This window comes from Haemaphysalis longicornis, unplaced genomic scaffold, assembly GCF_048455015.1.
Source record: "Haemaphysalis longicornis isolate Haplotype H1 unplaced genomic scaffold, Haemaphysalis longicornis Haplotype H1 scaffold_1, whole genome shotgun sequence".
NCBI lineage: Eukaryota > Metazoa > Arthropoda > Arachnida > Ixodida > Ixodidae > Haemaphysalis > Haemaphysalis longicornis.
Window position 1 is genome coordinate 96349575 of NW_027526203.1, and position 121896 is coordinate 96471470.

Below are 121896 nucleotides of genomic sequence, written 5' to 3' on the forward strand. Positions count from 1 at the left end.
CTTGTCTTGTTAAGGGACATAACCCAGCATTATCGCCTTCTAAAACAGACCCTACCTACGCGTTACTCTGACCTTTCAATAGAACAACAAACTACGCTACGGCTCATACAATACTTCCCACACCCGACGCGTCTTCACCTAATGCACCCGAATCGCTACAACACTGAATGTACATTTTGCTCATAAGTAGGAACACTCTACCAAATAATCGGGGTGTGCGACTTTAGCCCTGAGCACCCTCCTCTCTTTCTATCAACTACCGAACAAGAGCAATGGGAGATGCTGCGGTCCAGCCCCTCTCTGCCTACCCAGCTTCAGCTGGTGGACAGAGCACAGGCGGCGCGGACTGCATGTGGGCTCCAGTGAAAAAGGAACCACTCCCCGGGCCGGACTCTGGGCCGTTCAGAAATCTGAATAGAAGTATTTCCTCCTCCTCCCAGTACTCCTCCTCATCCTCCTGCTCTTCCACCGTCTCTGCCGCCGATCTCCTCCCTCCGTCCGCGACTGCAGTGACGGAGAACTGAGATCGTGCAACACCGGGTTTGAGCTTAAATTCTATAAAAAAAGAGTTTCCACTCATGCGCTACAACAATACAACTCAACCAACCACCGTTCATGCATCATGAATTAATTTAACCTTACCAAGAATATCTCTTTGGAGTATTAGAGGGTGTGGTTAAGTGCATTTCACTTCAATCTGGTTTCACTATTTCTAGAGAGAAGTGAGTGAATTTAAGGGACGTCGCATGGGTAATCGTTGTGGGTGCCGTTTACAGCTTTGCTTTCCAACCACATTCACACGGTGGATTGGCGCTAATTTTGTTTGTGTCTGTTGCCTTTGTTAATCATGCTGTCTGCTGCCCTACATCATGAATGACGGGGCGGCCGCAGATGCAGCGGCGACAAGCGCATAACCTAGAACGCCAGTTCCGGGCGACGGGAAATCTTTCTTGGTCGTTTTCAGCGAGCAGTGGTGGTTTGCTAGCCGTTCAGGCCGCGATTATTCCATGCTTATGGGCAACAAAATTTTAGTTTGGAGTCCTCCTGTGCCGTATTTTTCTTGTGTTGCGTGCTTCAGCGCCTGAACTCATCGCCGTGAAACACAGCTGGTTTTTAAATACGGAAACGCTTTTGCTCTTTATCTTTTTGTTACTCCCTGACCAAGTAGCAGGGAAGCTGTCAGCGCGAAGATATAGTTCAGAACATTGGGGGCAAATAATAATTAAATATCGGGGAATATTGCGTACGACCACAATATCGTCGGACGAAATTTATCTTGTTAGATGGAACTGATTCAGTATTCGCAGGAGCAGGGTGACTATTAAGGACGCGTTTTGGTAATGAATAATAGAGAGAGAGAGAAACAACTTTTATTGAGCCCATTTCAGGTGACGCCCACAGGCGTCAGACGGGGTAGAACCCTATTCACGGGTCCCATACGAGTGCAATAGCTCCTGGCCCCTGAAAGCAAGCTCTTGGGGCGTCGAGAGTTCGGGGCTGGACATCAGGATCTCCCATCTCTCGGGTAGGGGGGAAGGCGGAGAGGTAGGGAAGGTAGGGGATTCTTGAGCTGAGTGCACTCCGCCAGCATGGGCGGCAGAGTGCCTTCAGTCTTTTTGCAGAACGGGCAGATGCGGTCGTGTTCTGCCGGGAACATCCAGTGCAATAAAGCTGGGTGCGCCAGTGACCCCGCTTGTGCGCAGCGCACGATCGTCTGCTGTTTGCGGTTGAGTTGCCGGTGCGGCCCGGGAAGCCTGCACCTGGCACTCCTGTACAGCCGGGTGATCTCCCGGTAGCTCATAATTGGGTGCGGGAGCTCCGACTCGTCCTCGGCCCGGTCTGCTAGTTCGCGGGCGTAGTAGACGGCGAGGGCGTTGCCTTCCAGTGTCGAGTGTGCCGGCACCCACACAAGCCCTACGCCTCGTTCCGGTGGGCTGCGCTTTTCGAGAATTGCTAGGGCAGCGTGGGAGACGATCCCCTTGCGGTTGTTGCCGTAAGCCGTCTTGGAGCCCGTGACGATCGTCTGCACATCCCCGTGCGTGAGGGCGAGAGCGATGGCCACCTCTTCTGCTTGGCTGGGGTCCGTCGTCCGTACCGACGCGCTGGTCACCAGCTTGTCGATGGTTGTGACGGCGGCCACTGCCTTGCTGCTGTGCTTGGGAAGTGAGGCGTCCGCGTAGAGGACGAGGGAGCTGCTTTCGGCTGCCGGGCGAGTACCTGTGCCCGCGCGGCGCGCCTCTCGTCGTCGTTCCTGACAGCCTGCATATTGCGCGGCAGGGGCTTGGTCTTGATTGCTTCCCTTCACGGAGGAGGTATAGGTTACTTGGGTGTCTTTGGTTCGATGGGCCAGAAGATATTTTGCTCCGTCTGGCTCAGACGCACTCTCTGGTTAGACCGATGAGCCTCTATGAGCTCGTCGACCACCATGTCCAGCAGCTTCTGCGTAGACGAGTACGGGAGCACGCCCATAGCCGTCTTGGTGGCTTTCCTTACGATCGTGTCTAGCGTGTTCCTGTTCGCCTCCGTTAGCTGGAGATACGGGGCCGAGTAGGTGATGCGACACGCGATGAACGCCCTGACCAGACGGAAGGCGTCGTCTTCTTTAAATCCTCTGTTTTGATTCGCAACTCGTCGGATCATTTATATTCTCCAAGTATCGTGCAACTGACTCTCCTACCCTCTTGTTGAAGAAAAATGGAATTCCCACGCTCCAAACTCGAAGAAAAATGTTACGACTAAAATTCATGTTTCTACTAAGAAACAACAAATTATCCATGCAACCTGACTCAAGCCATCAAGCCATCCACAGCCCGGTTGTCAAGAAATAGGCACCTCCAATCACTTACCCCTTACTACGCCAGAACTAACATCTTCAAATACTCGTTTTCCCCTCGAACCATAACAGAGTGGAACCAGCTTTCACCCTCAAACGTTGAAAACCTTGATGCCATCCAACAAACTGTTTGCTGATATGTGTTTTCATGTACACCTTGATGTTATGCCCCTCCTGCTTGGGCCCTTCAATAGGCCTGCAGTATGTAATAAATCAATAAATAAATAAATAAACAAATAAATGACCTGTTCCGAGGCCGTCCTGATCTTAGCGATGGCTGCTGCCGCCTTGACGTCTCTTTGTAGCAACAGACAGAGGATGCGCAGCTGCTGCGTGGGCTTGATGTCTACTCCGAAGAATAAAAGGAGGCTTCAGGAAACCTGTAGGGCCATTTTTACTTCCGTCATTATGCTTTGGCTTAAATAAGCATTTCCAATCCCCAGTTTTCCGAAGGAGGCGAGCTACGGAAAGGCCTGTGTGTTATAAATCATTACGCACGCCAGAGGAAATCCAAGTGGCGTTAATTAATGCGTAGCTATACTCGACAGCGTTCTGCATAGCCAAGCTCTAGCTTCTATGCGTAGCCCCGTTCCCCCTCTCTTCAATTACTAATCGGTGCTGTTAAGCTAAGACGTGCCTAGGCTACCATGAAAAGCGTCAGTGTTGCTTGCGATAAGGATGATGTTGAAAATCTAAATCACATACATGTAGTGTTCGTTTATCATACTGTGTGACCGCATTTGCCACTGCAAATTTCGACTAAGCTAAAAACCACATTTGTTGAAAGAACCCGTTTCGGAAAACGCACTCTAAACCCCTTATTTTGGAAAGACGACAAGACATTTCTTTGCTGTTTCTTGGCGTCCACATCCGAATATACACTGGTTCGTTGATGCTCTGGAGAATAATTGCCCTCTTAAGCTAATGAAGTTAAAATTCCAACTTAGTACATCTAGGCAATTTAGAACTGCAATATTTATTTGTCGAGGACTTATTGTACCTTCTAAAAACGTTTTCACCTACCATGTTTTAGACATACAATACACTCCGCAACTAAGTACTTTCAGATTTTCTCGAGCTAGTTTATGCCGTAGGTAGGAATCCCAACTAGGGGATATTTGGAATACAAAACTTCTACACTCCACACACTAACCCTTGATCTTTTGTTTTCGCCGCATCGCCAGCATAGAAATACTTGACCATAAGCCTGAAGCAAGCGCCCTTATGTGCTTCGCGTCCTACTGACACACGGAAATTAATGTTTTATTGTAATGCGACGTCCATCCCGTGTTATGCATCACATATCTAGAACATGGCTATAAATTTTCGCGTCATAAGTTTTCTTTGATTACGGGACGAAACTTTGCCATCGACCACGTCTCCCACAAGCCTTATCTCCAATTCTAAACGAAGCCTTCTTAGGAACGAACTGTTCTATGCTTGCCGATCAAAACTGATGGCCCAGTAGTCGATATTGCCGCGAAAGTATGTTTATGTTTTGTTTCGTGTCCTCGACCGGCGGAGCGGCGTTATCACTTGTGGGCAGCTAGCAAAAAGGCTTCTTATCGTCGCCGCCGATTGCATGGAGGTTACTCAAATGACCGCGCTTTAGCTTTCCGTAACCGACAAGTCACGGCTGTTCTAAAAACCACCGTTTTCGTGCTTGAGAGGCCCGAAAGCAGCGTGGAAAGGAAATTACAGGCAGAATTAACCTCCGATTTTCTTAAGATGAGGCTTTGAAAAAATACTTGCAGAATTCCTTTTATTATGTTCAAATTACTTTTACTCACTTGGAATTACGTGGAACTACTTGGAATTTATTCGGATATAATTTGGATTGGTTGAAATTATTTGGAATTACCTGATATTGCTTGGAATTGCTTTACATTACTTGAAATTACTCACAATTTAATTGTCCTTTTTGGAATTGCGTGGAGGAGGAGTAAACGTTTGTTATATGGCAAATTTGGAGAATGAAATTAATTACTGCAAATTGGCTTGGATTCTTTGAAATTACCCGAAATTACTCGCTTGGAGCGTCCCCCTCTGCTCTCCCATTTGGATCCTCCACTGCGCCGTCTGCATTATGTTAGATGTCTTTCCTGAATTTTTTCAGCGCGTGCTAGTGGACGTAGCCCTCCCGGCTTAAGCCGATTGGCCTTGATCTGGTGTAGTGACCGCCAAGCTGAATACTTCAATCAACGATGAAAAAAGCGCGCGCGTACGTCTGTACACATTGCGCACAGCTCTTATTATTTTTACACCGTGTATTTTGAGGCTGCTGTAGTCATTTTGTAATCATGTAATCATTTTGTGGGAAACATTTTCCCCCTGCGATATTACATTCGCCATTGAAACCCGATTATGATAAAAATTCGGCCGCATTCGCAATTATGATGCAAAGACTGAAGAAACAGCAGACCTGGTGGTCTACACTAGCTTAAACTTGGCTTTTCTAAGGTCTGCCCATTCACTTCAACTCAGCCAAAGTCCAAAGCCAACGGCCACTCTACAAACCCGAAGGAAGTGCTGAGCGCCAAGAAGGCGATGGTAGCGTAATCGGATAGACGCCGGTTTCACGACGCCAGGGACCCAGGTTTGATTCCGACCACGGTTTTTTCCTTGAGGCGCGCAGTCCCCACACCTGCTCCTCGCCATTTTCCTTGACACTTATTGGCCTAGCATTTTCCTTCTCTCCACTTTGCTGCACCGAGTTTTTGAGCGACGCCAGACACGGATGGAACTCATTGCAAGCTTCTAAACAGCTCGGCTGTTTAAAACGTGAGGGCGATGTTAGATCGCCCGCAGCTGCTCTTGCTTCAGCTTCTGGTTATCGTACACGCGCTAAATGCGGAGTGCGTGCCTCGACACGTTCCGAACCAATATATCGGGGGAAGTACTGTCCATTATTAGCGTTAGTCATTATTGCATTGTTGTATTCACTGCTCACGCCAGCAAGCTGATTGGTTCCCGCCACAGCTTTCCGAGAATCAGGGTTCTGTGGGGCTGGTGTGCACCTGTTCTGCTCACGTGCCATCACGTTCAGGTGTCACGCGGCACACACTATGTTACAACTTTTGCGGTTCAATTCACATTTTAGAGGGCAGCTCTCATGCGTCCGCTCCAGGGGTTTGGCAGCGTAGGCGTCGGCATTGGCGTCTGTGTAACCGAGAGAACGAACAGGACACCGAAGATAAACTGGTGGCGCGAGCCGCCGCGTGCCGAGAGAACGAAGAGGACACCGAAGCGAGGCAAGCGGCATCGCGAGCCACCGTGTGTCGAGAGAAGAGGACGCCGCTGATAGGAAAGCTGTAGCGCGTGCCGTTGTGTGTTCGCCGCGAGCCGCCGTGTGTCAAAGAAGAGAACACCGGAGAGAGGAAAGCTGTAGCGCATGCCGTTGTGTGTTCGCCGATGACGCGATCACTAATGCGTAGCAACTCTACCGATACCAAATGTGGGAACAAAGCGCTGCATAACAGGAGGTGTCTAAGGCGCGGCTGTGGACCGCACCAACTCGCTGCCACCCGCGATGTCCGGATTAGCGTGGCAGTCGCACCGCGAAGAGGGAGTAATATGTGAATAAAAGTGGTCTGTAACCATACATATACGTCTGCCCGAAATTATTTGCCTCAACATATTTTAGATAGTCGAACTAGCTAAACATCTGCGCTCACATTTCGCATAGGGAGTATCGTAATCGTCAGCCAATTTCTTGTAAATTTTGTGAAGTGGGCACATAAGCCCCTTAAAGCTCTCGATTCCTGGCCAATGCCCCAAGTGAGTATGTGCCACGAAGAAAGGATTAACAAGTTTTGTTCCACCGCTGGCAAGCTGCGGAGATGGTGTGGTTGGTAACGCGCTTTTCTACGGCGCTAGAAGCCCGGGTTGAAATCCCATCGGAAGACAAGTGTTTTTTTATTTATTTTCTTTTTACAGCGGCAGCCCTTTTCTGTACCGAACAACTACAACGGCACTTTTTCGCAGAATTGGGTTAAAGCTTTCGCCTTCGTAGGCGTTGAGAAGGATGGGCCTGCGCCGGAGTGGAATGATAAATGATTCCGGCCCAGGTTGAAAATGATAAGGGCCGAACCCTTTCGCGAGCGACGCTGCTTGACGATGGCGTTTTAAATGCAGAGCATTTCTTAGCCTCGCCTCTTCCTGCGTCGGACGGCGTCCACAGCTCCGCGCCCGCAGCAGGTGCGCCTCTCCTCCTTCCCTCCTCTCTCTCAACAGCAGCTGGCGCGCGCATGCGTCGTAGTCAGCCCGTTCACTCCGTCGCGGTCTCGGCGTAACAGGTGCGTGATAGGAGCGCGGTGGGGCGTGGAAGGGCGCGCGCTGCTTGTGCATGCGCGCTCTCCCCCCCCCCCCCCCCCCCTCCGTACTGCTCTCCCTCTACTGCGCGCGCTGCAAATATAAAGCGGCTAGCGGTCGCTCGTGCTTCAGTCACTGCGTTGCTCCTTCCTTCCTTGGTTGACGCTCGCTCAACCCTAACGCGACTTTACTCTCCTCTCTCTACCCCAAACCAACTCCAACGCAACTACGACCCAACTACCCACCCTAACGCGACTTTACGCGGCGTTAACGACCCCCAATGCTCTGCATTTACTCGTGTTCCCCTCGCGGGAAGGCGCGGGAATTTTTTGGGGGGGTAGGGGGGCTGGGAGCGGTTTCAAAAACTGATTCCCCCTGACTGTGAGGTGTGAGGGCTGTGCCACGTGGTTGTTTGCCACTTGCCCGTTCAGCGAAATTTAATGAAAACCCCCTCGGACTGCGGCACGTTAGCTTTACTATCGACACGGGAACATAACATTCAGAATAAACAAAAAACTGCGATTGAAACGAATGACAGCAGCGTTGAAGTTAACAAAGGCTTGTCTGGAATTCAAATTTAGCGTGCGTTGTATCCTTGGATGAATGACAAGTAGGAACAGTGGGGCCGACAAATAACACGCATATCGCCTTTAGTTCGAAGGCGATACCACGTACCACGTAAATATTGTCACCTGCCTGCCACTTTTTTCAGTGTGTGCGAAACTCTGTGCACGTACGGGAGCACTGCTTCGCTTTTCCTTTCGGTTTGTCATGAATTTTTCTGAGGCACTTTTAGCCGCGGAAACCACCGCCTGCTTCGTGTATCCGCTGGACCTCAGGCGCTCAGCTTGAAAGCTCGAACTTCACGAAAAATGCCCCAGAAAAATTCATGACCAAAACAAAAAGCGAAACTAGATAATAAAATTCCTCGTAGTGCTCTCGTACGTGCAAAGAGTTTCGTACACACTGAAAAAAGTGGCAGGCAGGCCCAATCTTCACGTGGTATGTTCTCCGCATTCAAAACTAAAGACGATGTTCAAAAAAGTAAATTCGCTGAAGGAAACCACGCAAAACGTGCTATGGTCTCGCGGCGTAAAACACGTCAGCGAATTTGTCGAATGTGCAGTTCGCGTTGTTTATAAAATTCCGTTTTCCTGTGGCGCATCTCACATCGGCCAAATTGGCCGGTGTTTGAATGATAGACTTCGAGCGCAACAACGCTTGCAAACAACTACAATCGCCGGTCCGTATAGCTGCCCACTGTGCTAGGTGTGGATGCGCGGCTGGCCATGCAACTGAGCTGTCATGCTCTCGGGACCAGAGAGCGAGGGAGGTGGTAGAGGCTGTTAATATGTTCTCGGAGGGACATGGCGAATGTGTTAAGCGTGCCGACAATAGCGCGCACTGAGAAGGAGATCGCAATGCCAAAAAAAAAAAAAAAAAACCCGATGTCTCGTGAGCACACGTGAGCAGTTTCACCACTATTGCACCCCCACCACTACCTCGCCTGCATACATGTAACGATCAACACTTTGATTAAACCAGTTGCAAATTTCCGCACTAACATAAGCGTTGTCTGTTGCACTCTCCCGTCCAAGGATGCAGCGCATGCTAAATTTCAATCCAATACCGGCGTCGACCTTCAATTAAAGCTGTTTTTGCGTTTGTTTGACCGGCTTCTGAAATATAGTAACTTTATTAGGTTGGAAGGAGACGTCTATTGAGTTTATAAACCTAGCCTTACACATTATATCTCAAATGGTGAACCAATGCACTCGCTGTTCTAACATTCCCGACCTCATTCTGACGACCACCCCTGAAACAGTTGGTACCGTGCTACACATAGATTTTGCGATCATTACCTTCATCAAGTAACCCTTAACATTCGGCTTGCGTTCACTGGCACTGAAACGAAAAAAAATCGCGGTTACAGTAAAGGTGACTACAGCAAAATTAACGCCGAACTCGAGACCTTCTATACTTCGAGACCATCTTTCTACAGTCGTAACATCAGTGATAACTGGGTGCTCTACAGAGACAAATTATTTTCCCTAGCCGACCGGTACATTGCCTTATTGCAGTAAAAAAGGATAAATATAACCCATAGCTTAGAAACAAAAGAAGCGTTCATATCGCACAGACCACTTGAAGGAGTAGTGACACCAAATTTTTACGTCATGTTTTATTGCTTAGATCGATGCCTACAGGGATAACTATCATGAAACATTAGTTCAAATACATCATCGGACGATAAATGAGGGACTGTAACGCAGCGAAAACCGCTGTCAATGGCTGCCGTTTCAAATTTCCGCTGAACCGAGCCGGCGCTATCACGCGGGTATGCGAAAACCTGTGACGCTCTATCCACGCGCCAGACGGTTGCGCCTTGTCATTAGCCGGGTGCCGGCTGGACGTCACGGAGTAGGGGATCACGCGGCTACGTCACCTCGTTTGCTCTACCACACCCTGATGTCACGCGATGTCGATTTCGGTGGAAGGCTCCAGCAGAGCAGTCTCGTCGGCGCTACATTTGCATTCAATTTAGGATATGTTCCACGCGACGCACGCAGGGTACTCTGGTGGGTAAAGGAAACGAACTGTACAATAATATCAGCCCCGAAAATTGGTGTCAGTACCCCTTTAACACCGTTGGGTGGGCAGTTCAGCGCGCGTGAAATCCGCTCCCGGAAACCGCTGGCGACCTCAGCGTTCTGCCCAGGCACACTGGCGTCTGCGCTCCGCTGGCCGAAAATCCGCTCAGCTAAAACTCTCTAGTTTTGCACTTTCTTAAAAGCGGCATTATCCTTTTTTATTTTTCCCAGCACATGGAAAGGTTCATGCCCTACTGGAAATCCTGACGGCATTGCACATCTTTAAAATTTCAGCTTTTCCTTCTATGCATAATGCATTGCAAATCAATGTGATTCTCATAGCAAGCGGAAAATGGAACCAGTTTGTAAGAATGAAATATCAAGCCATGTCATAATAACAGGGTTTACAAACTGCTATTTTCCCTTCTTTAATGTATATATTATTCGACCAGGAGCATAGCCTGAGGGGGAACTTTCAGAGACTGGAAAAATAAAAGAAAAATGATTTTGATAATTTATAAAACCAAATGAAAGAAAAACGGAAATAGCATGTAAATGACACGTGCTTACAGGGTTTTGTTTATAGTCACTGGGAACTTCCACGCTCAAGACTGTAACAGGGCTGGACGAAGCTACTCGGGTGCCCATTCATTGAGCTTACTTGAAACACACAAAAAAAAATAGATTTTTTCTGCATCCTGTCTGCACTACGCTGTTACTAAACATGTGAATAATTGTCATGGCTGAGATCAAACTTGGGGGGGGGGGGTGGATCATGTAACAGTCCGGCCCTTTCTGTCTTTGCATTGGGCGTTTGCTTCTGGAAATGATCAATTATACATTGTCACTAAAGTATGTTTGGACAAGATGGTCATGGTTCATGCAGAGCTATAATGGCTCTTCGTTAAAAAGCCAGCGCCTGCTTTTCAATTCTCGCGCGCTAGCAGAAAGCATGCCGATAGCGTTTAGGATGGCGGTATTTCCGTCTACAGACGATAAATTGAGTAGCTTCAGTTCGCACGCAAAGTAGACGAAAGCACCTGGAAGCTCAGCAATAAAAGACGAAATGTTGTAGGTATATTTACAAAGGCAAATAACAGTGACTCGAAGCGACACCGTCGCGTTCCTTGTTGTCGTTTCCTCCTCGTCAAAATGGCTGTCTGTTTTTCTTTTCTTTTTTTTTTTTGCGCCCAGTGTCGCGTCGCTTCGGGCTGTCGTTTTGCTTCTCGTCAAGCGCAGCGCTATTTTAAATGCAGAGCATTTCAGTAACTCACGATGTCACCCGCGTTGGCGTCCGTAGTCCGCGTCCGCATCGCTCCCCCCACACTATATAAAAAATAATACTTGCCGGCGCCAGGTTTCGATCCTACGACTCTGCGGGCGGAACGCAAGGTGTACGGTACTCTACCAACTGAGCCACAAAGCCGACACAGAACAGAAGGTTACGAACGTGCCTTATATCCTTGACTCATTCAACCGTCGGCCAGAGGTGCGCCCTCTCCCCCGCGTCCTCCTCGGCTTCTCTCCGCTCGCAACGCCCTCTCTCGCCGCGTTCGGTTCGGGCGCACAACAGGTGGGGACGTGCGCAACACCCTCTCTCGCCGCGTTAGGTTCGCGCGCAAGAACAGGTGGGGCGCTCGCATCGCGCTCTCTCGCCGCGGTCGGTTCGCGCTTAAACAACATCGCGCGCGCTGCGGTCGCTAACATCTGTGGCGTGATCGTGACGTCAGCATCACGCGTTCGCGTGGTGGCGATTTCGGCGCTATAACACTCTCTCGCGAGGGGCATTGGATTGGATTCGATTGGGTTGGCTTGGATTGGCTTGGATTTGGATTGGATTAAAGTGGATTGTGTTGGATTGTGTTGCGTCATAGCCGCGCCACGTTGCGTCATAGCCGCGGCAGGGGGTTCACGGCACGTTTCACCATCGACTTCATCGACAATGTCTACGCTGGAAGACAACAATTACAACAACAACAACCAATACGTAATCCATACGACTTGCAGGCGCCCCCCCCCCCCCCCGCAGAAATGCTCTGCATTTGATCGTGCCCCTCGCGAGGGGGATGTTTTTTCGGCTGTCTATGATCAGGACTCCCGAACCAAGGAAAACACGCATTTCTAACGCCAAAACCCCGTCATTCCCAAAGACGGCCGCCAGTTTACAGAATCCGGCCCCTTGTATGACTAGAACTTGAGTACGGCAGCGGCTTGATAACTGCTGATTCGATTACGTCTGGTGTGCGTGGACGCAACACTTGACACGGGGGAACCAGGACGATCCGCAGACAACGATACGTCGCACGCTGTTGAACAAGCTTTCACGCACGTATCTAAAAAAAGGAAAAGCGGGTGAAAGAGCACTGCACGAAACGCGAAGTTACCGTAACCGCTACATAAATATCAGTCAGAGCAGGCAATACTAGCTACACGGCATCCGTAATTGGAAATAAATGTAATTCAAACGAAAGGCTCACCTCCAACAAGCTCCCACGGCAAGTCTGGTCCTTCCTCGACGAACCTTCGGTTTTTTTTACAACGAAGCTGTATACTTCTCGTTGGTGGGAAAATGTCGTGGCGTAAACGCAAAGCGCACTGCAGGAAAGCCAACTTTCACTGGCAATAGTGATGATAGTGGATAAATTGAAAAGAAAAAAAACGGTTCCCATGTTCGGATTTGAACGTGGGTCCTTCGCGATATGTAGCCGATGTCAAAGCGATTGTGCCATTCCGACGCTTTTTTTTATTAATGCCATTCCGACGCGGTCGAAGCAGTTCGGAATTGGAGAGGGGTACATGGATGTACCAAGTTATTAAACACAAATATGCACCCCTCAATCCAACGGCGACGATGGTTTAAAATTCGTTTCCATAAGCATCAAACCGCATATGATGGGGGTTAAGGTCCTGTGAACAATGGGAACACCCTCGCACGCGTTCCCGGGAAAGGTTAGGTTGCAGCTGCTTTCGAAAGGGCCGTTTGATCTCATTCGAAACTCTCGTGTGAAGTGCAAACCGCACAATGGTCTATAACCACGCCTGCCACAATGGAAGCACGTTCCTTCACCCAGCGTGTGTTTCCCGGTTTCATAAGAATGTAGCGAAAATGGTCGCGGAACCAATCACGGTCTACCACAGCGACCACAAAGCGATTATCACTACCATTACTCTGAAGTAATAATAAGAGATACCCCCCATCAGCATGTGCGGTGTTTGGCACAGCTCCGCTGGACATTCGCGTTCGCAGGGCAGATGGCGGCCAATTCTTTCTAACCTTTAGCGGAGGTGGTTAGTATATTTAGCCATGACTTCCCTCTAATATTGTCACCTGTCACGATTGTTTACTGCTCTAAAAGAAAATCGCGACCACAGCACCAAGATGTAAAACATGCGCGCCTTCGCTGCATGTGGGACATGAAACAACAGGCGTCAGGGAATAGTTTTCCGTCTGTATGGTCAAAGCTAAAGGCCAAAATGCAAACAACGTAGAGATATCGTCCCTCTCGCATGTACCCCCATAATACGAGTTGTTGTTTAGCGCCGCCCTTGTAACTTTCCTCAACTGTGACATTTTTAGTTCACGTGAACTGCGTAGATGGCGCTACTTAGCACATTTATCGCAGGGACCTATGTCACTTCTAATATTTTTTTGCAATTTCTGAACTTTTTCGTTGATAACTGCTCTATGTTGAATAAATGAATCAGAGCCAGCTACCTTAACATTACATACACACAAAGAAAACATAGAAACTGTGGTAAACATATCGCGACGAACTTATACCCCTCATAAGCAGAGAAAATAAGCATTAAAAGGATATCTGTACAAAATTTATACAGCAAACGAGCGAGGTACAGTAGATGTACGAACATTTGTCACCAAAAATGTCGTCCTTCCACCAACAAAGTTAAATCGAAAAAAAAAAAAAACAGCTGCGAGGTCCGGAATTGACATCCCTTCCCGGCAAAGTGAAACCAACGCAAAGTGCCTGAGGCAAAACCGCTCGGCCATCGGCACACAGAAGCGCTGACTGAAGAGTGCGTTTATGTAGCTGCTAGGCGATAACAGTGACTGTGTTTCGGAAATTGTCAATTTGGAACGCTTTATCGTCCGCGTGATGACTTGTCGTTTGCACGCAAGGCAAGCCAAGTCCCTGCTCTAGCTATATCAGTTAACACAACTTGCACTTCAGCCACTGTGTTGTCACTAGGCGCGTTTTTGTGGCTGAAAGGTGGCTGAAAGTGACCCCAATTTTAGCTGCTTCCTTCCACAGGCTCCCATTGTTTAACCTTCATTCGCTGTGGGAACAACTAATGTTGCGTGCACAAACGTGCAGTGATTACTGGAAGCGTTCCCCGTCCTCACAAATTCAATTTAGGCCCTGTATTTTTATTTAAATTCAAAAAACAGCCTCTTCCCATTGAAAACACGCGTGCTTCGCGTCGTGGCCACCAGGGGCGTCGTTGCTTCGTGTCCCATAAGGTCCCTGAAAGAACTAAGGTAGCGCCAACTGCTCCCTCCTTCTCCGCTGCCCTCCTCTTTTTTCTCTCCCCTCACCCGCGGCGCCGCCGTCCCTTTAACTCCGCGGCGGGGCCGCCATATTTGTTGGCCACTTGAGAGCAGACGCCCTCGCTACGCTTCAGGGCGCTCGCTGCAGTTTGCTCTTGTTTTCGCGCCGAAATCGCTCTTTGGTAGCATTTATAGGATTTCTATAGCCCCGTTTTACCAACAGGCACTGAGTGATAGTGTTTTGTTTTATATATTTGTCTACAAAGGGATATTTGCGGGGCGGATGGCGCTGGCGCATACGCACAGCGCGGTTTTTGTTTACGTGTGCGGCATTCTGTAACACCTCAGGATAGCTCGTGAATGCGAAAGGATCGAGCGTGGACATTTCAAACTGCTGTTACGGTAGTTCCGTTCTTGCATTCGCGTGACTGTGGTCGTGCAATCACTGCACAGAGGTCTTGCGCACGGTTCGCGGCAGTATACAGTGCGCTTCATTCGCAAATGCCGTAGTTCGAGCGCTGCGCTGGCGTCCTTGCACTCGCCTTTCTTGCGATAATTGTGTATCCTCAGCGGCGTTCACTCTGCACCCGCTTTTACTAACGACCTACAGCCTACCTTAATTAAGCGCAGTTTAGAGTGCTTTGCCGTTTTTGTAGAAATGTTTCCTTCACCTTCATGTCGTTATAGGCTGCTGTGAGTAGACTAAAAACATACACATGCTGTTGTGCGTGTGTGCACGTACAGCGACGTGAAAAGCCCCTGCTTCCCCGACTTCGCAGCCGGATACACCAAACTACACTCGACCTACCCATGGCAGCCGGCGACAATGGGGGCCAGTGTGCCAAAAAAATTGCTCGGTAGGAACTGCACGCTCCGTCAGGAGGGGCTAAATAATCTCCAACCTCAGCAGCTTCGGTTTTCTCACAGTGTGACTGCTGGCCCAAGATGTAGTGGCTGTAACAATCAGTACCGTAATGCTACCACTGGAGCAAGTCAGCCAGCGTCCGCTACGGCCGCTGCTCCGGGTAAACTCGTGGAAAGATGCGCGTGCGGTCGCAAGCGAAGCAGCCTCCCCAAAGCAGCCCCCACCGCCTCTGTCCGTCCCCGAAGGCCAGGAGAAAAGGAAAGCCTACCCGACGCCATGTAAAAAGCCGCTGGCAAGGTGTACAAAAGTGTTGCGACTCGCCGGTGGCGGCGCCACGAGAAGGGAACACCGTCCCGACGGGGTCTATCGGCGCGCCATCATTACAACACCGTTGAATATTTTTGAGGAAGAGGCAAATACACCAACCGAGGACGTTTATCGAAAATAAACGCCGTTGGTTGATGTTTAACCGAATCGGTTTAACCCAACCAGACAGAGTTCTGTCGAAGATGTTCACATTAAATATTTTTGTGTTCTTTTTTTATTTTGTCTGCATGGTGCCTTCACTCGTTTGACCCACACACATAGCGGTGGTGATATACCCGCGGAAAATTCGAAAAGTACTTTAGAAACTAGTGTAATGGAGCGCTATATACTGGGTGTATCATTTCTTCATTTTACTTCGTTTCGGCTAATAATCTAGACCTTCCTTCGATTTTGAGACATTGGCGATAATCCTCGGCCCACTGCTGTCGTTATGTCACACAATATTGATGTCGGCATCAGTTACGATGGGAGAGTCACTTTGGTGTGATGGCCAGGGCTAGGGTTGCCACCTGCCCGGTTTTGGACCGGCCCGACCGGTTTTTTAAACAGCAGGCCGGTTGCCGGTCCATACTTAAAACCGGCCGTCAGTGGCCGGTTTTTTGGCCCTCGTGCCGTGATTATGTCCTTTTTGGCGTTTTATAAGCGTCAATTCAACAACTAAGACAATAAATATGTGTCGAAAAGCTGCGCAAAGACGCGCGAGCAGAGAAAATACGCGGGCAGAGCGCGCTGCCTGAGATGAAGGGGGACCTACGATTGGAACAAAACAACGAAATGCTGCCGCCGCGGTCATAAATTGAGGTTACTTTTCAGTAAAACACATACCGAGCAATAACCAAGCTCTCAATCACTTTCAGTACAAATGCTATGTTGATATGTTGATTTCCCTCGAAGAAAACGCTACAATAAATGGCGCCGCATGTCAAAAACGTGGCGTCTTTTTTAAACACAAATTAAATATTCCATATACCACGCCCCTCCCCCCCCCTTCCCCCTTTCCCCCGAAGGGCCGGTTTTTTTCTCGGGGAAAGGTGGCAACCCTAGCCAGGGCAGGCGAAGATCTTCCGCCGGGCACGGAACGGACGTCCCTGCGCAGGTGCGGCGCCTGCTTAATTCGCGCATCTTTTCGTTCCTATTCGCCGTCCTCTTTTCCACATTTCAGTTGGTCCGCGTAATGCAGATTCAGGCGAGCCTTTGCATCCGCCTGCCTCAGTCGTAGCTTCCGGTTGGCAGCGCCGATGACGTACTTCACCGGACGCTTGGTGAGCACGGCTTATAGCGGACGGCCAGCAGCAACGCGGGGAAATTGAAAAATGAGCCTAACGACGCTATCACGTTAAACATTTTCCCCAAAAGCACTCGGCCTGGGCAGCAAGAAAAGGACGGAACGTTTAATCGGCCATCCCGCAACTGAATAATGTCCTTGGCTGTAGAAGCACTGTCGATGTGTCTTATAGTCGTAGTTGTCGACACGGATGGCACCAAAATGGTCGCCACGGACGAGAAAATAAACTGGGTTTTTGAGTGCATGATTCCAACCCGGGTCGACAGAGCAGCTGCAGCCAGGTGCGCTAACCCCGACGCCAAGCGACAACCCGCCACAATGGAACAGCAGTCAGCCTGGCCTGATGCATACGCCGTGACAAGTGGGAGTGCGAGCTCCGACTGCGGCCTGCCCGAGTAATTCCCGTCAAATAACGAAGAAACGAAAGCGGACAAAGAGGCTAAAGCACGGTGCAGCAGTGAACAAATCTTTGATAATCGACAGGCTTTCCCCTTCGAATCACGTAAGCGTGCATGTTTCTGGGGAATTTTCACATTAGCGAGTTTTAACTGACCGTTTTTGCACGGTCCCCTCCGCTCTGGTAGCAAGCGGGAGCGCCATTGCGCATGCGTGGCCCGCTTGGCCTGGCCTGGCGCGGGGGGGCGGCGCAGGTCGTGGAAAACGGTCAGCTTAAACTCGCTTCTCAGTTCCTCAGTTCTCAGTTTTCAGTTCCTCAGTTCCCGCGAAACCAGAAATTACACTGTCGTTTTAAAGGACGACACGGCCTTCGCAGCTTTGTTCCGTGGCTTCTTTGGGACCAAGGGTTTATGCAGAATTTCGATTTGGGGGGGGGGGTCGGTGGGATGTTTGGGGGGGTGTTGTATAAATCCCTAGGCCGGGTGCTTGTGGTTGTGGAATCTTTTTTGGGGGGGGGGGGTCGAAGTCCTTCTGGGGGAGTGTTAGGGGGGGGGGTGTATAAATCCCTGAGCTGAACCAAGCACAGTGCGGGCAGTACCACCAGCAGAACGCATCAGTACTTCTATGTTTACTGTGCTTTATTAAGTTCCACTGTTTGTACCACCATTCTCATTGATTTGAAAAGAATGTGCCCTAAATTTAAGCACAAATAACTCGTTCTGCAAGCTTATAAGCTCAGCCTAATTTGCGTTTGCTTTTGCCGGCCTCCACCAACCGCAGAGCAGGCTGGTATGACATCATAGGTTCCGTTGCGGGAAATGAGCGAGTGAGTCACATGGCCATTTCCTTTTTTCCTAATTATATGGCTTATTTGAGTGAACCATGTGTTTTGTCTTCGTGGCTCCTTTAAGCACTACGCGCTGATTCAAGCATGTGACAAGGTGAAAGCTTCGACGCGCATCACTCGCGGGACCCTACTGAAATGAAATGGGCGCAGCTGATTCACTACTGATTAGCCACATCATCGATAAGCTCTTCACGAATTCGTCGAATGAAGCCCGGCCGTCTTCAAGCACTGCTCTAGCATTCGCTTCGAAGCAGCAAAAAAAAAAAAAAAAAGAAACGCGGCGAGCTTGCTTTCGTCGTGCAGCCTGCTTCGGGTCTCCGGTTGTAGAAGGCGTGAACAGCGCATTCCGGAATTACGAAGCGAAAACAATGCTGGCTACTCCTTACAACAAGGCATTCGCAAACCAACGAATCACGCAGAAAAAACACCCTCCACAGGAAAGTTGTTGCCAACACCACGCCGCAAACCACGTTTCGCGTCGGGAAACGCGCTGCCCGCGCGGCAGTCCAACCGCACATATGGCGTCGGCTCCGCGCGGTCGAAAGCCCAGTGAATACACCCTATACTTGCATGTCTACTCGGCTGTGCGTAGGCTGCCTCGATTAAAAAGCCGATGAAGGGAGCGCATCGAGGCACCGTAGAAGTGTGTATCGTCGCGCACTACGCCGGCGAGGGCGAGCAACCATGCATCGGACGTCACCGCGGCCTAGGCCTAACGCCACTGGACCCGCTTCAACCGACGCTGTCTTTCACCATTTCTTACCATTCAGTTACACCCGAAGAAAGTACTCTATAAGCAAAACTTCTCTTTTTCACTTTGCAAACAATTTCCGTGTAAATAAGTTGTGCTTTTCCTCGTACCGGCTTGCTGGCCACCGGGATGGAACTGGTTTTTTTAAAGCAAAAGCTTAGTGGGACTGATAGCGTCCGATAAAAAAGAACTCGCTAATGCACTTGCCCATTGAGGCCGTACCTGAAACTGAAGAAAGCAGAGAAAGAGAAAATAGACCGAATTATTCGCAAGGCGGCTGTAGGTATTCCAATAGCTGCCTCCAGAGAAAAATTACTGGAGATGGGCATTCATAACACGTTGGATGAACTTAAAGAAGCGCAAATTAAAGGCCCAATACAAGCTGGCTGGGACCCCAACTGGGCACGCAGGCTATTACCATCATCTTGAACGCAACTATGCGCGCTGAAGGAGTCGCTGCACATACCTTACGCGCACCGCGCAGAATGAAACCAAAGACGCCATTGAAGGGGACCTACGAGACAAAATAAGTGTGGTTCCGCTGCCTAGAAACATGCATCCGGAGTACTGGCTTGCCCGTGCGAAGTACAGCTCGAACCCGGCGGTATACGGTACGTCGTCACGGCGGACTACCCTGGCCAACGTGTGGTAGAGGGCGTGGTGGTAGATCAGCGGGCAAATGCAACCTCATCTTGCTCGATCCCTACGACCAACCCAGAAACGGGGGAAGAGGTGGCCATATAGTTCTTTCAAGTACGGGCACGCAGGCTACTACCATCGTCTCGAATTCTAAGGCCTTACTATATGCGCGCTGTGGGAGGCTGGGACGCCAGAGAGACAGCCGGCCCGAGCGCGCGTATCTGTTGTGCAAAGCCCAGGAAACGACGACCGTGCTGCTCTTTCGCCACTGCGCCTGTTTTACCACCGAGATGCGTCAGCGTGCAGCTCTCGCAAGCCGTGCTTGCGAGAGCTCCCCATTACTAACTTCCCCGCTTCCAAGCGTTGCGCTGCACACTTTGTGTGCAAGCGAATGTTCACATTTTCCCATGATTTTGGTGGGCCCTACATTGATTTTGTTTTTATTGGGGCTGGGCGTCTGTTACAATTTTTAACCAAAATATTCGACAGCTTTAATCGGATAATTTATCGATTAATCAGTGCGTAGGTTTATGGAGAAAAAAGCTAAGCAGGAGGAATGAACTTTACTTGCACCAAAAATTAGTAAAGAAATAATATTTCATGTTTAGCAGGTATTTTTACTGTCATGTGGCCGACACGGTCAAGTACTGCAGGCATTCATAGCGAGTTCGCGGTGCTCCGCTGGCAAACCAGTGAACATTTGCAAATGTTTGCTGGCATTTGCTGGCAAACCAAAACCATTTGCTGGCAAACATTTGCTGGCAAACCAGCAAACAAATAACGTGCAGTATTTTGCTTTTATGTTTGGCAATAAAATAAAAATTATTTGTTTGGCGTAACCTCAACGTAAGAGGGCAGTACAAGCCTCTCCATGACAAAGAGAACCCAATGCATGGCATTTGTCTATACTCGTCCTAGTAAGCTGTTGGGTCACATGATCGAACTCAAGAGAAAAATAACAAAGAAAAGTGACTATTTGGTTCATTACAGCGCTGATTGCAGTCGAGCTTGACGAATGAGTGAATCGGCGACATCGGTGCGCTCCGCGGTTATCAGGCGTAGCGCTTCGCTGCTCTTTTGTGTCATAAAAGCGATGGTCGCGGCCGTCTTTTTCTGTGATCACGCCATAAACTGTAACATAGCAGCAGACGATGCCGTGGCGGCGGTGGCGGCAGGGCAGGTGATAACGCAACAAAGCTTGCATTGAAGCAGAGAGCCCAGCTACGGTGAAAATAGATACGGTAAAAAAATTGTGAGATGTTCTTTAGCTCGACATCCGCCTTTCGCTCGCTTTTGGATCAACGTTACTCGATCGCCTTGTGGTGTTGACGTCAAATTTGACCTCCAGAAATATGTTTTTCTTGTCAGTCTCAGCTACCGTCTTAATTTTTATAGTACATGCCAAGTGTTTTTATATGTTTCTTGCACAATATTTGATACCTTGGTAGCGATCTTTATGAGTGACTCGTCAAATGACACTGCATGTCGTCATAGCTATAGGTGCAGCACGTCACTGATTGCTTACGTCGTGCTTACGCAAAAGAACATGGGCGAAATGCCGGCAATTTGTGCAGTCGAGAATAGGGCCCAGGGCCCCATATCAATTATCGCACTGCATTTTTTTTCATTGTTACGTACCCTCTTATCGAGACACGCCGACTCCCTTAGCGTGTCGGAAACTTAAGGATGTCGTTATCTCGTGAATTTACTTATCGGGGCGTGTAGTGCAGTCGTGGAGGGGCAGCCATCTATCTGCAGACGCCGATAACGTTGTTCGACTTGAGGGCAGATGCTTGCGCAGTCTTGATCCTGATGTACGCCTATAATGGCACTCTTCATCACGAACAGACGTACTGGGGGTATCTGATGTGTAGGCCGTAAAAAAACCATAGGCTGCTAGTAAAGGCTGGCAGTATTTTGCACCCCCCCCCCCCCTTCCCTGCGTACCTCGAGTTGCAAGCACACTCCTTTGCTTTTTTTTTCCCCTTTATCGCCAGTCTTTGATAAATAACCACACATGGTACAGACAAAAAAAAAAGGTACCACTGTTACAAAGCCTGGTAGGCTGGAACAACGCATAAAATACACAATCCCCTCTCGCGCAAAATTTCTGCGTATGCCCCCTCTGCAAAGTAATGAATAAGCCAGTTAGAAGGAGGTGTGGTATGTAGCTGTCGCCACGTCTGCGGGCTCTTGCCACATCCTGGGCCCTACGTAAGGTTTGTACGACTTCGCAATTCTCTTGGCGCCGTTACACTTATGGTTTACATTAATAAGCATCTGCCAGTTTCTGTTTATCAATCATCAGGGCAACTCGACATATCTCTGCTGAGCACGAGGTCGCGGGTTCGATTCCCGGCCGCGGCGGCCACTTTTCTGATGGAGGCGAAAAGCAAAAACGCCCGTGTGCACGAGATTTCGACGCACGTTAAAGATCCCCAGGTGGTCAAAATTAATCCGGAGCCCTCCACTACGGCGCGCCTCATCGCCTGCGTTGCGTCGGCGCGTTAAACCCTACAATCAATCAACTCGACATATCTGTTGAGTGAATTAAATATAAAGACACAAATAATGTGAAAACTGCGTTCATAGATCGTATCTCTTCACAAATTTACATCGAAGCTTTGGGGTGCGACTTTGGGAGCAGCACGTGGTTACCTATCCGACTTATGCTTGTTACGGAAGTAGATGCGTGTCAGTGGGGAAGTAATGCTAACAAAAGAATTTAGCTAAATCACTTCTAGTTGTAACTTGGAAGGATTCCCAAGTAGCTAAAGCGGAGTAACGAGCACAGCAATACGGCCACGTTGCCCTTTCGCGTTGATCGATTTTTTTTTTTTTCACATAACCATACTGTGGGAGCATCTCAACAACACCATATTCCTCATTTGAGGCAAGGAACGCATCCTACACGATCCCTTTTCGCCTTCAGGTAGAAAGGCTTCGCCTTCGAAGAACGAGGGCCGGTGCATAATTAAGTGGAGCTAAAACAAACCCGGGAAAATCGCCGGAACCCCTTTCTTTCCTATACCGCCCTCGACATGTCTTCCCGATTCGCCGAATACAACCGGCCCGACCGCCCAATACAATATTACGCGTTCACGACGACAAAACGTCCACGTGGCGTGGCCTGCCGCAACGCGTGGGACCTTGCAGTCTCCGCGAGTGAATGAGGGACAATATCATGGTCTTGAGCGCTAGTACCAGCTGCGGAGCCAGGAGCGGTCCAAAGGTTTGACTGACATCGATCTGCAGACGGAAACGGAGCGAGGGCGCGCAGCAAATGAAAAATGACGTGTGTGGTGCGAGACATCGATAAGTTGAGCGGGCCAACAGCTTTTCAGCGAGGTTCTGTCCCTTGAATCAACTTAGCGCGACTCTCAGTGAGCCTGCCGTACTACCCGAAGGCACGCCGCCGTTCAAGGCGCGCACCTCCATTCCATCAGCTGGGTGGCGCGCGATAACGCCCCGGGAACCGGCTGCAGCGCGCGCTGCCAGGGCCCTTCGCCACTACCTTCGCCGAGGCAGCCGAGGCTCGCCAAGCAGCCGCACACACCCCCGGAGCGCGAGTAACACGCCCTCCGACACGCCACCGCCACGTGCACAGCGCATGGGCGACGCGCCGCCAGTCGGTCTTCGTCACGGCCCCCTCTCGCCAGCGCGCTATGAAAAAGAAAAAAAAAAAGTAGAAAAAACAGAAAAAAGCAAAAGCGACGAGAGAAAGGAGCCAGAAAATGGGCTCAGCAGCGCCGTGGCGGTGCTGAGCCCATTTTCTAGCTACCCCCCCCCACCAACAAAGCGGTTTCAGCTGGATCCAGCCGCCGCCGGGAGAGCGCCCAACTAACGAACGAACTCGTTCGCGCCACTGCACGTTGCAATGTAGGAACGGGCGTGTTTGAAAAAGGAAATCGACCTCGAGAGCACGCTTCCTTCTGTTCGGTTTCATTTCCGCTATTCAGCCTACGACCATTCCGTGGCGCACTACGTCCGCAGCCCTGGCCACAACGGCCCCAGCAGGGGCCGCATCGGCATTTGCGCCTCCCGGTGGATCACGCAGAGTATCCCTGGAAAACCGAACGCCTTGACGCGACATCTGCGCCCATCTCCCCGAGCCCTCTCCGCCCGATAGCGGACGACGTCACGTCGTGACAGCGACACGATTGGCTCGTCTGACAGGCGGCTGCCGGGCGCGACCAATGGCTTCGCTGGCGCAAAAAGGCAGGGGGCCATTATAAGCGCACAGTGCGGCTTGGCGCCTTGAGCTCGGGGCCGCGGTCGTTCAAGCTGTTGTTGCCAGTTGTAGCGTCGCTGTGCGGTCTTCCCTTGCGTACGCAGCACACTAGTCATCCCGTGGCACGCATCGGCTGCTGTTACTGCCCAGCCGCAATGGAGTCCTGCGCACCGTCCTCACTCGAGAAAATTTGCAAAGATGAAACTATGCGCCTTCGCGACATCTACATCGGGTAAGTCTGAATGCAGGGAATGCGATTCGCGTTTCATTCATGATTTCGGCCTGCCGTTCATATCGCCAAGTGCATTCGGCATCTGTGCCGAGCTTGCAGCAGCGATCGCTCTGATGCGGTTACGGGCTTGATCATTCATTGACCCCGCGGAACCGGGAAAAAGAAAAGACGTCCTTGACTCTGTTTCCATTGGGCGCCGTTAGTGTCGTGTAAATTCCCAGTTAATCTTTCCTTCCGGCCGCCAAATGAAGGATTTGCTGGTGTCCCAAAACCACTGTGTCCCTTTTGACTTCTGCGGTAGGGGCGTCACCACTAGCATTTTCCGACGCTCGGATCGTGTTATTTTCGGAAACTCTTTGCTCAATGCCGCAGTGGCGTGCAGCCAGTCTGAGCGCGAGAACAATTCGACACCGTCAGCGCCTTCCGTGCGACGCGCCAGCAGCAGACAGCGGGCGAGGAAATGCTCACGATTCTCGTACGATGTCAGCTGTTCGCGTATCTGTCATGCAAGCAAGCCTACCGTCAGGCTAGCTCGTTTATCGGTGCTGCTCGATCGGAGCTCGCGGTTGTGCTACGAAAAGTGGGTGCTCCGTACTTTCCGAGTCCGATAAAATTGTGAAATTTGTCAGGTTATATGGCCTTACAGAGGGTCTCACGGTAACGGTTGATTTAAAAGTGTGGTTGTCAACGTTGTCCCCCAGAGAAACGGGGTGACAAAACATGAATGCAAAAGACATTTGGCCGCCAACTCTGCGTAGTTTTCATGAGGGCTGCGATTAGCATTTTTGTTCGTGTTCGGCAAGCTTTGACTTCGCCCTGAGTGTTTTACGAAGTAAGAAATTCTTTTTAGCGCTTCTTCCGGCCTGGATGGCGGCCTTCCTGCATCCGTGCGGTCGCTGCTGCAAGCAGCGTTGTTTTATATAGCGGCATTCGCAAGAACAGGTCTTCACAAACCTTGCTCAATGCTTGCTTTTGTCGATGCACAGCGCGGTTATTGGCGTTTTCTGTCGTCCTGTTCCGACCAGTTTTGTGGCCCAAATAAAGCATTTCAAGGCTTGTGAAGTATGTTTCTTTGATTGTGCAAGTGTGCCCGAGGTCGTGGTGTACCTTGTCCCAACTCTGATGTCATGTACCAGGACGCTGCGCATTAGCTTGGGTACACGCTGTAAAATTCACCATCCTGGTCGGATGTTGGGGGGGCTTTTTCCATGCACTTAGGGGTGCTCTGCATTGGCTCAAAACTCTATAAACCTGACGTAAACAACGTTGTTTACATTTTCTTGTTATGGATTTTTTTTCTGTCCTGCACTTGCACCACGTCTACTTTGGTGCAGACGTCAAAATCACTGGCCATGGTCGAGCAAGCTACTTCCCAGTTTCCAGCACACTTACAGGAAGAGTTGCTAGAAGTAGTTTAGTGATAAAGGTCATTGTGTGTGCACAATCTGTTAATTTTAATACCCGCTGTTTGGTCGGACTTTTATTAACTACTCCATCGTCCTAGCCTTGCTAAACGTTTTGAATTCGGGGAGGAGGAGGGTAAAAGTGCCGACCTGTAGTTCAAGGCGAAAAGGGTGGCGGTATCGTGTAGGATGCGTTCCTTGCCTCAAATGCATCCGCAAAGAAGCCAAAAAAAATAGTTGGAGGTCTTTTATATCATCTATTAATTCTTACACTCACACAGCCAAGGTATGGAATTGAATAAGGAAACTCCAGGGACACAAGACAAACAATTTACCCCTTGTCAGCACCACAGGCAACGCGACACAGCTGCTAAAGGCATGTTGCCTTGCAGTGCTTTCAAAATTGCTCCAAAGGTTCGCCGTCTTGGCAACATGTCTAGTGCATTCCCAACCAATGCCACCAGTCAGCGGGCTGATTAAAGCCAGCCAATTTATCGGGCTAAAATTTTGAATCTACACCCAGCCCTAAGATAAATATATATATATATATATATATATGAGGTTTTTCTTTTTTTTTTTTTTTTTCCTTTCAATTTTCAAAATGAGCCACATCCAGAAACCGAAACTACGTCCGATGAAACTGCCATGACAAGAAAACCTCGGCAGCTTTCCCCTAAAAAAAAAAGTGGCCAGAAAATGGTTGAAGTGACCCCCTGAGAACATGTATGCAAATCGTAGTTCGTATCGAAAATGAGCCACATCCTGCTGTTTCACGGATCAAAATGGGCAAATCCATTTGCCCATTGGGGTTTGCTTTTGGCTTGGCCACTCAGTTTCGTTAGTGTTTTCGGAAGGGTGCTGTTTTTTGCTTTCCGGAGCTGGCCTGTTATGAATTCGGACGGAGAGTGACGAAAGATCTGTCCCCAGATGCCAACGACGAAGTGAACGAAATGAAACTGGGAGATGTCAGACAATGATTTCATTTCGTCTTGCCCGCCCTTACAAAATAACTAAAGTTACATTTATTTTTTTACTCCTAAATTCACCCTTTTAGTGCTTAACTGAATTTTTACTCCTAAATTCACCCTTAGTGCTTAACGCTTCCATGCCCTGGCAGATCCCCCCCCCCCCCCCCCCCCCCCCTCTGAGAGTATGAACCAGTTCATTAAGGTGAAGAAGATATGAGCAGCCTTTCTGTGAAGCGTTTCGGAAATTCGTGGCACAACAATGAAGAGCTCGCTAACTTCCTGACTGCCTTCAGTCGTGTCCAAGAAAACCATCCTGGGGAAGAATTCGAAACAAGCTCCTAATGGTGCCAAGAGGACTCTCCGTGTGTAGTTCTGCTGTTCTTGAAGCCCTTTTGCGTATTTTTGAAGCCAAAACTGAATTTCACCATCCTTGGAAGTGGATGTTTTCATAAGAACGTGGGTGTTTCAATTCAACTTGAGCCCGATCCCTCGATATTGCTCCAACTCCTGGCGTAATGTTTAATTACTTGTGGCCATAAACTTGCCCTGGTGGACACGTAAAATATATGAGCTTTGACGGCGTTGCATTTGGGTCCGGTAACAAACTTATGCTTGTTTCTCAAATTCGGGTTAGGTATATGACTCATTTCGAAAAAAAAAAAAAAAAGCTCCTCATGTGTATATCTATTGTAGTACACACACACACGCACAGATGGTGAATCCTTGTGACAGCAAACTGGATTCGGCGTAAGCGACACTTGGGTAAAAGCGGGTGCGAGGTGGTCGTTCTGCTCTCGAGAGGGATGAGCAAGGCACTCGAATTCCGCGTGCGGTGCTTGGGGCAGGTTAGTGATGCCCATTTGACTGTGCTTTTGATAAAAACTGCCCGATAAGGTTTGAGGATAATGTGCAAACCACACGCTCGATAACTTGCCGAGTGCAGTATTTTCCCAAGTGCATGGCTTGTGCCTCTTCACTTCAAGTGTGGATGGTCATCAGGCGAACTGGGCCTTTGAAGTGGCTTCGATTGCCATTCCCCCGTCGTTCGGCGGCCTCTGCCATGGCTCGGGTGTTTGGGACCAGGGCTGCCCGTCCCCGGCACATGTCTGCGTGTGTGTGCCTGTGCGAGTGCAGAAAAGCAAAAAAAGACAAGCCCCTGGCCGGTGTCTACTGCACATACTAATCCGGCTCGCCTCTTTTAGTTTCCTTTTAGGCGCCCAAGCCCTAACCACCAGCGCAGCTGCTGCCCGCTGCCAGCGGCTCCCAGCACCTGTCCACCAACTGCCCTTCCCGTCGCAGCAGGTGTCTTGCGGGCCGCCGCCCCGCTCGGCTGTTTGCAGTGTCCCGGAGACGGGAATGCGCTCGGGACTCAGTAGCCCTAGCGCGCGGTGGACTTGTCAGTCAGATGAGCGGACAGATTCTCTCGGCTGACGGCCGCCGCACAAAGCGGCCCAGGTGTGACGCCACCCGGCCGCCCGGCTGTTCCTGGTGGCCCGAAGACTGCTGGGAAGCCACCCCCGGCCATGCGTGCCCTGAACTAGCTCTAGTCTCCTCCCCTGCTGGGGGCGGGTGTGCTTAGCGCGTATTGGCTCGGCAGAAAGAGGGGAAGGTAATAATCTCTTTGATCCTACTTCGCTTTGTCGCTGCCCCGCCGGGCGCGTTAGTGGGCTGGACGGGGGCGAAAGAGTGGACGTCCGTGCACTTGTGGCTGCGTGCATTGCTCTCTCGCCCCTGTCCTGCTTCCCCGACTGCCCCCCGGACTCCTCCCTGCTGGGGCAGCCACCTGCCGACGAGGCCTGCGACCAGTTCTCGTTTCTTTTCCTCTCTCCCCCCCCCCCCTGTCATCCGCTCGTGTGTTCTCGTGCTTGTTAAGCATGTGGTGTGAGCCTTTACAGCGGCACTCTCTTGCAGCGAAACTGTGCTCCTGCATTCATTTCAGTTCCAGGCACCACCCTTCCCCTCTGGGGCTGCCGCAGGCAAAAATGATCGAAATGCGCCGGCGTTGTCTCTTGGGCAGCACGACCGACTGCTCGCTAGCTCGTTTGTTATTGTTGGCTGACTTCTAGCCCTTTTGTGGCACGTGCAAAGGAGATTCTATTGGATCCTGTTTGCGTTCATACAAGCACCTCTGTGGCTTGTTCAAAGGAATCAAATCGTCCCGTCAGCCAAGCTGCGGTTGTTAGGGGAATTATTGGAACCACTTTAAGAATTCAGCGACAAGGAGTTGCACGAGCATCGAAGCAATGTGCCCTGAAACAGACTAAGTTTGGAAAGGTAGTTTGTGCTGGGTGCATCGGCGATTGGCACAAGTGGCATCAATCGGAGCAGGGAATCGGTGGCCCCTTCCTTGTTCGGTTAGTGGAATAAAGGGGGGCCTGTGCTGAAGCGTGCACTAGTCTCTGCTCTTGGTCTAGCAGCCCAAGGGAACAAAGTCGGGCAAAAAGCAATGCTGGTCGCACTTTTTTTTTTCCCTCTGTGACGTTGTCCGACGGGTGTCTTTCTGTCTCTGCTGCCCGTGTGTGGTGCAGGAAGTCGTGCACCGTGTTCTTCAAGAGCAATGGGCCCCTGAAGATAGTGCGCGGCCAGGGCCAGTACATGTACGATGAGGCTGGCAACGCGTACCTTGACTGCATCAACAACGTGGCCCACGGTACGGACCCCTTTTATGCCTCGCTCTTGTCTCTTTCGGAGCACTGTTGTTGTCTGCGAAGGCCCCCGTAGCTTTCTTCTGTGCACTTGTTTTTATTGCTACTATTGCTATCACTGCAGTGGAGATAGGGGGTTCGTCGTGCACGCTTTGCTGTTTTCCAGTGGGGTGGAGGTCTCTCGTCAGCCAATAAAGCGCTTTCCAGCTCGCAGCTGTATCGCAGAGCATCTGGCCTGCTGGCTGTAAAGGTGCAGTTTGCTCTCTTTCCTTTTGAGTGGCAGGTGCAACTAAGCGAGGGAGAGCCGTTGCTGGCAGCTTCCTTTGTAGTTTTGTTTTCCTCACAATTTTCGTTGCTCATCCGGGAAGCTGCGTAGGTCTGAAAGGTCAGGATGACGTGGGTGCTTTTTTTGTTGTGCCTGAACAGGACGTGTTCCCACTCGCCAGTCTTCAATCACCCAGAGCGGCCAGGGGAAAGAGAGAGTTTGAGGAGCAAAAGCAGAACATGTACATTCTGTTTGTAGGGCGTAAACTCGGTGCTCTGTACACTACGTGGGCTCTGCCCTACCTGCTGTATCTTAGCGGTTTTAACGCGTCCCCGATTGTAACGCGGAATAGAATTCAACACCCAGAAACCACAAAAACAACTTGGCGCTGATTCTATCGCGCACACAAAATAATTTCGCTAACAAACAGACTCCATATACTTGCACAAATATTTTATTGAACATAAATCCGCACAAGCTGTTGGCAGCTAAAGCCATTCCGTAAGCTTTGCACGCCTTTTATTTATTTAAAAAAAAAAAGGGTTTGCATTAGAATAGTGCAAATGCGGTACTGTATGTGTGTGTTCCAAAGAACTGTGCCTATTAAACGGGACTGGATTAGCAGTACTGATTAATTCGTAGTACCCTCACCTTTTCGGGAGCATCAGTGTATCAAATCGATTGAGCATGACGCACAGTCGTGGCAATAGCACTGGTGACGCAGCAAATCTTGGCACCACTAGGAAGCGCAGCCTCTGCTGCGGGAAACCTGCTGGCGTCTTCTTGCTCTGCAAAAACCAAAATTGTGCCAATCTAACTTTGTTCAGTTTGAAAAAAACTGCTCAGCTCCATTCCAGTCAAGACAGTTGTTTCTTTTAGCTGAAAGAAAATATGCAAGGAATGTTGTACTCTCATATTTTGCACTATAGTATGTGCCTGGATGAACTGTGGGCAGGAGTGACAATATAGATGTGCTCTATGAACACGGGTATCAGTGTGTTCACTGCACGTAGGCACTCAATGTGATTGAATGGAACTATTAGCCCCACTGCAATCGCCTGTTCTCATTTCCTGGCAGTGGCCTAGCATTCTGTGACAGCATAGAGAAATCGCTGGAATAGGGCTGAGAGTTGCCACTGGTTATTTTTTTTTTCTTTAATACTGTGTCGATTGTGTTTTTGTTTGCGATAAAATTGGTCCCATTGTCACTGGGACATGGAGCTCTTTTTGAACAGAACCTGTAGTTTGTCTTCATGGCCTGGCTCTGTTCCTTAGTTCGTCTTGGCTAGTGATTCTTGTTGGAGCGTCCCCAACAAGTACTACTCCAGCAGCTACTGTTCTCATCTCCCAGTATTGCCATTTTATAATAACCAAAATGGAAGTGGAAGTGTTTCAGCTATTGCAAAAAGCAAAGTGGTGTTCGGTGCTCATAACAGTGTGTCCTATTCTGCTGTTCTTCCTCAGCATTGTGTAAAGCCTAGTGTGTTGGTACAGTAAAGGAAAAAAGAAACTGCCATGTGCACGAGGTTTTTCCGCCTGATACCTGAAAGGTTTGAATTTGTAGCCCTCTCCTGTGGTGTGCCTGATCAGAGAAGAAATTTAGTGAGCTTGTGTGTGGCCTCTGCAGTGGGCCACTGCCATCCACACGTGGTCAAGGCTGGCGCGGAGCAGATGGCTCTGCTGAGCACCAACAGTCGCTACCTGCACGACAACCTCGTCCTGTACGCCCAGCGGCTCACAAACTACTTCCCCAACAAGCTGTCCGTCTGCTACTTTGTTAACTCGGGGTGAGTGCGTCCGTAATCTTTCACATCCTTGCCCTGCTGATGCCCGCAGCAACGTTGGCTCAAGCTGTGGCCATCTGTGTTGTTGCATCATTCCCCTATGAAGCGGTTTCCATTTTCACCATGGCGTACAGGAGCACTGGCACAAAATTTTCATTTTGCATGTTTTTTTTTTTTTTTTCCTCGCTGCTGTGGGTACCCACAAGCCCAGTAATCGTAGAATGGCGCCTTAGATGGTCGATCGCAGTGCGAATTATTTGCAGCCTCATTTATTCGTGTTGGTACAATTTGAAAAAACGAACACCAGGGTGGCAGGAGGGCACTCATGACGTCGCCGTTTTCGTTTCACCACGGACGGTCTGGACGCGCACACCGGACAGAGCAAGCGCACGCATCCAGACCAGCTGTGGTCGCATGCACTCGTCAGTGCCAAGGCTAAGGTGAGGCAGAAGGTGGAGCAGAGCACGCCAGTGCCTGGACTACATCACTGGAGCTCTGACACCGGCACTCGAGACGAGGCGCTCAACGCATCATATCCGTTCTGAGCTTTCTTGTGCGTGCAAAGGTTAAAATTTATTTAAATTGTTTTACAGAACGGTCACGGTTGAAGCATCTTGGTGGATACCTCGCATGCGACCGAAGCTTTTCACATAGTTGGGTCCGCATTCCTTTCACTAAGGCCATTTTGCAAGATCCTGGTGGAATCTTGACAGGAGGGGCATGCAACGAACGGAATCTGCCGGTTGTGCATGGCTTGGTGAAGTGACAGTAAATTGCTCCCAACCAGTCGCTGTGTTGGAAAATTGTGCGCACTATGAGCGGGCACATGTGGAACCCCCCTTTTTTTTATATATATATATATTGTGTTGATTTCACGCGTGTGTTGGGTTGTGTCCCTTATTCTGCCGTGTTGCAGGTCGGAGGCCAATGACCTTGCCATGAGGCTGGCCAGGTGTCACACCAAGCACAAGGACATCATTTGCCTTGACAGGTATTCAAATAGTTTCCCATTTTGCTCAGTACAAAGACATAAAGTATTTAGGTGCTTGGATTCTAGTACACTGCCCTGGAAGTGAATGTGCCAACCTGACAGCTGACCTTTATCTATACAGTGCCTACCATGGCCACCTCCAGTCCACCACAGCCATCAGCCCATACAAGTTCAACCACATCATCGGCTGGCAAAAGAAAAAGTCTGTACATGTGGTGAGTTGAAAGGAACACTCGCACTAGTCAGCTACCTGGAAAAAACCTTCGTAAGGAGGGGGTTTGAACCCCCCCCCCCCCCTTTCCTTGGCTGCATCCCTGGCTGGTTGCATCCTCTTACCATAATTAGCCCCCGCACGGGGCACCTTGAGTATTCATGGTGACGGTGAGCAGCGACACCGCGGACCCCAAGCTCCCATGCATAAGCTGTGTCCAGCCGTGGCGAGGTGTTTAAAGGTGAAGGGTAGAAGCCGCAAACGGTGGCCGTCGGAGCCCTGGTCAAGCTCTGGCCGATGGGCCACCAGGCAGGGAGCTCTGGGACCTCATTGACTACCAGGGTAAGGTCAATGAAGAAAGAACCCCCTTCCCCTGCAAAAAGGGCCTGCACCGAAGCAATTTTCAAGCCTATTTCAAAACCGGCTTTTCACCAATCCCGACAACTTTCCACGCTTTCTAATGATGCAGGCAGCTGATGAGGCAACGCCCATTACCAGCAGGTCTGTGTTCTTAGTAGCAAAGTTTATAGAAAGTCTCGTAGGCAAAACCTACCAAGGGAAAAAACTAACCTCTGGAGATCTGCTTATTGAAGTGAACAACAGGGACCAGTCGAACACCCTACTGGAGCAGACGGAGTTAGCCGACTCTGACATCGCTGTAACTCCCCACCGCACCCTCAACAGCTGTCAAGGAGTCATTTCCGAAGCAGAACTGATAAATGAAGCTGACTCGGATGGTTTGCGCGAGCAGGGGGTAACCGCTGTTCGACGCCTCACAATGAGACGTGACGGAAAGGAGGTAAGGACAAAGCACATCAACCTCTGGTCGTTGCACTTTGCCAGAGTCTGTCAACGCTGGCTTTATTCACTGCAAGACCAGAGTGTATATACCCAACCCGTGCCGTTGCTTTAAGTGCCAACGGTATGGGCATGGAACTAGTGGGTGCCGAGGGAAACAAACGTGTGCTAAGTGTGCCGGACACGGCTGTCTGACTGGCGAGTGCAAAGCAATGCAATTCAAGTGCAGCAACTGCGATGGACCCCACGCAGCATATTCTCGCTCTTGCCGGAAATTCAAACAAGACAAAGAGATCGTCAACCTCGGTGACCCAAAATCTGTCATTCCCAGAAGCTCGCAAACGGCATGCACTGCTCCCTTCAGGAGGCTACGCCGACGCGAAGCTGATTTGGTCCCGCCTCCGCCCCCGAGGTGCTGCCTGTGGCAGCCCAAAACACCGTTGCAACTCCTGCGGCGGCTGCAGGTGTTGCACAAGAACAGAGCAACGTTGGAACTGGCGTTTCGGTCGCCACTCCACACACACCTGCCGCCGAAACACCGGTGGATGTGGAAGCGGGAGGCCCCTCTTTCGCAGCCATGTCCAACATATCAAAAAAAGGTGCTGGCAGGATCTGCTGCCATTCCATCAAACATGTTGCGGGGTGGGCGTCGTAAGACCTCCATCTCGTCAGCGCCTCAAAACTCCGATGACAACATGGATATTACGCCACCTCGGCCTCCATCCCAGTTGTCAAAAGAGCATCGCGGCAGTTTTGGCCCCGGGAAAAAGCCCCAGGCATGGGTCCTCATCCAGGCGCAGTGACGTAAGTAGCATCCCCCAGAAGACCCCATACACAGCCCCGTAATCCTCCTAGGTTTTTATAGTAGCCCAAAGTATATTGCAATGGAACTGTAGGGGCCTAACGAAAAACCTCTACGACGTCTATGAAAACCTCCACCAACAGCCGAATATCATGTGCCTACAAGAACCACACCTGAGACCCACACAAACCAACTTCCTCACTCAATACACAGTATTCAGGAAAGACACAGACAGCTGCACTCACTCCTCTGCTGGTGTAGCGATTGTCATGCAAAAATCTGTCGCCTGTCAATTCCTTCAGTTGCTTATTCCTCTCGAAGCACTGGCTGTCCGAGCAATAATTTTTAATAGGCTATTAACAGTCTGCTGCTTGTACAGTGGGGTCCACTGTTAAAGGGAAACGGCGAGCGCGTGGCCACTGCGCTCCACGAACCGCCGGCTCCGAGAAGTGGCGAGAATCGGAGACAGCCGGCACATGCGCACTGACCGCACGAGGCGGCAGAAGCCGCTCTGTCGTCTGCTACGGCGTTCCGCTGCGCCGATCAGCTTGAAACAGCTGAGCGATTTCGTAATCGAAGGATGTCAGCGGCCGGGTGAAGCGCCGTAGCAGACGACACAGCGACTTCTCTCGCCTCGTGCGGTCAGTGCGCATGTGCCGGCTGTCTCCGATTCTCGCCACTTCTCGGCGACGGCGCTTCGCGGAGCGCAGTGGCCAGCCACGCGCTCGCCGTTTCCCTTTAACAGTGGACCCCACTGTACATTCCTCCTGACTGCTACCTATCAAGTTCAGATTTCGAGTCTCTAACACACGAGCTTCCACCACCTTTTTTGGTATTAGGTGATCTAAATGGTCATTGTGAACTCTGGCGGTCTGAACGTACTGATACCAGCGGCCGCTTGCTGGAAAAGTTTTTTATCATCCGGTGCTTGCCTATTCAACAAAAAACAGCCAACATGCTACAGTCAAACACACCACACATATTCGCACATCGATTTGGCTATTGGGTCTTCCATTCTTTCTCCATCTGTTGAATGGGAGGTCGACACTAACCCCTACGGAAGTGACAACTTCCCAGTTACCCTCAGATGTCTAGAAACAGGCCCCTCCAGTTCCATCTCGTGTAACAAGTTCAGAGAATCCGGTGCTGACTGGGCAAATTTTAAGGAAAAATCAAAACTTTCTTACTCAACCATCAGTCACCTGGGTAGTTTTCTTACATGTCATATCCTTGAGTCTGCCCAAAGTGCCATTCCCCAGGCATCTTGTGGTACTTCTAATCTGAGGAGGCCTTGGTGGAATGATGAATGCAGGCTTGCACAACAAACACAAAATAAGGCCTGGGATGTTCTTTGTAGATACCCCACTGCCCAGAAGCCATGGGAAAGCGCATCCGCAAAGAAGCCAAAACCAATAGTTGGAGGTCTTTTATATCATCTATTAACTCTTTTGTTACCACGCCTATTCAAATCGATCACCGGTGATCGATGATTTATATTGCCTATTTTGACATGTTGTAGTCGTTTCTCGTACACCTAATGCGGCCAGTGGTGAGTCTAGGCACTGCCCTTTTAGAATCAGTTTAAATTTTCCCCCTCCGGCGACACTGAGAGTTTTGACGGCGTTTTTTGCGAGCTGAGGTGCGTGTGTTTTTGTGGAAGGGGGCGTGGCTGCTGCACTTGAGAAAAAAGGATGCAGATCGTGGTTAGGCTGCATTACCATAATATTTTTTTTTTTGTCAAAAGGCTCGTGGCAAGTCAAATACCGAATAATGCGCTCAGCTTTGCAATCCGACAGCGTTGAGAGGTGATAATTACTTGAAAATGGCCCCAGCTATTCACTAATGATCTTTGGTTCGGACAAAGGGCAGCTTTATTCTCCCAAAGCTTATTTCTGATGGTCCCCCGCATGTCAAGCAAGTGTGCCTGCCATTTTCAACCAGTTTCCAGCAGTTTCGGTTTCGTTTTTGCATTGCGAAATTCATATTTGGCGCTACTACGCAGTTGCCCAACTACAAGCTCATTTGCCATGGCGCCTCCGTTGCCCGCTACTGCTCCTCAAAACAAGCATGCCGCTCGCGCTTCTACTTTATATACGCCTCGCTTCTGCGATAAGAGCTTCCGCTGAAAGTCAAACGATAACACCAAGTTGTCGGGTATCAGTTCAGACGAGGAGAAAGCTTCCAATTGGCCTTGAACACCGCCAGCTGTTCACCGGCCAGTTTCGGTTTCATACGAGGGTATTTCCGGAGGTCTAGTGTCGCTTCTTAGTAGTACTGTCTATTCTGACAAAGTCTCCAACAGCCTTGTATTTGTTTCTTTTCGAAATGGTTAGGTGGCGCTGCAATGTAGTAGGCTCGTAGTTCTGAACTCGCTTCACAGCCCTACGGCGGCTTGGTGAAAGCTTGCTGGGCATGATTCTAGCACATCATGCCTTATTCCTGCAAGCAGGGCTACCATAGTGAGTCAGAACATGATAATAAACAGCGAATGAAAGTTCTGATTGATAAGTGATCATCAGAACGTCAACAAGCATCCACCAAAGAGTTTGGTTCTCAACTCCAAGCGAATTTTTTCACATCGCTTGCTTGCCTTCAATATTTTGCCGGTCATAATCATTGACAAGGTGTTTTTACATCACGTGGAGGCTAATTTGGTCCTTCAATAATTTCAAACCACCAGATTTCTTCTAGAGAACCATCCAAAATAGCAAAATTTGAAATAGTGGTTGGGCTTCACCACATGGCACGGGCACTACACGGGCTAACATTTTCTTTTATATCTGACAAATTGTACTGCGCAACTCAATTTTTTTTTCTAGGACAAGTTTTTGAAATGTCTACCTACCAAATGTATATTCTAAATTTTTTCTACTACTGGTGGTTTATTATACACAACTTACTTTTTTCTTATTTTCTTCGACGCGTGGACAAAAATTTCGAATTCGATAATTTTTTTCGCAATCATTATTTAGGAAAACATTATTCAAACTGGTGTCGTTGGAAATCGCGTGGAATAATCTGCATTTTATGTCACTGCAATGTGTGTCTAACAAATATGTCTAGCACAAAAAAAATGTTTTGTTAGACCCTTCCAACTTGGTCAATTTCCTGCGGTAACGAAAGAGTTAATTCTTATACTGACACAGCCAAGGTATGGAATTGAATAAGGAAACTCAAAGGACACAAGACAAACAATTTACCCCTTGTCAGCACCACAGGCAACATGCTTGCAAAACGCTTTGAACACGTATCAAGTTCGTCACATTACACGAGCACATTTATACAGTATAAAAGGTCCGCTGAGCACCAACCCATACGGGACAACAAGCCATCGAAGGGCTCTTGCAACTCTCTATTCTCGCTCCAGGAGCTTCAGGCTGCCCTGGCCGCATGTAAAAATTGAGCACCTAGCCCAGACCAAATCTCGTGTGAAATGATGCGAAACCTCCACGCGGACACAATTGACGCTCTTCTTTCCCTCTTTAATAAAATTTGGTCTCTTGGACGCTTTCCACGGGCGTGGAGAGAGTCAATGGTTGTACCAATTCTGAAGGAAGGCAAGGATCCTTCCTCTCCATCTAGTTATCATCCCATTGCCCTTACCAGCTGCCTAAGCAATTTGCTTGAAAAGATGATTAATAGACGACTTATTTACTTCTTCGAATATCGCGGAATCCTCGATAGCTGCCCGGCAGGATTTCGGTCGGGCAGATGCACGACTGACTAGTTGGTGGCCTTGGAGTCGTACGTCAAGGATGCATTCATTCACAGGCAGCACTGCATGTCTATTTTCTTTGATTTGGAAAAAGCGTATGACACTGCATGGCGTTGCGGTATCCTGCGCGACCTGAAGTCATACGGTGTGTCAGGAAACATGCTGAATACACTGGAAAGCTACCTGTCTGAGCGTACCTTCCGAGTAAGAGTTGGTGCAGCACTTTCGGAAATACACACACAAGAAAACGGAGTTCTACAGGGCGGGGTACTCTTGTGTACACTATTTATTATTAAGATAAACACTCTTCGAAAGGCACTGCCGCCAACTATTTTTTACTCCGTACATGTGGATGATATACATATCAGTTTTAAATCCTGTAACCTAGCCATATGTGAGCGGCAGGTCCAACTAGGTGTGAACAGGCTTGCCGAGTGGGCTGATGAGAATGGCTTTAAGGTGAACCCCGAAAAAAGTACCTGTGTTTTGTTCTCGAGGCAGCGTGGTATAAGGCCTGACCCTGATGTTATTCTGAATGATACGGCCATTCCGCTAAAAAAGAAACATACATTCCTTGGTGTTGTGCTAGGTGACAAGCTTACGTTTATTCCGCACATTAAACAACTAAAGAATAAATGCATCAGGGCATGAACATTCTGAAAATCTTGTCCCATCAGTCCTATGGAGCAGATAAAACGTGCCTTCTGCGTCTCTTCAACAGCTTGGCGAGGTCGCGCCTTGACTATGGCAGGGTCGTATATGGATCCGCCACTAAAACAGCCTTAAAGGAGCCATGAAGACAAAATACAAGTTGGGTTTATTAGAAAGACTGCTTAGTCCCGATAACTATGGTACCAATATCATCGCAATCTTCGAACAAATAACGGATATATTAAAGAAAACGTGTTAAGCAGTCGCGACCCCCTTGCCAATTTCCCGCAACTTTTCTATGACGTCACGGAACCTTGTTTGTGCGATTGGCGGCCGCCTAACTGACCTGTCGCGACGACACATGACTGGACGTCTGTAATGGGGCCTCTAGTTCCATTTGACCGCATCACTTGAATGCTACCGTGCAGTTAACGCACTGAAAATTATGTTTTATTGTTGGCCCGTATGATGTCATTTGTGCTCGTAACACGTCACTGTGGCGCGAAATTTGAAAGTTTTCAAATACTTCTTGCTTTTTTTTTTTCGTTAAAAAAACATCTTTTGTGGCTGTAATGAAGCTGAGTGAGATACTGAATTCTAGTTCTTTCAAATTAAACAAAGTTGTATTTTCTCTTCATGGCTCCTTTAAAAATGTTGGATCCAGTCCTCCACCTAGGGCTCTAGCTTGCGTCCCGTGCCTTTCGGACAAGTCCCATCCAAAGCCTATATGTTGAGTGTGATCAATGGTGCTTAGAGCACCAGCGGACGTATGCAGCAGTAACGTATGCTCTCAGGATAGCATCGTTGACTAATCATCCATGTAATTCGATAATCCCGGACACGTCAGCTAGCGATTTATTTTCTAACCGTCCATCTATCGCCATGCCATTCCCCTTCCGAACGGGAATGCAGGCACTGCAACTTGAGGTCTCACTTAATGACTTGTACAAGACTGCTCCCACCGACCTCGTTGCCCCTTGGGACCTGCGCCCAGTGTCTCGTGACGCATCCTTTAGACAGATAAGCAAAAGAAGCGCACCAAGAGAACTTGTTTTACAGCATTTTTTACACTTGCAACACACGCACCCCTACACTACTTTTTACACAGATGCTTCGAAGTCCGCTTCTGGCGTCTCATGCGCTGCACATGGCCCCAACTTCACTAGTACAAAGACAGTGAACGCAAACTGCAGCATTTTTACAGCAGAAGCATACGGAATTCTAATTACGCTAGAGTACATCACAGAATCTGTTGTCTTTACAGATTCTCTGTGTCGTGATGGCATTAAATTTGGCCAAACCAGGTAAAAACCCTGTATTATACCAGCTCTATAGGAAGATAATGTTGGCTTATGCTTCAGATATGAGGATAGTAGTGTGCTGGGTGCTGGGGCACAGCAGCATACGGGGGAACGAAATCGCCGACCGGTAGACTGCGGCAGCTGCTCTTCGCACTCGCGTGGACGAACCTCTGGTTCCACATCTGGACATGAAACCAGCTATACGACAGAGACTTCGTGAAATGTGGCAGCAGGAATGGCACAAAGAATCCGACTACGAGTTACAACTTACATAGGTAAATATCCCACCGAGTAACAAGATAGATTCACAGAGGTATCCATTTGTAGACTGTGAATAGGCCACACACGCACATCTTTTGTATGGCGCACTCCCACCAGTCTGTGACGAGTGTGGGGAAGGAACGGCTCTCCGTTCTCCACGTGTTAACTGAGTGTACGTCCACGAATGATGCCAGAAAACGACACTTCCCTAAATTCTACACTTCACTGCACCCTTCACTATTCTTAGGAGACAAACCAATGTTCTCTTACAAATGTCTTTTAACTTATCTTGCAGATGTCCATTTCTTAAAACTCATTTCATACAGGGCGTGACTTCAGACCACAGACTCTCCTATTTCAGGGAGTTTCTGAAGACTGTTTTGTGCGCACAGGGAGCCTGGCTGCGCAGCATGCTCTGAGGCTCCAGGTGCCCTCATGTATTAACCATTGTTCCTCTCATCCGCCATCATCAGCATTTTTATGTTTCAGTCTATGGGCCCTCTACACCCATATGTATATAGTTTTTTAGGCAGTGCCATGCCCATGCTCATCTCGTACACATTTTAATTACAAACCTGACATAGAAGGACCACCTGACGGAGTCTTGGCGCAAGGGTATCTGCGACCAAAGAGCGCCATTAAACACAACCATAATGATAAATAATTAGCCAAGTTGACAGTGGCTCTGTGCCTCCCCAAAAAACAGATGCAAGTTGCAAGTACGTGGTTGAATCTTGCTGCGACAGAAACAGTACTGCAGTTGGTGGTTCCCCCCCCCCCTCTCTCTCTCTCTCTCTCTCTCTCTCTCTCTCTCTCTCTCTGATTTTTTTTTTTTGAACGTCCAAATCGTTCAGCGCTCAAAAAAAGTTAAAGCTGTGATATGTTGCTAGACAGTTAATTGCACCAGTATAAACTGGGAAAATTGGTCGTTGATTGCAGAACACAATTTTTACTATTTGAAGTATTTTTCTTTTCCTGTCGATTACCCAAAAGAACGATGGACTGAATTTTTCTCCATAATATGCAACTTCTTGTGTGCCTTTCTGTTTCAACACTGCTTCCAGGGAGCAAATTTGATCTCTACCATTTCTTCAAAGACTGCGTCTTTCGATGTCCCAGATGGCTCGCCGCAGCCCCTACTCTTGTAGAGGGTGCCATCATTCCATCAATCTTGCTGTACCAGAACTTTTTAAGGAGGCACAGCCATGCCAAATCCTAAACTGCACATCATCTCTGTGGCCTCGCTCTTGTGGGGTTGCAGGAGACTTCACTTGTGCAAGACGCTTGATTCACTTCCTGTTTGGGAGGTTCAGCATTGCGGCATAACTAATCTGAAATGCGTAGTGGCGCCTTGGTCCAAGAAGCGGGAAGAGCGAGTAGTGAAGGTATGCACTGTTTTCCACGACGATGTCTTCACACATCCGGTGAGTTATTGTACCGGGAGTCAGCCGTGGGCCTTGTAGCAATACTGTTGGCGGATGCGGGCTGTTGGCTGCAAACGCCTCGTTTGTTCTTGTCGTCCAGTGTTTGTGACGCCGAAACTTGGATGTTTTGAAATCGGGAAATTCTGGTTGCAACCGGGTTGCGTTTTGGATGTGGGAAGGTCGTGGCTGCTGTTATCTCGGATGGATGCCACGCGAAGATGGGGCTCTGAAAACGCTCCAGAGCAGTTCTGCTCGTGCACTGAGCTAGAATGCACACTCAAATGTGGAAGTGAGAAAGTGATAGGAACACCATTGCGTCATTGGCAGTGCCAGGCTAGGCTGGGGCCTAGTCAAGCTGGCCGTGCTCCAAAGTGGGCAACACTTGGGAAATGCTTGTTGCTTCTCACTGTGGCCTCCCTCTTCCCTCCGTTTTGATCTCGTCACCTCAGCAGAGATTGCTGCAAATCAGCTCTGCCACGTAAACCCTGCTGGATAGGGCTGCTGGCATTTGTCGCCAACCTCGACGTGTACCAGTGTGCGGTGTTCTTCTCTTTCCCCTTTTGCGGTCCCAGGCCCCCCTGCCCTGCACGTACCGTGGGAAGTACCGCGACTGCGACTACCCCGCTGGTGCCGACCTGGGCCTGAAGTATGCCCAGGAGGTCCAGAACATCATCAACCAGACCCACACTGATGGCCGCCGCATTGCGGCCTTCATCCACGAGTCCTTGGTCAGCTGCGGCGGCCAGTTCCCCCTGCCCAAGAACTACCTCCGCAACGTCTATCGGTGAGGGTCTCTTCGGGGGCGCCTTTTCGTGCTCTCCCACGGGTCTCGTGTGGCACAGTCTTGGGGCGTTGTTTGAACAGCCACGCCAGACGGAGTTCTTGCCTTTCATTGAGGGTGGATGGAGGGGTACACAGAGCCCTTTTCTTTGTCTGTGAACTGACATGCTGGTACTGAAGTGCAAGCGGGCCAACTTGTGGCCGAAAATTCAGTGGCACATGCAGTACTCCTGGGTCCGTGCAGTTCTAAGATGCACTTTTTCAATTCTTCACGAAGGCCGGGGCAGAAAACGGGGACAGGGGACGTGCGTGCCACTTTTGTTTCACTGGTAACTGGCAGAACTGACCAGACAGTGAGTTCGCCGATCGAAAACGCTCCAGGTGGCAGCTGTGTGTGTGTGTAGGTTGATCTTCATTGAGACTTCCAGCAGGAGGGAAAAATAAACGCAATGTGACAAAGAGCAGGTGGAGAAGGACAGGTGCTTCCTTCTACTTCTGCTTCTAACCGTGGCCCAGAGGCAGGGATGGTGACCATGGGATGGTAGTTGGGCTGAGCAGCCAAGTGACTGTCCCTGAAACCAAACGACTGCGCGTTTTCCTCCCCACCAAAGCCCTTTGTGAAAGGCCCTCCAGAGCGTGCTGACTGGTCACCTGTGGCCACCTGCAACTTTGGCGTTGCCTCGCGCTTTTCCTGCGCAGTGCTGTGTGTATGCACTGAGAAACAGATCACAAGTGGTACACTCGGTCAGTCTCCACATACCAGAGGAAGCAACTGCGAGTTGGTTTACGACGTGCACCATTAATTCTTGGTCAGGGTGCATTTAGCTTGCCATTCTTTTGCTTCCAACACCTTCCAGGTATGTCCGAGCAGCGGGCGGTGTCTGCATTGCTGACGAAGTGCAGACGGGCTTTGGACGAGTGGGAGAGCACATGTGGGGCTTCCAGCTCCAAGGCGAAGGTAGGAATTGCCTTGGCTCTTCTTACAGTTCCCTGGCCAGTGTGCAGTTTTTATGTGAACCCAGTTTTGAATACCGGGCTTAAAGAGCATGCACAAATTTTACCCAGGGCAAGTTGTTCCTTCCAGATCAGGGAAGGCAGGTTTCTGTTTGCTCTTGCATCGCTCATATTGAATGTTCCTTGGGATGTCCCCACAACTCTCCCTATTCTTACGAGACCGCTCATATCAGTTAGTCTAGTCCATAAATGCAGGGTACAAGTTTCCTGGAAAGTGGAAAGGGGATTAAAGGCACGACTCACTCTAAAAAGCTCCCTATGTTGTACCATGCAGCCCTTCAGCTGGTCTTTTTTTTTTTTTTTTACGGTTGTAAATGTTTGGAACGCATCGGAATAGCGTAATGGAATACTACAGCTGCCTATGTATACACGTGGCATGGCGTCTCCACCCCTTCAGCTGGTCTTTTTTTTTTTTTTTTTTTTTTACGGTTGTAAATGTTTGGAACGCATCGGAATAGCGTAATGGAATACTACAGCTGCCTATGTATACACGTGGCATGGCGTCTCCACCCCTTCAGCTGGTCTTTTTTTTTTTTTTTTTTTTTTTTTACGGTTGTAAATGTTTGGAACGCATCGGAATAGCGTAATGGAATACTACAGCTGCCTATGTATACACGTGGCATGGCGTCTCCACCCCTTCAGCTGGTCTTTTTTTTTTTTTTTTTTTTTTTTACGGTTGTAAATGTTTGGAACGCATCGGAATAGCGTAATGGAATACTACAGCTGCCTATGTATACACGTGGCATGGCGTCTCCACCCCTTCAGCTGGTCTTTTTTTTTTTTTTTTTTTTTTTACGGTTGTAAATGTTTGGAACGCATCGGAATAGCGTAATGGAATACTACAGCTGCCTATGTATACACGTGGCATGGCGTCTCCACCCCTTCAGCTGGTCTTTTTTTTTTTTTTTTTTTTTTTACGGTTGTAAATGTTTGGAACGCATCGGAATAGCGTAATGGAATACTACAGCTGCCTATGTATACACGTGGCATGGCGTCTCCACCCCTTCAGCTGGTCTTTTTTTTTTTTTTTTTTTTTACGGTTGTAAATGTTTGGAACGCATCGGAATAGCGTAATGGAATACTACAGCTGCCTATGTATACACGTGGCATGGCGTCTCCACAACACGACCAAGCTCAACATTGTCACGAACAGGCGGCCAATTGAGCAACATAAAAACCGACGTCGGTTCGGAACGCATGTACCTTCACGTGCTCACTCTGTCAAAAATGATGATGAATAAACTTTATTGGAGACCAGGTGCTGATGTTAGGGCACCCGCCCGGTGGGAGGCTTCCTTAGTCCGGGATGCCTTGGGCTATGCTGGCCATCCGTGCCCTCTCCACCAATCGTCGCTGGTGTGGAAGGTCAGAGCTGGTCAGCAGCTCCACCCACTCTGTCAAAAAAAAAAAAAAAAAATCTCAAAATTTGTTACTTGCTCACATATTGTAGACTCCCGTGTGTGCCAACACATGTCACCGTGTACGCGACGTGATGGGTCATCCTCTTTTCACGCCATCTTTCAGCGTGGTGGGGAAATGTAAAAGTCGCGCCCCATTCATTCAGTCAGCTTTTTCAGCCGTGAGCAGAGTACCGGATTCATAGGCAGAATGATAACACACAAAACGAGGTGCCAATGCAATGCAGAAAGCCGGGTGACTTCATCCCAAAGTGAAGCTGCAACAGGGGATGTCGCCGGGCAGCGGGGCGTCATGGCCAGTCGCACTTGTGCGGAGTGGGGAGCTGGACAAAACGAGGGAGAATCGAGTGTCGGCAAAGCTGCGATGTTTTGAGTTGCGATAACTCCACTAATGTTTCATTGCTGCAACAACACTCTTGGAGGGGGTGATTGCTAGGACATTGATTTACCTTAACACCCGTGCATCAGCAAAGCCTCTTTCGGGGCCACTTTAGTGTCTCTCATATTCGCGAGCAGGTATATGGGCGCTGTGGTTTGTCGTCTCCTTTCTCGGTGTCCGTGTGCAAGTGCGCTGCCGTCAAGGTGTTCCCAGTGCGGTGCCCAGTCTGTGGCTCATGATGGATGGCATGTTCCTGCCGCAGACGTCTGCCCCGACATAGTGACCCTGGGCAAGCCGATTGGCAATGGCCACCCCATCGCCATGGTGGTCACCACCAAGGAAGTGGCCAGCAGCTTTGAAGCCCAGGGGGCCGAGTACTTCAACACGGTGCGCTGCTTTTCTCTCCTGCTGCTGCTGCTGCTTCGAGTGCGCTCGGTTGTGGGGATGACGTTGCCTCTGCGCATCGCAGCCATGCTATCCAAAAGTTGTTTGCAGCTGTGCTTTTGAGAAAATGGCTATGTCTTGTCTTCCTTGTGGCTTCGTTTTTGCTGTGGCTCTATCGGCTGGCGTCACCCGTGACAAAGAGTACGCCGAGTGACACGGGCACGTAGCCGTAGTGACAACTTGGCCATTATTAACTTCGCCACAATAATAAGTGACGCAAGCATACAGCCCGGGCAACAAGTTGTCTGAAAAGACCAAAAATCGCACATGTCGCAGTGGTGACTATCAACTGACCGGATAGTCTACATTGCTTGTGTGCCCCTTTTTTTTCTTAACCCCCGACTTTTTGGAGTTCATGAAGCTCTAGTGGAACGCTGATTATGGGGATCTTCAGGGAAACTACGTGAGGTCTGATATCCTGGGGTGCAATAATGTCAAACTCGCGGTTTTGGCTACGCAAAGCTGTCCTGCACTGCGAGTGTGCACGCCACTTTGTTCATTCAAAAAGACAGTTATCGGAGGGTTATTCAACGCTGACGTCCTTTGAGTGACATGAAGAGGACCCAAGGCTCGCAAATGTAAATTTTTACTCTCTCCTTGCGGCCACTTTGCTTTCAAAGCTTCGCCCATTCCTTGCCAATCAGTGAACTCGTTGTGCAGTGATTCTCCAGTCATGTGGCAGTCAGCCTTCTTCCGAGCACCACAGCTGAGAGAGAGAGAGAGAGAGTATTTTGGAAGCACTGCACTTTAGGCATCTGGCAGGAGAGCAATCTGTCCTGCACCGCTTTGTGCACTGGGCATCTGGCCTTTTTGGTGAATGCAAATATACGCACCACGTGTGCTCGACATTCCAGTTGCCAGCATTTGGCCGCGCCCGGCTGTTCGAAGCGAAGCGCGCTTCCTTCCCTGTCGCACGGCAAATCGACTCTCGCTCACAGTGAGGGACATCGGCTGTTAATGACGTTCGGTTTGCCCGTGCAGGTCTACATGGCGAAACAAATGTCATTTCAGAGCGATGGCGGTGATGATTGGCGGGCTCTCAAAACCGCAAAATTATGTTTCAAGTGCATCTACAATGTTTTCATACATAAACTTTTTAAAACATAAGAAAGGATTATTTTCTTCAAAATAAAAATAAGAATCGCCGGTTTAGCTGACATCGGTAGACGTCACAAGCTGAGACAAGCCCGCAAAAAATCCGTATTAGGGTAGCACGCGCATTGGGGACAATTTTTTTGTTAGTTCTTGTTTGTCTTTATTTGAAAAACAACATGAAGAGTAAAATATAAGTTTACTAGCAGTTTTTAGAAACAGTGTTCTTTGGATTATTACTACGCTTGTGCAAATATTCGGGCGCTTCGAATATTCGAACGAATATTACAGTATTCGAATTCGCTTCGACTCGAATTTAAAATTTCCGCTATTTCGAAGTATTCGGGATGAACGAATATCAAAACTTCGTTCAAGTTTCGGTTTCGTGAGGCAAGCCGCAGTGCTATTGACATCAGTCCTACATCTTGACTACATGTGGAGCCAAGACAACCTAAGCCGCATTCAGAGCATTGTCGCATCATCGCAGCCTTCGCGCATGTTCAGCAGGGTAGTTGAGGCTCCTGTTTCATTGTTCCAAACAATGAAATTGTTCCCATGGGAACAATGGGAAAAATTTCGGCTCTCACGAACGGGCCTGCGCGGCCCGGCGGATGATGCGAACGAGCCGGCGAGGTGCCCGACTGCCGAACGAGCGAGAGACGGCGACATACGGGCTCTTTCTCCAGGAACGGCCGGGCTGTTGTTTTCTGTTTGCAATAACGCGCTGCGGACTCCACGGGCGCGCTGACGCCGACGCGAAACCACCCGCACGCTGCGCGGGGCGCGGCTGGCCGCGGCAACCAGGCGGCACCTTTGGTCGAGAAGTGGGGCGGGGCGCTCGAGCCACTGCTTCTAACCGTTACTTAAGATACCGCTCAAAGCACACGGGAAGTTTCTTGTGAGGGGAACGAGCTAATAATGTGGGCGAAAACGGTGCTATAAAAAAATCATCCGCGCCGCTAGTGATAGCGCCCATGAAATATCTGCCGGGGTGCTAAGCCTAAACATCTCCTGTGGAGCCAGCCAGCCGTCTCGAGCGCTTCGAAACTGCCGCCCTGAGGTGCACGTCTTCCCATTGGCGCAAATAGTCAGGCTCCTCCCACTGCCACGCGCGTCATTTTCTCACCGAGGCACAGGCGACCGCGAGCGCGGAATCGCCGAGGCGGGCGTTAAAATCGGGCGCGCAACACCGACGCGCATGAATCGCGTGCAAAAGCGCTCGTGCAGTGAGCTTGGGCACCGTGAGTGAGGAGACGAAAGTCCAGAAATTACCGCTCGGCGACATGAAGGTTAAGAACAAGCAGAAAACGTCGCGGATTTCTCCACGCGAAAGTAAGAAAAGAAATAAACGAAAACTATTTTCAGTGCTCAATTTCTTGGTCTGTGTTGGTTCATACAAATTTCGGATTATACGAATATTTTTCGCGGTCCCGCGATATTCGTATTATCGAGATTTTACGTTAGAACTTTTTTATCGGGATGTCGCAGTGACAGGAAGCTCAGTGACACCTGACAGCTATTTGAATTCGCTTCAAAAGTATTCAACCCCTAGGACTATTCGCTTCGAGCTAAAATATCACTATTCGCACAAGCCTGAACTTTCTTCTCTACTGATGCGCCACTGCTGTCGAGGCTACTCATTTGGCCGCTAACTGAGGTCCGGGACCTCAGTTAGCCGCTAAATGCCATTCACCGCGCATGTCATGCGGTATTCTCGTGTAGCGTCGAATTAATGACATTTAGAGCGAATGACATTGGCTCTAACTAAATGTCATTAGGTCTCCCGTGTGACAGGAGTGTTTTGCCCTGTCGTCACTAGACTAGAATGTTCTTCCTTGATCTCCAGTGTTCTTGGTCCTGTTCAATGGTTCTGGAAGGAATAACGGGGAGAGATAAATGCTCGCAGGGCTGTCTGTGTGCGTCACTCGCTGATTGCATCTTGATATTTGTGGATTGCTCGAGCTGTTTGCAGGGCACAAGTTCGCTCCAGTAAACCTTGTCTATCTGAGGCACCCTGCATCCTACTTGGCTGCATGACAATCCGCACTTGTGGCGCTGTGTGGCTCTGGGGCCTTGCGTGACGACCGGCTGGTCTCTGTCTTCTCCTCCCCTAGTATGGCGGCAACCCAGTGTCGGTGGCTGTGGCTGCGGCAGTGCTGGATGTGATTGAGAACGAGCGGCTGCAGCAGCATGCCAAAGAAGTTGGTGCCTACCTCATGGCGTCGCTGTGCGAGCTCCAGAAGAGGCACCCTCTCATTGGCGATGTCCGGTGGGTCTCGGCTCTGGCTCGCCCAGGCGGGGGCCAGTGTCGGCTTTTGGACTGTGTGCAGTGTGCAGCCAGGGCTGGGACTGCCTCGAGGGGGAAAAAAGCTGACGCTGGAAAAGTATTTTTTTCTGGCCAGCTGGGTATCTGACCACACAAGTGCCCATTTTGAGCCGCGATGTTGGTACAGATGTCAAGTGGCAGCTGCCGTTTCTCAGAATTTGGTGTGCATGTGTGTGGTTGCAGCCAGTTTGGCCTCGTTCAAGGGTTTCGAGCTGTGCTTTCTCGCACCAGCTTTGTTTTGCTCACTAAGGAGACTCAAAGTGGGGGCTTATGGCACTGCACGTAGCCAGAGGTTGCGTTGTCTCGTTCCCGAGTCGCTGCAGGAGTTCGTTTGCAAACGGCAGCTGCAGACCAGCAGTGCATACTGTTGTGTGGAATTCTTCGCAGGCCCTTCGGCATTAAATCTGTGCCGGTTACCATGACGCTTTTAGCACTGTTCAACCCACGGAACTTCTTGGGGAACGAGGAAATTATTACCCTTAAAATGTTTCTCGGATTGTTTGGGTGTTCAGAGAGTGTGAAATAAAAAAAAAATACCTTGCGGCCCTATTTAGGTCTAAGAATGGCAAAATGTTTGTCAGGTGCTGTTACCACTTCATAACGGGGCAAGCAGTGCGGGAGGTGGACTGCAATGTCAACACAAGCTAAGGGCTTGTGTTGACTTTGGAAAAATGACCAAAACGTCGCGTTTTTGAAAGCCACATATTCAGCTTCTGTGTTTTCTCTTCAGTGCGTTTGCAAAGTTTTCCGCCGAAAGCCTTCTCAAAGTGACATAAACGAATACTTTTGCCAGCCGCGGTGACAAAATATCAGCGCAAAAAGGCAAAAAAAAACGGCAATTTTCAGAGCGCTGTATCTCCGCAACGGTGCCACTGGGCGCGGCCATTTCGGCACCGGTAGATCGGCCGAGCGATCCTCTTTCCGGTTCTGGTCGTCTCTTTGATCTTCGGTCATTCACAAGCGCATGAACGGGAGAAAGCAAGACGCACGCACGAAGCCAGAAATGGATGCCGAAGTGCGATTGGCCCTCCCGAGTGAATGTCGCTGCGGCAGCGCAAGGAGGCCTGTACTGCGTAGTGCGCATCTTGAGTTCATTTTCACTGCTTCGCTCGCCCAAGTTTCTGTGCAATCATTTTATCTGCTGTGGTATTCAACATGGACGTTAGTGCAATGGGAATGCCTGAGGTTACGAGCCAGATTACAAGAAGTTGCGTAGCTCGAAAGGCGGAGGTCATCGAACGCTTCGTGGTGCGCGTGACCCTACCTTGGACGGTGAAACGCGGGGTGCGGGCTTGTGATAGGGTTTCGCAAAGTGAACTTTCAAAAAGTCTGATTTGCGATGTTTACATGCTTAGTTATTGCTATCTTTGACAATAGGCTTGCTAGCCTTAGGAAAGAAATGGTCGACGCGTCAAATGCCGCGGCACGCACGGCATCGCCGTGGGGCGTGGCCCGACTGTGCTACTGGTTACGATTGAGCGCAAGTTATAATTACTGCCGGCGGCGGCAGATCTGATGTTCTTACCGACTTCGCAATGTAGACTACGTACGGTATTTCAAATCGCAATATGTTGTGATAAAAGTGCCCCACAAATATAGGGCTGTGCGTCAAAGCGCGAGAATTGGATGTTTGCCGTGGGTCTTTTAGCGATAATGTGAAGTGAAGTGAAGTTTATTTTCCTTTTCATAGAAAAGAGGGGACAGAGGCAAAAGGCGGTTAAGCCTGACGAGGCCTTGGTACCCTAAGCCTGTAAGTAGTACAAATGCAAACGCAAAAACACTTAATACATAGAAGGGGCAGCAATCAAAATACAAAAGTAATATATAAGCAGTAACACTTACTAGAATGCAAAACATGTGCACAAACATGGGCAAATACAAATTGATACTTGTACGAGTTCAATTTCGTACATACGGATGAAATAAAGTAAATCATTCGACTTAAGTACTTGTGTGAAAAAGATAGAACAATAGATATATACACTTGCATCCATGTACACACATACATACACATACGCATATATATCAAAGACGGTAAGCTGCATTTTTACATTAGAATTTCACCTTCAATCAGATGCTGTTTGGTCTTTTTTTTTGAACATGTTTCCAGATAGAAAAAACTCATCAGGAAAAGGGAATTTGTTTAGCGCATTGGGTACCTGACAACTCAGTTTTTGTTCACCGTAATTTGTTCGCGTTCGCGGAACTCTTAGTTTTACTACGCGAAGATTGTAACCTATGTTGCTATCAGGAACAGAGTACAAGCGATTCTGGTGAATGTATTGAAGAAGCCGCAGATAATACACTTGGTCGGCTTTTAATATGGAGTGTTTTACAAACAATGGTTGCGTGCGTAAGTTTCGTGGTGCACCATAATATCCCTCAATAGCCCGCAAGGCTCTTTTTTGCAGGACAAGTAATTTTTGGTAATTGGAAGACGTGGTCGTACCCCAAACAAGATTACAATAAGAAAGTCTTGAAAAAAACAGGGCATTATACATAGACACTTTTAACCAAACAGGCAGTAGATTAGAAATCCTATAAAATAGGCCAACAATTTTACTTAGTTCAGAAGTAAGTTTGGAAATATGAACAGACCACGAAAGATTTTCATTAAACCACACACCAAGAAATTTTTGGGAAGAAACTTGATTGATTGTTATACTGTCATAATGAATATGTATACAATTAGTTTCCACGGTGTTGATGGGCTTGAAAATAATATATTTCGTTTTGCTTATATTTAAACTAAGCTTATTCCTCAGTAACCAATCACGAAGGTTGATTAAATAAGCATTGACCATATTTTGAAGCGCCGGTAATGAACAGGAAGAGAAGAAAAGATTAGTGTCATCAGCGTACATCACCAGATCGGGAGAGTTATGTATGCCGGCTAGGTCATTGATATATGTAATGAATAATAACGGCCCTAGTACTGATCCCTGTGGGACACCATGCTTAACCACCTGTATATCAGAGGATATGTTATTTGTTCGAACATATTGGGACCTATTGCTCAGATAACTCCGCAATAGGTTCAACGCAATACCTCTAACCCCATAGTTACAAAGTTTCTTAAGAAGGGTCTCATGGTGTACGCAATCAAATGCCTTGCGAAAATCTAAAAATAGGCCAAGGGTACATTTTTTGTTTTCAATATTATCTATTATTTTGTCTTTAACAGTGCTTGCTCTGTGGTCTTATTTTTCGTGAACCCATATTGTGAATCAACAATCACATTATATTTGTGCAGAAAATCGGCTATCCTAGAATTGATAATACCTTCAAAAATTTTTGACAACACAGGCAGAACAGAAATTGGTCGGTAATTCGACAGTTCATTTATATTGCCTCCTTTATGTACTGGAACGACTCGGGCCAATTTGAGATCTTCAGGAAAAACACCAGTTGACAGCATTAGATTTGCAATGTGTGACAAGACATCGCATATAACGGCGCAAACGTGCTTTAACGGGATCACCTTTATATCATCGTACCCTGCAGATACGTCATTTTTTAAAGAAAGGATCAATGTAGCTACTTCTTGAGGAGTTGTGGGCGCGAGTACTATAGAATTGAGTAAGGGAGTGGTGAGGCTCAGTGAGCTATTTACAGAGTTTGCGTGACAGAATTTGGAGAAGCGACATTAATAAAGTAGTCATTCAGGGCATTTGATAGCTCGTGACCAGTTAATTTACCATTTTCTGTGATTATTTCATCAAGTTGCATAGATTTGGTTTTATTGGTCAAGTTGTTGACCTCTCGCCAAACTTTACGACTATCATTTTGAATGCGGGAGAAATTTCTTACATAGTAGTCCGATTTCACGTTTTTTAGACCTTTGAGTTTATTTCGATATTTTTTATACTCAGCAAGTAGAGTGAGATTTCTGCTGCTGAGAAAATCGTGATACATGCTATTTTTCTTCCTGATCCTTGAGTAAAGTGATTGGTTCATCCAAGGCTTCTTAAACTTCTTAGGAATAATTTTTCTTTCTATTTGTGGGAAGGCGGTGTTATATTGGGTTATGAACATATCTATGAAAACAGAATATGCTGCATTGACTTCCGTGATCTTGTATACGGGCTCCCAATTAGTATCTTCGATTCGTTTGTGAAAGTCGTTGAGCGCAAGATCATTGAAATCTCTGATCATGTGGGTAGCAGTGTTTGTTATGGCATTTATTTTGAGGGGTATGAAGCAAAATATCGGCAAATGGTCACTAATATCGGAAGATATTACGCCAGACTCAGTGTGCGGAAGCTGTACATTGGAGATACAAATGTCTAATAATGTGGCCGTGTTGCAAGTTATTCTAGTCGGTAAACTGATATAATTAATACATGCATACGAGGAAAGGAGACTCTGCAATTCCCTTGCATGAGCGGCGTCCGATAATAGGTCAATGTTTAGGTCACCCATTAAAATGAAGGGTAGCTTAGTGGAGTCGAGGAAAAGGAAGAGGCTTTCCAAAAAATCGAAGAATTGTGATTTGTTACCCTGAGGGGGTCTGTAGCAACGATTATATTCTTGAGAGATATAGCTAAACATTCAACATTGGAATTTGTGATTGTAACATCGCCAATCACAGAATGTGAGTGACATTTTTTAACATATACAGCAAGCCCACCCCCTCTTCCATGGGGCCTGGATAAACCATTGTAAACATAGTTATCGAAGGAGCACACATCGCTGTCAGTGCCAAACCAGTTTCTGAGAAAAGCATAACGTCGAACTCAACCGACAGTGACCCAAGTAATAAATCAACCTCGTCTCGCTTGTTTTTCATGCTACGAATGTTAACATGGAAGGCTGAAAACAATTTTTTGTTGACATTGCTAAAGCTAGAATTAAAGTGATCGGTTTTAAAATTAGTCAAAATTGTCAATGAGTAACTATTCTCGGCATTAAAAATGTGCTGTACCCACAGCATTTCGTTGCTCTAAGCCAAAACACAGTCTGCATTCTGTTTTACGCAAGTAGACATTTGCAGCCCTCTACAGGACAGCGTTTTTCCCCTCGGCATTGGGGCAAATGAGTTGCATTATTTGGGGTGGGAGGGCTTTCCGTACATTCTGTGTGGGGCTGCGGATGTGGGGTAGCTGTTCCAGGGGGCTCTTGTCGAAGTTTGGTGCTTGCTGGCTCTTAATCTTGCTCTTTGTCCGCAGGGGCCACGGCCTGTTTGTCGGTGTGGAGTTGGTCTTGGACAGGCAGACGAGGGAACCTGCCGGGGAACAGGCCAGCCTCCTGTCACTTCGGTGCGCACACTTTCCTTCTGCTCGCTCTCGCACGTTCTTTCACCGACCACCTGGTTTTTCCTCTCGGGGTCGTCTGTGTGTGGCGACTGGGCAGATGTTTGGGCGGTGTTTGCTTTTGTGCCGTTTATGTGCCCATGCACCTCCTCGCGATGGAGTCGGTAATGGCGATCTTTGGAAGAAATGAAACGGGACAATTCATTGCACGTGCTTGTGTTGCGTGTGCCCACAACATGCCACAAAGGCCTGTGTGAATATTCGCAAAATCTGTCGCTTTGTTCTGCACAAACTGCACTGCATAGGCATTGTAATGAGAACTGCATGAGAGGAGAACAAGGCACACTGAGACCTGGCAGTTGTCCGCTCTGCTGGGCAGGCATATGCTGAGCTGCACATGATGTGTAATGCTGGTTAGAAATCTGCAGTGGAAGGCCACTGAAAACTTTTCCCCCAACGTTTTTTAAGACTTTCAGTTTGTTTCAGGTCTTGGTATGGGGGGGCAAATCGGAAGTTCGTCCTGTGTATTTGTATCCCGAGACCCACCACGGAGGCTCGGTGGCCAAGGCATTTTGCTGCCAGTAACAAGGACACGAGTGCAGTTCTGGCCATGGTGGCCATTTTTCTGCTGGTAGGGTGTGTTGCGAATCGGGTAAACGTTAAACATGCCTAGGTGGCCTAAATTAATCGTGAGCCCCCCGCTGCAGCGTGCCTCGTAGCCGAACTCGGCTCTGCTCGCATCATTGGTTAGCGCACCTGTCGAAATACCAAGGGAAGTGGTATATTGCAACCTGAATGGTTCATGTGCTTAGAATCGGGACCTGGGCTCAGTACCAGCAAGTGCAAGAAGCAAAACACAATGGTCTGTAATTGGCATTTTCTTCTGCATTAATTAGCTTGATCAAACTTAGGAGTGCAGTTTTATTCTAGCTGGAAAATATGAAGCTGTGGGACGGCACCTTCATTACATTTTGCATTAAAACTGTTACTGGTAGTTGGTGACAATATAAAACTTTCCACAGTTCTCTAGTGGTTTGAGCAGGCCGTCAATTACTTTTGGGGTAGTTTGTATAAGACATGATTGAGAGCTTTTTACTGCAAACCTGCTCCTCTTGTTGCAGGTAATGTATTGATGGGAGTTGGGAATTTGATTTGATTGAAGGATTTAACGCGCTGACGCAAAGCAAGAGATGAGGCGCGCCGTAGTGGAGGGCTCCGGATTAATTCTGACCACCTGGGCCGAAATGTCATACACACGGGCGGGCGTTTATTTATTAATTTAATTTATTTATTTACTTATTACATACTGCAGACCCTAAGTGGTCCAAGCAGGAACTTCATCTGTAACGACCAGGTTTGTGAGCAAGAGATCACACGGCGTAGTGACGATGATTGTATGTTTTTCTGAATGGACAAGTGGATGTGCAGATGTTCCGGCTTCAAATTTTAATTTCGGGAGAACTGGGGTCGCAGACAGTGGACCTTAATCCAAAAAAAACTTCTGCTGTAGCCGAAGTATGCAGTATCTGACCAGTGGGGAGGGGTGGGGGGGTGTATGAGTGCAAAAGGTGGTACTTTGACCGATATTGCATATATTGCAAGATCGTGCCCTGCAGATCTTGTCAAGGACATTTGCAGCTCAGTACTAAGGACATTTCCAGCTCAGTACTCAGCGTACATGTATGCCGAGTGCACGTTAGACTGCGCAGTTGAATTTGAAATCGGCACTGGTGGATTTGTGCTTCGCAATTTAACAGCGGCATCAGCAAAACGCTTACTGAAATTATTTGCTAACGTATGCCTTTCAATGCCTTGAAAGTTGGTAGTAATAGTCTCGTCCATACTACTTTTTGTTTTGTTCTCCTGCCTAATGAATTTACTATGAAGTCAAGGGTGTGACGGAAGCCCGTCTGGTCGGGATGCATTTTTAGAAGATAGACCAGGACGCCGACCACAAGTTATTTCGAGTTTCAAAGAAATTAACATTTCGACTTCCACATGGAAGCCTTGGTCACAATAATCGTTAGTTATTGTGACCAAGGCTTCTGTGTGGAAGCCGAAACGTTAATTTCTTTGAAACTCGAAATAACTCGTGGTTCATGATTGTAAAAGCGCTACTTAAAAACGACGACGAAGGAAGCTTCTTCCTTCGTCGTCGTTTTCAAGTAGCACTTCTACAATCGTGAATCTGTACCAACAAGCCCAACTGGCAGTTCTTCCAACTCGTGGTCGGCATCCTGGTCTTTCCTCTTCATGAATTTACGATGTTCCAGGTTTTCCTCGGGTCTTTCCTACATTTACTTAATTCATTTTTGTGTTACTAATATTTTGCCATTCGTAACTTAGCGGTGCGCTTATTTCTCAGCTGACCTAATTCTTCCTCATCTCCTTATACGGTCAGGCCGTCTCCTTAGACAGGCCTGTACTTGTGGCGATGTCACCCTGTTCTCCCCATGTTCAACAGCGTTAATTAAGCTTAATTTACGCAACAGTGAAATCGGCTACCCTGCTGCTCATACCACTGGTCGCACAAAAAAAAAAGAGGCCATTGTCACTGGCTTGGCTTGGCTGAGCTAACGACCTGGCTGTGAACAATGTTGCCAGACATAAGTTTTCTTGCCAAACTAAACAAAGAAAACTTCTATCGGGTGCCGGGCCTGTGGAAGTCCGCTATAAACATTCAGTCGAAACAATTTTCACCGAAAATTTAGTGTCTTGTATACTCGGTGACAACTTAAGAACGGCACCGGAAGTTGCCGCTGTGCCTTATCACCGTAGCCGGATGTTTCTCCACGCGGCGCAAGTAGAGCGTTACTGGGAATATTTTAAACATGGTGTGAGCCGTTCCCGTGATTTTTTGGACTTTATATGCTTATAAACGACTCCAGTGACGATAAACTGCGTGAGACAAGGCAGACGATATCACGCATTCATAGCAAACCCTTTTCAAAACGCGCGCACTGACGTCACGGGTCCGGTGCTTTGGCGGAGTGATACACTACATGAGGTGGTGCCGTTCTTGAGTTTAACCGAGTATAGCCGGGTCCGTTATGAGCAGAGTTGTTGGTTGGTTTCTCTTAAAGGGTCTGTATTAACTGGAAGTTCCTGGATCCGCTGTAACGAGCATAGAGACTGTGCCACAGGTGGTGGACACGACGACAGCTGACCAATTTCTTTGGCAGGTGCTCGTCGCGCAGTGGTCTCTTGTGTGCCGTCAAGTAAACTGGATGCTGGTGCAAGTACAGGAGGCAGCCACTGTGTAACAGAATCTCTTGTGAGCCGCATGAACATTAATTTGTTATTTGAGAGTGTCCTCTACATTTTGCTAGCATGAATTCAAGGCACGCGCTGTGGTGGTCGCTGCAGGCTACATGAAGTTTGGCTGTCGAGAGTGTTGGTGCGTCTCCGAGTTGCCTTGGGCCCTCCCACGTTTACAGTGCACCTCTTCCCGCCTTGGCGCAGGTTGAAGCAGCAGGGCGTGCTTCTGAGCACCGAAGGCAAGTACGCCAACGTGCTCAAGTTCAAGCCCCCGATGGTGTTCAGCCGTGACAATGTGGACACGGTCGTGTCGAAGATGGACAGCCTGCTCGCCAAGATCGAGGAAGAGTGTCTCGACCTGCGCTACAACTTCGCAGACGTGGCCCGGTCACTTGCCAGCAGCGCTGAGTCACTGTCCACGGCGTCTTCCTTCGACTCGCTGGAGGAGAGCTCCGAAGAAGATCTGTCATTCTCCTCTTCCTAGACATCCGTCGTGTTTGGGGAGGCCATGGACAGAGAAGGGAGAGGGCGGCAATTCTTTATTTTCTCTCTCTCCTTGTTATCGCACAATCACACTGGCATCGAATTGTACGACTATTTGCTTGTAGACCATTACATTCCCCGAGAAAGATGCATATTTGGGGATTTTGAAATTTCGAATTGGTAGCGTATGTGGAGATAAAAAACAAGTGTCGCTGTTGTCATCTCATCCATGCATAGAAGCGATGTTCATTGACAAACCTGCTATTGTAATGATTGCCCATGTAGTTTTCTGTCCCGTTATCAAGGATTCGTCGTTGTTGACTGAAAGAGCTGGTCATGTAAATAAGGGTAGGAGTTATTTCTTTGTTGCGGAATTTAATAGTATATTTCATAATTCTATGTCGCCGTAGACTACAGGCCACGTTTCTGTCAAGCTATGAACGTTATTATCAGCGTTTGCCTAGAGCTACGCGCTTTCAGCCAATAGGTACTGGTATTAAGGGAATGCAGACAGTTCTGCTTACTTTCTGAGCTGCTTGTTGTCGGGGCTGTCTGCACACTGTAGAAATGCTGCACCTGCAGTGTTCCGCGTCATCGGCAGGTCTCCAGGTCAACAGTGGGGAATCCTTCCTCTTAGGGACACCATGCATACGAGTAAATATTGCTGCAGCTCAAACAGGCTAAGCATGGTTCATGCGTTCTTGTTCTTCCCTTTAGGATGCACTTTAACTGCTTCTTTTTTTGTATCATGTCTGTCTTCGTGCTTTATTAACTTATTCATGATACTTCAGAAGGCTTCCCAAATAGTAGGACTTTCTGGAGTTGACATACATTAGCTGGTATCCAGCTGTCATTGTTCACACCGCCGTTTCCGATTGTGCACTGCAGCCCTGCTCTCCATCGCTTCTGGCAGTCTAGTTCTGCTGCAGTGGTCTTCCTCTGTATATCTTCAGCCATTTTAGGGCACTGTCAGCAGGAGGCAGCAGCAGGTGGCCATCATCTCGCTAGACCCTCGTCTGGTCCTCTTTTATCGGGCCATCTGCTGGTGTCTCCAGCTGATAACTTCAGCCCAGTGGCATCATGTCTGCGGTAGCCTCCAGCGAAACTGCAACCAGTAACTGCCATGCGTTTTGTGCAGCCCTCTACTCTGGAGCGCGTTTACTTGCGACTGGTTAGCGTTCGCGTTGTTGAGTGCAGTGTTTCTGTGCGCTTCCCGTTTCTGTAAAGACGGTGTGACAGTTGGTGCACGTGTTAACCTTTGCTGTTCAAGCGCTTGCAATTGCAGTCTTCCATTGTATTTCTCTTTGTCGTGCATGTGTTGAGCATGGCACATGATCGGAGGCCATGATGCTGTTCTGTACAATTCACATGCCTCCCTGCAATAAAGTGATGGCTGTAGCCCTGCCAAACGCTTTACAAGCCTGTTTCATTGTTCTGGAAATGCGTCTCAGTTCCATTTTTCATATTATTTCCTTTAAGACCCCATTGAAGGGGTATTACAGAAGGGGTGGGTACATGCATGAAAACGTGAAAGCCATATTTTATTACAATCCAAGGTGTTCAAAAACGTGGAAGGACAGGTTATGGCAGTGATTTCATTAGAAAGGCCGTTCCAGTCCGTTGCTGCACGAGAAAGTGACGGTGCGTGTATGCGGGCGCGCAACTTGTTGCGGGTGACCGGTGCGTGCCGGAGGGAGAATGTATGGTGGCTTGCCGAGTGAGCTGTAAAAGAACTTGTGAAAAGGCAAAGACTAGAAAAGCGCGACGAGATGCACGCAATAATAGGCCAGATGCTGTTTTCAGTGCTGATATGCTGTCATAAGAGTACTTTGAATGAATGAATCGTGTGGCTCGATTTTGAAGCGCCTTGGGTTGATTGGTGAGATATACTTGATGGAGCGAAACCTGTGCACCAATGAAATGGAGTATAGAACTACAGAACTACTCCACCCTTTGCGAGAGCAAGGTGAGGGTCTCCTTCACTAGCAGCATGGGAGTTAGCCATTCACTGGAATTGTTCTTTTATGCAGCCTGCTGTAAAATTCTCGGCTATAATTTATCGTGGTGGAGATATTGTGCACTGATCTGTTGCGGTGGTCGAGGACGATGAGATGCAGTGCAGTGCGGAGAGAAGGTCTGGCTCTTCCACAAGATAGTCGTCATGTGCCCATTGTGGAAACCCATTGTGCAAAACTTGCTTTCCGGCAGGCAGTGTTGGTGTTGCCATCTACGGCCACGTGTGGCATCGAACGCCTCGCGTGAAAACCGTGGGCTCTGCCTTTGGGCCAGTCAGTCCGAGCAGCGAAACACGTTCAGTCGTGGCCCGAGAGAACAGGAGCTCCAAAGCGCCCCAGTGGCGGTGCATGTGGGTGGCCAGCTTTGTCCATCACTCGGCCTCAAGGCATGCCCGAACCAGAATATTCAAGCGAAGCTTTAGTGTCCTCACTGGTGGGGTCTGTAACGTGAAAATGGGTAAAGTCAAAGAGGAAAATACTTCCTGTGGCCGGCATCTAACCTGGGTCGGGTTGCTTGCGTTACGAAGCCGGCGTATGTCTGATTGCTCCATTTCGACATGGTCAAAGTGGTTTGGACTTGGAGAGGGGTGCATGGACGTGCAAATACTTGGACAGAAAAATCCCGCACCCCCCCCGTGTAATGACGACGGTGACCCACCAGAAGAAAGTTTCACGTTCATCCATCGTCGTCGTTAAACGGAGAGGTTTAACGCGGCAGGACAAAGGCCTCTCTCACAGATCTCCAACAACTCCTGTCCTGCACTGCTCGAGTCCACAGTTTACCCCCAAGTTTCTCTATTTAATCCCCCTTCTTCTAGACCCATCCCAGTATCCAACCCAGGGTTCGTACAGGTCCTGGAGAACCCTTGAAATTGAGAATTCAGTTTTCAAGGGCCTTGAAACCCCTTGAATTCTTTGGGCACTAAAGAAGAGGCCCGGTTATGTGGCCTGCTTTTTATGGCTTATCATTGTGGCCCTCCCCATCAAAGACATGCTCGTACGATTTCAAGCCAGCTCGGGAGTACAGGCAGGCTGCTTTGTGCAAGGGCTCGTACAGAATGAAATCCCCGCATCGAAATAGGGGAAACTAACACAGACCCCCTTCCCATGTTGCATGCTGCTCTAGGCATTGCCTCGTCTGGCTATTCATTTTGCATATCTCTTGTGCCCCACCATAGCTATGCCCCACTATGTTTCGAAAACGAATGCGGTTTACACCCCAAAATGACAAAAATGAGCACAGATAAGCAAGACTTCTTTGAATGGGAATGTGAGAACAGGGCGCATCTAGCTCCTAAGCTTTCTTGGAATATTTTATTTTGACATGTGTGATGGTGGGCAGCCTTGTTGATGAACAGACATTTAGGGGATGACATTGGCAGGAGGTATTAATTTATGTTCCTCGTTATCGAAAAAGTTCAAAATGGCATGTTTTTTGTAACGCTCTCTCATTATTGAGAATGGCACTAAACTCGGCCACTTCCAAAGGGTGGAGTTCCACAGAAAAAATCTCAACGTCATTTTTCGAAACCTAAAGAAGCAAATGTTTTGCGTGTGAGCAGAACAGTACTAGAACAGTTTGGTAAACGTACACATTCTCCTTTGCACCCTTGAAAATGCCTTGACAGGTGAATTGCTTTGGCGAATGGTATCTCACGTCTTACTCCCTTTCGGATCGGGAATTTATCACTGTGCTTGTGGCGGCCGGGTTATCCTGCCTGTGGTCTCCTCTGCACCTTGGTCTTTTAATGCTTCTAGCATGGTTGCGGTGAGTACGGAATCAAATGCTTTCTCATAATCTATAAATGTCATGCCTAATTAAAAAGAGTGGGAAGCAAAATTGGCCCAAGGGAGTGATAATAAATGTGCAGGGTTGCTGCTCTGCAGCTTCGGGAGTGCAGTGACAAGACATCGTCATCAACAAAGCTTTATCTCGGTGTCTAGGAGTGGGGAGATCGACAAATTCATCGTTTTTCCTATGTCCCATAGAAAAAAAAAACTCGGTTTTACAAAAAAATATCAACTTGAAAAAACCATGTCAGCATCTAGCTGGGCTCTCTTATGTAACGAGTGCTGTCCATAGCAGCTTGGGCGTGTCCGCATTCTCACGAGGGCGAAGTTGATCCAATCCAGGGAGATAAAAGGCGCTACTCCTGAAAGCACCTTATTCTTCTAAATTTTGCCGTTTCTCCGCACGTCAGCAGAGTGGTGTGGGAAAGCCCTTTGCCCGCAAGCAGAAAACGGCAGCACGGGTTATCAAAATTTAAGAGAACGTGTTGCTGGGCGTGTTGGTTGAGGTCTACAAACATACTGAGTGGTGCAAATACACAACACACAAGAAAGAAGAAAGAAGACACGGACAGGCGCTACACTTCCAACAGTTTAAGGGGGGACGTGGCTTTCAAAATCAACTTTTTTTATTTCTTTGTGGATTTTGATGAAAATTGGCACATCAACTGGAAATGCTTCTGTGATAACACCATAAAAATTTCAAGTTAACACTTTGATAACTTTTTATTTATTAAGCTTTCTTTCTGTTCCGCTTGTACCGAGCTTGAGCGACTTATAAAACATGATAGAACACTTTTTCGGAGTGCTTTGCATTCCCAAATGAATGGACGAGGTCGTGACAGTTTTAGAATTTTTTTACAACAGAATGTTTTTTATTTTTTATTTTTTTAAAGGTTAATGTGCAACAGGCATGTCGACTGTGAACGACTATTTGAATAAAAAAAATCACAAAAAACAAATCTTGAAAACCAAAAGTGTCACGACCTGAACTGTTCATCAAGGAATGTAATGCAAGAAACGGAATCAAAATAGACCCAGCGGTCACGAAGAAATCCCTGGAACAAGCGACACAGGTGGCAAAAAAAAAAAAAAAAACATCTGCCGCCTCACGTCTACGATAACGTGAACGGAAGTGAACGAACTGAAACTGAGAGATGTGGTACTATCATTTTATCTCGTCTCCCTCGTCCTTACGGAGTCAATCTGGTTATTATTATTGTTATTACTCCCATATTTACCAATTACGTACCTAACAAATTAGCTGCCGCTTACAAGCCACGGCAAGCCATGGAAGATGATATGAGCAGGCTTCTTGTGAAGCAGTTTGGAAATTTATGGCAAGGCAATGAAGACCTTCATGAGTGTCTTCAGGCGTGCCCAAAAAAGTACCCTACGGAATTCTTCGAAAAGAGCTGCTAACGCTGCCAAGTGGACTCACCGGCTCTTCATGTACAATTTTACTGTTCTTGAAGCTCTGTTGCATGTTTATTGCCTTTTTTGCTTAAACCTCTATCGTACCATTCTTGAAAGTCAATTGCACTAAAGTTTTCATGAGAATGCCGCACCAACTTGTCTGTTTAACTGAGTACGAGCCAAATCCGAACTTATCCTAATATTGCTCAAATTCAACTCTTAATTACTTGTCGCTATATATTTTCCCTAGTTGACATGCGAAACATGTCATTTAAAAGTTTTGACAGCACTGCCTATAGGTCCGGTTCTAAACTTTCGTTTTTTCCCCATCAAATTCTCCTTAGGTGGATTTGGCTCATTTCGAAAAAAAAAAAACGCCTCAAATAGCTATCAAGCCCAGGATTCATATGGCGGTGCTTTAGAATGTGTGCGAGGGGAGAAGATAGGTTGCGCGGGGAAGGGGGGTGTGGCCAAAAAATTTCGGTGGGGAGGGGGGGGGGGGGGGGGGGAGGGCCCCCCTACTAAGTACGTCCCTGGGTTCAACTGTAGAGCTGTAGGGTGGCTGCGGGCTCGAAGACGACAATGAAGTAACATACCTCCACAAGTGTGATTTTTTATTCCATGCCAACGTCGGTAGGTTTGGGGAAGCCAAATGCTTACATATTTAGAGCATGTAAGCCGAGTTGAGGCATTTTTCGGTGTACATTTGAGATACAGTTGATCGATGTGGCATCGACTGTAGTTCAAGAATGACCTAAAGTTAGTCTTGAGTGTGGGTGGCACTTGAAAGAAGCCAGTGCCACCCAAAGTGATGCTATAAGTCTCTTTTTTTTTTGGGGGGGGGGGGGGGGGGGGGGCTGAAGGCAATAACTTTCAATTTTGTAGTGCGTGCAGTGTTTCCCTGCTTCACGGGGAATTGACCCTACTGTTCAAGATTATATCTGGCTATCCTCCAACCCTAGCAGACCTGCCTCCCTGAACATCATAGAAGAGCGTATGGTTGCATCACACATATTCCCTTCATTTCAGTCAGGCATTTTACACACGGAGGAGTCCAGTTGGGAATCGATTTGATTGATTGTAGGGTTTACAGCGCCGACGCAACGCAGGCGATGAGGCGCGCCGTAGTGGAGGGCTCCGGATTAATTTTGACCACCTGGGGATCTTTATCGTGCGCCGAAATCTCGTACACACGGGCGTTTTTGCTTTCGCCTCCATCAGAAAAGCGGCCGCCGCGGCCGGGAATCGAACCCGCGACCTCGTGCTCAGCAGCGCAACGCCTTAGCCACTGAGCCACCGCAGTTGGGAATCAAACAGCAAGACGACGGGCCAATTCCTGCACAGGAAGTTTTCCACAAAGCAATGTCGACGACATTACAGTCCATGTGGAATTGAGGCGTCAGTGGTTGCGAGGCCATTAACTCTCCAGTGGACCACTTTCAGAGAGTGGATTGGCCTCCATTTTTTAAAGGTCGGGTGTACTTAGCAGGTGCTCCTGTTCCTTTGAAGCACCTCACAACCACCTTGTTTTGACGACTTCCCTGAACTCACTTTCTCCTAGGATCCCACAGCGGGCACTGTGGTAAGCGGCATTCTAGTTGAACCCGTTTGAGTGAGAGGCAAGTTCTACTTTCTGTTTCTCTGAGGTGCCAGCACAGTTCTTTCTAGTGTTGGAGGCGGGGGGATTTAAGCAGGGATTGAAGAGAGAATTTATTAAACTATATATCAGAGTGCGGCGACTAACTAGTGTTAGTAGCACCGTCCGAAAGAACGAATGTCTTATCAGTTACGAGAGAAAGAGAGAGAGAGGGAGAGAACTAACGTTCAATAGAGCAAATGGTGGTCGTTGAGCCGTCACTCAAGGGGGTGTGTTCGCCTCAGTCCAGGTACCTGTGGGCTTTGGCTGCAGCGCCCTGACATGGGTGACGAGAAAGATCTGGTCAGCGTGATGGGAGCTGGTCAGCAGGCCCTCACACTGTTCGGGGGAAGGTTTGGGATTGCGGGTGAGCGATGGCCCGGTGTTTTGGCAGGCCCACACCATGTGGTACGTAGTATTTAGAGAGGGGCAGAAGTGACAGTGGAAGGGTATTGGGCAGGAGAAATAAGTAGAGGATGGGTGCGTTGTAATAGCTGTTTGTTTGTAAATGACGCCACATTTTTGCTTCCTCCTTGGTTAGTTGAGGTTGAGGTTGAGGCGAAGGTTGCGATAATGGTGGATGTTGTCATGGTAGCGTGATGGAGCAGCGGGAAGGGGAGGAAGCTGTGCCATGGGTTCTGCCCTGAGAGAAATGCTGCCCGGTGTGGAAGGGCGCAGGCAGCGGCATAAGCTGTCTCATTTCCCTCGAGGGTTGAGTGGCCAGGGGTCCAGGCGATAAAGAGGTCGAAGAGGGGATTGATTGATGCAAGTATGCGTAAGGCAGGGAGTGAGATGCGTCCACATCAAATGCTACGATAGGCTTGCCGGGAATCTGTTATAATTTTAAGGTATTCGGAGCCAGTGGTAGCGGTGATGAGTATGGCAATTTCTTTGACAGTGGTTGTTGATGTGGACAGAGTCGTGAAGCAGGTGATAAGTATGCCGCCCGACATTAGCCTGGCGTGAGGAGTAGCGGGCAGCGTCGGTACAGCGAGCATCGGGGCTGGAAGTGGAATTGGGATCAAAGATGTTTAACCCGGGAGAGCCTTCTACCTTGGTTGAATTTGAATGCATATTCTTAGGAATTTTGGATCATGACTTTGATACACCCCTGTCGCCGCTACGGCTTGATGACTGTAACAAGCTAGAACAAGCTATAACAGGCTGGAACAAGCTAGTTTGGCTCCAGCTGGGCTGACCCGCCGCGGTGGTTCAGTGGCTAAGTTGTGCTGCTGAGCATGAGGACGCGGGTTCATTTCCATGCCACGGCGGCTGATTTTGTGATGGAGGCGAAAAACAAAATCGCCCGTTTGTTTGAGATTTCGGCGCACGTTAAAGTCCACCAGGGGGTCAAAATGAATCCGGAGCCCTCTACTACGGTGCGCCTCATCGCCTGTAAAGCGTCGGCCCATTAAACCCCACAATCAACCAGTCAATCCAGCAGGGCTAAAACAAGCTGGGACCAGCTCACCTATGCTGGTCTCCGCTCGTGCCAGCTGCCAGCTAGACAGCAGCTAAGCTGGTCATAGCTGAGACCAGCTCCTGCATAGCTGGCCCCAGCTGCCAGCTGGATTTGGTCCCAGCTTGTACCATCTCAGTTCCAGCTGGGACCAGCTGAAACCAACGAGCATATTTTTTCATTGGAGTAATATTGCGAGACCGCAGTGAATACGGAATGCGTTGAAAGGAGTTACTAATCACAGAATGGCACATCAGGCGGTTGGTGGCAGCGTAAATAATTATTCACAGCTAGTTTATTCGCGGCAGTTTCGGTGCCAACAAAGCGAACACCGAGATGTCCGCCATCATAGGAGGGCGCTCATGACGTCACTGTTATTGTCGCATCACTGCCGGACAAGCGGTCAACACCAACCGAGGCTATCCATCAGGAGGTTGCTGCCCTGCTACAGGACGAGACGGCCGGCCTCCTGCATCTCTACACAGACGTTTCCGTGCAACCGTCCATGGGCAGAGCTGGAGCCGCATGCACGGCAGTGGAGCTTGGCAGCAGTCGTGTGTGCTGCCTGCCTTTCTCCGCCTCCTCCACCCATGCAGAGCTGGCCGGGCTGCACCTTGCTGCAGACCTGCTTCTGGAGAAGGCCAACCAGATTCAGGGGGCCGTCACCTTCACCGACTCCCGGCCCGCTCTCTTGTGACTGCGAGCGACGGACCAGCCATCGTTCACTTTCACTAAAACTTCGCGCACCTGCTAGGCCCGTTGCACCGGACCACTCCGTGCACCGGACAGAGGCCACTGTGAGCGCAGCACTTTTCGTACTAAAGTTGTCGCAGCGCACGCTGGGGCATCGGTAAAGGAGTGGCGATTCCTCGACCTGTTAGAGAGTTATAGCAGATCGGAAAAACGGTTCCGGTACGGTACACGGTAGCCGCTACGGGACAGTACCGGGAAGGCTCGTTTTTAGAGTTATAGCAGACCGTAACTACCGGCCATGCTACCGTGACTGGGAGCGACTTGTGTTGTACGTCGTTTGGCAATTTTTCGTGAGTCTGTGGCGCTTCCTGTGCTGAAATATTAGTTTTCAGTTCTCAAAAGCGCTAAAGACAGTATTAGAGAAAAAAAAAAAAAAAAAACATCTAACGCCCCTACGGAGATTCGAACTGCGACTGCGTGAACATGGAGCGGCATTTTAACTCTACCCCATTTCAATAGATGACGCCAGTAGGTCAAGCTCAGTACATACGGCTGGCTGTGTCTAGTTTTTCGTTGTATTTGAGAGTCCCTCGCACTGATACCGCCTGTTCCTCACTCGCCGATTTGTAGACGGGCCCCATGTTGCTGTTAATACTAGGTAAGTAGCCGTATCGCCTTTATTTAACCTAAAAGAAGCTATCGGACATGCGTCGTTCGACGACACAAGCCACGGCCGCCACGGCAGTTGGGCCGGGACCGTGTTTCGCTTGCTGCTTGAGCTGTCAGAATCGCGTGGATTTCACTTGTTGCAACCTCATTTTTCTTAAACGATCTCATATCTACAATCCGTTCGACTAGGCGTGAGCCAATCGTACGTATCCTAAACTCTTCAAAAGCGGCCGCCCGCTTCCGAACGACGGACACGGTATGTCTCGGTACCGCGCGGCCAAGTCGCTCCGGTATACGGTAGGGTTCTGCGCATGCGCGGTGGCGTCCAGACGGTAGACGTTACCGTACCGGAACCGTTTTTCCGATCTGCTATAACTCTCTGTTATCACCCACTACCTGCAGCATGCCGTGCTAACGATCTATGGGGTTGACGTGTTGCGACACGGTATAAAGAAATTTAGACGGCCGTGATGAATGCATCGGTTCCTCCCTGCCATTTGTATCATCTGCAATCTGGCTGGTCGGAGACAATATCAACAGCTAACGCATTTTCGCCTGCGCCACTTAAACTGTTCGTTCTTGTCCGCCTTCTTATCATGACGTACGTTACCTTAGATGGCCTTCTTTGTGTGGGCGCCCGTGTGTGACTCGTGATAATCCCGGCTGTTGCAGTCTAGGACAGGGCGCCGACACTTACGTATTATGAATGCTACGAACCGAACCCGTGATATGTGGGGCATTTTTCCTACAAGAAATGACCCCCCGAATCACCAGGATATAGAAAACGGCGGTGAATTGCGAGGCGCGCAACGTGCCTGCACATTCCAAGACAATTCTGACCTGGTTCATTAACTTCACGTTACATGCGCGAGGTATTTTAATTTTGGGAACCGAATAGTGCCGTCGGTCGGCTTTTTTTAACATTCACTATAACTTGTGCAAAGCTAATTTATACCTGTCATATTTGGGGAAGATCGAAGACGAAAAACTTGGACGAACTGTTTCGCCCTGTGTTGCTGCACCACAGAACTGCGCATGACTGGTGACGCTCCTTCCTCCGTGACCCACGTTTAGTATGCATTCGAATATATTTTATAATGCAGCGAAACTTTCAGCCCACGGAGACGTTTAAGCAACTCGCGCAACCCTTCGCCCGCCGGCTCGCTCGCGCACACACCGAACTGGCCCGCCGTGCACGCCGAGAAAATGAAAAAAAAAAAAAAAAATAGCGGCGCCGTGGTGAGCTGTTGCACATGCGTCAGGAAGCGCAGAAGCATGGACGGTGGAAGCATGGAGCATGTATGGTCCCTAGAATATGTGCTAGTCTGCCGTCCGCGCGCTTTCTCTATGGGAAGGCGTGTCCGCGCCGCTGATGCACGGACAGCGCTGCGCAGAGGGCGCTGCGAGCAATCGGAGCGCCCGATCGGCTGGAACGAGAGCGGCCGCTGGCCGGCCTGTGCCGCGCGCTACTGCCGCGGAGCGCGAGCGCGCATCGGCGTTTGTCGGCCACTTAGAGCGGTGAAATCGAATGGTAGGAGGTACATCAGCTCACAATTTAAGGCACGATAGTACTATAAGACTTTTTAGTTTCACGCCCCGAGTTTTTCGCGAATCGGGCTACGGATCCTCTTTGCGACCGCTGAATTTCGCGAGTGAGACCGAAGGATGAAACCGCAGCAACCAGCGAAGCCGTTTCACTACCACCGCTTGAACCATTATTAAACCGAAGCTTTCTATGTCTCACTGATGGCCTATGTCGCCTCGAAAAAGCACTGAAGGAAAGCCAACTGTCTCTGACGACGGTGATGTTTGTGAGTAAAGTGAGAGGGAAAAAAACGCTTCCCGTGGTCAGAATCGAAGCTGGCTCCATCGCGTTATGAAGCCGACGTCTATCTCATTTCGCACTTCCAACATGGTCAAAGCAGTTTGGATTTGGAGAGGAGTGCATGGGCATGCAGATGTAATTAGCCAGAAAAATTATCCACTCCTCCACTCCGCAACGATGGTTGAACACGAAGCTTTCTTCGCGTGAAATCAAACGGCAAAGGGTCGATGTCAAATCCGGCGCGATCATAAGTCCAAAATGCGTGCGAGTCAAAGTTAAAGCTCAAAGAGTCAAAGTCAAAACTCAGACGATAAGGAATCGCTCACAAGAAAGCTTCGCGTTCAACCATCAATGTTCAGACAGTGAGATCCCGTTCAAAAAGAGCTCCCTGTGGCACCAGAAGCTGCGTTTGTTCCACATCGAAAACCGGGTCATTCCCGAACGTCATTGACGGTGACAAGCACACAGCCGGCTGGTAGGCTGACAAGAAGAAAAGCGGAAGCTTGAGTAAAATGTTGTGCCAGCAAAAACTTGTTCCTACATACTTTGGGCACAGTACGGGGGGGGGGGGGGGGGGGAAGCAAGGTAAATATGGTCATGACAGTATAAATAAACCTCAATTTTTTTACTCCTTGGTTTCAAACAGCCGCGATTAAAATGATTGGCCATAACACAAATATTCTCCCGTGTTACTTTCCCCGCGTGCGTCTCGCAATTTACTCCGAGTGTGTGGGTGATCAAAAAGAATTAACCTGTACAATGAGGAATGCAAGTGAAGTTACTGATTTGCAGGCGCGGGTGTTGTTAAAAATAAGTTTCACGTACCCAATGCTGGCGAATGTTTCAAATCGTGCTATTCACGAAAATTACAGGCACGCAAAAGAGGTTTGATAGTACCCAAATATTTGAAAATTTCGAGGTAAGCGGAGTGTTGGGTTAAGCGAAATGCGAAAAATATATGGCCAGATCACTGGAATAAGAGCTAGTGCTGGTAACAAACGTTCCAATGCACAGGGACGCTTCCGGAATACAGGCAAAATAATTTGCGGAAAAAAACAATTTTTTTTTGGTATTGCGGAAAAAAGAACTGCGTGATGCTCGCCTGTTTCGCCTTCGCATCTGGTCCCAAAAAGTGTTCTCGATCTTCTCAATGCCGCATCAACTGTTGGTCGCCAACGCTATATTCTATCTTGCTGTCAAGCAGGCAGAGCATATGTTTTTCTTGTTCCTGCCGTTTTTGGCACTTCTTGAGCCACCTCGTCGTCCACATGATCAGAAGCGTCTTCCTCAGCTATATCAACGACGTAGGCGACAGACAGCTACCACTCCGCTAACGGGACATCGGCCGCGCACAGTGCGTACCCCGCGCAAATTTGCCGTTCGCGACGGTGTTCGGCGCGAAATGGGAGCTAAGCTTTAACCGAGAGCTTATCAGCTGCCTGCAGCGGATGTTGCATTGCGTCCTCTTTGTCAACATTTCGAGATATCCGTGATCCCCGAAAAGAAGTTTCGAGACAAAGGGTGGAAAATGTCGCCTATGGCAGGTATATGCACGGCAAAAAAAAGGTTTCGACTTAACCGGTATTTCGAGATATCCGAGTTCGAGTTATGGAGAAATCACTGTATCTGATGACTGAAGGTGATAAAACTTCGTATGCATGTGCACACGTCTTGTTTTTTTATGCGGCATTTACATTTAACAGATTCCCAGTTGACTGGACGTAACTGAGGGGGCCGCGAAGACGTGCGCTTAAGGGCCTCCAGATCAACGATGCGAGAGGTCAGAAAGCGCCGGTTCGAGCTGCTTTATTTACATACATGAAGGGGGGGGGGGGCAATATCTTGTTAAACTTGCAAAGAAATACGGTTCCAAAGAGCCATACAAAAAAGCGGAGCGCCGACACACCACACACACATTTTCACGCGCTGACCGATCCATCAGTTAACAACGGCGGGGGTATACACAATGAACGGTTGTTTGATTTGAAGTCCCGCATGATGTTTCCAAGCTGAAAAACGATGCCGTGCCGTCAGTGTTCCCGAAGCCCCCGTGTATGTGATGAAATCGGTTCGACACACTCGGGGGCTAGCGTAGCGACACGACTCCGCGGTTTTTAGAAAGCTCGATCCTTCATACGCGAAAACGTACTCCTGTCACTTCACGCTTCGGTTAAAACTCTTCGTACTGGTAAGAACCAACTTATTTGGCTTATCTGATTTGTCTACAGAGATGGATAGGGTTCGAAAAGGGGCAGTTAAAATGGGATGAACCCGCCCAGAAATGGGGCCGAACTACGAAGGCAGCAGCGGCACGGCAGAGCGCCGTCCGCCGCTGCCCATCGCGCCGGCCGGCACCGCGCTCCGATTGACTACAGCGCCGCCGCTGCATGCATCACGGAGGAGCCCCCTTCGCGGCCGGCGGACGGCAGACTAGCACATATTTCTAGGGACCATTGAGCATGAAAGCAAGAAGCATGGAAGGCATGATGGAAAGAAACGCCGAGGTACAGTGAACGAGCCGAGGCAAAGAGAAAGCAGGGCCACGCCGCAGCACCCTGCCGCTAGGATCGTTCCAATTTTCGAAACCGAAACTAGCCAAAGTCGCCGACCAGCGCCCGTACGTTTTATCAGCGTGGAGACTCGTCGGCGTTTTCGCCAGTGCGGGGAGAGTGAGCCGAGTAGGTCGCACCAGTCGCACTTCGGAGAGACCGCACCACCGCCGAGCTTCGACCACTGCAACGCTGTGTTTACTTGCGAGTGGTGGCTGCTGTGTTGAAGGCTGTAAGAACAACAGCCGCAGCGGTCGCAGGCTGAGAGGCGGCGGCGATGGTTACAGAACATCAGCCGTAACGACTGGGCGCCTGGAAACGTGTGGAGCTATGTGAGGTAAGTGCGCAGTTAGAAAACGATGTCTCTTGCGTGTTTCTCCTCCGCTTGGTGATACTATCGCGGCCGCCGCATGTATTTTACAATGCCAAACGCGCGCGCATCAGCCCCGAGCGGCCAACCAATTCCTTGCCTTCTAATCCGGTCACTTTCCCCGATTGCTAGCGTTCCCAGTGCTTTAGTCACGTGACCGGTTAATCTTGGGGCGACGCGTGGCGTCAAACGGCAACGCTGGCAAAACGCGCTCCACCGCGGTTCTTAGTTTTCTAACGCTTGCGGGAGCGGCCGTTGCTTCGGGAATCTCGTCTTGCAGCAAATCTGCAGTGACAGAGCCCACACATTTTGGCTTTCCAGCAGAGCTTTGGTGTCAGCAAAAAAAGCAATCTTTTTCCTGGCTCCTCTGCCGCGCGTTGTAGTCAAGCGAAAAGATCACTTGGTGGTCCTGCAGGACTTTAGTGTAGTGCAAGAAGGTATCATTCCTTTTTTTTTGTTGTCTTAATGTTGTGCATCTTTCATAAAAACCCTGGCATTTTGTTTGGAAAGGGAACTTCACACCACAGACCGTGCAGAGAAAGCAGAGCTACTCACGTTTTGCATAACCACGGAAGTTTGGCAGAAAGCTTGTCATTGACAAACACCGTGTTTGCTTTCTGGCTTAAAGTGTGAAGCTGTTATAGTTGGTTACTAGATGGGTAAAAAACACGGCACTGATAAGCGGTACTGAAGTACTAGGAAAGGTGCCGTGATGAACATGGTGTCCATGTGTTGGCCCCTTTTTTGTCCGGTGTCTTTCCAGTGTTTTTCATTAATATTTTCTATGATGCCTGAACATGGCCAGCTTTTGTGTAACAAAAATGTCAACAGCGAAGCACTTATCAATGGTCACATGCTGCTCATTGATACCAGAACGAAAGTGCGTTCAGTAGAGTCATTTTATTGTTGAAGCCATCCATGATACACACACCATCCAGCTGTACTGCAACTTTTGCAAACACCAACAGACATTAACATCCACACAGGGGTCCTTGGCTCCAGTTCTTCCACAAGGTATTAAGAAGTACTCTCTGGAGCGGGCAATGTCAAGCTCGACAAGAACCATTCTCTTGTAGTTGTACTCCATAAACTAGTTTTTAAGCCTCTTGGCTTAGAAGATCGTTCAATTGCCTGTTTTGTGGGGAAGAACAGCCAATGGGCACACAACACAACCCTGCTGTCTAGCAGGTGCCCTCTGCCGAGACATGCACCGTTGCGAACAAAATTTGGGACACTTTGTTATGCCCCTTACCACTAAGCAAATTTACTTTTAAGCAATTTTCCAAAACAGTTTCCACAGCGCGGAGTTAAAAAGCAATAGAAAGTGAAATGTCCTGTCACAATTGGGAACTCTTCCTGTTCACCACCCCAAAGGCTTCGACAGCAGACGCTTAAGCACTCTTTGCCAGTTTACAAGCATTAATGTTGAGTTGAATTCGGCAAAGTTCTCGGGATGGGCATACAGATGTCACAGCCACTTGAAATACATGGATAGACTGCAAGCCTCTGAGATAAGCTCTCAACATCACTAGCCTATCCAGCTGAGAGTGAATGAAAGTATTGTAGATGGTTATGTTGAGTTCCAAGCCAAACACAAGAGTAAAGAAGCAATGATCCTATCAAAATCCATACTCAAAACAGACACAGCAGGAAGTTTTGTGGCCTAACCAGGTTAGGAGGCAGAAGCCACTGGAGCAGGGTGTCGAACCGGAACCGGAACCGAACCGAAAACCGGAACCGAACCCGAATTTTCGCCCGGAACCGGAAGTGAACCGGAACCGTATTTTTTACGCCATTTGGAACTGAACCTGAACCGGAACGAATCGAAGGAACCGTTCCGAACCGGTTCCGGGTGCTCAAATATATGATTTCTAGTTTTCCATTTCGCTACCCTACCTTGCGTCTGAAGATATTTTGCCACTCGCCAGACAGCACCATGAAATATTTTGCATATTCTGCAGTTCCCAAGGCACATCATGTTCTCTTCTAACTATTGCCTTCAATTTAATGTAAAGTTGTCCGTATATACTATCAGTTTGCGTTAGGTACTGCCCATATCTCCCAATTATCTTTTACATTTAGCATAACTTAAGTTAGAACGCATATTCCGAGGCAACATATCATGGAATATTCTTCATTGTTGCTATCTTCATGGTGTTTAATCGTGTAAAGTTTTCAATGTGCTGTTAATTCGCATGCATCCCTGTCCGCTTGTGAAGGCCTTCACGGACACCATCAACAACAAATCCATATCTTCCACTTATTTTAGTTTCAATGGGCAGTTACATACAAACACCACTGAGACACAAACACTCGTAGTTCTCAAAGTTAACGTCACTTTTTCTTGTGTAGAGTGCCGTTGTGTCCTTTGGTTACTGCTGTAAGAGAACATGAGATATAAAAAAATGGGGGATCCTAATTTCGACTTTTAAAGTATATTTGATAACATTTTCATCTCATCTTGAATCTGCTCAACCTTAAACTTAAGAGGCGGATAGATTAAAGTCGATTAATGCGGGTTAGCGGGTAGACTGGGGTGGATTAGCAAGGTGAGTGAATGAGCTAATGTGAATTAGTTGGACTGGTGTGTTGATTAATTTTGATTACAGGAATTAGCGGGTCAGTTAGGGGGGATTAGACGGTAGGACCACACATGATATGTTTGGGGTCCTTGGCATTTAGAAATTTTGCAGCGTTCTCCTTCCGGACCAATCAGGAAATTTTGTCAAGCACAAAGTAGGCGCAAAGTTATTTGACGACCACCTGAATGCTATAAAAGGTCTTTCTTTATGCCCGTATTGCGCTGTTATGTTGTTTCTATATTAAAATTGACATCTCGAACTAAAGTTAATGACTAATTGCTAATGCATATTTTATATTCGTCGAAGAGTTTTCAAAACGTGTATATATACGAGGGGAGACGGTTGGAAAGAAACTAAACTGAAAGAAAAAAAAGGAGGAACGATCAACTGGTTTGATGCAAGAGACACCCGGCAGCATTCTTCAATACCTTCTCTTTCTTTGTGCTACCGTTCTGCAGCCTCTCACAGGTGTAGCACCTCAACCCCCGAACACAGCCCCCTTGAAACTGAGGAAGCGGCGCCGAAACTCTCATAACAGACTCTTAGCAGGCGTGGCCCAACATTGCCAACGATCGATTGCATGTTACAACACTTCCAATGATCAATCGGAGACCACGAAGGAGACAGTCACCATTTTATGGGCACCAGATCATACTGGCATCCCCGGCAAACAAGATCACCAACCTCGTGGCTCGAGATTTGACCCGCTTAGCCAGCGCTGATGAAGCCGGGCACGAGTGCATGCATCCTGCAGTCACAGACCAGGAAGTTACTCAGCACTATAGCCTGTTCCGTAGAACGTATTCCTCCCCGCACAAATCGCTACCGATTAACCAGGAAAGATTACTCCGCGCCCTGCGGGCATACACCTTCCCACACACCATCAGACTCCACCTCTTTGACGGGACACAACTCTCTCCATTTCGTCGCTTCTGTAGAGAGCCTGGGAACCTCATACACATAGTAGGCGGCTGCAACAAGTGTACCGTAGATCCACCCAACCTCCACGTTTCCATAGAGATTTGGGAGACAGCCATGGCCAGCTCCGGCCTGGAAGATCAGTTGCTCTTGATGGAAACGGCTATCGATTAGGCCCCCTCGAATGAGGACGCTTCTCTGCACCTTTGCTTCGATTTAATTAAACTTCATTTTCTCTCTCTCTCTACAAGTGATCATTACTGCTGCTTGTGGCTTCACTTGGCTATCATCTTTCCTAGAGCCCAATCACTGTCACCGGCTGCTGAAGGGCCATGAGCAAGTTTTTTTTTAATTGCGACAGTATGCCCTTTGGCATAAGGTCCTACAGGTACAAGTTTGCACCCATTTCCCGGACGAAGTCCTGAAGACAGCGGTGGTGGGGCCACCACAGCCATCGCTGAAGATCGGGGGGTCTCCCCGGCGGCTAGTGATGGGCCGCCCCTATCCCTATCCAATGCCGTCCTATACATGCCGTCCAATGTGCCTTTATACCCATTCTTACAGCTCTGTTAGCAGATAAAAAATTCCCCGCATTTCCCCGAGGGGAAGAATGTGAAAGTGCGAATGCATGAGTTGAATTTGCGCGATTCGGTAATGTTCGCAAAAGAGAGATCACACACACACACACAACTACAAAGAAAGAAAGATGCATTTATTCACAGACACCTATTTGTGTTGTCGTTGTACTTGATTGCTAGAGCGGATCTCAGCTTTGAAATTTCGTGTCAGTACTCCTTTAAAGGAGCCATGAAGAGAAAACAAAAAGTTTGTTTTATTCGAAAGATTAGGTGTTTCATAGTACCCTAAGCGCTTTCCCGGAAGCAAATGATGCTTTATTCACTGAGAAATAAGGCAATTTAAGCCAAAATTTTCAATCTCCCGCTAAAATTGCACATTTCGTCACGTGAACAATGGCGTCATAGAGCCGGTCCATGAAACAGATACTTAGTATGTCGACTCCATATAGCACCCACACGCGGGAGTCGATCGAGACGGCGGCCATTTTAAAAATACTAGTAAAACCTAGTGCACCCGCAGCCCTAGTCATGGAATCGCCTGATCCGGATAACAAAACTCTCGCCGAGGAGCTCGGGCTTGCATTTAACAACCTCACACCACAAAAACGCTCAATGCTTCTAAGTGCACGAGCGGCAAGAGTTGTGGGATACGCGGTGGACGGGAAAGCGACCATTCCGCGATAGCCACAACAGACGAACGCCCAGCCGTCGGCACCGCTGCCTCGTCAGCCCCGTCGCGACGGACGAATATAGACTGGTACGTATGTGCCGTATTTTGATTACGGTTAATAATAGTTCAATTTCAGTAGCAGTATCACTTATGCCAGTTGGCCGGCGTCGTGTATGGAAAGCCGTTCGCGCGAGCTCTCTGCTTCGACCAGAAAGATACGAGCGTCAATGCGCGGTGTTTACGGCATTTTTTTCCCCAAGGTCAGAGCGGGCGACGAGCGCCAGCATGTCCCAGGAGTGAGCTAACGTAAGGGTCCCTGCCGTAACTGAACAAACTGAAGTTTTCAGTGGTTGTAAACTGGAAACGAGCTCGTAACGACAGCAGCAAGCCAACACCATTCGAAACTTACGCGACGACTGGCACTATCTCGTCGCTTCTTGCTGTTCCTTACTCCCCTCGTTTCTATTTTTACCTTTGCTGGTTGGCGATATGACGGCCAACCTCCTGTGAAGGGATTACGATACGAAGCAAGGTCGCGGCTGTGCGTGCTGGAACGGTTGGTTGGCCCCGAAGAGCCTCGAACCCGAAAATTCGTCTGCGCGACGGCGAGATGTCGAGCTCGGCCGCGGCGCTAGTTTCGTACGCATTGGCGCACACGCTTGCGAGTTCGTTCGGACCTTCAACCGTTTACTCCACCGTTCTTTGTCATAAAAAGAATGTGCAGTATGTTTCACGGGCATTTAGCTCGCTATGCAAGCTGTAAGCCCTGCCTAACATGCGTTTGCTTTTGCCGGCCTCCGCCAATCGCAGAGCATTCCCAAGTGACATCACAGGTTCTGTTGCGGAAAATGAGCTGGTGGGTCGCATGGTCATTTCCTTTTTTCCTAATTATGTAGCTTATTTGAGCGAAGTTTGCGTTATAAGTGGTGTCGTTATGGTTCTAACGAGGCAATCTTTCGAATGAACCAAACTTGTGTTTTCTCTTCATGGCTCCTTTAAGCAGGTGCATTAGCCCTTCTCACGCCCGATTCTTGGCCAATACCCCACGTGGGTATGTGCCATGTCAGCGGCCAAGCAGCGCGCGCCCATCTCCCCCCGTTGCCAAGGAAGACGAGGAGATTCCTGGCCAATCCCCCACGTGGGTATGTGCCATGTCAGCGGCCAGGCTGCGCGCGCCCATCTCCACGTGCGCGGAAATCGCCGGTGGACGCAGGTTCAGGGTCGCTTAAGAAGTGCATTGCACTTAAAAATGAGCAGAAGGAAATTGCTCTAAATGTCACCTGCCACGCTTAGCAGTCGGAAATTAACGCCGACGCCGGACTGTTTTCTACTTCTATCACTGCTAATGATTTCGTGTTAAAGTTAAAGCGCCGTTGAAACTTGGGGTATATGAAAAGCGTAGCAGACCAACCGATTTATTTATAATGCAAATTTTTTTGCCTCATTGTGCGAAGATAGGGGTGCGTGCAAGCGTGCGTGCGTAACATTTCATGGATCCAAAATTCTGGTGAGGATGCATGATTTGTGGACGAGGGGCGGCCCGTCACGAGCCGCCGGAGGGGGGGGGGGGGGTGAGGGGAGGGGAGACGCAAAATGCCCCGCCACGGCGACACTCAAAGGTACCAAAAAAAATTCCGCCACCTTCCAACGAGGGGAACCCTGGGGTGATGCAAGGCATCTCACGGGGTTCAATGCGCGTTTCCGTTATGTTGGTTACCCAAATGTGGTTGAAGTGTAGTGAACCTTAAATGATGCTCATTCACACGTGGAGTTCCAAGTACGTAAAGACCGTCTTCATCGGAAGATTCAACGGAGTCGTCGTCGTCAAGCGAAGCACGAGCAAAGTCAAGCGGAGTCGAGCAACTGTGTCAAGCGAAAGCGCGCGCTTAAATGAACGGGCAGGGTAAATATAACTGGTAGCGAAGCTTCCATAAAAGCCCATACGTTCAAAAAATGGCGGCTCTTAAGCTGCTCATAGAGTTCCTGTATATAGCTTCCGCCGGGAGCTATATACAGGAACTCTAGCTGCTCATGGGGCTTAGCGCCATCTGTGTGAGGAGGGAACACTTCCGGCGGAACAAAAAATAAACAGGATGTGACGCAAAATCCGGTCAGAAAGTGACATCATTTTGGTGGCATTAGCGGGAAAATTTGACTTCAAGGGCCCTATTCTCGACTGCACAAATTGCCGGCATTTCGCCCATGTTTTTTTTGCGTAAGCATGACGTAAGCAATCAGTGACGTGCTGCACCTATAGCTATGACGACATGCAGTGTAATTTGACGAGTCACTCATAAAGATCACTACCAAGGTATCAAATATTGTGCAAGAAAGATATAAAAACACTTGGCATGTACTATAAAAATTAAGACGGTAGCTGAGGCTGACAAGAAAAACACATTTCTGGATGTCAAATTTGGGGCCAACACCACAAGGCGATCGAGTAACGCTGATCCAAAAGCGAGCGAAAGGCGGATGTCGAGCTAAAGAACATCACACAATTTTTTACCGTATCTATTTATTTCTTTCAATCGCTTTTATTAACATAGCTGGGCTCTCTGCTTCAATGCAAGCTTTGTTGCGTTATCACCTTCCCTGCCGCCACCGCCACCGCCGCCACGCCATCGTCTGCTGCTATGTTACAAGTTTATGGCGGGATCACAGAAAAAGACGGCCGCGACCATCGCTTCTATGACACATAAGAGCAGCGAAGCGCTACGCCTGATAACCGCGGAGCGCACCGATGTCGCCGATTCACTCATTCGTCAAGCTCGACTGCAATCAGCGCTGTAATATGGCTGTTGTAAACTAAATAGTCACTTTTCATTGTTATTTTTCTCGTGAGTTCGATCATGTGACCCAACAGCTTACTAGGACAAGTATGGACAAATGCCATGCATTGGGTTCTCTTTGTCATGGAGAGGCTTGTACTGCCCTCTTATGTTGCGGTTACGCCAAACAAATAATTTTTATTTCATTGCCAAACATAAAAGCAAAATACTGCACGTTATTTGTATGTTCCATGATCGGTGACTTGGAAGCAGTTGAAACTATAATTTGTTTCGGTAGGAAACATGCTTTAAACAGCGCGCATGCGAAACTGCGCCTGCTGCAAATTGCCGCACATTTCGCGGCGCCATAAGCCGGGGCAATATTGTGCCCTATTTTGCTTGTATTTTGCGACAAAAACAGCCGCCATTTTTAAGCTGTTACGTAGCATTAGGTCACTTTTACGCAGGCTGAAGTTGCCAATGCATGACGTAATCGTTCCCGCCAACTGTTTAAATTACGTCACGCCTTCTCAGCCAATCACAGAGGGGGGGTGTATAACAAGCAGTATTGTTGTTGAATAGCAAAGACAGGCTTACGTTGTCATGTCCGCTGCATTTTGTCTGGTTTTTCATTGCCGGCCAAGAATTATGCGCCTTTAGTAACGAGAAATAAGGCAAACTGTAGAACTGGTGTCCGTAGACGACATGAAACGTCAAAATGACGACAGCACACACAACCGCTTTGTCAACCGGAAGCACGTGACCAAAACTAAAAGCCAATCAGAAAAGACTTCCGGGAAATTGCCTGAATTGCGGGCAATTTGTGCAGTCGAGAACAGGGCCCCAAAACAGCCTTAGCAGGCCTCTGATCGCTGAGGGCTCATATCAGTGCCATCTGACGCAAGTTGGCGAGCCCTTGGCGTGTGTGCTTCAAGTCAACGCCAATTTATACTCGTGACTAGAGAAACGTACTTTAGCATACTGTCGTGTGATTCGCCTCGGTGTTTATAAAAACATCTTGCATCTTCTCTGAACCTTTTTTCTGTATTCATGCCTTCCACTGCTGTATAAAAGCAATCAGTTGTTTATTTTGATTGCAATGGTTGACAAACGTACCCTCCCCCCTCCCCCTCCGACCGGAATTTTTTTTCTGCCTTGGGATACAGAGCACAAAATGACACTTGACCACTTCCCCGGCTCCCCTTTCATATAAAAAACATGCCTACTCCTTACCCAGATACCAATTTCTACCAACGCCACTGCTGGGTTTAATTGCGTCGCACATACGCAGGTTGCGTGCGTGTTATAGATCAAGGTTATATAATGCTTGCTCAGTTTGTGTACTTCTGTTCTAAGAGAAGAAATAACGCAGTCATGCTATAATCAAGACATTTGAATTTTATTCAAGGATAAACATAAAACAAATTTACCACACTGCACAAAATCAGCACGTATACAATGTTCGTGGGCACTACATGCATTATGATTTTCCTTACGCGCCGAAAAATTGACTTTACCCGTAACACATAGCATTATGAGCAATGAAAGCGACAACAGCAGAACTACTTCGAAACAAGAGAAAAGAACTAGGCACTGCATCTTGACGCAGAAAACCGGGCCGCAGGAATGCTGATTCACGAAAGTGCAGCGAGCACACCGCAGCTGTCCCGGCGTCTTATCAAGTAGACATGGGTTTCTACAGAAGTTCACTCAGCATTCCCGCCTGCAATTTCCAGGTTTCATTATTAGGGAAGTGTCGCAACAGATAAGTAAAAAGAGGAAAAATGGATCAATGCAAACGAAAGCGACGGCAGTATGTAAAAGCACATAGCAGGAAAGATCTGGCAGCAACGCAGCATGGAGCAGCACAACACAAGAGTGCGATGGAAATAATGCTTGCGCATACAAGTGCGGGAAGCAACGAGCGCTACAAGCGTTGTAAGAAGACACCGAGATAGACAATTAAAGCGACTCGTTTAAATTCGAGTGGTACTACGCTGAGAAGTCCTAGAGTAATTGACACCATTTGCTCCGAGCCAGCCTGAGGTGAAATCAAGAGATAACTGTGACATAACAAAGCTTTAGACCCATTTTTTTTCGCAGCACCACCACGTCCCCTTACACAACCCCCGCGCACGTATTAACAGTACTATAGTTTCGCGTTACCTGTGGAAATGAGAGGAAAATGGGGCAGTAAAACGCCAGGCGTACGGGAGTTGCTGTTGCAACCTTGTACAGCATATCATTTCCGTAGGTACCGAGAAAAACGCTCCGCTCCAACCGTTGGCAGCATCGTCCCGTAGTTCACCGTGCCCGCCGGGCACGGTACTAAACGTGTTCACCGACGATACAACGCACCTCGCAACTCCACGCACAGCAAAAATTAAGTGCACACCAAATTAACAAGGAAAAACGAATGCAAATGGGCACCAGCAAAACACGCCAGGGGCGTTTCCTAGTAGACGAACTTTAGGAGCGCCTTCCCGAACACTACAAGGACTGCATCACAGAGCAATGACATGTGTCATTCTTCAGAGGGCACTACAAAAAAGGTTTTTGAAAATGAACAACATTTTTTATAAATTATTTACACAATGTGCCGAAATAAATCTCATTCAGAAATAAATATTGTTCGTAAAATATAAATGTTGTTTTATTGTTGAACAAAACTTGGTTTTTTGTTACTAGTGCTTGTTCCCTCCTCACCTAGTCGCGCTTCAATCGCCACTCCCATAAGCCCCCATGCTGATGTCGCTGGCAATAAGTTCTGAACCGCTTTTCGCCCGAAGCTTCGCTACCATTTATATTTACCTTGGAACGGGAGCCGAGGGCTCACCGCTTTATATGCGCGCTTGAAGGAGAGGAAACAGCGGAGGAAAGTTGCGCATGCGCACACATGCGCGCACAAGCGCGCCGGAGCACATGCGAACGTAGGCGAAGCGCGCCAGCTGTTGTTATGATAATGAGCCGGAGGGAGCGCATAACGCACAGCTGTCGGAGAGAAGAACCGAGGAGAGTTTGCGCATGCGTAATGAGGAGTGCGGACTACGCCGGTCAACCGGTCAACGCGGGACAGGCCGAGTGTAAGAGATGCCTTGCATCTAAAAACGATTGTGGACGGACGGGTCGTCTGCTTAGTAGGTGGAGGCAAAAGGCAGCCTGCAGGGAGGCTGCCCATTGCCAGAAGATTCTGGTTAGGATGCACCGATGGGGGAGGCGCTGGAGCCACCGGGGCGCTGCCAGCTTGCCAGGAGGGTACATGTTTGCCTTCGCGAAGACTGTGGCGAGGATGCATTATTTGGAGACGATGTGTGGCTCGTCACTGGTCGGCGAAGGGAGTGGATCACTGGGCGGCACAGCGGTGGCTCTGAAGAGCCATGCGTTAGAGCGCAGCACTTAAAGGGACCCAAAAAGCCTTTTGTAAAAGTTACAAAAGGCCTTTATTGTCGCGTAGTACCAATATAGCGATGCAATGCCGTTGGAATTATTGATCTACATTCAGTATTAGCTGCGCCAGAAGCAATTAATGCACCTCTCCCTCCTTGCCGATCGATTCCTCCTCCCTCTCTGCTTTTTTAAAGCAGCTGGAAACACTGGGAATAGCCATGTGACATCGCGACGCTCGACTTCCGTTCTCCGCTAGCTACATTCCTGCGCCTAGGCACGCGTCAATCGCTGCAGACCCGTCTTTGCCTTGGGATCGCGCAGGAAGGAGGAAGAGCAGCCGGAAGCCAATGGCAGTGACGTTGCCGGCGACCGACGATCGGCCGAATCAGGGAGGCGCCTCGCTGTTGCGTCAGCCGCGATCGTCGTTGCGTCAGCCGCGGCGGCGTTGCGTCTGCCGTGGTCGGCTCGCTGCGGCGGCGCGCTCATCGGCTGGGAAAGGCGATCTTCAAAAATTGTTTACAAATTATCCGTACAACGTATTAGGCTCACACTTTGCTAAAAAATCCCCCGTTATGTGTTCTACCACCTGAATTCATTTGATTGCCACCTTCACAAAGCTTTTCTGGGTCCCTTTAAGCGCCCTCTCCTGTGGTTTCGCGTAGTTCCTCAGCGTCGGCCTCGTTGTAACCGAGAGAACGAAGACGCCACCGAAGATAGAGCGAGCAGGAAAGCGGAGGACCAAAGTATGGCGAAAGTGGGAGGGGAGGGCGAAATTTCAAGACCGCGCGAGGCATGCTCCATGGCAGCAACGCCTTACGAAAGAACGACAGAGTATACCGCATGCCGTCGTGCATTTGTTGAGGACTTGATCACCTAAGACACAGCAGCTATGCGCCGTCGCCGACAAGACTACAGTTCGCGCTGTGCTCAAATTTCGTATTAGCGACTACCGTAATCGACTGCCATATTTTTTGTTTCCTCAAGAAAACAACTGTGGTGTATAAAAGTGCAGTGGTATATGAACCAAAAATAAAATAAAATTAAATCATAAAAATGAACCAACTTAAATTAGTAGACCTAAACCTGCGACCATAAAGAGTAATGCTTTCCCATTCATACAAATAGGCAGCCTTAAGTGTCCCAACGATCCTTTTGTTTCGCTTCAGTTATTGTTGTAATCGTTGACCTACCTGTCACAATTTGGCCCGCATTCGTGAACGTGGGAGGGTCGTAGTACCCTCTTTCGAGTGACGACCCGCAGCGTGCTGGTGGTGACGGTGACTGACCGCGAGCGGCTGTGCTCGTCGCTGTATATTCGCCAGCCATGCACAATGTTTCCCACCGAGCCTGGCAGTGCCACCGAACTTAGCGGCCAACGAAAATTGGGGAGGGGGAAGGGGGGGAGGGGCACCACATACTTGTCACACTACCACAGAAAACGTTTTGCAGTAGCTTGGACAGTTAAAGGAGCTATTAAACACTTTAGATAAACTCGCCACGGTGGCTCAGTGGAGGCTTGCGCTGCTGAGCCTAAGGACCCTAAGGACGCATGTTCTATTCCCGGCCGCGGCGGCCGCTTTCCTGACGGACGCGAAAAGCGAAAACGTCCGTGTGTACGAGATTTCGGCGCACGTTAAAGATCCCCAGGTGGTCAAAATTAATCTGGAGCCCTCCACTATGGCGCACCTCATTGCCTGCGTTGCGTCGGCGCGTTAAACCCAACAATAAATAAATAAATAAATAAATAAATAAATAAATAAATAAATAAATAAATAAATAAATAAATAAATAAATAAATAAATAAATAAATAAATAAATAAATAAATAAATAAATAAATAACAAAAAAATCAATCAATCAATAAACACTTTCTATAAACGCTTTCACTCTTCTGCGCATCTGGAAGCACTTCCAAAACTATAGCTATTTCCAGCACGGAGCAACAGTGCGTGATTTGCTCGATCGTCGCTGCGGATGCAGCTTCCGTTTCTGCTTCGCTTTTGTGGCTTTCTTTTTAAAGTGGCTATCAAATGCGTTCTATTCTGCAACTTAAGGAAAGCCGGCAAATAGCCGCTACACCGCTGTAATGACCTCATTCAGCGGTCGAAGAACGCCAAGACCGGGAAAGAGAGAAATATATTTAAAGGAGCCATGAAGAGAAAACACAAGTTTGGTTCATTCAAAAGATTGCCTCGTTAGAATCATACTGACACCACTTTTAACGTAAACTTCGGTCGAATAAGCCACATAATTAGGAAAAAAGGGAATGGCCATGCGACCCACTAGCTCATTTCCCGCAACAGAACCTATGATGTCACACGAGACAGCTCTGCGATTGGCGGAGGGCGGGAAAAGCAAACGAAAATTAGGCAGAGTGTAAGCCTGCCGAACGAGCTATTTGCCTTAAATTTAGGGCACATTCTTTTTAAAGCCGTAAGAATGGTGGTAAGTGTAAGTTACGAAAGCACATGTAAACATAGAAGTACCGCTGCGTACTGCTGCTGTTGGTACTGCGCGCACTATTCTTGTTTAGCTGCACAGGACTGCGGGGCTTTGGGTTTGTCTCAGACGACACTGGCCGATTGGTTGACGCGACGGTGTCTCACGTGAACATATTTGTCGAGCGAGCAGTATGTTTCACGAAACGATTTTCTCCCAGAACGAAAAAAAAGGCAGAAAACGACACGCCATGGTATGGTGGCGCCATCTAGGTCCAGTAACGTAAACAAACGCGCGAATACCTCGATACCAACTATGCCGTACAGGGTGGAGACACCCTTTGAACGGTCCCGTGCCGCTGCGATTGGGTCAACGTGCTCAGCGCTCGCGTTGTTCGTTTCGTTTCCCACGTGACCCAGCAACGCGAAACAGATAAGTTGATTCAAACTTTGCCAGTTAACCGCGTTGCGGCGATACTTTTAGCGCGATTTTGATACAATGACTTGCTTCGGCGGCGAGCGAGCGATCCAAAATGGCGGCCCCAGCGTGTACGTGTCTCTACCCTGTACGGCGGACGCGCGAATCAAGGGATCCTAGGCTGCAGAGCGGTCTGTGATGTCATTGCAGCTACGAAAACACACGATTTAGCGGGAAAATCAAAATTTTAACATAAATTGATTAATTTCTCAGTGAATAAAGCTGCGTTTGCATTCGAACAAGCGCTGGGGGCACAACAAAACACGAAATCTTTCGAATAACACAAACTTGTATTTTGTCTTCATGGCTCCTTTAAAGCAAATTTCTAAGTTATCTGATAAGGAGAGAGCAGTAATTTTTGGCTGAGGCACTTTATGACCCTCTAATTTAAGTACAGGATGTGTTGGTTGACTACTTTCTCCAAGCACTCAAGATTTACAAAAAAGTTAAAAAAGTGTTCCAGGGTCGCATTAGTTTGGCCAAGACAAAATATTTGCACACAGAAAAATTCATTATGACTTTGTTTTTATGCCGCCTTGATAAGGAAGCGAAAAACGAGCAGAAAAAATTAACAACAACAACAAAAAAACACGCCTGCTTTTTTTCTTCGAACTCGTTTGAACCCGTTTGAACCGGTTCGATCCGGAACGGAATGGGGCTTTGGAACCGAACCCGAACCGAACCCGAAAGGCTTGAACCCGAACCCGAACCGAACCCGAAAAAATTCCGGTTCGACACCATGCACTGGAGCAAAGGAAAGGGAAATAAAAGCCAAGCGGCAATGGTGAACGACATACTGTGGCGTTAGCAGACAATCAACTGGCGAGGGTGAAGGGCTATCGTATCCATCCTTCAATCGCCACTTCTTTACATGCATTTGAGCAGATAAAAACTTTTCATTAAACTTGCTAGCTGGCAGTTACACGTAACCTCTGTGGAAAATTTAAAGGTAGACAAAACGCCACAAATCTGTTTCCTGTGCATTCAATATTGGCTTCTTACAGATTGCTTAAAATTCGCAGCTCATTGTCTTGCCTTGTCATTAGGACTTTCCAAGTTGAAAGCATAATGGTATTCGAAGCAGCAAATTTGAAAAAACATAGATGAATAAGTGAATTGTCACTTGTTCACACCAAACTTCAAAGCACTATTTATTATAAGTGCCAAACTTGGCCCAAACAGCGATCTTATCGGCTGCACTTCTCCCATGCTTGCACAGTTGAGCTTGAGCCTGCTTGCACAAGAAGCCAGCCAGTCAGCGAATGGTTTCCGCAGTATCTTGAGAAGGCAGGCAGCTGGGCACGCAGCTGGGCTCCACCCATTCATCTGGCCACCCAAAGAAGTGAAGTTGCGCTCCCTGCACGGCTTCTGCAGCGCCGTGTGCACAGGTCGTTTGGATGGTTGCACTTCTTGGCGGCGCAGAGACGGAGAAGTCAGATCGTCTAACACCGGGTTGGAGCTTACTTTGATATAAAAAAATCGCGCCAATCCACCCCGTGAATGTGGTTGGAAAGCAAAGCTGTAAGCGGCACCCATAACGATTACTCATGCGACGTCACTTAAAATCACTCACATCGCTCTACAAATTGTAAAACCAGAGAGAAGTGAAATGCACTTAGCCACATCATTTATTACTTCAAAGAGATATTCTTGGTAAGGTTAAACCAATGCATGATGCATGAACGGTGTTGGGTTGAGTTGTATCTGCGTAGCACAAGAGTGGAAACTTTTTTTTATTATATCAAAGTAAGCTCCAACCCGGTGTTAGACGATCTGACTTCTCCGTCTCTGCGCCGCGGACAGAGGCGACGAGACGGAAAGGTCAGGGTAAGGCGAAGGTACGGTCTGTCTCAGAAGGCGATAATGCTGGATTATCTCCCTGGACGTGACAAGCGGGTAACTGTCCTCGTGCAGCTCCATAGCATGGGAGGTAAGAGCGCAGGCTTGTTGGGTGGGCGTATTTGTTGCCCTCCATTGAAGCGTGAGGCGGTGTCCAGATGAGCTGAATGGAACCGTTTGGGGAGTGGTTTTTTAGCACGCACAGTGCAGGTCAGGACACCCAATCCGACTGGTAATTCCAGTAGGCTTGCTGGCAATCGGTGACTACCCTCCGAACCCCTGGTTGAGTGAGAACCAAGGTGATGGCTGCCTCATCTGCTGCCATCATTTGTTGGGTCCTAAGCGAAATACACGCAAGCAGGTTGGTTCTGGAGGTAGCCGCGATGATGGCGTGTTGCTGCTTTTGATGTTTGCAGAAGTCTGTGTAGATAACTGCATGAGCCCCACCGAGGGTAGTGTTTCGCGCTTGAGCCCGTGCTTTTCGTTGACCCTCGTCATGTGAGGGGTTCATATTTCTAAGCAAAGGGAGTATCTTTACTTTTAGTCGCCAAGAGTCTGGGAGTACGTCAAGCGGAGTGACATTCTGGGCTGACCAGCCAATCTGGTGAAGCATGCGGTTACCCACCGCAGTTCTGAGTCGGACCTTCTGGTTAGAAAGATGGCCTTCTATCAGCTCTTCAACCGTGTTGTGGAGCCCGTGCTTAGCAGCCTAAGTGTGGACGCACTCATGAGAAGACCAATGACCCGCTCAACCGCCTTTATAATCATTATATAAAGCATCTCTATGTCTTCCTCGTCGAGAAGAAGATAGGGGTTTGTCGTAAGTAACTCTCGAGAGGACAAAAGCTTCAATTAATCGAAAGGTACCGGATTCTTTTAGGCCTCGCTTTTTGGTGGCAACTCGCCTGATCATGTGTGATTAGATTAATGCGGTTTTTGAGGCGCTGCCTGGTCATCAAGGAGTATTTGAATGTATTCCTTGATTTGGCGTGATGGCGGACGACAAGGAGCTGTGATTTTTTACGTGAACACTGGAGGCCACAGGCTTTATTTAGCACATTGGCATACTAAAAGTGAGATTCCATGGATTGGTGTAAGTTTACTTTAATTTTTGTAACTCTTAGCACATGAGCAAGGGCTGCTAGACGGGTGTGAGTGGTCGTGTGACGCTTTCACGTGGCATTCAGCGAGAAGGCAGGGGGTAAACCCGTAGATGTGCTTGGTCAGTACACCATTTGTCTTCCCGTGTTCGCGTGGGCTCGTAGCTAAATCGGTAAGACAACAGGCTCTCGCTTTGTTAGTCTATTAGTTGTAGGTTCGATTCCCGGCGGTTCCAGTAAATTCTGTTATTTGTTGTCTGGAGTTTTCTGGTGACACCAACGGTCGCGAAAGAACCCTTGCGGGGTAGAGGTAGAAAGCTTTGCTTTAAAAAAAGTTTCCACTCTTGTGCTACACAGATACAACTCAACCCAACACCGTTCATGCATCATGCATTGATTTAACCTTACCAAGAATATCTCTTTGAAGTAATAAATGATGTGGCTAAGTGCATTTCACTTCTCTCTGGTTTTACAATTTGTAGAGCGATGTGAGTGATTTTAAGTGACGTCGCATGAGTAATCGTTATGGGTGCCGCTTACAGCTTTGCTTTCCAACCACATTCACGGGGTGGATTGGCGCGATTTTTTAAAGCAAAGCTTTCTACCTCTACCCCGCAAGGGTTCTTTCGTGACCGTTGGTGTCACCAGAAAACTCCAGACAACAAATAAAAGAATTTACTGGAACCGCCGGGAATCGAACCTACAACTAATAGACTAACAAAGCGAGAGCCTGTTGTCTTACCGATTTAGCTGCGAGCCCACGCGAACACGGGAAGACAAATGGTGTACTGACCAAGCACATCTACGGGTTTACCCCCTGCCTTCTCGCTGAATGCCACGTGAAAGCGTTACACGACCACTCAAACCCGTCTAGAAGCCCTTGCTCATGTGCTAAGAGTTACAAAAATTAAAGTAAACTTACACCAATCCATGGAATCTCACTTTTAGTACGCCAATGTGCTAAATAAAGCCTGTGGCCTCCAGTGTTCACGTAAAAAATCACAGCTCCTTGTCGTCCGCCATCACGCCAAATCAAGGAATACATTCAAATACTCCTCGATGACCAGGCAGCGCCTCAAAAACAGCATTAATCTAATCACACATGATCAGGCCAGTTGCCACCAAAAAGCGAGGCCTAAAAGAATCCGGTACCTTTCGATTAATTGAAGCTTTTGTCCTCTCGAGAGTTACTTACGACAAACCCCTATCTTCTTCTCGACGAGGAAGACATAGAGATGCTTTATATAATGATTATAAAGGCGGTTGAGCGGGTCATTGGCCTTCTCATGAGTGCGTCCACACTTAGGCTGCTAAGCACGGGCTCCACAACACGGTTGAAGAGCTGATAGAAGGCCATCTTTCTCACCAGAAGGTCCGACTCAGAACTGCGGTGGGTAACCGCATGCTTCACCAGATTGGCTGGTCAGCCCAGAATGTCACTCCGCTTGACGTACTCCCAGACTCTTGGCGACTAAAAGTAAAGATGCTCCCTTTGCTTAGAAATATGAACCCCTCACATGACGAGGGTCAACGAAAAGCACGGGCTCAAGCGCGAAACACCACCCTCGGTGGGGCTCATGCAGTTATCTACACAGACTTCTGCAAACATCAAAAGCAGCAACACGCCATCATCGCGGCTACCTCCAGAACCAACCTGCGTGTATTTCGCTTAGGACCCAACAAATGATGGCAGCATATGAGGCAGCCATCACCTTGGTTCTCACTCAACCAGGGGTTCGGAGGGTAGACACCGATTCCCAGCAAGCCTACTGGAATTACCAGTCGGATTGGGTGTCCTGACCTGCACTGTGCGTGCTAAAAAACCACTCCCCAAACGGTTCCATTCAGCTCATCTGGACACCGCCTCACGCTTCAATGGAGGGCAACAAATACGCCCACCCAACAAGCCTGCGCTCTTACCTCCCATGCTATGGAGCTGCACGAGGACAGTTACCCGCTTGTCACGTCCAGGGAGATAATCCAGCATTATCGCCTTCTGAGACAGACCGTACCTTCGCCTTACCTTGACCTTTCCGTCCCGTCGCCTCTGTCCGCGGCGCAGAGACGGAGAAGTCAGATCGTCTAACACCGGGTTGGAGCTTACTTTGATATAATAAAAAAAAGTTTCCACTCTTGTGCTACACAGATACAACTCAACCCAACACCGTTCATGCATCATGCATTGGTTTAACCTTACCAAGAATATCTATTTGAAGTAATAAATGATGTGGCTAAGTGCATTTCACTTCTCTCTGGTTTTACAATTTGTAGAGCGATGTGAGTGATTTTAAGTGACGTCGCATGAGTAATCGTTATGGGTGCCGCTTACAGCTTTGCTTTCCAACCACATTCACGGGGTGGATTGGCGCGATTTTTTTTGGTTTTGTTTTCATGCATGCATGTATCGCTGGCCGCTCGCGGGGATGTCAGTAGACCTATTCGACTTTTAGAAAGTGTGATAAGCGTGCGATTATTACTTGGCTTAAGCCTCTCACAAGCGAAGCTTTCCAGACCAATCGCAAAAGCCTTGTCTCTGCTCCCTGTGCATAGGGTTGGCTTGATTCTGAGCAAACATAACGCTTTGCAGACGGCTGGAGGAAACTAGAGGCATGTGTTCTAGCACTATTCCGACAAAGACTCAAGAAAACTAAGATTATACGTCCCGTAACAGTTTGAACATCTTTACGTGGACATATGCATCTATCTGAACCATGCATGCATTTCTAGCCAAAAATGTAATTCATACTGTAATGAGCCACTCTTGCTGCACCATATGTGCATCGTTTAGTTTCACCTGTTCCTTACGTCAGTGGCATTCATGGGGTTGGAGGCTCATGCTTTTTGTGTCGCATGCGTCTAAATCGAGACTTGTGCCTAGACTGAGAGGCCATCACGGCAACCAGCTGATCTGACCACGATGTTTGCAATTGAATTCACTAATGGTGGTTCCACCGTTTGCGTGGGATGCTCAATCCCGTCTTTTCGTTGTCTTGTTTTTTCTTTGTTTTATGCTGGCAGTGAGATGGCGTGTAGTACAGACATCAGATAAAATTTGAGGAGAGACTACGGGACATGGAGGAATAAAAATGGGCCGCGAGATTGTTTAGGTTTTTGTATGTGAGGAGCATGGACACGCGGTGGAGACGTAGGACCATACAACTGACCAAGCGGTACGGAAATTCGGTAGGGAAGGTGGGGTATACACAACAGTTAAAAAGCAGGTAAAAGCAGCAGAGACTACAAATTGGATGCAGAGAATGGAAGACAAAAAAAAACCCTGGAGGCTAATAGAACAGAGAAACTAGAAATCAGGTAGGAAAGTTTCTATGGCGACACGCAAGGCAGTGCATTGCTCTTTGAAGCATGGGCGGGGTGTCTGAGAACACGGGAATACACGGCTAACTACAGCCGACATGACGAAACTTGTGTATGCTGCAGCAGGGATCGGGAGACCGTAGAGCATATTGTCATAGACTGTACAGAGATACGACCGCGGCGGCACGATCGGGAAACGACGTTGACGGAGGCTTTGGGATTTGGTCTGAGGGGGAGCCTCAACTTGAGGGCCATAGAGGTGACGAAGAGGCGGCTGAAGTGGTGGTGGAAGAAAAGTAGGGAAGAGAGTGGGACGTAGGAACAGTAATATACCGACTTAGAATTTAGAACAGAAGGTGGGGGGGGGCAGGAAGGGGGAAGCGATGGGAGTTTAAAACCAAGGGGATGGGGGGGAAGGGTAGGGCAAATAAGTAGAATCACTCAGGCAAGTCGGTTGGTAACAACTGGCGTCCCGATACAAAGGGAGGGCCTCCAATCATCATCATGGGTTGCTGCAAGCGTACCGTTGCAGTGGGTGACATAGGCTGTTACTGTCCTTTTAACCTTACAGGTTGACTAGTAAAGCAATGCTCCACTGTAGGCTACATTCCTATGGCCTTGCTTAGCCTCAAGTACCACTGCAGAGGTGGCACCATCAGCATTTATACACGGCTAGAATCACTGTAATGGTAAGTCCAAATTTTTAAATGCAGAGCATTTCAGTAACTCACGATGTCACCCGCGTTGACGTCCGTCGTAGTCCGCACCGTCGTTGTCCTACACCAGGGGTCTCAAACTCACATCAGTGAGCGGGCCGCAGTCACGAATTTTAGTCCCGCAAGGGCCGGGAGAGCGAAGAAGGGGGGGGGGAGGTGATGATTAACAAAATGTCAGATAACGCTGCCTTTCCAGAATGGAACTGGGCGTCAGGATTCGCGACACGTATCGATACCAATCTCCAGAATGACTAAAATGTGGCTGCCTATTCTGAAATATCAAAAATTTGTTCCACGATTATGCTTCAACATGTGGTGACTGTATTGGGTGCCTTACAAAAAGAGGATTCAGGGCAGCTGCGTCTCCATATCGTACTATAATAAACGTTATTGATAGTAATTGACGAGAAAATATCAGTAATTGACGAGAAAACACAAAACACATCTCATCAGTCATCCTCGACCGGAGAGCTGACTTGTTCACCTTCAGCAAGGAAAGCAGATGTTCGCACAAGTAGGTGCTTCTAAACATGGCAATGATCCTTGCAGCCTGTTGACGAAGAGCCGGGAAACTTGCATCGCCAAGAAACTTGTAGAAGTCTGGTACAGCCACGTCCTGAAATGTCTGCTTCAACGGAATATTAGCTTGCAGCTCAAGAAGTTCCATCTGTAACTCGGGCGTTGCGTCATCCACCGGCACCGAAAACGGCAACGAAAAAATCCGGAATTCATTGGCGAGGCTGGTGATGTCTTGGAAGCGTCCTTCGAATTCTCTTTGGAGATTATGGAGGAGGTCAGCGAAGTTATCACAGGATTGTTTATCCACGTTCTCCAGCGACTTCAGGGTTAGAAAATGATCAAACTTCTGAATTCTCATCTGTCTCTCCCAAAGCTGCAATTTGGATTGAAAGGCTTGAATGTCGTCATGAATTTTCGTGATCAGTTTGTTTTTTCCCTGAAGTTTAACGTTGAGGCAGCTCAAATGATCAGTGATATCACTGAGGAACGCAAGGGAGTGAAGCCACTTTTCGTCTGACAGCTCAACAATGGCCCTGTTCTTGCTCTTCATGAAGGCGTCAATTTCCTCTCGGAGATCAAAAAATCGTTTCAGCACTCTTCCACGACTCAGCCATCGCACCTCTGTATGGTACAAAATTTCACCATATTCGCTGCCAACCGCTTCTAAAAGAGATACAAATTGGCGGTGGTTAAGAGCTCTTGAACGGATGAAGTTCACTGCGCTGAGCACGATTTCCATTACGCTCTTCATTTACAGAGACTTGGCAAAGAGTGATTCTCGGTGCAAAATGCAGTGAACCGCGGCAAATTGATTGGTGATTCCGAGTGCAGGGAGTTTCGTCCGCAATCGACCAACAAGCCCGCTCTTGCATCCCACCATTGATGGCGCACCGTCTGTAGCCAAACAAACCAACTTTTCTTACGGCAGTCCAGCGTGTTCGACCACTCTTTCGAGAACAGAAAGAATATCCGCCCCTGTGGTCGTGCTTTTCATTGGGATTAAGTCCAAGAGTTCCTCAGTGACGTTCAGGTTTTTGTCTACACCCCTTACAAAGATAGCACATTGTGCCTTGTCTGTAATGTCGGTGCTTTCGTCAACTGCAATAGAGAATGCTTCAAACTCGTGGCATCGGTTGATTAATCCTTTTTCAATGTCTCCACTGATCTCGTTAATTCTCTCGGCGACTGTGTTTGGAGAGAGGCTTATTTTCTCGAATGTCTTTTTCATGCTGGGACAGGTAGCATCAGCAACTCCGAGCAGGCACTGCTTAACGAACAGGCCTTCAGTGAAGGGCTTGGAAGATTTGGCAATAAGCTCAGAAATTATGAAGCTGGCCCTTACCGTTTCGTCGCTTTCTTTGGCCGACTTTTTGAACAGGTTTTGCTGCTTTCCCAACGCCGACTTCAGTTGAGTCACGGTGTGCTCGCGAACGTTGCCAGTGAGGGCCCCATACTTCTCGTGATGACAAGTCATGAAGTGGCGTCGAACATTGTACTCCTTCGGCACAGCCACAGTCTGGTGGCAGACTAAGCACAACACCTTGTCTCTTGATTCCGTGAAGAAATAAGAAAGTTCCCATCGCTCCTGAAAGCATCTCTTCTCGTATTCCACTTTGCGTTTTGCAGACTGCTTGGACAACGACATTGTGGCTCCCTAGACTTCCACAGCAGAAAGCTTCGTTTGCAGTTCGTCCAAAAGGTCAAAAAGACACCTGTCACATTTACGGAGGCGACAGGCACGTTGGAGCACAATTATGTAGTGCGCTCTATTATGATTGACTTGGGGCGCCGCTACCATCCACAGTGCTGTCAACAGCTTGCGAGTCGGAGGATCGGCGCTTGGTTTGGCGTCTAAATTTAGCGCACGCGAACAGATATGTGGCGTTTGATGTCTGGAAGTGCAGAGTTTCGAAGGGCAATGTGCAGTCTTTTCCTCAGCAGCGAGATGTCACTCTCTCCCAGGCCATAAATAACGCTGTGACACGCCCCTAAACGCACGTGGGTGCATTTTAGAGCCCGAACCTAGAGTCTGATGTGCGGCCGCGTCATTTTCTCCACAGCTGCAGCGCAGTAAAAGCGTTTGACACAAAGACGAACAGGAAAGCAAATATCCACAAACACCATACAACGCCCGGAAACCGTCGCGCTTTCGAAGAAGCCTCAAAAACTCCGCACAAGCCGCCGTTTTCTCATTAGTGACATGCAGCCAGCCCCGTTCGCGGGGTCGTAAAACGCCGCGGGCAGTTTCTCCGCGGCCTGCGCTCGCCCAGCCCTGTGCGCACTGCAGAGTGCTCGATCCACAAGTCGCACTCGCTTGTGACCATTGTGCACCCGACTTAACGGCGCCCGAATCGAGGGGCCTTCGGAAAAGAGGGGTGTCCGCTCTGGTAACAAGAAGCCGTGAAAGACGATATCCACGCGTTTTCGAGCAGTCTCTGGCCACCTGAGTCCTTGGCTACACAAGCAGGGCGCGCACTGCTCACTCATTCGCTTAAAAAACAAAAATAAACCAAGACACTCATGAGAGGGCCACGGGCCGCAATAGAAGGGTCCGCGTGTTTGAGACCCCTGCCCTACACTGAAAAAAAAATACTATCCGGCGCCTGGTTTCGATCCCTCGACCCTGCGGGCGGAACGCAATGTACATGGTGCTCTACCCACTGCGCCACAAAGCCGACACAGAATGGGAGGCTACGAACGCGCCTTATATCCTTGACTCATTCAAACTACGTCAAGAAGCTGCTGATACAACGCATTCACTACCCCCAACTCCCCAAACACTAAACGTTAACGCAACACACCCACCCCCTATGCGACGCATTTACTCGAGTCCCCCTCGCGGGGAGATGGGACCGCCAAAAACAGCGCGTTGTGGACTGCGCAGTAAGGTGCCGGCACGTGCGAGAACCGCTCGCGCTGTTCGTTCTAGGCAGGGGGCGCGCGAGCACTGCGAAGGTGGGAAATTTGAACTGCTTTGGACAAACCTCGTTCAATTCATCAAGAGAGAAGTGAGACAGGGAGGCGAAGAGCGTGATGGGTAGTAGCAGTAAGCGGATAACGGTGCCACAGGCCGTTATGGCGAATAACTGCTCTGCATTTACGACAGCTTTCACGTTGAGTGGAACGGCTTTAATTTTTTCATTACACTTTTAAAGCATTTAAAGCAAAATTTTGAGTTGTATACAAAGCCCATCACAGTGCCTAGCTTGGTTCATCTCTGAATTGGCAAATGGGCGTGTTCGAAAAAGTTTATTAAGGCACTGATGTGCTGGCGTGCTTTGAATGCATCTGTTTCGTTACTTGTTGAAGACTTCTTTGCTCGTGCATTGTGTTTCCTTCCCTTTCCCCGTGTTCCTTTCTTTGTCTTTTGACTTCCCTCCACTGCCTTCTTCACCTTCTGTGCCACCTGAGTCTCTGAGGCAATGTTCTCTTGCAGGCTTCGGGGCTTGCTGTAGCCACTACGACCACCTTGCTAGCTCTACGCAAACGCACAAGGTCAACCATGGTACACAGAAAGGGCGTTTCTATGTTGTGTTTATAGGCCACAGTAATTTGCAGTGTGAAGCAGCAGATAGTGTGCAGCTGTCTGAAGTAACCTTTTTGAGAGTGGGTGAAAGGGTCTGAAACCGCACAGCCTCTAAGTCATTTTTACTCTGCCGCAGCCGGACGCGCATGCGAGCACCCCTGTACGTGGTCGAGTCTCAAGCCACGGTCTCCTCCTCCTCCAACGTGGATGTGGTATGCGCACTTTCTGTGGAACCCCACTAAGCACTGTGCCAGGTCTGAGCATCCTCCTAAATGGATGAGGCACTAAGAAAGCACAGAGGTGGGGAACTTGCCTTTGTCGAGGCAGTGGTCAGGTTGTTACATCCTGCCGAACAGTGGGGTCGCACAGTGATGGAAGCATCATGCAGTATTTCTGCGACCCTTTGGTGCTATGGCACCCTCTGGTCCTCACCAAATGAAAGGCAGGTGTAAAGAGCAGAACCCTTCCTCATGCTGGCTTAAAGGTCAGAACGAGAATTCAGATTGTTCTGTAGATAGGTTCCCCATGTTTTTGATTCCCTGTGGCAAAATTATGCAATATTAAAAAAAAAAAGTTGGATGATGCTGCTCACTGACATGAAAAACGATGTGAGATGCACCAGTTTCCTGATGAGGAACACTAGTCGTATCTTCTCAGAAGTGGGGGGTTTCCTCATCTGAGGCTGTGACGATATTCCATCTTCACTAAAGGAGGACTCCAAGGAGCAAGCATGATGGTTGCACTGGTTGTGGAATGACTGGAGTGCAGACCGTGAATGAGTGGTGGGATATCACCGACCGGGCTGGGCTCACGCAGGCACAGATTTTGGGACAAGTGCCCGAGTAATGCACTAAAATATGGCAGGCAGTAGAATGTTGCCAAACTCAAGTGACTTGCCCAAACTACCATATGAGCTCTGCATGTCTGTTTCTACTTGAAGGCAGGTCTTTGCAGCAAGAAAACAAAATATTGCAAAATGAACCACCTCATACATTGTGGGGCTCCTGACGCCCTAGCCATTGCGCGATCACTGGGTTTGTGCCATCACGGGGCCCTTTTTCCCTCTCTCCTCCGAAATTCCGGCTCGTCTTGGCGCCTCTGTGTAGAGCCGAGCCGTCTCTCAAACTCTTGCGTGAGGTGAAGCCTGCAGAGACCGTTGCGGCGATAAAACACTGTCACGCAGCGGGCGCTCCGCCCTGGTAGCGGAGCTAACCTCACCTCATTGGTCCGTTTGAACGAGGCCCGAACCCGACTCTCGCCGGGGATGCGAACGCGCGCGCTGCGCGGGAGTCCGTTCGGGGAGACGCTTCCAGGACGCCGAAGGCATTGGCCGAAGGTATGTGACGCTTTCTTTACCAGCCGGCGGCAACTCTGTTGCGGCGGCGAAAGCCCACCAGCCCTTCCAGCTGCGGCCCGTGCCCAAGGCTGCTCCTGTTGTCCCTACGCTTGCATATAGTAAGGCCGTACCTACCACTCGACGAACACGCCGTGCGGTACGCGCCTGTGAGCGAATGGGCCCCGTCTCCCTCGCTGCTGCGAGCCGATCCGGCCAGCACGGCGATGCGCGCGCGCGCAACGTGCGGCGCGCGCACCCCGGAATTTGCCCTGACCTAAGAGCCCACTGGCTTTGCGCCGACGACGCGTACACTTGCGCGTGGCGCCCCATCGCCCTTTTCACCTAACGGGAAGTACGTATACCTGTACTGTAAATTATGTAATTGGGTCTGTAAAATATGTGTCTAGAACGTAAGTATAAAATAAACGTCTTCCCTCCGTACCCTGGGCATATTCCTTTGTCGCCCCTTTCTCCACCTGCCCAACAGAGGCGGTGTTGATTTGGGAGACGGCGTTTCAGTATCGTGAGCGTGCTCAACTAGCCCGAACCCACGGTGGTTCCTCGCAGTGTGCATGAATGCCTGCCTTGTGCAATGCTAGCGTTATGCATATTGTGAGGTAGAGAGACCACAAAATAGAGCGCAACTTGCTCCTTTCATGTTTCTTGTAAAGAGCTCACACTGTATGGTGAAATCACATTTCTTGGATGCCTCTGAATCCGCAAGAAAAATTGTTTTAAGGAGAGTGCAACAAATTCCAACAAACTCTTTGCACATCCCAAAATTTCAAATTCGTTGTGCAACCAGGGTGTCGAACCGGAACCGGAACCGAACGGAAAACCGGAACCGAACCCCAATTTTTGCCCGGAACCGGAACTGAACCGAACCCGTATTTTTTCCGCCATTTTGGAACTGAACCCGAACCGGAACGAATCGAAGGAACCGTTCCGAACCGGTGACGGGGCTTCAAAACTCTAATTTCTAGTTTTTGATTATGGTGGTCCACCTTGTGTGTGAAGGTATTTTTACCACTCGCCTGACGGCGCCACCAAGTATTACGCATAGTGTGTAGTTGCACAACCCATCAGTTTTTCTTCCTATTATAACCGTCAATATAATGTAAAGTTGTCCGTATGTACTATCAGTTTGAGTTAGACACTGGTCATTTCCCCAATTTTCTTTTAGCATTAAGAATAAGTTATGCTTGAACGTATAATCCGAGGCAGCATATCATGGCTCATTCATCGTGGTTCCTATGTACATACATGTTTAATATTGTGTAAAGCTTTCAATGCGTTATTAATTCGAATGCATCCATGCCCCCATGTGAAAGCCTCCAAGGACATCATCAACTGGTGGATCTAGTTGGTGTTGTTCCCTGATGACTAAACTAGGCGAAGACACGGAAAGGGGTGGGGGGGACACAAACAAGCGATGTTGTCACTCAAATTCTTATGCACTGCTCTTAAAGGCTGCTTACAGAACATACCTTTCGGTAAAACAACGCATTGGTCCTCTTCACCCGTTAAATGCAATTTCAGGTCATTGTTTACCATGTAATCCACCATAACGTTCCAGTTGAAGCTTATTTGGGGCTGGGCCGCACGACGGCATCCGTGTACTCCCCGATGCGGCGCTGCTTACCACCCTGGGGAACATGGCGAGCGATGGCACGGGCCAATAAGCTAACCTTTTCCACTTTTTAAAAACGGCGCTCAAAGGCAATCTTTGGGCCTAACTGCAGAACTTAGCGATGGGGCTCCGCGAGCTGCATGCTACCCAACGCGTGCACTTCTCCTTGCGTTGAAGTGGATCTTTTCCTGGATGGGAGGGTAAGCCGGACGATGTTCCAAGGCGCTTCCGGTACTTGGTCAGCGGGAACTATAGGTACTTGAAAAGCGTAGCAGGTCAACCAATTTTTTAATGCGAAATTTTTGGCCTTATTATGCGAAAATACGCGTCTGCGTGCGTGTGCTTGTGTGAATATTTGATGGTATCAAATACGATGACGGTCGGGCAGGCTCTCTGTTACCCAGAGAAATTGCCTGTCCTGCCAAAAGGGTGCCCGCTTGTCAGTAAATTACACCAGCCTGCCCGCCTGCCTGCCTGCCCACTAGCCAGGAGATTTCGGGGAGGATGCGTGATTTGGAGACGAGGGCGGCCCGTCACCAGCCAAACAGGGGGGGGGGGGGGGGGGAAGGGGGTGGGGGCATGCATGCAAAGTCGCACCACGGCGACACTCGATGTAACCAAAAAAATATGGTAGACGGGTGGTCGCCTGCTTTGTGGACGGAGTGGCAATGGGTAGCCTGCAGGGAAGGTGCCCATTGCCAGAAGGTTCAGGCGAGGGTCCCAGAAGGGGGAGGCGGAGGTGGCGTCGGCGGCACCGGGACGCTGCCCACTGGCCAGGAGGCTACATGCCTGCCTGCCAGAAGACTGCGGCGATGATGCTTTATTTAAAGACGAGGTGGTCGGCGAGCGGAGTGGAACACTAGGCGGTACCGCGGCCGTTGCATAGAGTCATGTTCTTGATAGCAGCTTTTAAGCACCCGTTGCTCTCGTTTTGCGTAGTCTCTCAGGGTCGGCCTCGTTGTTACCGATGCAACGGAGAGGCCACCGAAGATAAAGCAAGCATGAAAGTGGAGGATGAAAGTATGGCAAACGTGTGAGCGGGAGGACGGTATGCTGAAGCCGCGCGAGACATGCTCTTCGGCGACGGCTCGCGCTACGAGAGAACGCCAGAGCTTACCGCGTGCCGTCGTGCGTTCGCTGATGACGCGATCACTTCGTGAGTCGCAGGCGCTATACGCCGTCCCCGAGCAGACGGCACTTCGGGCTTCCCTCAACTTTCACATTAGGGTGTATCGTAATAGTCAGTTAATTTTTTTATTTATGAAACTGCGAGTTTATGAGCCAAGAATAAAATTCAAATTGAATCATTTAAATGACCTAACTGAATTAAGAAAAACAAACTAGCGGTCATAAAGAGTAATTCTTTCACATTCACACACACAAGCAGCCTTAAGTGTCCCTGTGAGGCTTTTATATCGTTTAATTAATGTTGTAATCGTTGACCTCCAATGAAAAAGATTTTGCAGTGGATTGTGCAGTTAAAAGAACTCGGCAAAACTTCCAATAACCGCGTTCACTCTTTGCTTCGCGTCTGGAAGCACTGCGAAAGATCTACAAATCGCAGCACGGAGCGGTGCTGCCTGCTTCGCTCGTCGCAGTATGCCTTTCCTTTCTGCATTGCTTTTGTGGCTTTCTTTTAACAGCGGAGCTACTTAAGCTTGAACCTGGTTCGGTGGCGTCCACAAAAAAAAAAAATACTAAGAACAAAACCTTCGCTGCCCGTAATTGGTGCACCACCGCAGAAAGAATTGTGTAACAGTGAAGCCGGCTTTCGCGCCTGCTCGAGTGTTAGCACAAGGGACATATGCGTGTGCCTACCTTTTACTATATACCAACTTAAAGGTGAGGGTCTTTTTCAGGCGACTAAAACGCAAAAACAAATTTGCGCAGCTACACTAGCGGCGCAAGGCTGGAGAAGCAGTGCATCTGAAGGTCGACCTAGCTTCTTCCCCCTGGGATCCGCTGTTAGTGGGGGGGGACCGACCGGAACGGCCTTGTAAAAACCGGGTAAACTTGTTTTCACCCCTCAACACTTAGTCTAGCCTAGCAAGAACATCCCGAAACCTAAAAAACTGAGCGGAGCCCAGCAAAACTTAGGAATAGAGCATGATACGAAAAAGCGAGGATGACCCTCAGCTCCGCTGTTTCTCCAGCCTTGTGCCAGTAGTGCAAGCTGCACCATTTTGAACAGAGAAGCTGCTGTTGCTGGCTGTAATGTGTGCGGCGTCATCACAAAACCCCCCGGTCATAGTTACTCCAGCCGCTTACCGCGCACGTGAGCAGGCGCCTTAAGTGGAGCGCCTGGCATCGTCCAGGCTTGCGCGGGGCGCTCGGAAAATAATACTAAGAAAACAGTTCATGTGCGACCGCGCCTCAAGGGGGAGGCACAAGACAGCTCGCGCTACAGACGCATAGTTCGCGGACCCGGTTGCCACTGGTTCTAGCACCGGTTGACGCGCTCCACTTTCGAACACATGTGAAAGCGTGCGGACAAAGCGATCCTGGGCCGCCAGTCATGCGTGAGAAAGACGACGATATAGATAGATTTGACGATGACTACTACTACCACCGGGAAACGCGACAACGGAACATCTAAATAAGCAATTTCAAACCTACTGACAAGTGGCGGTGTGTCCTTCAGTGCTTACATAGAAAGCAATCCTCCAGGTCTTGCGCGACTTATATAGTGCAAGCATCTCCAATTTTATTACGTGGCTATAGAATGCGTTCTTTGCTGCAGCTGAAGGAAAGCCGGCCAATAGCCCCTCCAGTGCTGTAATGGCGTGTTTCCGGTGGTCGAAGAAGGGAAAGAGAGAAAAACCTTTTGAGCAAATTTCCAAGTTGCCTAATAGATATAGAACGGTAATTTTTGGCTGAGGTGTTTTGCCACCGTCTATAATCTTAGTATTGCACGTGTTCGTTGACTACGTTCTGGAAGGATTTGAGATTTCGAAACAAATTGAAAAAAGGGTTGCAGGGTCTTTTTGAATCGCCAAAATGAGAATGTCTGCGCAAAGAAACATACAATATGAATTTGTTTTTATACCGACGTTACAATGAAACGAAAACGCAGCACTAAAAAAATTAAACACAAAAAACACTCCTGCTTCTTTTCCTCCGAACCCGTTTGAACCCGTTTGAATCGGTTCGAACCGGTTCGAACCGGAACGAAATGGTGCTCCGAAACCGAACCGGAACTGAACCCGAAAGGCATGAACCCGAACCCGAACCGAACCCGAAAAAATTCCGGTTCGACACCCTGTGTGCAACAGTACCAATAAGGAACCCGCCTTCAGTTTTTTTGCACATGAAGTGCAACAACAAGGCTCCTTATCAAGCAATATAGGTGGCAAAGAGGCATTATTTTTTACTGTGCAGGATAACTTGTACGTTTATTTGTATTTTATTATCTGATATTGTCTTTGCAATTCAATTTTCTTAAAGCATGTTGCTGGCTTAGTCTCATAAATAAGTAGAAGCAAAAAAATACAGCAAGCTGTGCAGCGACGGGGGGTGGCATTGAAAAGCCTGAGAACCATGTGAGACTAATGTTTAAAATGTTGCAGGCTTGATTTATAACTTGGTAATGGTGCAGTTAAAATAATTCATAGAAAGAACAAGTGGTGATTGACTTTGCGTTTAGCTGTATAGGCTCCCCAAAATTTTCAAATCGGAATGCCCTGTTGATTTTGACATCTGTTGGTCAAATTGGGAGGGGCAGAGTGAAGAAGCTTGGTTAATATCGTAGCCTCCAACTGGACTTAACAGTGACCAAGTGTACGCAAACATACTTTGTGCCTACCCTTTGTGCCTGTACTCTGTGCCTGCTCCTTTCAAATGTACTTTGTGCGCAATAAAGGCTTTGCTGCAGGGTGCAAGCACTACTTTGGCCAGACCCCAAGGTGCAGGCACCTGCACAAGACCCAGATTGGTGTTCCTTTACAGTGCCTTACAAAACAGTGTGAGTAACATAACAATACAGCTGGGCTCGTGAATATTAGCTTGCTTTTTTTTTCTCGAGGAAAATTTGATGTGGCATTGAACTGTTGTTTTTAATTCCTTCTACTGATATTATTGTGTCCTTAATACAATGAGGTCTGTCCTTTAGACCTGTCAACTGATAAAATAGAATGACATGCTGAGAGACTAGAGTGGGAGAGGGCTTGCGACCCATAACACCTAGGCCAAACAATCTGCATTCCAAACCCACTCGAATATGGTCTTCCTGCGTACCGCTTGGGAATTTGAGCTGTGAACATTTGTTGTGGAATGCAGGAACACCAGCAGCTCGTAAAGTGACCGGGAAGGGAATTTCTGGAACCCTTACTTATGTGGGGATCCTTCACTTCTAAAAGAGAAATTTTTGTTGTTTTATTTATAGTGCAAGTAAGGCCTCACTCTATTTATGGCGTTCAGCATCAGACGCCCTCCACACCAATTCTGAAATTATCACGAGATGTTGAAGTAGTGGTTTTCAGTTTGGTTTGATAGCACCTTACTCTTTTAACCTGTAATAGCTAAACACAGTGGTGGTATTTTAATTTCTGCTGTGTGCAAGTTACAGAGGTGCCATGCACCCACTTTTGCCAGAGTAAGGCGTGGCGTGGCAAATAACATAGCCAATGAAATGCACTTTGGACTCAGCAATTTTTTTCACACGCTATTTTTGCAGCAGAAGATCGCGCATCCAGTCAGCTCATTTGGTGGACAGCTTCTGAGCCAATCTTCTGCGTGCGTATGTGCCCGGGTATGAGGGGCGGCCAACTAACTATACTACATTTCCCAATATTCTCCCGCCTATGAAAGCTTTTACATGATTTCACGTGCTGTGCTAAGACGCCCAGGAGAAAATGGTAGCTGGTCCCAGCTGGTTTATGGTAAAATTCCCAGCTGGGACCAGGTAAGACCAGCTGGGCCCAGCTGGGAGTTTAACCATAAACAATCTGGGACCACCGACGATTTTCTCTTGGTATTCAAGAACAAACTAGGTCAATTTGTGAACAAGTGAAATTGTTGCATCACATTGGCCTCTATGCGTATAATATATACGTTGTTGCTGAACTCCTTTCACCACCTTTCTCAAGGAGCTCGCTAAATTTAGGCCTCTGAAAAGTTGAAACTTTGTCTGCAATGGCTTCTTCACTGCTCTCCGCTTTCCTGAGGTCGCCGTCTCTGGTATTCATGTCTTCCTTGCATTCTTCGACAGCTCACTTAGACTTGTTTGCCTCGATTGTTCTGACCTGTCTTGCGCGGCATGGCCAGGGTCCTATTCTCTGAGGGGTGCAGCTTGTTCCACTTCTTCAGAGGCAGCTGGACTTCCGTGGGCTTGACAAGTGTTGAAATTGACTTCTCCATTATTGCACTGCCTTCGCTTTTCGTCTCTTGTGAATCCTCACTGCTTGCGACTTTGCGTTTCTGTTGTGCTCCTTGGCTGCAACTAGATGTTTAACAGCTGTGTGCAAATTTCCTAGGTGTGCTCTCCAACGGTGCTGCCGCGTGTCCTTCTATTGCAAGAACAGCGTCGTCTACATAGCAATCAGAAGGTGTTTATGTTGCTCGCTTCAAAATTCTTGTAGGACGGCGAATTAACAGTCGATTGTCAAGCAGTGGCGCAGTCTTTGTATTCAACGGGTTGCGTGTGCTGTTTCTTTGCAGGCTTGGAGAAAGGAGCCAGGGCCCCCGGTTGCACAACCTATCTGCTTTGCACAGAGAGGCTTCTCTATGGAGTTGCTGCTGCAGCTGAGGGCACTTGTGAGAATGTGTTGTTAGGGGAGCCGCTTAAACTGCTTTCTTTTCATTAGACAGAGCATCCTTGCGCTCTTCAAGTACCTGTGTACCAAAACTGAAGCACCGTTGAGGGCTGGGAACATTGACAAGTAGCCGGTTTCCTTGAGCTTGTTACAGTGCACAACGGCTGCATCTCTGTTTAGCATTGGACGGCCCCTGCTCTTTGCTTCGGGCGCCATCATGTCACGTTTGTCTTTTGATCTATGCAGAAATAATGTGTTGCTTAATGAGGTGCTGTCATTGTGTACATTGCCCTTGCGGGCAGTTGTTTTTCTGCTTTGCCTTTGGTTATTGAGATGTGTGGGAATCGTGGAGAACCGTGACCCGTGATCCCGAGCCCACGGAGCAAGATCTTGCTCCGTGCCCGAGCCGGCGGGCGCTTCGGGAGAAACTTGTGCGCTGAAACCGGTCCGGCGCTCCGCTGTTCGTCGGCGTCCCCGAGAGATGGCACCACCGATCCGCCTGGAGGGGAGGGGGGCATAGGCGCGCGGGCGGCAACGTGTGCGCTCGGGAGACGGGCAGAGTCTCGGCGGAGGCTCGGTGGGGGCGAGATCAGCTGAGAGAGAGAGAGAACAGCTGAACGTCGCGGCGGTGGCGGATGCATGTATCTCAGGTGGGAACTTTGTCGCGCGCCGTAAGTGCCTGCCTCCCATTCGCGGTCACGACCCGGACGGCGTGATTCGTGAACGCCGTCGAGCCTTGTGCTCGCATGCTTTGGGATTCCCCAAATAAACGGCTGTGCTTCGGCACTACTGTCTACTGTGTTCTCGTATCGGCGAACCTCGCTGGGCTGCCGTAGGCATGGGAGCCCGCGTGGTTGACACGCCGGGAGCTAGCGTGGTGGCCTACCTCAGAGTGCTGGCAAGGTCCCCGAGGAACCCCTCATAGCCCACAGATGTGCATGATAGCGTTGGTGTAATGTTATCCAGCTGTATGTCGTGTCTCTTCAAGTCCTGACATGCAGTTATGTACAATAAAACGACATCACGAAAATATGAACCACAACACACAGTAGTGGAAGTCCAATCAAGGCAGTGTTTAATTACAGTAACAAAGCTTTCCTAATGTAGCCACAGTGTGCCATTATTGACCCTTCACAAACAATATTTGCATCTTTTGGTTCATTATTTCATGTCCGCGTTTCATTTGTCCACGACTGTTCGTCATAAAGGCGGCCGCCGCGGCCGGGAATCGAACCCGCTGTTTTGGGCTCCGCAGCACGACGCCTTAGCCACTGAGCCGCCGCGGCGGGTTAGTCTTTCTTTCTTTCGTCGCACATGTGTTGCTTGAGTCTTCTCTAGGAATTGCCCGCTTCGCCCACATAGCTTTGATCGCAGTCTGCGCACAGAACGCTGTAGAGAACGCCTGGAAATTTTCTTTTCTGTACCTTCACCTTGACGGTCGCCATGAAGTACCATAACTTTTGCGTAGGCACGCGTGCTACCTGTAAAATATTAGGGAGAAAAACACGCGGCATGTGCCCGCTAATCCCAGTTAGATACGGTAACGGAGTACGATTATGGGGACGTGTGGGGCCGGAGCGTTTAGGGCGCCTAGCTCACGTTCCACCGAGTGTACAAACGTGTCAGGTTAGCCACATGCGGAGAGGTCCTGGTGCACGTGCTCTGTGTAGGCAGCCATATCTTCAGGTTGTTCGCAAACCCTGTTGGTACAGCTCACAAGCTATGCCACTGCAAACCTTTCGAAAAACCAGGGTTCAAAGTTAAATTGCAGAGAGCGACCCATGTGGGTGCTCTTTATGCACACTCTGTACGTCGAGGTTTTTCCTTCGCGCTTGACGAGGACGTCGAGAATCGCTCCTCCTCTACGGTAACTGAATGGTTCATGCACGCTGCTCAGGTGTGCTGTGAATGCAGTCAGTGGCTCCTCTTTGATTGCACTGAAACGATCGTCTACGTAACGAATAAGGCTCTGGGCAGAGAACTAAACGAATTGAGTGCGCATTGCTCAAGCCCTCCATCTTAAAAATTGCTGGCGGGACCGGTACGGCAGCGCCCGTCACTATCTCGTGGGCGTCAACTGCAACCTGTGAAAGTGATCCCTTTAGAAACTTGCCCAGAACGTGCTGGCAGTAAACCCTTTTGGACACAATGACGCAAGACGGAGAGCTTTCTTTGTGCGTCTTGGACGAGCAGAAAGCCTGCAGGATGAGCACGTCGGTCTTTCTGTTTCAAGGTCGCTTAGAGCTTCCCCTTGACAGTGCTTTAGACCCTCCCTATGGGCCCTGCTAGGATCAATTTGAGCTGGGCAATAACTTTTCTGGAATGCCGCTTCCGCCTTGTCGTTGTACTACGCTGAGGGAATGACGACGAAGCCATCTTCTTTTTCAGATGGTGCAAGTCTGAGGTCAGCGTCACGACGGACATTGACGACGCTTGGGGTGTCGATGGCCGATATCCTTTTGCACTCCCCTGGCAGGCCTTCAAGCGTCCCCTGAATGCATCGTTCGATAGTGTTCTCATCAGCCTTTGATGTGGTGCCACCAGCAAGCCCAAACACTTCCGTGTTGTCCCTTATCTGGTGTACCCAAACTTCTGACCCAACTTCAACACCATTTCTACATTTTCTGGAACAGCGGGATTTGCAAGGAAAGTTGCAATGTTTTGTTGAAGGAGCGATGTCTCTTGCTTGGGCAGCATTGAGAGTATGCTCCACCAGATGAATTTGGAAACTTCAGAAGCCGTTTGAAGTTCCTGCTGAGACAGGGGATAGTGCTGCCCACGAGAACACTCTGAAGCACATGCTTCAAGAAGGTGGTCCTTCAGAAGGTGAAGGTGCCTCCATACACCATACCGGAGATAGCGGCACAAGTGCAGCTCTAGCGGACGCGATGGTGGGAATGGGCCTACCAGCAGGCAAGCGCAGGTGGGACGTACGCATGCTTGATGGAGTAGGAGAGAAGTCGTGCTTTGCATGCAGCAGCAACAAGAAGGCTGGAATATGTCGTAGGGATCTGAAGAACGCAGTAAAAAAGGGTCCCTAGTAAGAGAAGCAAACTGATTCAGAAGACAGACCGAGCATCACGAGCTCGAGCGTCGTCAATGCACTTCGGGACGCTGACCTCATATTTGACCAGTCTGACAATGAATGTGCCATCGTAGCCATCCCCGCGGTGTTGTACAATGTGCAGGCGCAAAGAGCAGCCCAGGAAAATTTTTTCCCAGTTCAACTTGTTTATTTACGGCCAAAACGCTCAAGGAGGGCTCGCCGTGATGAATCGTTGTGTGCGAAAGCGGTTCCCGGCATTGTTTTTTGGGCCGGTTTCTGCAAAGATCACTTTAAAGCTGACCGATTACCATTTTCTGGTAAAGAGCCCCCCCCCCCCCCCTTCCCCGAGGCACCTGACTACCTCTAACGGCACTGCCTCACTTATCTTCAAGGCGTCTTATTAGATATCAAGGACCTATACCATTCCTTGCTACGCGGCGAGATCGTAGAGGGCGTGTCTGAGTGAATAGACCGCCACGGAGCTGTCTGCTTCCAGAATGCGTGTGGTATGACTATCAGCACCTTCTCGGACACTCGCTCTTCGATTGTAAAGTTCAGCAGTGAGACCTTCGTTAAGAAGAGAGGTGTATGCATAGGTTCATGCTTAGCACACGTGCTGAGTGGTCTCCTGGTGGTGCGGCACTACAGGCTCTTCGAGGCCATGCTTCATACTTCGAAAACCGCGCGAGTCTTTCGCTACTTGATGACTTCTTGGTGCTTTTTCAGTGCGCGAGAGGTGACCTGGAAGAGCAAGTGCAACGCATCACAAATACCTTCGAAACCACCCTTGCTGGCCTTACACTTAGATGGGAACTTCCTTCGGACAGTGGGCTGCGGTTTTTGTACTTGATTCTACATTTTAGACCAAGCTATGTTTGTTGGAGGTATTCCCATCGCTCGAAGAAAAGACACGTGTGCGGAGAGCGGCACGTACCCGCACGCGTTTCTCCTTTCTGGAACCCGTTCTGGCGGGAGTCGGGAGAACACATGAAGGCTGCAGGACCGGCTTAGGAGAGGGAAAAACGCGTGCGGGAGTGCCTCGCTCTCCTCACATATGTGTAGCCCTTAATTCCGTTTATGTCTGCCCGCTACGGAATCGAAAAACGGAGCATTGGCTTGGCCGCATGGAGGGATTCCCGTAAGAGTTCTCGTCCGCATGAAGTAGGGTCAGTTTAGAGTCGCAGGATATGTGGCCGTAGTTGGCAGGCTTCCCAGCGGCCTTGCTAAGCGAATTAGGAGGGGTTTTATAATCGATAATGCGCAGAAACATATCGCTCACGACGGCTCTGGAGGGCGTCGCGATCTCGTAAACAGCACCTAATTTATTTCCCACGTGTTCCTAACCGATGGCGGGCACCTGCTACCGGCAAGTGTGGCCGGAAGTGCTGAATGATGATGTCAGGATAGCCATGATACTCTGCAGGTTTCTCCATGCTAGCAAACCTTTCCACCGCTCCTCGGAACGCACATTCGCCATAAGCCTATTGACGCAACATGACTTCTGCATCTGAGGCCTTCAGGCACCCTCACCTCTCTGCAGGCTTATGTAAATGTCCTCTAGAGTATCTGTCACCACTTGCAGTGGACGGGGAGGGTCTGGGCTCACCTTGGAGGGCACGTATGATTGACTATACATTCAGCTGTGTGTACACTTGTTTGAATATGCAACGCAAGGTGATCCTGTGCCTCAATCCGACTGTTGGAATTACGGGATCGCTGAGTGCGCACAAAACCTGTGACAAAGTTGTTTTTCTTAGAATAGAGGTTTCAAAGGGTATAATTTGCATTGGGTTCGTCTTTGTACCGTGATAAGGATTCGTATGGCCGGGATGCTGACGAAGTTTTCAAGCAGCAGTTGCAGTTGGTGATGGGTTAGGAGCCTTAAAATTTACGGGGGATCACCACGCTGGCGCCTCTCAAGCACACTATTCTCCGGAATGTCTAAACTGATTTTGCCATGGGGCATAGCACGACACCACGCCTATAGTGGTGGGGGTTTGAACAAGGGCCGTGCAGTGCACCGTCTGCATCTATGATCAGTAAAGTAAGCAGGTGTGTTGGTTTGCAATTGTAAAGGGGCATTGGATCTTTTTTCTTCAAGGACCAGGATCTGAATCTCCTTCGAGCACACCGTTGTCCCGAAACCCGTTCTTCTAGACTCCAAGGTCAGGAAATAATTCATTGGAAGGATATACACCACATTGCGGCAGAAAGGCAAACAACGCGTGGCAATGTAAAAATTGAAAGGGAACCTTTCTATGCCTCAATGATGGCGACGTTGCTCCAGAACGCACTGCAGGAAAGGGGACTTTCTCTGATGGTGACGATGGTCGTGGTTGAAGTGAAAGATGGTTGCTGGTCCAAAGCCAATGATGATGATAATAAGTTTATTTTGCCCAAAACTGGGTGAAAGGAGGAAGGGGAAGTGGGAGCCTTCCTGAATTCCTCCTCCTCAGATGGCGGCAGCTTCGGCCAGTTGGACCACCTTGACCTGTATTTCGGGGTCGGAGCCAATCTCTTCAAAGTCCGAAATCCAAATCGTTGCGCTCAAAGCGCACTGCAGGAAAGACGACTTCCACAATGGGTTTCCACAAAGGCACATCAAGCGCCTCAAACAAAAACGCGTCTCGTGGTCGGAATCTAATTTAAGTCCGTCGCGTTGCGAAGCCGAAGAATTCCCCGTAATATTTATTCCAGAGTGTTTCATGGCGGCATTAAGGCGTAAAATATTGGGCATGGCTTAATGCCTCAAATGGAATACACGAATGAATAATGCCTAAATGAGAAAACACGAGATTACAGTGCTTAGTAATCTCTTGATATGTGGTGAGTCGGCTAAGCTATAGTGTATTGTCCAGCGCCGGCTTGGTTAATACGCGGGCCTGTTAGTGAAAAAAACTAGTCGTCCTCCATGAAGGCACAGGCACCGGCCCACACGATTTGTACGGTTATGTTGGGGAATGGACTTGACAGTATCCGATGTGCTAAAGGGGCCACTCATCCCAATTGGTAACATACGTGTGATTCTTGGGGGGCAGTAATGCTTGGGTGGGCTTTCATCGACCTAATGTGCCTACGCCAATATTCAGCCGGATGCAAATGTTTCAGTAGCCAGCAGGCAGGGACACTCAGGCACATTATCGGAGAATGTAGAGTAACTCCAAGATTGTCAGCCCTACTATCCCCTCTTGCCCCTCCCCCAATAACTATGGGAGACACTGGTGTCTATCCACTCACTCCGTGACCAACTCATCCTCGTCGAGAGGGCAGTCGCGGTGAGCTATCCGCGGTGAGGAACTATCCGACGGCTGCTGATAGTCTTCCGTCAGACACACGGCGGTGCCTGTTCAACACTCAGCGGCGCCACTGCAAGTCATCGACATCGTTCATTGGACCGGGCACCCGCCGCGGTGGCTCATTGGCTAAGGCGTTGCGCTGCTGAACACGAGGTCGCGGGTTCGATTCCCGGCTGCGGCGGCCGCTTTTCTGAGGGAGGCGAAAAATAAAAAAACGCCCGTGTGTGCGAGATTTCGGCGCGCGATAAAGATCCCCAGGTGGTCAAAATTAATCCGGAGCCCTCCAATACGACGCGCCTCATCGTCTGCGTTGCGTCGGCGCGTTGAACCTTACAATAAATCAATCATTGGACCGGGCGGTCAATGACATTTCAAGCACCGCTATAAAGCCTGCGCACCAGGAAAGGACCATCACTGGCAGTAGCGGCAGTGGCAGCAGTTCGTCAAAGCTAACCCGCTCACTTCGTGTGTCGCAGGTCAGTAACGAATTCCCGCAAATGGCCTATGTAGTTGTTTTGTGAGCTGCTTCTGTCGCTGCTGCCTTTTATCGCATTTTATCGTATCTTGTGGGTGTGGCTAGCTGATTGAGCCATTCACTGTGACGTTGGCCAAACCAGACCCAGACGATGACGAAAACAATCATTGCCGATGTTAAGCGTGAACTGGAAGATGAGATAAAAAATTGTAGGACGGAATTAGAGGCCCAAATTGAAGAACTTCGAAACAGTGTGAAATTCATCAGTGATGAGTTCGACAAAAACAAAGCTGAACTCGGCGCTGTAAAAGCAGAAAATAAGAAATTGCGGGACGAGAACCCATCCCTTAAAGGGACCATGAAGACAAAACACAAGTTTGGTTCATTAGAAAGACTGCTCTGTCGTGATAACAATGATTCCGATTTCATCGCAAACTTCAGAAAAATAACGGATATATTAAAGAAAATGCGTGGAGGAGTGGCGACTCGCTAGCCAGTTTCCGGCAACTTTTCTATGACGTCACAGTATCTTGTTTGGGCAATTGACGGCGGCCGAACTGATCAATCGCCAGGACACATGACTGGACAATTGTAGTGGGCCACTAGTTCCGATTGATCGAATCACTTGAATGCTAACCTGCAGTTAAGACACTGAAAATTATGTTTTTAGTGCTGGCCCATATGACGTCACTCGTGCCAATAACACGTCACTGTGGCGCGAAATTTGAAAGTTCTGAAGTATTTCCTGCGTTTTTATCGGTTAAAAAACGTTTTTCGTGGCCGGAATGGAGCTGAGTGAGGTACTGAAGTCTAACTCTTTCAAGTTAACCAAAGTTGTATTTTGTCTTCATGGACCCTTTAAGTCTAAGTGTGAAGTTCTCACCGCTCAGTTGACAGGTACCGAGCACCGCGTAAGAGAATGTGAGCAGTACTCTGGTAACGCCAACGTGGAAATCAAAGGTGTGCCGATTTGTAAGGAACAAAGCCTTCCAGAGCTGATGGCTAAAATTGGTGACAAGATCGGAGAGCCGATTCCCCGTCGGGCATTGAAATGTGTCATCGCGTGCCTGTCCCTAAAACAGCGAACCAGCAGAACATCGTTGTCGAGTTTGCTCGGCGCACAAAGCGCGACGAAATCCTCGATAAGGCCCGCAAGGCGAAAATTCTCGGCACTGATTTCGGTCTTACCGGAGCTAATCCGGTGTTCATTAATGAACACCTCTGCCCGGAACTAAAGAGGCTTCTCGGGCAGGCAATATCTCGGAAACGCGAAGTTGGGTGGCGGTTTGTGTGGGTGCGCAACGGCCATATACTCGCACGACGAGCTGAGAACACGCCTGTGCTCAGAATCAATCATGCGTCAGATGTTGCGAGGATGACATAAGGGTCGTGTACGCAAGTTAACTAGTCTCAAGGTTTTTTTTTCAGTATGTTTGCTTGTACTGTTAGTTTGGTTGAAAGCTTCCACATAGCAATTGCACTACCACTCAGAGTTAATAATTTTATGTTGATGAAAGCAGGAAAAATGTTAATCAGAACCTGCAAGTGTACAACAATAAGCTATTTCTCTGTTATAACAATGTTTCATCAACACAGATATAGTGTGTTGGTTTGTCGACTTCGGCATCGTGTAATATCTGATCTTCAATGCAGGCGTCGGCCTATTGAACAGGTTGCGTGTGCGCAGTGTGTTACGTATTTCAATGCTTCACTTCGCCCTGTAGTTGTTTGTTTCTTCTTTTGTATCGCTGCTCCACTTGAACGGCTCTATCTGAAGTGATAGCCCCACACGACCTTGCCTACCCTAAAGACAGCAGACACCTCAATTTTTTTCGTCGCAACGTGCAATCCGCCAGGAACAAACATGAATGTATAACGGCGCTTTTCAATGATTTTTCGTTTAACTTTCATGTCATCATGATAACCGAAACGTGGTATACTTGTGACGATAAAGTTCTTGTACTACCGGGTTATAGATCTTTTTTCTTAAATAGGCAAGGGAAGCGAGGTGGAGGAGTGCTTCGGCTAATAAAAAGTGAACCTTCTGTGAATTCGCTGCCTACCTTTACAGTATCTTCAGTAAACTACGAAGCACTATCTGTAACGTGCGGTGACTACATGTTTACAGTTATATCTAGGCCCCCATTTGGTAATTTGACTTGCTTTTTTTTTTTTGGAAACTTTATTGTGTTTTGCGAACGATAATAAACTCAGAATGGTCATTGGTTGTGACCTCAACTGTAACATGTTAGAAGTGAACACAACGACTAATGAACGTTTATTACTGCTAGAATCAAATATTCTTAAGAATGTAATTTCTGAACCTATGCGCATTACGCTGGAAGCTGAAACTCTTTTACATCTCTTTATTACACAAACTGAGGTACAAATTATAAAAGCCGGAGTTATCGAAAATACCGTTAGTGACCATCTTCCTATTTATATGTTCCTAAAGGCTAATCCCCAATGCAAGAAGATTTATTCATCCTCTACAGTTCTGATTGAGGACATCACTGATACTACCCTGAATACTTTCAGGGAAAGAATTACTTTATTGAACTGGCATGATGTATTAACCTCGCACAACGCAAGTGAAGCCCACAATATTTTTATCGACAAATTTACTTGTGTCTATAAAGAGTGCTTTAAATTAAAAAAACGTGTGAAATCTAAGAAAATACGTAAACCTTGGGTCACCGCAAAATGCCTCGGATGATCCGCAAGAAGAACTTGTACGCGCAATTTATAAAACTCCGGAAGCCAGAAGATTTTAAATGTTTTAAAAACTACAGAAACCTTGTAACTAAAGCGTTGCGAAATGCAAAGCGGGACTACTTCACGAACCTACTGAATGAGGCCACTACGAGACATCCCGATAAAACATGGCGTTCACTAAACACACTTTTAAACCGGTCGCGAACGTGCAATGAGATAACCCAAATCGAACACAACGGCGCTGTTCTTAGTGGCGTACACCTGGCAGATGAGGTTAACTCTTATTTTACTAACCTAGTTAAAAGCAACCACGACGAATCTATCAGGCAGTTTTTGACAACGCCTAATGAAAATAGCGTATTTTTGAGCCCAACGACGCAACAGGAAATTTTTGCAGTTTTTATTTCGCTGAGCAACTCGAGGTCCAGGGATGTTGATGGCATTTGCATAAGACCAATAAAGTATGTCCTTGACTACATTTTACCAGCATTGGAGCATATTTATAACCTATGCTTGCACTCTGGAGTGTTTCCAGTCAAAATGAAACGGTTTAAAGTGGTAGTTATATACAAATCTGGAGATAAAAACAATTTTTCAAACTACCGTCTGATTTCTATACTTCCTGCATTTTGAAAACCTCTAGAAAAGATTATATCATTAGGAATCAATTCTTTCTGTGACAAGAATAATATACTATGAACTCAGCAGTTTGGCTTTAGGAAGGGTAGATCGACAGAGCTAGCACTACTAACACAAAAAGACATTATCCTACAATCATTCGAAGATAAAAAACTAACCATGGGTATTTTTGTTGATTTCTCAAAAGCATTTGATTCTATTAATCACCATTCACTATTATTAAAACTTAAACACTATGGTTTCCACGGTCTTGCCTTAGCATTATTCAGATCATTCCTTGACAATAGGGAACAGTGTGTTCTGATCAATGAATGTATGTCTAAATTTATGAAACTAACCGCTGGCGTTCCTCAGGGTAGTACACTCGGGCCACTACTTTTTAATCTATATGTCAATGATGTCGTAAACATAACTACTGAAGCTACATTTATTATCTATGCCGATGATACGAGCATCTTTATACAATCTAAAGATCCGCATGAACTTTGCCAAATGGCGAACGCTACATTGAACAATCTAAATATATGGAGTGCGGCTAATTCACTTAAAATAAATACCACCAAAACCAAAGCAGTTGTGTTTACCCCCTCCCAGAAGCGTTTACAATATCAGTTTTGCGTTCGAATTGGCTTAAACAACATCGAAGTAGTGTCAGAAATTCAAACACTTGGGGTAATCTTTAATCAAAATATGTCTTGGACTTCGCATGTGAACCGAGTGCTCAGTTCTTTGGCTAAGATCTCAGGCGCTCTTTGCAGAGCCCGTTATGTTTTACCTGATAAATTTAAGTTATTAGTTTTCAAAGCTCTTTTTTGCTCCCACATAAATTATCGTACTTTGGTCTGGGGAACTACCTCAAAACAAAATATAAATAGGATTTACTCAGCCCAAAGAAAGTCCCTCCGACACGTAGCAAACCTAAGCTATCATTCACCCGTTGAACACCTTTTACATTCCTATAAGGTTTTGCTGTTTACTTCTTTATAAAATTTCAATTTACTCATCAGGTACAGAAACAGCACCAAGCATAATAACACAACATTTTTATCTCTATCCCGTTTGCAGAGTGTCCCTGAAACTGGGTATTCTTTTCGAAATAATGATAATTGGGTGATTCCGTTTTGTAAGACCGACCACGGCCTTGATATGGTCAACAACCGTGTACCGCGAATGCTAAATGAATTCGCCTTCAAAGGAATTAATTTACTTAGTATTACACCTACTCAACTGAAACTTTATTACCTTCACAAACACCGCTTTTTTCCTTCCTTTCTTTGAATTACTGTGCATTGTTACATTTGTATTTGCCATTGTGTGTTTGTAACGGGATCCCAATGTGTTGCCGTTCTTTTTTCCTATATTCTTTGTGCTGTAGAATCCTGCACTTTTTTTTCCACCGAAGCTAAATCCTACAAAGTTGTAACTATGTACTAGATGAGTCTTTCTTTTTCTTTTATCCTTCTTTACATTGCACTTGAAATGTCGAGTGCCATGATTTTGTTTGTGAACGTGAAAAGCATGATAAAAAAAAACCTTTTTTTTCCAATCCAATTTTTTTTGCTTGGTGTTGCACTTTTCCCTGAAAATAAAAAAATTCCGGAATTGTTCGCTATGTGCCCCTCTGCTTTGTAAAGGGAGTTGGGTCCCTGTCAAGCTGGCTGCGTCCAGCTTTTTCCCTCCTTCCTGCATTTTCTGCTGCAAAATAAATAAATGCAAAATGAATGAATGAATGAATGAATGAATGAATGAATGAATGAATAAATGAATGGGTTCCCGTGAATAGGGACTCCCTTGAACGGGATCTTCTCATCGACGCTCCCAATAAAATTGTTCTCTCCCCCCCTCTTTCTCTCTCACCTTTTCGTTCTGGCTCGAGTCTTCATCCAATGTCTGCGCTCCGGATCGCCGTACACCCACCGACAGAAGGGTTTCCGCTCGCGCGAGGGTTGTAATACTTAGCATACAAGTGGACCGGCAGACGAATGTTTAGGTGCGGTGCACCTTAGCACCTCACAATGTCTGTCCGCGTCCGTGCCCATAGCATTTACAATCGCAAAAAATCACACAGACACCGGCAGGATTTGAGCGTGTGTCTGGCAGACGAGACAGAGTTAGTGTCAGTCGTCTTACCCACTGGGCTACGACAGTGAGTTAGTACCCGTGGGTCAAATGGCTCACTCCCTCGCCTGTAACGGTGCGGAGTACATTAGGACCTCCCAAAGTCCGTCCGCATCCATCCATGCTCACACCACCCGATTTGCACCCCGACCGTCATTTGATTTGAGCCGTGAGTTGAAATTTCACATCAAAATGCAACTCACGGCTCAAATCGGATGACGGTCGGGGCGCAAATCGGGTGTCACTCGTGGCGCAACTTGGATGTCATTTCAAATCCCCGTACTCCGCACCCTCGCCATCATCCACGGAGTGGAAATGTTGCCATTTTTCGTTTACCTCCTTCAGGTGTAGCGGTGCATATTGCTGTGCACGGAGCAAGATAAACAGGAGCGCCGACTTCGCTCTCGCCGGCGGGCTCTTAATGTCCATAACTCGCGGAGCACAATGTAGATGGCGCAGCGAAAGGGGCCTTAGCCGGCGGCGGCTAAGCGGCCGGCGTTCCCCGTGCGCCGGCGGGCGAGTTGGCGGAACGCATTCCGTCGGCTCTGTCGTCTGCTACGGCGACGGTAGGTTTGGGCACGGACTGCTTTGGGCCTGCTTTGGCGCCGCTTCGCGTTCATTGCGCGCCTCCTTCGCACAGTTGATTAACTTGTTCGACAGCACCTTCCGGGTAACCCGGACCCGAAGGAATTGAGTGGCCGTACGGCAAAGATACGTCAAGGATTGGTTTCCATGGCGGGAAAAGAAAATATACAGACCACATACAAACATATGGCTGCTATACAAACACTACCTTTTGCGCGGTGCTTGCCGAAAATGTGGCTCCGTTTTGTAAATTTGGGAATACCAATTTGGCTCTGTTTTAACAGGTTTTACAAAAGGCGAAAGGAGTAACTGGTTCTGATCACTGGCGATTGTAACAGTTCCCTCAGCTTTCTCGCAGTTCTGCAACTTGCGTCCAAAACAGAGTCGGGCCAAAACACGGGCCGGCACTTACACGCTCACCGGAAAAGAACAGAAATGCGATAACATCACCCGCGACTGCCCGCGACGTAGCAATCTGCTCAAGATCAAGTCCCTGACAGTGCATGCGGTCTTTTCACAAGCCTTCATTTCGCGATAACTCGCCGAAAGAAAAGGTTTAACGAGCCGGTTGTTTTGCTGGTCAGTCGCTTAACGAAAAAAAAAAACGCCGGGAACCCTGGTAGGCCAAAAAATTGCAGCCATACAAATCCCAGCATTTTATTTGGAGACCGCGGTGTTATCGACGAGATAACACGACCGTAGAGCGACAGTGAACATCGGGCGGTAAGTTGCGGCATGAGTTAAAATGAAGTATGCGTTTGATATTCTTGGGTTCCTTATGAAGCTGACAGTGTTTTTGTACAGTTGATACAACAGGGCAGCCGTCCAATTCAGTCATTGGCACAGAAATGTGTCTCATTGCCGTTTGCCGATGGAGACTCCGGGCGACCCTTGTAAGCGTTGTTCGTGCGCAGAAGCAGCATAAATAATTAAGCACGCGGCCGGAGAGCGGGATAACAACAGAGGGTAACCTTTGCGCTGCATCGATTCGTCGTAAGCAGAATCACGCTAGACTATGTTGTGGCGTTCCATATTACTCTTGCTCATTCTTTGGTGCTTCTGAAGTCGTCGTCGTTCAGTTGCGTCTTACATGTGCTGGGTTAGTACAATATTTTTAGTGGATATTCATAATGTCAGACTAAACGTTCCGGGAATAAGCGATCGCCATGTATGCGGCGGCGTGCGCTTATCTGCGCCGTCTATTGCGGCCGCGCACGGGTGTTTAAATTCCGCGCGTGCACGCATGCCTCCTGCATAGTAGGACAGGCATAAGACAGACGTCGCTGCGCAAGAAAAGATGCCTCTGGGGAGAGCGAAGAAGGGAAGAGCCATGTACAGAGGCACAGCGACGAGAGGGCGAACGGAGGAGGAAGAGAGCAAAGGGAAAGCTGGGCGGCCGGCGGCGCGTGGACATTATCTGCCCGAGCAAAAGATTTTTCCTGGGCCACAGTCGGCGCTCCTCTTTATATCTTGCTCCGTGTTGCTGTGAACCACGCATTGGGTGTATTTATTTGTGCTTTGCTTTTGCCGCCCGGCTGCGCTGGTCTGTGTTATCGGTGTTGTCTGTGTGCCAAGGGAGGCGCGTGTTCCGTTCTTTCTTTCTGTGCCGCATGTGTGATCTCTTCTGATAGGGAGAGCGTTCCGAACTAATGTGAACAGCCTAGAATAATCTTCGTCGATCTACAGTGTTCTGGATAAACTTTGACTATTCGAGAAACCCTCGCGCCGAGTGATAAATTCCCCAGAGCAGATGCAGCGGCATTCGAATCGCCGACGCTCGCCTTCGAACGTCACTTTGCTGACTGCTGCTTCCCCGCCTGTATTCTTTGAGCTGTTAGGGGAGCACAAGTTCGCTCCAATAAACTTGTTTTCCTTGAAGACAACTGCGTCGTCTTTGGCTTCGTGACATCTGGTGGAGGTGCTGGGTACATGCACTCTAAACCATCTGCAAGTCGCCGAGCAAGCCCCACTAGTACCAGCCGCCGACAGGAAGGCCTCCCACCGGAACTCGGTCTACTACCGGAGAAAGTGAAGAAGGAAGACGTCGCAACCAACACCATGTTCCACCAAGCTAATCCTTCTGTCGTTCTGCAGGAACCTCGGGAGCCCCCATCATTCCGAGGATCTCATGGGGAAGACCCCGAAGAGTGGCTGGAGAAGCTGGACCGCGTCCGAAATTTCAACCGATGGGATGACGAAGAAACTTTGAGGCAAGTGTTTTTCTACCTCGGAGACTCGGCTCGAGTCTAGTTTGAAAATCACGAGAGCTCGCTAACATCATGGGGCATCTTCAAAACACAAATTTTGAAAACGTGCACAACTGTGGTGCGTATAGAACGAGCTGAGCTATTGTTGCAGATGCGAATCCAACACCCCAACGAAGGTGTTGTAGTGTTCGTAGAGTTGATGAAGATGCTGTTCCGACGAGCTGACCCAGAAATGGCGGAAGAGAAGAAGCTGCGCTTTCTCATGCTGGGTGTAAAGCAAGAGCTATTCGCTGGCCTAATTCGCAACCCCCCAAGAACCGTCGCTGAATTCGTGACCGAGAGGTCCATGATCGACATGACCCTGGAGGCAGTACGATCGACCACAGAATGCGTTTTTGGCGAATCCCGTCAACGCCCCTGGATTCGCGACAGAAGACTTACGGGAAGCAATCCGCGCCATCGTTCGCGAAGAACTGAGGAAACTTTTTTCAACAACGCCGCAACCCCAAGTACCCTCCCTGACCGATGTTATCCGAGAAGACGTTCAACACGCACTGGGTACTTCTACGCCGTCGGAAGCACCCCGTGAGCCACAAGCTATGGCCTACGCCGAAGCTGTTGGTCGACCCCGCCCTGCTCCAACTCGTCGTCAAGAGGCCCCGCCATACCGCCGCCCACTGTCGCCCGCCCGACCCCCTGAGGTCCAAAACCAGACGCCGAGGAAGACGGACGTAAGGCGACCTCCCGATAATCGTCCTCTGTGCTACCACTTCGGAGGGGCTGACCACATCTACCGTCGCTGCCCATACAAGAGACTCGGACTGCGTGGTTTCTCCGTTGACGCACCTCGCCCTCTCCCTAGCCAACGACCACGTGAGATCGACGAGTATCTATCTGAAACCAGCCGTGGCCCAGCCCGTTTCAACCATTCGCCATCGCCCTATCTACACCAGTCGCCCAACCGCCGTAGCAATGCTGACTTCGCACGTGGAAGGTCCCCCAGCCCACGCAGGGGAAACTAAAAGCAGCAACTTCGGGAGGAAAAGTTGCACAACGGCGGAAAAATGAAAACCCTCCAATGACGCAGCCATACCGCTGAAGACCATGATTCACGACATGCCCTCAGCCCGGCGACCCGATGCAACTCGGACGTGACTCCCGAACACGACGACAACTACATGACGCGACGCCAGTGGCGTAGCCAGGGGGGGGCTGACCGGGCTTCAGCCCCCCCCGAAATTTTTCCGGCCGTCGCCGGTCTGCCTGTATGCCTGGTACGTCGCCTGCGAACAAAACTGCATATCCTTTGAAAGTGCCACTAGTAGAAGCATTCACGACTCAATGTCTTCCCTACGCAAGGGTG

At 48.6% G+C, this 121896-nt stretch overlaps 2 protein-coding genes and 1 pseudogene across 8 annotated transcripts; all 3 read left to right on the forward strand.

Annotated features, from left to right (window-relative positions):
* Positions 1 to 23244: 23244 nt before the first annotated feature.
* Positions 23245 to 58889, forward strand: LOC144178249 (5-phosphohydroxy-L-lysine phospho-lyase). 3 transcript variants are annotated; one of them, XM_077705976.1, is made up of 12 exons: positions 23249 to 23815; positions 27389 to 27795; positions 28715 to 28836; positions 30724 to 30883; positions 31797 to 31871; positions 31993 to 32086; positions 41607 to 41818; positions 42672 to 42772; positions 44888 to 45012; positions 48276 to 48430; positions 53656 to 53745; positions 57202 to 58889. In XM_077705976.1, exons 3-12 carry the CDS (start codon positions 28782 to 28784, stop codon positions 57479 to 57481), a joined length of 1347 nt encoding a protein of 448 aa, XP_077562102.1. In that variant the 5' UTR covers positions 23249 to 23815; positions 27389 to 27795; positions 28715 to 28781; the 3' UTR covers positions 57482 to 58889. The 3 variants fall into 3 exon arrangements, with proteins under 3 accessions (XP_077562088.1, XP_077562102.1, XP_077562094.1); XM_077705962.1 differs by lacking the exon at positions 27389 to 27795 and having other exon boundaries at positions 23245 to 23815; XM_077705968.1 differs by lacking the exon at positions 23249 to 23815 and having other exon boundaries at positions 26364 to 27795.
* A 12760-nt stretch (positions 58890 to 71649) lies between these two features.
* LOC144178264 (uncharacterized) lies at positions 71650 to 106348 on the forward strand. 5 transcript variants are annotated; one of them, XM_077705988.1, is made up of 6 exons: positions 71650 to 71867; positions 96873 to 96948; positions 103574 to 103663; positions 104375 to 104449; positions 105174 to 105245; positions 105358 to 106348. In XM_077705988.1, exons 2-6 carry the CDS (start codon positions 96883 to 96885, stop codon positions 105469 to 105471), a joined length of 417 nt encoding a protein of 138 aa, XP_077562114.1. In that variant the 5' UTR covers positions 71650 to 71867; positions 96873 to 96882; the 3' UTR covers positions 105472 to 106348. The 5 variants fall into 5 exon arrangements, 4 of the variants coding, with proteins under 4 accessions (XP_077562114.1, XP_077562124.1, XP_077562132.1 ...); XM_077705998.1 differs by having other exon boundaries at positions 104375 to 104433; XM_077706006.1 differs by lacking the exon at positions 105174 to 105245 and having other exon boundaries at positions 105358 to 106347.
* A 13907-nt stretch (positions 106349 to 120255) lies between these two features.
* On the forward strand, positions 120256 to 121555 carry LOC144165019 (uncharacterized; annotated as a pseudogene).
* The last annotated feature ends 341 nt before the right edge of the window (positions 121556 to 121896 follow it).

What these genes read in the sequence shown, in the direction of transcription:
- LOC144178249 (XM_077705962.1), top strand. Translation starts at nt 23,739, where the DNA reads ATGGAGTCCTGCGCACCGTCCTCACTCGAGAAAATTTGCAAAGATGAA. An exon ending in CATCAACAACGTGGCCCACG is followed by an intron (nt 28,837 to 30,723) that starts GTACGGACCCCT and finishes TGGCCTCTGCAG; the next exon opens with TGGGCCACTGCCATCCACAC. An exon ending in GACATCATTTGCCTTGACAG is followed by an intron (nt 31,872 to 31,992) that starts GTATTCAAATAG and finishes TTATCTATACAG; the next exon opens with TGCCTACCATGGCCACCTCC.
- LOC144178264 (XM_077705988.1), top strand. Translation starts at nt 96,883, where the DNA reads ATGCGAGCACCCCTGTACGTGGTCGAGTCTCAAGCCACGGTCTCCTCC. An exon ending in CTGCGTGCGTATGTGCCCGG is followed by an intron (nt 104,450 to 105,173) that starts GTATGAGGGGCG and finishes CAAATTTCCTAG; the next exon opens with GTGTGCTCTCCAACGGTGCT. An exon ending in GTCTACATAGCAATCAGAAG is followed by an intron (nt 105,246 to 105,357) that starts GTGTTTATGTTG and finishes GTTTCTTTGCAG; the next exon opens with GCTTGGAGAAAGGAGCCAGG.